Source organism: Rhinolophus sinicus, linkage group LG01 (genome assembly GCF_036562045.2).
Source record: "Rhinolophus sinicus isolate RSC01 linkage group LG01, ASM3656204v1, whole genome shotgun sequence".
Classification (NCBI taxonomy): domain Eukaryota; kingdom Metazoa; phylum Chordata; class Mammalia; order Chiroptera; family Rhinolophidae; genus Rhinolophus; species Rhinolophus sinicus.
In genome coordinates this window covers 206,776,439-206,889,739 of record NC_133751.1, presented here as the reverse complement: position 1 = coordinate 206,889,739, position 113,301 = coordinate 206,776,439, and the positions used below count along the sequence as shown (strand labels likewise).

At 52.3% G+C, this 113,301-nt stretch overlaps 3 protein-coding genes and 1 long non-coding RNA gene across 7 annotated transcripts; 2 read left to right on the top strand and 2 right to left on the bottom strand.

Annotated features, from left to right (window-relative positions):
- Positions 1-14,355: 14,355 nt before the first annotated feature.
- Positions 14,356-25,545, top strand: RAB17 (RAB17, member RAS oncogene family). The gene is made up of 5 exons (XM_074331617.1): positions 14,356-14,843; positions 19,066-19,230; positions 19,896-20,021; positions 24,390-24,483; positions 24,730-25,545. The coding sequence occupies exons 2-5, from the start codon at positions 19,069-19,071 to the stop codon at positions 24,843-24,845; spliced, it is 498 nt and encodes a 165-aa protein (XP_074187718.1). The 5' UTR covers positions 14,356-14,843; positions 19,066-19,068; the 3' UTR covers positions 24,846-25,545.
- A 5,772-nt stretch (positions 25,546-31,317) lies between these two features.
- Positions 31,318-33,946, bottom strand: PRLH (prolactin releasing hormone). Its single transcript, XM_019740881.2, has 3 exons — positions 33,863-33,946; positions 32,073-32,234; positions 31,318-31,579 (listed from the first exon to the last, which is right to left on the bottom strand). The coding sequence occupies exons 2-3, from the start codon at positions 32,170-32,172 to the stop codon at positions 31,401-31,403; spliced, it is 279 nt and encodes a 92-aa protein (XP_019596440.2). The 5' UTR covers positions 32,173-32,234; positions 33,863-33,946; the 3' UTR covers positions 31,318-31,400.
- A 3,581-nt stretch (positions 33,947-37,527) lies between these two features.
- MLPH (melanophilin) lies at positions 37,528-73,067 on the bottom strand. Of its 2 annotated transcripts, XM_074315615.1 has the most exons (15): positions 72,934-73,067; positions 62,298-62,519; positions 62,042-62,154; positions 60,031-60,069; positions 57,830-57,933; positions 56,614-56,742; positions 54,936-55,140; positions 52,676-52,815; positions 44,353-44,535; positions 43,945-44,100; positions 42,359-42,451; positions 41,436-41,513; positions 40,976-41,033; positions 38,597-38,697; positions 37,528-37,967 (listed from the first exon to the last, which is right to left on the bottom strand). In XM_074315615.1, exons 1-15 carry the CDS (start codon positions 73,041-73,043, stop codon positions 37,896-37,898), a joined length of 1,803 nt encoding a protein of 600 aa, XP_074171716.1. In that variant the 5' UTR covers positions 73,044-73,067; the 3' UTR covers positions 37,528-37,895. The 2 variants fall into 2 exon arrangements, with proteins under 2 accessions (XP_074171716.1, XP_019596428.2); XM_019740869.2 differs by lacking the exon at positions 60,031-60,069.
- Positions 73,068-82,198: 9,131 nt separating this feature from the next.
- On the top strand, positions 82,199-95,033 carry LOC141567620 (uncharacterized). Of its 3 annotated transcripts, none has more exons than XR_012490442.1 (5): positions 82,199-82,458; positions 90,248-90,385; positions 92,548-92,612; positions 92,868-93,082; positions 94,653-95,033. It is a non-coding gene; the product is annotated as an uncharacterized LOC141567620 (long non-coding RNA). The 3 variants fall into 3 exon arrangements; XR_012490436.1 differs by having other exon boundaries at positions 82,199-82,462; XR_012490437.1 differs by lacking the exon at positions 82,199-82,458 and adding an exon at positions 86,372-87,430.
- The last annotated feature ends 18,268 nt before the right edge of the window (positions 95,034-113,301 follow it).

Genomic DNA, 113,301 nt, shown 5'->3' with positions numbered 1-113,301 from the left:
ATCCAGAATCTTTGAAGTATATTGCCCCCTATGTCCAGTATACAATAAAGAGTTACTAGACATAAGAAGAATCAAGAAAAGGAGACTCATAGACAGAGGAAAAATAATCCTTTGGGAAAGATTCATAGATGATCTAGTTGTTGAAATTAGCAGACAAGTAGTATAAAATAACTGTGAGAAAGATGGACATAATGGCTGAAGAGAGAGGGAATTTTAGGAAAGATGTGGGGAACCCTAAAATGAACCAAATAGAAATTTAGAACTGAAAAATACAATATTTGTAATTAAACATTCATTGACTAATACTAACAATAGATTGGATAATGTAGAGAAAAAGATCAGTGAATTTGAGGAATGGTTAATAAAATTACCCAAACTGAAGGACAGAAAAAGAAAAAAAACATTAAAAAAAACAAAAAAAAGACGGGTCCAGTCTATCATAGTTCTATCATAGTGGTCACTTGATTTTGACAAAGACACCAAGATAATTTGCTGGAAAAGGAGAGTCTTTTTTTTTTTTCTTCTTCAAATAGAGCTGGAACAACTAGATATCTATAGAGAAAATAAAGTTTGAGCCTTACCTTACACCATACACAATAATAAGTCACAATAGATTTTAGACTTAAACTCAGTAGCTAAAACTATAACATTTCTAGAAGAAAATGACAGGTGGCAGGGTGAAAAAGGTGAAGGCACTGAGAGAGTCTCAAAGATACCCCAATCTTTTCTTCTAAAAGATTTGTTAAACGGTATACAAAAGGCACAAATCACCGAATACAAAATTGATCAATTGGATTTCATCAAAATTTAAAATTGCTGCTATTTAAAAACTGCCTTATTGGTTGTGGGGGGGGGGTAAAAAAGGGGAAGGGATTAAGAGATACAAAATGGTTGTTACACAGTAGTCATGGGGATGTAGGGAATAGCATAAGAAATATAGTCAATAATATTGTAATAACTACCGTGTTTCCCCGAAAATAAGACCTAGCCAGACAATCAGCTCTAATGCGTCTTTTGGGGCAAAAATTAATATAAGACCCGGTTTTATTTTACTATAATATAAGACCCGGTCTTAGTTAATATAAGACCGGGTCTTATATTAATTTTTGCTCCAGAAGATGCATTAGAGCTGATTGTCTGTCTAGGTCTTGTTTTCGGGAAACACAGTATGTGTGGTGTCAGATGGGTACTAGATTTGTTGGGGTAATAGATGGGAGGGGGTTGGGGGCAGGGTGAAAAAGGTGAAGGCATTAAGAAGTACAAATTGGTAGTTACAAAAATGTAGAGGAAAGCATAGAGAATACAGTCAGTGATATGGTAATAACTATGTATAGTGCTAGGTGGGTACTAGACTAGTCAGGGGGGTCACTTCTTAAATTATATAAATGTCTGACCACTATGCTGTACAGCTGAAATTAATGTAAACTAATAAAAAAGATGAAAAAACTGCCTTATGACAATGAAAACATGATCCATAGACTGGGAGAAAATACCCATAATACGTAGATGTCTATCCAGAATATATAAAGACTTCCTACATGAATAAGAAAAAAGATAAATAAGTCATTTACATAATGGGCAAGAGATCTGAAGACGTGAGCAGACACCTCCTATTCGAGGAGACACAAATGAGCAAAAGTTCATGGAAAGGTGCTCATCATCCTTCTCAGCGTGGGAGAGTTTGCAAATCAAACCACAGTAAGATGCACTTCACACCCATGGGAATGTCTGCAACTGAAAAGACAGATGAGACCAACTGCTGGTGAGGACGCTGAGCACCTGGAACGCTCAGGCACCGAGCGTGAGAGGTAACACTGTGCAGTCACTTGGGATTGCTGTTGGGGAATTTCTTAGAAACATAACCTTGCCTGTGATTCAGTCATTCAAGGCCTCGGTATTTTCCCAAGAGAAATGAAAACACAGCGATAAAAAGACATGCACGGGAATGCTCGTGCTTGGGAAATGAACACATCCCAGAGCCCATCAGCAGGTGAGTGGGTAAGCACATAGTGTCAGTCGCTGTAATACTCCCGCTAACGTACTCGGCGATAAAAACTAACAACCCACAGACAGGCAACCACGTGGGCAAAGCTCCAAAGCATTGTGCTGCGTGAAAGTAGCCAGACACAAAATCATGCATATCGAATGATTCCATTTATGTGAAATTCTAGAACAGGCAACACTGAGCTGTGGGGATAGAATCAGAATAGCGGTTGCCTCTGGAGGGTGGGTGGGTTGACTATAAAGGGCCACAAGGAAATTTTGGATGATGAAATGTTCTGTATCCTCAGTGAGGGGACCCACCACCCAGGTTTACCTGGGAATAAAGGGTTTCCTGAGATGCGGGGACTTTCAGTTTTAAAACGGGTAGGCCCAGGGGAGCTGGGACCCGTCAGTCACCCTGCATTGTATGCACGTACACATTTGTTAAAACTCGAAGCATTTTGGCATGCACACTTAAAATTTGTGCATCTTATGATGTGTAAATTATACTTCAATTAAAAAAGAGTATTTAAAGATTGATGGTGGGAAAACAATTGACCCAATGAAAACACAAGCAGGCAGCAGAAGAGAGCACTGGTCCTTTCGGCAGCATATCAAACTCACAGTTTTAACGTAATGACTGTTGGAAGGGCCGTAACTTAAGGCTGCCTAACACATCACTTACCACACATCACTTCCTCCAGGACGTGGAGACTCCAGGTAAGTAGGTGCTGTGAAGGGCTGTTAGGTGTTCAGAGTATTTGACACCTGTCTGCTGAGAGAGCGCAAGGGGCTGGAGTAGTTCCATCAGTGCCCCCCCCCACTTGTTGTGGGGGCTCAGATACTCGAGGCTCTTTTCCTGCAGATGGACCACAGGTAACCTCAGGGCGCAAAGATAAGGAAGTGATTCGCCCACAGTCAGGTGGGTTCATTGAGCCAGCGGGAAGGTGTCATGAAGCTCACTTAGTTTTCTCGGTCCCTGCCGGCTACTCACATTTCCCATGGTCCTTTCTCCCTGTGAGCTTTACCATGCTCGTGGACAGTGGGCACCTAGAGCCCAGAGGACTGAGCCTGGGAATTGTGGGCTGTGTGTGTTTGGATTTGCCTGTTTCCATTTGACACCGCACATGCGATCTTCATTGTGGACAGGTCTGTGTGTGCCTGACAGTTTGCACACACAGGGCTTCTGTCTGGTGAGGTATCGGCAGTTACCATGCCCCCTCCTCTCCTTCAAGGTACCAGTTAGCTAAGACAGTTCTCCCTGGAGGGGTCACCGAATTTATGAGCCAAACGCCATCCCGATCAATTACTCAACCCCATCCCCCCAAAGCAGAATTTTAGCACAGATGTTTCAGCTCTTTTTCAATATTATAGGGAGATGCTTGCCTTATTTCTGGCAGTGGCTTTTAAGAGCGCTCTGTGTCCTCAGTTTGCCAGTTTTTAAATAGAATAAACATTCCACCAAGTTTTTGTTACACCGAATAATGCTCAAAGACTTTCTGGTGAGAAAAAACCTGGGAATTTCTTTACATTAAGACGGAACCAAACAACTGAAGACATCCCGGAGGGGCGTAAGGCTGGCATGGTCTTACCCTCAGCCGTGATGGGGGAGGGGCCAAGATGAAGTGCTCTGTGCCAGCAGCATCTAATTCTATTTTAGGAACATAATAGAAACATAGTTTGCCACTTAATTCATTTGCATCCTGTGCTCAAGTGGAATTCTTTATACCCACATCCCCAGACACAGAACAGTGTATAAAATTTGCTACCAGCAGTTTGTGAAAGTCAGCTTTGCCTCAAGCAGAACAAAGTGTGTGGTTTTCTCCCTATGAAACACTTTTCTTACAGTAAAATGTAATCACAATGCAAGATAGGGTTGTTGGAACGATCGAAGTAAATAACAGCCCCTGTCAAGTGTCTGGCAGAGTCCAGGAGGCTGCAATGCACAATAGAGCACCTACTGTGCAGAATGTGTGTGTGTGGGGGGATGAACAAGACACAGTTCTCATCTTCAGTGGGTCCCAAGGCAGTAAACGGTTTGATGAATCAAGTCCATAACCGTCGGAGCGTCTCGCTGGGACAATTAGGAAGAAACACTTGCTTTTGCAGATCGATTTGATTAATTCATGAGGGAAGAAACTAGCTGAGGAAAGCCCAGGCAGAACCCTGCACTGCAGCTGCGTATACACAGCGTCACGGGCCATGATTTCGCTGTCTTCAGGATGAAAGCGTTAAACCACGAAGGGTAGGGGACATGCCACTCCAAAATATGCCCCTTTGGCACGAGAACTATTCTGAGCTGATTATTTTGAGGAGCAGCAGACACAGGAAAAATTCAGAAAACAGTGGAAGTTGCCCTTTTTAAAGAGAAATTTACATGAATAAAGGGTATCTTCTTGTGAAAGGATGTCTCTTTCTGGGAATCAGGAGATGATTTTAAGTCATAAGAAGCTCTTATCAATGGAGAAGCCACTACGTGCAAACAGCCTTGCCCCCGTTTCCTGCGCTTTTCCTGCTAACCTCCCCACAACTGCACTCCCACACCTTTCTGTCTTTTGTCTTTAGCTGAAGATGGTATTTAAGCCGGTGGCTTGGGCCACTTGGGGAGTCACTCCTTTCCACTGGGCCTCTCCCACATATACATGACTTATATATGTTAATAAACTCCTGTTTGTTTTCCTCTTGTTACTCGGCCTTTTATTACAGAGGTCTCAGCACTCAGAAGGGTGGAGGGAAAATTACTTTTGTCCCCCTATAGCCTGTATCCTTTCTAGTCCTGCCTCTCTGAGGAGGGGACTCTGGATCCTTGCTCAGCACCAGAGCTTAGCTGTTGATGGAAGGCCCTGGCGGCCCTGCTGGGACAGAGATGAGGTGCCCCCCTTAGAAGGAGGAGGGCCTCTGGCCTTGGGGAGGAGTGTGGGAGTGGGACCGGCAGTGACAGGGCTCAGGGATGGGCCAAGGCTGATCTCAGGAAGGAGGGACAGCCCTGCAGAACAAGCCCAGAGAAGGGGACGAAGCTGTGTTGGTGCCCCGCTGAGCTGAGAGAGGAAGACAAAGAAGAGACTGAGAGCTGGCCACACGTCACATCCGAGGGTATGATTGCGTGGTGTGTGTGTGTGTGTGTGTGTGTGTGTGTGCGCGTGTATATGGGCTCACACATGTGGGATATGATCAACTCTCTGCTTCCCAGTCTTGGGCAAGAACTAGCTTTTGTCTTTCCGGGTGGTTGATGAATGGATTGTGGGGAAAACTGTCAAAATGCAGTATGCTCATTATTTCAGTTCCTAGTGTCCATTCACCCATTCACTCATTCACTCATTCACATAGCCACTGAATTCTGTGCTAGGAAAGGCTTCAGATGGGAAGCCTGACTCTTTTGTTTCTGCTTTTTTCATTTACCCACCAGTCATGAGTTCACTCACCAACTCAATTAATACTTCCCAAGTGTCCTCTGGGAATAAGATCCTCCTTTTGCAGAGTTCAAGGCCAGGCAAAGCCTTTGCTGGCGTGCCTTTCTCTCAGTTGTCTCGTTTCTTGTGGTTTTTCGGGCTTCCATAGTTGCCATTCCCGCAGTCAGGAGCCTTCTGCTCTGGAAGCTCACCCCACCTGTGCTCCCCGGCTGCTTCCTGGAAAGGTGTTTTCTGTGTCCTGTGGAGGGTCACTGGCTCCGTGGGCTGCAGGATTGAGGGACAAGAATCCTTCACAACCAACCTGGGGAGGAAGATGGGCACACACCTGCCCTCACGGGCCTGGCCTCCACGCTGGCATTTCCCTCAGTGCGCCCACTGGGGAGGAGGCGCTACATGCTTTTCACGATTCTGATTATCTCAGGGGCCTCCCCCCATATGCCTTTGTAATAACATTTGTGTACTGCTGATGGGGCTAATTTAATTTGCCATTACTATTTAACTTTGTAAAGTTTTCTTTGGCCGTCTCAATAGACACTAAGCTCCCTGAGGGCATTTCTACATGGCCCCTTCAGTCTTTGGCGCAGTTCTCGGGTCCGGGAAGGTTTTTGATAACTACTTACTGTCTCAGTCCCGGAGGCGTGGGAATCCAGGTGGCCAAGGGTTGGCTCCTTCAGGAAGAATCTGCCACATGCCCCTCTCCTAGGTTCTGCTGGTGATGGGCAATTCTTGGCAGTCCTTGGACATGAATTTGGGGAACACTTTTAACCTAGTACAAGCACCTAGAATCTAAAGTCCCCCTCTTGGTCAAATGACCTACACAAAAGCCGTCGGCTGACCTCACGAGTGCGTGCATGAAAAAGGGGTTCTCCCGGAAGTCACCTCACAGGTGACCTGATCACAAATTCCTAACTGGGCGGGTCATGGTGGGCAGTCACGCCGAGGCAGGTAGCTTCTTTAGTGAAAGGCTGATCTTTGCTTAAGCAGCCCTGTCCTTTGTTTCTGTGCAGCTAGGTTCATACCTTTGCAATGCCTCTCTTCAGACCCCTCAGGGTGAGCACGTAATCTTGTTAACTGTCCTACAATCCAAACCCTGCCTGGCTTTCTCCTACCCCCATGTCGTCTTCCTTATGTTCCCTCCTTAATTCCAGATGCGTAGAATAAGCTGCAAACTGCCATTGTAATGAAGCATTTCTCTCAGTCTGTTGAGGTATTGCTTCCAGGTGCATCCTCGGTTTGGCTCAAATCAATTTGTGTAAACATTCTCTACACATCTGAACATTCTTACATTGACAAATATTGATGACACCCAAGCTGTATGGCTTGAATGGATTCCTCCCAGAATTCCTATGTGGGAATCCTAACCCCCATACCTCAGAATGTGACCTTATTTGGAGAGAGGATCTTTACACAGGTGACTGAGTTAGTGAGGTCATTGGGGTGACCTATCCAATAGGACTGGTGCCCTTATAAAAGGGATATGTTTGGACATAGACACACACACAGGGAGAATCCACTGTGAAGATGGAGGCAGAGATGGAGGCGGTGCTTCTACAAGCCAAAGGACGCCAACAAATGTAGAAGTGGGGGAGAAGCCTGGGACAGGTTCTCCCTCACGGCCTCAGGGAACCAACCCTGATGACACCTTGATCTTAGCCTTCTGGCCCTCAGACTGAGACAATAAATTTCTATTTAAGCTGCCCAGTTTGCGGTACTTGGTATAGCAGACCCAGTACACTAATACACAGTGGTTGGGTGGGGAAGCACTTTTTATGGGCTTTCCCTACGTCTGGATCTTCCTTTAGTCTGCCTGGTTTCCTCTGAACGAGACTGAGCATTTTGGTGGAGTCTCCCTGATGTTTCCTGCACACTCCCGTGCAGTGAACTTGTGGCACAGCAGTTTGTGGCCTCTGCTGTTGGTCCTGCCACCCACGGCTGCTCAGGAGACGAATGTGGCCTCTCCAGGGAACCTGGAGGCTTGGGAGGGGTGGGAGGGGGGTGCTAGAGTGGGTCTGCTGCAGAGCCTTTCTTAGGGAGGTCAGCCAGGAATCCAATAAAAGCTTAGGAACCACGTAAGAAGGAAAAGGAAAGGAAATCCAACAGCTGGGGGTGGGGGACCCAGACAATCCTTAGATACAAGCATCTCAGGTCTCAGATGTTTATCTGAACCGAGCTGAATTCCGGCCCCTTCCCCCTTGCCACCACTGTCAGCTTTGGTTTTTTTATAGGGGTTCCTGTGTGTGCCCCTGGCTGGGAACAAGGGTGAGTAATTTTATTGTCAGCATTGAGTGCACCTAAAAGTGGCCGAATAACTCAAGAAGTGAGTCATTTCCTTGACTCTGCCCTCCAGGTTATGGGTGTCCCTGAGTGGGGAACCACAGCTGCGTCAAAGCCTGCCTTGTCCTGGAGCCTGTGGGCACAGATTCCCAGTCTGCCCTCCGGAACCGGCACTGTGCCACTGGCTGGTGGTTTCTGGCAGCGTGTCGACTCTCGTGTCGAACCGCGGCTACTTCGAGTCTTTGCCAGTCTGATGTCCTGTTGTTGATCAGCGTCCGTACAAAGTGCTGTGTGTGCCTAGCGCACGTGATGATTCTGCTTGGGAGAGTCGCCTGCTCAGCCGTGTGTCCTCTTTCCTACTGACGTGTCAGCATTTTTATAAATGAAGGATTGTAAAGCAATATGTATACTGCAGTTACTCCCCCCAGGTTTTGTATGTGTTTTGGTTTTATGCATGTGGTTTTGCTGGATATACAGATGGTTTTAAGTTGCAGCTTGGTATTAATTCCCTCTGTGCTTTGGTTTCTGCATTAGACTGTCAGGTGTAGTGGTTAAGAAAGAGGTGGATTTGAATCCTGGTTCAACAGCTATTGGGAGCTAACTTTGAAGAACTCAGGTCATCCCTTTGAGCCTCAATTTTCTCATCCACAAAATGGGTGCAACAATCCCTACCTACCCTGGGTTGCGGTGACGCTCCACCTGTAGGATCTATATAAACACCAAGCACAGTGCTTGGAAGCACTTCATAAACAGCATCTTTCACGTTCCTTCATGTTCAGTCCACAAGCATAATTGTGGCTCTTCAGCTGCTGCTGAGGTACCTTGAGAAACAAGAAAATTTCAAGACACAGGTCCTGAACTTGAAGGAAAAGCAGAGAAGAAAACCAGCTTGTCTGGGAGCTTGCTCTGTCGTTAGGGGATTGTTAGTGGGCCAGATGAAAGGCATAGCAGGGGCAGAGGCCCAGGGCTGTCTGACGGCAGACCCCATGCGCCCGCAGTTCCGCCTGCGGCTTACCTGTCATCTGGAGAGGCAAGGCCACGCTGGCCAGACGCTGTCATAGCCTGAACGTCCTAGTTGCCTGGGGCCCCTCCTGCCAGTAGGGGGCAGTGGTGTGCAGCAGGTCAGCTGGTCAGTTTGCAGCTCAGAGGGCAGGGTCTTGATTTCCAAAACGGGAGTGAACATAAGCCTATCACTTACTCGTATTTTGGGAGATTTACTGATCGGAGTGTAAAAAGCACAGAGTGAAGGAGTCTGTACCGAGGCAATTGCCCAACTTGTAAACAGAAGTTTAACCTACGTGAATCCCCAGGCCTGCATGGCCTAGTCAACTTCAAACACAACCCGACAACTAAAGGTAATCTGAAAAGTGATTCCGGGGGAGTTCCAGTTCTAGCAATGGTGCAGGACGGATCTTCCCACAAAGAATAATTATAAACTCTGGATTAAATAGAAAACACTGTTTAAGGACACTGAAGAGTGACTTAAGAGGCAACAACTAGAGGGGACTTTTGAAATACGGGAACTGCTCTGGCTGAAATCCACATTAGTAAGCGTTTCCTCTGAGGGCCCTCCCTGAGAAGTCAGAGGATGGGGTTCCAGCTGCCAGAGTGGCTAGAACACTATGGGTCAAGTCTTAGTTTACTGAGAGTTTTTGTCATGAATTGGTATTGAATTTGGTAAATGCTTTTTCTGCATCTCCTGATAGGATCACATGATTTTTCTTTTTGAGCCTCTTGGTGTGATGGACTACATTAACTGATATTTTCATGTTGAGCCAGGCTTGCAGACCTCGGATAAATCCCACTTGGTCGTGGTGTATAATTCTTTCTATACATTGTTGGATTGGATTTGATAATATTTGTTGAGGATTTTTGCATCTATGTTCAAAAGAGATGTTGGTGTGTAGTTTTCTTTTTTTGTAATGTCCTTGTCTGGTGTTGCTATTAGGGTAATGCTGGCCTCGTAGATTGAGTTAGGAAGTCTTCCTTGTGCTTCTATCCTCTAAAAGAGAGTGCAGAAAATTGGGATAATTTCTTTCTTAAATGTTTGGTAAAATTTACCAGTGAACCCATCTGGGCCTAGTGCTTTCTGTTTTAGAAGGTTACTAATTATTGATTTAATTTCTTTAATAGATATAGGCCTATTCAGATTGTCTATTTCTTCTTGTGTGAGTTTTGGCAAATTGTGTCTTTCAAGGAATTGGTCCATTTCCTCTAGTTTATCAGTTTTGTGGGCATACAGTTAGTCACTGCACTCTTTGATTATCCTTTGAGTGTCCGTGGGATCTGTAGTGATGCCAATATTAGTACCATCCACTATGAGGAATCTGTTTTTTCTGTCTTTTTTTCTTAGTCTGGCTAGAGGCCTATCAATTTTATTGATCTTTTCAAAGAACCAGCTTTTGGTTTCTTTAATTTTTTTCTATTGATTTCTTATTTTCAATTTCATTGATTTCTGCTCTAATTCTTACTATTTTTCTTCTTACTTTGGACTTAATTTGTTCTTCTTTTTTCTAGTTTCCTAAGGAGGAAACTTCGATGATTGGTTTTTAAATCTTTCTTCTTTTCTAATATGTATATTCAATGCTATAAGTAAATTTCCCTCTAAGCACTGCTTTCTCTGCATCCCACAAATTTTGATAATTTGTGTTTTCATTTTCATTAAATTAAAAATATTTTTAAATTTCTCTTGCTATTTCTTCTTTGACTCATGTGTAAATTTGGGGTTTTCCAGTTTCTTCCTGTTATTGATTTCTAGTTTAACTCCACTGTGTCCTGAGAGCAAACAGTATATGAATTCTATGATTTTAAATCTGTGAAGGTGTATTTTATGGCCCAGAAACTGGTCTGTCTTAGTGAATATTCCTTGTGAGCTTGAGAAGAATGTGTATTCTGCTGTTGTTGGATCGAGGGGTGAAATCTTAAAAAGATGGGAGCCACAGAGGAGAGAGCCCCCAAATATTGTATATTTATTCTCCTTAGCTGACCCCTCAGGAGTTTAAACACAAGAGACTCTGGGAAGCTCAGGGGAAAGCCATCCTCTAAGGTTTAAATAGCTGAGCAGAGATTTTAGTGGCTGCCCACTACAGGGTAGACTGAGTTTGGAGTTTAAGTTCTGAGAAGTAGGGGCCATGGTAGATCCCTCAGGCTCCCCGCTGGAACCCCAGAAGGGCCTCACCTCAGGAGCAAAGACTGTGCTGGGACTAAGAGTCACCCTAGGATTAATGGCAAACCAAAATAGGGCCCAACCCAACAAGCAGTTCCCACAAATTGAAGGTAATCCACCAGGAATTTAACAGCTGCCAGAACCAACCCAACATTGTATAAAGGAAAAGAATCCAGCACGCCATTCATAATATTCAATTCATAACATCAGTTCCCAGATACATGCATGAAGGAACAGGAAAACGTGACCGTTGGTCAAGAAAAATTATGAAACAACCAATCAATAGAATCAGACCCACAAATTATCCAGATGTTGGAATTAGTACATAAAGAGTTTCAAAACCTGTGATAAACGTGGTAAAGACTCTATGGAAAGGTGCATACACATAATGAGCAAAGAAGTGGTGTTTCAGGAGAGATTTAGAAATTCTGGAAAAGAACCAAATTGAAATCATAGAACTGAAAAATACGGTATAATATACTTAAGGAACCAGTAAAGGAGATAGGATGGAATACGAAAAGACTTGATTAAATCGAAAGGAGTAGGAATGAAAAACAGAAGGAACAAGTAGAAAATAAACAGGAAGACGGTAGACTTAAACAGAACCATATCAATAATTACATTCGAGGTAAAGGGACCAGACACGCTACACTACAAGGCAGACAGGATAGAAACAAAGTCGATACTCAGCTCTGTACACTGTTTACAAGGGATGTCCCTTGAGCATGAAGACCCAGACAGGCTGACAATCAAAGTAGGAGAAAGATGTGCTGGCTCATTTTGCCCTGGGGGGTCTCCGCCCCCTTTCCTTCCTCGCCAGTCGCATGTTTCACCACCCTCTCTCCCAAGTGAGGCGAGGCCTGGATTCAGGCTGGGCTGGAGGGACTGCTCCATGGAGGGCAGGGGAAAGAGAAGAAGCAAAGACATATTCCTTCAGGAGGCATGTGGTGGGTAAGATGGCAAATGTGTTCACACTAACAAATTTTGCCCCTCCTTTGGGCTGTACTCAAAGCATCTATTCGTAAGTGGTATGCTCGAAGGTTACAACGTATTATCCCACTGAGACAAGAAATGAGGCCTAGGCGGGTTACAAGAGTGGTCCAGATAGATTATTATATGTCTTATCAAGCATGTTGATGAAATGGTAACTCGTGTTGCATTAAGTTGAGCTAGTGGAGTCAACTTCATGATGTTCAGCCCCTCATCTGGGGACATATTAAAGGTCTTCATTTATCAAGTCTCCAGTCACCCTGCCTCTTGGCCAGGGGGGCCTGGGTGCACACATTGGTGGCGGGGTTTGCTTTGGGAGGGTGGACCCAGCGCAGAGGCCCATGAAGGCCCGGAAGTCTCAGGATCTGGGAGCATGATCTAGAAGTTGGGGGCTGTCGTGCGGGAGACCCTGCTCGCTGCGCCATTTTTCAGGTGGGGCGGCCTGCGGGGTCTTTGCTCCCGCTCCCCACACAAAAATGCAGGATATGGAGAGGCCAAAAAGGAACACCCACGGAGCCATAGGTAGGGGAGTCATACCACTATGGTCTCACTGGAGGCTGGGCCCACCGGACGCGCGACCTGCCGTCCGCCTTCCCGCCAACCAACCGACGACTCTCCTCCACTCTCCTCGACTCTGTTCCTCTCTCTTCGGCTCCTCGGCTCCTGGGCGATCCTCGGCTCTCCTCGGCTCTCCTCATAGCCGCAGCAGTTATACCAGCGGCCAATCGGCTAACCAGCCACAGCCGACGGCCATCCACCACCCGAGCCAGCACCCTTCCACGTGAGGCCGAGAGCCTGTAAACTACTTTCTGGGGCTCTGTCCCCACAGGGGCCCATGAACTCCTCACCCATGAGGTGCATCCTGCAGGGGACCCTCTGGGGTGTGGCATTGCTATGAGGAAGAGGACGCAGTTGCTATGAGGAAGGGGACGCAATCCGATACTCCAAATCAAGGACTTACACGGTGCCTGGCACATAGTATGTGCTCAGTAAAAGGAGCTACTTTGTTTCTGGTGTTTCTCGTCTTTGTGGAACCGGACAAGGCCTTTCCACCCTCACCCGCTGGCCTCCCACCCCAGACTCCGAACTGGGCTGACAGTGTTCCCTAGTGTCCCCAGAGCATGCCACCCCTGGCCCCTCACTGCTTCTGGGACTCAGAAAGCCCTTCCTCCTCCTCGTCTTTGGGCAAGCTTCTCCTCCATCTGTCCATCATGTGTCAGCATGCCCTCCTGGGAGGGGCGTCCCTTTCCCTCCCCCTGCTGTCTGGCCAGCCCAACTGGTCTTTCTCTTCCGCCTATGCCTTCTATCCCTGGTGGCCCTGGTGTTCTGTTCTGCCCCGCCCAATCTGGCCGGAGGCCAAGCCACAAACTGGCTGTTGAGCTGAGGAATTTAACTTGGTGTTCAGAAATCCCTGGTGGAATTTTCCATGGAGATAAGTGAGGGTGAAGGTTTCAGGCAGGGCAGGCAGCCATTCCTGCTTATCTCAAAGATCTGAGGAGATAAGAACATTCTGGAAGATCTGAACCTGAGAGTTTGAGCCTTCACTACAACTCTGCAAGGAAACCCCAAGGAGGAAGGGGATCCCCTTCTTGCCCACGGACCCCCAGAGCGGGGTCACCGGGCATGTCTACTGCAAAGGTGTAGTAACAGTCTGAGCCACATCAGGTGCTTTCCCAAAAAGCAAGGGGGCCATGGTCTGGGCACAGTGTTTGCTACAAGCCCCGATAACTGCTCCAAGAATCTCAGAAATGTTTCTGTGATGGTGGGTCAGCCTTTGGCCAGATGACTGCCCCCCGCCCTAGGAGGGAGATGGGTGGAAAGTTACAAAGGCGGGCGGATTTGGGTGGAAAGGAACCGCAGACACAGCTGCAGACAATCCCATCACTGTCCATATCCAGCTGAGAAGAAGAATCAGGTGGCGGGGGTGTTGCCGAGATTCTCCAGACACTGGGGGAGTGCTTAGACCAGAGAATCCCCACAGGCCCTCCCGGCTTCAAAATTCTGTAATTCTGCATTTCTTTCAAAAGGGACAGATGCATGTGTTAGAGGGGCAGTGACTTGCTGAGTCCCTGTGGGAGGACCCTGAATATTTCTGGAAGAGAACTGCCCAGATTAGGGGCTGGTCAGCGTAACCCTAAGACTGCAGAAGTGGTGAGCCCCACGCCCCCTGCGTATCTAAGTTCCAGCCTCCACAGTGCCCCTGGGCCTCTCAAGGTGGTGCTGGTGGGTGGGTCATCAGGTTGTTAGGGGTTGACTTGAGCATGAGGCAGGGCTGGTGCGACCCGGCAGGGCGTGCCCTCCCTGTGTGTGCATTGGCTCAGGCACTGGGGTAGGCAGAATGCTAGGATGATTCCCCAGATCCTGGCTATGATGGCTCCACAGAGGCACACAATCAGGGTGGAGGGTGACAAAACTGGCAGAAGGCATTAGAGAAATACAACACCCCGCCCAGAGCTGGCATCCAGCCAGCACCCAGTCTTCTGACCCTGGACCAGCCCATCTGGCTGGGCTACGGTTCCAGGTGCACGGCCCCAAAAGAGCTGGTTCCCGGCCGTCTGTGGAAGGAGTGAATTCGTTTGACTGAAACCCTTCCTTCTCTCCTGGGTTGCCTGTGTCGAGTGTGACAAAGGCCCTCACAGCTCTGAGGAAGGAGCAGGGAGATGTGCACCGAGATGCGTCCCCAACAGGACTGGGCCACTTGGCCGGTGTTGGATGACAGTGAACACCTGACAGGAGCCTGACTTCCGGCTGGGCGCCCAGGTCCTCCTGCAGCGCCTGCTCTGTGGTCCAGCCTCCCGCCCTGCCCCTGCCCCAGGTGACCACATGACCAGTAGACCTTGTCCTGGGAGCCTGGCAGCAGGAAGTGGCCTGACCTTGGGGCTGGGCCGACAGAGACTGCCGCTTCTACCTGTTTTCTGGGGGAGCACGGCTGCCACTCATTCAGCTGCGGCAGCCACACTGCCGCCTGTTGAGGGACGCTCACCTTGCCCTGGATCAGAAGGAGGGACACTGGGAGACAGGTAAACGATGACATGACGGGCTGTCAGGCTCCCTGGAAGTGACCAGGCCTGGCAGCACATGAGTCATTGTTGTTGAAACTTCTGTGCACTTGGCAGAGCGTCTATGTGTGAGTCTTGTGTATTCACGTTTGTGTCTGTGAGTGTGTGTGTCACCTCCCCTCCCACACACACATCATTGAAAAGCCACAGGGACGGGGAGAAGTTTATTCTACTGAGGATCAAAAAATAAGTGCCCTGTTTGGATCCTGAAGGTTTGGGAGTTCAGGTTTCCAGAAGGAGATTCCTGTTTAAATTTCAATTACAGGCCCTGCAGGTAAACCCCTGTTAGTGAGGGGGAGCCCTTCTAGTCACCAGATGCTCAGTTAATCCAGGTCAACTTCAGAGTAAACACCCGCACGCATGGTGACCTCAGTGACCTCGGTGTTCTTTACAGGCTTGGGGAGGGTCCCACGGCGAGGGAGGTGCTGCCAATGACCCTTCCCTGGAATGCACTCCCCCGAAGAGACTAGTTGGGATTTGCAGTCCTTTCTCTTTCCTTTGGTGAACAGGAGATGGGCTTGTAAGAAAAGGAAACGCCCCAAATCAAGATGCCAGAGAGAGTGACTCTATTAGTCCTTCTCAGAAATATTGCATTCCTGAGAGCATGTTTGTGTTTAGAAAGACTTCAAAGAACCCCATCTTGATTAAAAGCTAGCAGCGGGGTCAGGCTGTACATTTTCAATTTTCTCTCTGAATACGGGGCTCCAATCTCTGATTATTGAACCCTTAGAACCTATAATCACCCCAAAATTTAATACATGAAAATGCTTTCTGCGTCTGATTAATTACAGAGAAAAAAATTGAAACCAAATAAAAATCCAGTAAACAGGAAAATGGTTCAGCAAATTGGAATAGCTGTGGGAATGTGACACGTCATTGAACATATGTATGTTGAATTCATATATAACATATATATTAACGTGGGAAACTGCCTTTGATATATGTTGTTTTTCTAAAGGTCAGATATATAATTTTGTTAACACTGTGAGCTTAGGCTTTTCCCCCCCCCTTTTTCTGCCTCTCCCCACCCCCTCACATCCGGTTCCAGCCGTTGTTTCAGTCTAGTTGTGTAGGACACAGCTCCCTGGCCCATGCTGGTGTTAGGAGCCTTGCGCTTCCCCCACCCGGCTGAGGCAGTCGGTCGCCAGTCGTGGGCTGGCCACTCACAGCAGCTCACGGCAGCTCTCACCAGCTGCCAGCCACTCACGCTGGCCACCGGGCACACACGGCAGCCCACAGCAGCCCGCAGAGGAGCCAGGGCAGCACCCCGCAGCCCAGCTCCAGGGAGAGCTGTTGTTCACAATCTCAGCTGTAGAGGGCGCAGCTCACTGGCCCATGTGGGAATTGAACTGGCGACCTCGGCGTTAGGAGCATGGCGCTCCAACCACCTCAGCCACCAGGCCGGCCTGGCTTGTTGGTTTTTAAGATTTAAAACACAGTAGAAGAAAGTACACAAAATACCATTCCTAGTTATATTAAGGATGTGGGATTATGAGCAATTCCATCATTTTCATATCTACAATGATGTGTTTATATTTATAGTAAAATAATATTTTTAAACAAAGAGATGTACCAAAGGAATAAGACACTGGTATGTGGTGCTATAGAAATGGTGGGTATATTCATTCATATTCCACCTGAATTTTGGTTAATGCAAACATGTTTGGGGCTAAAGATTTTCTTGACTCAAGAAGAATTTTATTAATTGCAAGGAAAAATTAGCAAGGAAAACTTGAAGGAGTACCTTTAAATACTTGAGAATGCATTGCTGTAGGTGTGTTAGAACTTTCTGTGGAAACTTACAGCACAAATCAATGGGACATAGGCTTCCAAGCAGGTGTCTTAAGTACTTCCAGCAGGAAACAAGGTATTAGCCTGGGGTAGCTCAGAAGGCCCGGAAATTCCATTCTTAGAAATGTTCCCTTTTTTCAGCTTTATTGAGATATAACTGACATACAACATTGTGTAAGTTTAAGGTTACGTGTAACATGTTGAGGCAAAATTTATATGAGGCAAAATGATAATTACCACCATAGCAGCAGTTAACACTTCCATCCTGTTACATAGTTACTATTTCTTTTGTGGTGAGAACATTTAAGAGTTATTCTCCCAGTAACTTCAGGTATATGATACAGTATTATTAGTTATAATCTCCATGCTGCACATTAGACTCCCCAGAAGTTATTAATCTTATAATAACTTTGACCGATATCTCCCCATTTCTCCCAGCCCCCAGCCCCTGGTAACCACCACTCTACTCTCTCTTTCTTTGAGTTCAGGGGACGAAAAAAAGTGATTTATAAGTTAGGACTTGCTACTGAGCTGATGGTTTTTTGGTCAATGAATCCAGGCCTATGACCACACCCCTCCCGGGCAGGCAAGTGGCAGAGGCCATGCTAGTGCCTGGTGCATCCAGTGTGGACGTGCAGGCAACCTGTCCGGCCTTGAATCCTGCATCTTTGTCTTAGTAGAAAAGCTGCTGGGCCTCTCTGGAAGGTGGGGAAGGCCTCCGGAGGCTCCTTGCTCAGCTTCCGCAGGAGGCTCTGTGCAGCCCGAGCCACGCAGCCCGAGCGTGCCCACCCATTAGGCTGGCTTAGCTCCACCCCCTCCCCTGAGTACCCCCACAAGGTGGCCTTAAAGTGAGTAACGCTTTGCTTTTCTTGGCCACTCAGAGCTGAGCCACACATAGAAGCTGCTCTCAGTGCCGCTGGAGGCCCTTCGTTCTCCCTTTTTGCAGATTCCCCAGTTCACTGCTTGACAAGCTACTGGGGTGTGACTGGTGTGCACACAGCACGTCTGTGCAGTAAAGACTTCCGGATAAGCCATTCCTGCACGTGCTCGGGAGGTCTTTATTGGACACCTCTGGTGTGCTCAATGCCTCCTGCCCACCGAGGTGAGGAGGGACTGGAGACCCATGACAGGACTGGCTGCCTTGTGGTGGGTTTGGATATTTTTTTTGCAGGGGGAGTTTTTCTTTCTAGAATCTGTTCAGATAATAAATGAAGACAAATGATAACACTAGACTGCCACCGCTTTGCAGCCCCCTAATGAAATAGTGGATCTAGAATGGTCTTTCGTGATCACCAACATTATTTGCCTCCTGGGGAAATGCACACCACACTCAGGAAGCATTCTTGCTAAAAACAATAGCCTGTATCTGATCAGATGTCTGTTCTGAACCACAGGCGATAGAAAATACAGCGTGTGCCGGGATGTAGTCAATGACAACTTAGGGTGCAATCAGTGAAACCCAGACTAGAAACAACAGGACGCTCTGATTTCTTCAACAAAGATTGCAAAGAAAAATAGAACATGTGTGTGTGTGTGTGTGTGTGTGTACTGAGATTTGCACATGAAATAATAGGATGTCTGGGAGTTGCTTCCAACTAACGTTTGGTGGTGGGGATTGGGGGATGTGGGGGAAAGGACCGGCTATAGCGGGGTGTTGTGGGAGTGGGCGATGGACGCGGAGGCACACAGATCTCCATTCCCTCTCTTGTGCTCTGGGCCTGCAATTTTCTATAGTGAACGTATATGCAGGGTTTGCCCAAACTTATTCTGATCCACGGCTGTCTTTCTCCAGGGCATATCACTGTGGGTTCTGTAGCTCTAGATACCATGGAAAGGCTAGAAACAGAAATTCTTGCAATTCTAAAAAGATTGCAATGACCAATCTTTTTAGGCAGGTATTTTTTTTTTTTTTAAAGTGCCAACTGTAATCCATGAACCAAAACCAGAGAGTACTTTACGTCCCAGGTATTTCAGGTGCTTTTTGGAATAAGTAATAGGTTTCTAAAAAGTGAGAATTAAGGGATGACTGGTCAGCTCAGTTGGTTAGAGAGCGATGCTCGTAACGCCAGGGTTGTCGGTTTGATCCCCGCATGGGCCAGTGTGAGCTGCGCCCTCCACAACTAGACTGAAACAACTATTTGACTTGGAGCTGATGGGTCCTGGAAAAACACACTTAAATAAATAAAAGTTTTTTTTTAAAAAGTGAGAATTAGTGCAGTGAGGAGAATCAGCCAATGTGGTAAGCAGTCTGCCCTTGGTGCTTTTCGGGGTGTGCAATGACCCCGTTTATCGTGCAATGACCCCTGCCGGGCACGGACACACCTCCCATGCACAGCTAAGGTTATTTGGTGGCAGACATTCTCCATCCTTCAGACGCTGTGTGTCTCTGCAGGGCATGGCGCAAGCCAATGGGGCCCCCCAGCCCGGGGCTGCCCCAAGCCAGCTCTGCGTGTTCAAACTGGTCCTCCTGGGAAGTGGCTCTGTGGGCAAGTCCAGCCTGGCTCTGCGGTTCGTGAAGGACGACTTCAAGAGTATCCTGCCGACGGTGGGATGTAAGTGATGAGGCAGGAGCGTTAGCCTCCTAGTGGAGAGGCCAGGGCGATGACCCGGGATGGGGGTGTGGGGCGGGGCGGGGCAGGGCAGGGCAGGGAGGTGGCCATGGGCAGGTGAGCAGGAAGGGAGGGCATTCTGGGCTAGAGAGCAGTGAGTGGGAACTAGGGAGGGCTGGGCCCTGCCACACTGAAAGCAGTCCAGCTTGGTCAGCTTTGCTGCAGGGAGGGAAAAGGGTCACGTGGGGCCTAGGGCAGGGGCTCAGGGCACGGGCCCCACTACCTCGTCTGTGGGTTACTGCAGTTAGGATCTGGGTTTGGGGTGACAGCCATGCCCTCAAAGTCTCCTGCACAGAGAGGTACTTGAGGGCATCCAGGAGTGGGGGCTGCAGGAGCTCGAGGTGTGACCTGAACTCCCCAGCCTCCAGCCTCCCAGGCCCTGTTGGTGGGGAAGGAGCTGTCCTGGGGCCCAGAACAGCACAAACTGGAAAAAGATCCGCTGCCCCTTCTCAAGGGACAGAATAGCCCCTGGGGGTGGGGGGCTGTCTGTCGTATGGCCAATAGGATCATACACCACTTTCCATAATGTGGCCATCGGCACCTGCTTTTTCTTTTTTGGACTAGCTGATGAAGACCGCCTGTAAGTTTCGTCTGAGGTTCTTTTCGTTTTTAGGATTCCTTCTGCAGGGCTCAGCAGTGGCTCAAGGACCTGGAGAAAGAGTTCCTCCCCGGGGAAGTTGTGGTGATGCTGGTCGGCAACAAGGTGGACCTCGGGGAGAAGCGGGAGGTCACGTTTGAGGTAGGACTGGAGATGGGTCATTAGGTCCCCGGGAGGAAAGGGAAGCAGCCCCGAAACACATGTGCCCACACTCGTGCACACCCACCCCACCCACACACGTGCCCACACTCGTGCACACCCACCCCACCCACACACGTACCTGCACATGTGCACGCCCACCCCACCCATATGTGCCCACACACGTGCACACCCACCCCACCAACACACGTGCTGGCACACGTGCACGCCCCCCCACATGCCAGCACATGTGCACACCCACCCCACCCATACGTGCCCGCACACGTGCACACACACCCCACCCACACACGTGCCCACACACATGCACACACACCCCACCCACACACGTGCCCACACACATGCACACACACCCCACCCATACGTGCCCACACACGTGCACACACACCCCACCCACACACGTGCCTGCACACGTGCACACACACCCCACCCACACATGTGCCCACACACGTGCACACACATCCCACCCACACACGTGCTGGCACACGTGCACACACCCCACCCACACACGTGGCCGCACACGTGCACACACACCCCACCCACACACGTGCCCGCACACGTGCACACACATCCCACCCACACACGCGTGCACACATCATACACGTGCACACACACCCCACCCACACACGCGTGCACACATCACACACGTGCACACACACATGCACACTTATACCCGTACTCTGTACTTTTGTTCTCTTTGGGGCAAAGGCTTCTGGTCTTTCCTGGGAAGGTCAGACCTAGAGACGGTCGTTCCCAGGTGTGGGGAGTGGTGAGCACACCCAGGCCAGCCTCCCGAGCGTGCAGAGCCTCCAGCCCACGTCACGCAGGGAACGGGGGCCTGGCCAGGTTCCCCTGGGTCACGAGGAAGACACGACCCTTCTCACTTCCATCCTACTCTGAGTAATGGGTTTTTAGATCTTTTTCCTTGTGTTCAATACATTATTGGAGAAGGGGCAAATGAATAAATCCAAATTTCTCTGCTAGGAACTGAGCAAGGATAGAAAATCAAAAAAGCTGTAGTTATTCTGTAAAAGGACCCATGGAGTGGGGGGTGGGGAGTAAGTGCTGCATGGAGGGGCGTGCAAGGTGCTGTGAGAGCCAGAGTGGGAGCAGGGCTCTAGTGGGTGTGTGCATGTGTGTAGGAGGTGTGCCTGTCTGTGTGTGTGTCTGTGTGTGTAGGTGGAGTGTGTGTACAGGTGCTGTGTGCAGGAGGAGAGGAGTGTGTGTACAGGTGCGTGTGTGTAGGAGATGCGTGTACAGGTGTGTGTGCAGGAGGAACACGTGTGGGTGGATGGTAGCCAAGGTTGTGGGGGGGGTGCGGCAGGCAGAGGGAGCAGAGGGTGCAGGGCTCCAGGCGGGCTCCCTGAGGAAAGGGAGGAGTAGGAGCAGGCCTGAAGGAGGAGGCCATGCTGAGAAGGTGGCGGGTGCAGAGGCAGAGGTTCCCATGTGTGGCCTGACCATGGGGACCCTTATTCTGAAGGCAACAGCGAGTCAGTCCCTGGAGGGTTTTGGGTCCCTGGGTTGGGGACTGACGGGGGCGTCTAGAAAGAGCATTACGAGCAAGGTCAGACTGAGCTGGGCCTGGGCTGTAGACCCCACAGGTCCCCTGGGCCCAGGATACCAGTTTGGCTCCTTCATCCTGAGTCCCCACTAAGCATGGCTGGGCCCCAATGATCAGGGGACAGCATGCTACAGACACTGGCATCTGGCCCTGGGGAGCCCGCAGGGGCCTGGGCTGCAGTGAAGGCAAGCTGACCTGCAGCCAGTGCATTTCTTAAATTAATTTTTTGGCTTCTCGTTTAAAACATCATTTCAGAATTACAAAACGTGTTGCAAAAACAGTACTGCAAGTTCCATGGTCCCCTTATCGCAGCTTTCCCGAACGTTAGCATCTTACATAACCACAGGACAACGGTCAGATCAGGAGCTGGACGTTCAAATGGTACCCGCAGCTGCATCACAGACCTTGTGCAGACGTTACCAGCTTTCCCACTGATGCCCTTTTCCTACTCCAGGAGACTCTGCTCTGGGATTTGGCCATCGAGAGAGAGCGCCTTCAAGCTAGCGCCTTCCTTTCACGCCCTTTCCACCTGCCCTGTTGTTCTCTGAGCTCTTGCTTCCTTTCTGTCTTCCCAAGTTGTTCCAGGCTGACCTTGTCCTTCTCTGCCTCAGCCCTGGAAGCAGCCTTCCCCCCATGGTTCCTTTGATTGGAGAATGAGTCTAGAAGTCAAGGTCTGTGCACTGGACGAGCTCATTCCACTGGGGTGCGACGACGTGGACCCCATCCTGGGGGTCCTCAAGAATTAATGGGCAGGGAGAGGGCAGGGGGTCTGCAGGTAAGCAGTTAGAGGCCCACTGGACCTGAGAACAAACCCTTAAAGTGACCGCACCTGAACCTGCAAGCTGGTGGGGCAAAGGGGGATATTTGGGTGTCATTCATGTGACCCAGATAGACCACTTGAAGTCACCAACTCTTCCCACGATACCAGGTCACCTTGTCCTTTAAAATACAAATAATGATGTCCATATCTCATGCAAGATGGGAAACCCAGTGGCTAACCTGGGACTCGCAGGTATTTGCGTATCCCTCTGACTCTGATGTTCACTGCAGAATTCTCCATCTCACTCACGCTTGTTTCTGTGGCTGTTCTCATCTCTCCCCATCATGCAACCCAAACAGGTGACTAGCTCCTTGGTTCCACCAGCCACCTGGCCCTGGCAGGCTGTGTGGACAAAGCCCTTAGTCTAAATGTTTGGAGGAGGAACCCTCAGTAGCCCAGCCCAGAAAACAACTTAAGATGGAGGATTAGACACCTCTGTGCGGAAAGCCCCTGGCTCCTGCCCCTCCCTCCAATGCTCTCCCCTCCAGCCCCCAGGCACAGCCTTCCTTGAGACCCCTTCTTGACTCTGGCCTTCCTGAGCCCCCCCAGCCTACCCCCTGCAGAGCAGCCAGCTCTCCTCGGCCACCTTGAAGCCCCACCCCCCTACCGGGGCTGCATCTCTCACCAGTTCCCTCAAAGTGATCCAGTTCTCCAGCTGGTCTCCCTTCCCGGCTCAGTAACTGGGAGGCACCTCTGCAGATTTCCCCTTTGCCGTCTGAGTGTGTCATACCCTCCTGAGAGGTGCACACAGAGTCCCCAGCGGCTGCGGTCGGTCTGTCTTCAACAGCGTCTCCCCTCCCTACTACATGCAGGACAGGGAGCACGTAGGCAGCTGCAGAAAAGTGGCCGTGGGGCGTTCCCCGGAGAGAGGGAAACCTGCTTTCCTGGAGGCGGTCTGGAAGGCAGGAAGATTTCAGAGGGATTTGGGGGGAGGGCAAAGCGAATACAGGGAGACAGCAGCAGTGTGAGCCCCTGAGGGGGGCTGGGGGCCCCCATGGCGGCGCCGTCATTGGAAATGGCGGCCAGTAGGAGGAGATGGAGGTTTGCAAACTAATCGGCCATCAGAGCACGGCCCCTGAGCGCTGCTAGGTGGGGCAGTCCGCTCAGCGTCTGCAGGAGACTCAGGAATGAGGGGTGCTCAGTGCGTTGCGGGTGAGAGGAGGGGAAGTTGGGAGCCTCGGTGTTGGGGTGCTGCCTGAGACGCTCAATGGGGAAGAGCAGATTCTGTGGGCGGGGAGGGGGCGGGGACACCGCGAGGTGCATGCTGTGGGCGTGGCCACACGCCAGGCAGGACTCCACAGATTCTGAGGGTCACTGCTGGTCCTCCTCACTGTGTCCGGGAGGCTTGCGGGAGGGGTCTGCACCGACAGGCCCGCAGTCTTTGTTCACCTGACTCCTGGGCCACCGCTGGCTTTCCTGTGAGAATTTCTGCCCTCTGGGCCACGTGGTGCAGCCCTGGTGCCGTCCAGCTGGCCCATGCTTGACTTTCATCACTCCGTGCAGGCCTGACCCCTGTGGGAGACTGAGGAAGGACCACCAGAAGAAGGGCCGGGGGGGTTCCCGCCAGCAGATTCTCCCCACTTCCCTTCCACGCTTCCCCCCTTCTCACTTGGTTTCTTTGTCTGAGTCTCAGCCTACAAGTGCTAGGGAGCCCTGGGGACGGGGAGGTTGTGTCAAGGAAAGTGGCTTCAGACTCCGCTCTAGCAGGAGCTGGTCCCCTTGGCCCAGGAACACCGAGAAACTGCTCTCAGATAAGAAGGGGTAGAGAAGTTAGTTCTCCACAGGCTGCATCTGGTCAATTAGATCCCAAAAAAGCTGGAGACAAAACAAAACAAAACACCCAAAACCAAATGGTAACACTAGCCACGCATGACTATTGAAGTTGAAGGAAATTCAAGTTCAGATTCAAACTAAATGTTCTCAGGAAACTCTTCTTGTCCGTAACGTGGAGTTTTCGTGGCTGTTTCCCCAGGATGGGAAAGAATTTGCAGAGCGTCAGAACTTGCTGTTCATGGAAACCTCAGCCAAACTGAACCACCAGGTGACTGAGGCCTTCAGTGCCATCGGTGAGAGAGTGACGGCCCCACAGGAGAGCCGGGGGTGGGGAATCGTCACTGTCTCTGCTTTACTGGCTCTTCTTTTCTGGAGTCCTGGGACCCAACAGGAGGTCTCTAGGAGAGTCAGGGCCCCTGTTTCATGGCTCTGGGTGAATGACAGGGAGGGGTGGGGCCCCAGGGCTGCCCTGGGCAGGGGTGTGCTGGGCTGGGGGACTCCCGCGACCCCTAACAACCATCCTCCTGCTGTGTTCACAGCCCGAGAGCTGCTGCAGAGGGAAGAGAGGAAGGAGGGCCCGATGCCACCACAGGGAGATGCGCGACTGGCCCTGGGCCGGGGGCCCGCAGGGCAGGCCAAGTGCTGTGCCCACTAGAAGCAGCCACTCCCAGAGGGGCCGAGGGAAGGACACCCCCAGGCCCAGCCCCAGCTGGCCCTCAGGGTGAGCCACTGCCAGCTCTGTGTTGACATGACCTTAGTTCTGACTCACCATTGATGCTGGCTAGTCCCTGAGCCCTAAAGGTGCCCAGAAGCTGGCATCCCTCAGAATAGCTACTTCCCAAAGCCGGTGAGTGTCTCTCAGGACAGGATTGGTGTCAAATGGTTCCCAGAGGGTGTAGGCCCCACCTCCCAACAGCCAGACACAGACAGGCTGAACCCCAAACGCCCAGGCCAGGTGTGCCTGCCCCAGCCGGGCTTGTCCCCTTTGCGACCTCCAGACACAGAGGAATGAGAGGGGTCAGGGGGGGAACCGGGATCCAGATAATGCAGGAATCGGAACTTATACCTGGTATTGGGTAGGGCCCTACCTGCTCCTGGGAGTGCGGAGAGGAGGAAGCAGGCCCAGGTGGAGGTGGCAGGGCCAGGAAGAAATGGGGCTGGGCCCATGGCCACTGGGTCTCAGTGAAGTTGCCCCAGGGAGAGGCTGTCTGCCAGAGGGCTATGGGGGGCTGTGTCCTGGCTGTGAACTTGACGAAGCCACACTGGTGCCCAATGAATGTGAAGACTCAGCCTTTTAGCCAGAGGTGGAAGTTGTACCACTTATGTGTTTTTCTCCAAAAATTAAACTGCTTTCTTTCTATAACTTGGTCTTTGGTGAGTTTGCAAGGTGGGGGTTTGGTGTTGTCGCACATATTCTAGTGGGGCTCATGGGAGTAATAAGGAGGTGGGCCCACGTGGAGGCTGTGACGAAGGCAGGCAGGACACCTCATCATGCATTCACCTCACCACTGCCTTCACGGAGGCCAGGCGTCACTCTGGGAGGTGGGCCAGTGGCAGGGTGAGGAACGACGAAGGTGGCTATTTTTGGGGGGTTGATGTTAGTTTTCATCCTTGCCTCTGGGACAATGACGAGCAGGTCTGAAGTGCTAAATAAGACATTGTTACCGCCTGAAAAGGGTGGCTGCATCATATAGACAGTAAGGGTGGACGGAGGGGCAAATGGAGACCCCCATTCCTGCTGACCATGAACTTCTTGGCACCCACATGGCACAAGCACTTCTAGGGGCTTGTCCAATTTTCTCTCTGCCCTCGTCCACCCTGCCTGGGTACATGGTTCCAGCCCCTAGGCCTGGGCCTTCAGGTGGGGCTCTGCAGGGGTCTGCCAGGACACGGAGGCCTGGCACTGGCTTGGGTCTCTGTCTGTGCGGTGACTTCTGCATGGCGGTGTCCCTGCCAGAGACCACAGCTCCCCTGAAGGAGCCTCCCTCGCAGGTTCTGGATGGTTGTCCTCACCTGTCAGGCCTGGGAGGCCCTGTGTCTCCCTGGATCCCACTGCTCCCCGGCAGGTGTTATCCTAATGAGAGGGAGGTGGGCCCCCAGTCGATCCAGCATCTGTTCTGGGGGGATGGAAACAGCCCAGGTGTCCCATGAGTCAGACTTTCCTGGTACTTATTCTAAAAGTCACTTCTTCTGTGACCTTTCTAGAAAAAAGCAGAGCAGACTTCACAAGGCCCTTTCTTGGCATGACCTTTGAGAAAAGCTAAGGGATAGATAAAGAAAATAATATAGCTTCCCAGTGGGCCTGCTACCTTGGTTTTCACTCACACTGTTTTACAGACAGTTTCATAGGTGAAACCTGACAACTTTATTGCTGTATGTGTTGCAGTCTCTGACTGTAGTAGAGTTGGACTATTCCCCGATAAATAAAGCACGTGAGGTGTGAGTCTCTGGCGTGCCAGGCTGTGTCCCTGTGCCCTCTGCTCACGAGGGTTACAGCCGGGCTGGGGAAGCCCAAGGCACCAACCAGGCGGGACTCTTCTTGGAGGCGGTGAGATGCTGAGGTTCGCCCTGGCCACTAGGTGGCGCTCCACCATCGCTCAATTACAGCAAAGCCTGCTGCTCCCAGGTCCTGAGTCTTTTCTCCTCAACGCAGTGCTTTCAGAGGCATTTCTAATGAGTTGATTGATGGAATAGGAAGTGTGGAAATAAGGATGACATTTGCAGGATGCCCGTATATCTATACCTATTTCCCTCGCATCTTGTCAAGCTAGTGTCACTGTGCTATAATTTATTATTAAAACATACCCTTGGACTCATTTCCACCAGGCACCCTTTCATGGGTTCCCCAGATTGGATGGGGTGCATTGTGGTCCTGGAGCCGGGGTTCTCCATCACCTGGGATGAGGCTGCCTTTTCCTTCTCCTCCCCCAGGTGGTAGGTGGGGCTCATCCTCGCTTTGGGATCACCTGGGAGCCTCTGCAAGCAGCACCCCTTGCCCACCTGAGGCTCCTGTTACATGGGTCTGCAGGGCAGCTTTGAGCCCTCCCAGGTGAATCTACTACTCAAACAAGGTGAGCAACTGCGTGAGGGCACAGGTTCTGTCCTTCCTTCCTTCCTTCTGTGGGGTGCCTTGTGCCTAGTATAATGTCTGACCCACGCGAGGCACTCAACAAACGTTCATGTCCAACAAGATGAGAGAAACTGTTCCCCCCCCCAGCCCAGAGATGTAAAGAAAATGCAGACTTTCCTAGAAACAGCCTCCACCACAGTGGACAGATGCTTACGGAAGGCTCTCTGTGTCAGTGCTCACTCATCTCATCTCAGCCTCGTCCCAGAATGTGGGATGGTGGTGGTGGGGGCGGTGGGCGTGGCGCACACAGCGGGTGAGGCGATGGGGCCGCCGGCGTTCATGGAACAGATGCTTCAGGACAAACAGATCCAGGATGGCCCTGGGGCCTGGGGAGGCCAGTCTGGGAGCTCACGGTCCGGCCTGCAGCCTGGGGAGATGCTTCTGTCATGCTGGGTGTCATGTGGGACTCAGTTCCTGCTGCCCGCATAAGAACACAGGACATAGTGAGGCCAAAAAGGAACACCCACGGAGCCATAGATAGGAGAGTCACACCACTATATTCTCGCTGGCAGCTGGGTTGGAGATACAAAAGCAAACATCCGCCAGTACCCCAACAAGGGGTCTTCCTGTACCCCAGTCTCTCTGGCGGCTGGGCAAGACACACACGGGAAGTAGAATCCACACGATCCGCAACCCGCCTTCCACTTCTCTGCCTGCCAACCTCACTTGCTAACTGCAATCCGCGCTTGCTAGCTCAGCCACGGCAGTTATATCAGTGGCTAATGGCTCACTGGTTACAGCTGATGGCCAACTAGTCACAGCTGATGGCCATCTACTACCCAAGCCAGTACCTCTCCACGTGAGGCCGAGAGCCTGGAGACGGCTCTCTGGGATTCTGTCCCCACACTTCCCTTCATGTGACCCTGGCCTTCTCAGAGCTCTCTCTGTGTGTGTGTGTGTGTGTGTGTGTGTGTGTGTGTGTGTGTGTGTGTGTTCACTGCACGCAGTGGGGCAGGAGACAGGGAGAGGCTGGTAAGTGGCCCCTGGGGCACCCGGCTGCCCTGTCGGTGACTGTAGCCTTCCCTATGCTGTTTCTGTTTGCCAGTCTCCTCCAATTTCCCTGGAAGAACCCCCTTTCCCCAGAGCGGGGGAGGCAGGGATCCATTCTTCTTCCTTTAAAATGTATTCCCTTATGGGGCCTCCATTGCCCAAACTTAGGACAATTTGAGCATTAAAAATTATTTGTAAGGTATTGAACCAAAAGAAAAAGAAAAAAAGGAAAGGAAAAAGCAGAGAGAAATACCTCCTTTTGAAGAATCCAGCTAATAAATGTCAAAGGCATGAAAGAATCACCACTGCGCCACCTGTGACGTGACAATCGCCCTCAACAACTTACTGCAACAACACTATTTCCAAGTAAGGACACATTTTGAGGTCCTTGGGGTTAGGACTTCCACAAACAAACTTTGGGGACTGTGGGGACAGAGCCAGGAGTGCAGTTTCCAGGCTCTCGGCCTCACGTGGAAAGGTGCTGGCTCAAGTAGTAAATGGCCATCAACTGTGATTGAATGGCCATCAGCAGTGGCTAGTTGGCCGTCAGCTGTAACCACTGAGCCATTGGCCACTAATATAACTGCCATGGCTACGCTAGCAGAAAATGGGGGCTAGCAAGAAGATGGTGGTTGAGCTGGCAAGCGCAGATTGCAGTTAGCACGGCAGATTGCAGCTAGCGAGGGGAGTCGGTTGGTTGGCAGAAAAGCAGACAGCAGGTCACATGTCGTGTGAATCCAGCCTCCAGTGAGACTATAGTGGTGTGACTCCCCTACCTATGGCTCCGTGGGTGTTCCTTTTTGGCCTCACCATGTCCTGCGTTCTTATGTGGGGAGCAGGACCAGAGACCCCGCCTGACACCCTGCAGGACAGGGACACAGGTCAACCCCTAATAGAAGGCAGGAGAGCTGGTGACTGGTCTTCAGCCTCTGCTTCCAGAGCTCAGAGGTACTGAGTGCTGTTCTCTCCTGGCCGGTCCCCGGCACAGCCAGGGCTTGAGCCCATCAGATTAGCCTTGGGAAAAGTTTCCTCCCTCAGGCCCTCTGAGGGACAGGGCACCACCCAGGACCCCGTCACTGTCCCACCTGACAAGGAGAGCCACACTGCTGCTGCCTGGGGACAGTGGCCGCTGGCCTTCTGTCCCTCCCTTTGGCAGAGGGTTGGTCCAGGCCTGAGGGACCCCTCCTGGGTTATTGCCAGAAGATGCCAGCCAGTCCCCACCCCCTATTCAGATGCACAAACTGCAGACAGACTGACCTCTCTGAGCCCAATAGGACCAGCCATCTCTGATCAGTGACTGCTCATCTCTCCACCGCGGGCTCCCAGCACAGCCCATGCCATGGGCTGCCCTCCAAGCTGGGCCCTTTCCTGGGGAGGCATACTTCCTTTTCTCCTTGGCTCTCTTCCTTGTCTCCCAGGCCCCCATGGGAATCTGGAGCCCACTGTCACACCACGGTGTCTATGTCTGGGCCCCACACTGGGCTGTAGACCCCCTTTTTGGGGGTAACTTGTACAGGTCAGTAGCATTTGGCAACTCCACAGTGTTGTGCAGCCACCGAGATATTTTCATCCCTCAAAGGAAACCCTCTGCCAGTTCAGAATCACTCCCCACCCCAGCCCCAGCCCCTGGACACTCTGATCGACTTCCTGTCTCTATAGATTTGCGTACTCTGGACACTTCATGGAAATGGAAGCATATAACATGTGGGTCATGTGCCAGGGTTCCTTCCTCAGCATCACGTTTTCAAGGTTCATCCACATTGTAGTGAGTTCCTTCCTTTTCACGGCTGAGTGATGCGCCAGGACGTGCACAGACCGCTTTGTGTTGATTCGTGCACCTGTTGGGGGGCATATGGGCCGGCCCCAGCTTCAGACGTGGTGTGTATACCCAGGAGAGCCGGGGACCTGTGGGAACTCTGTGGTTAGCTTTTTGAGAAGCTGCCAGATGGCTCTCTTGGGCTGTGAACTCTTCCAGGCCTGGCCCAGCTCCTGCCGGCCCTGGGAGCCGTCTGGTCCCTCTCTTGTTCCCACGTGCTCACTCCATCCTGGGGAGATGGCGACATGGCAGGGACTCTCCCCTGAGAGGAGCTGGCCTCCTGCCCTCCCCTGGCCTCCCTCTGGCTGGGGAGGTGGGGCAGCCCCTGGCCCGGTCCCATCTGGCTGGGCTGGGCCAGCTCTGCTTCCTCTCACTGGCTGGTGAGCTGTGGTCCTGCCTTTGTCCAATTGGAGCAGGACAGGTGGGGTCCGGGATCCTGCGGGCCTGCGCTGGGTCCTGGCCAGTGGGACTCCTGGGTGTGGATGGACTGGAGACCCACGGTCAGGGTGGGCTCTGTCCGGAGGCCCTGCCAGCAGGGTACAGGCAGAGGCCTGAGCTTTGTATTCAGAAATAACTGATTCAACCTGTGCCCCTGGTGCTGGATTGAGAGTGGGCTTGGGGGAGGGGTCACACTCACTGAGCACCATCATGCCAGCTTGCAGCACCTGTGCCCACCCACTGCCCTGGGTGTTCAGATATGGAGACTGAAGCTCAGGGACGTTAAGGGCTGGGCTCAATCGTCCAGTTAGGGGCAGAGTGTCTCTAAAGCAAGTCACATCTGCGGCGAGACACAGAGACACCACCAGGCTGTTTGAAACAGGTGGCAAAGGGACCCGGCGTGCACGAAGCAATGCAGGTGCAAGTCTCCTGGATGCTGACGGGGAACAAGTAACTCATGATTTTTTGTCTCCTCTGAACACCAACCAGGGAGGTCAGAGGGCTGGGGTGAGAGCGGGACAGGTCGGGCAGAGGGGCTGTGCGGTCCTTCTCTAGGGCCTCCTGCAAAGCAGCCTGGTGCAGCGCGCAGCAGGGCCGCCATTCATGCTGCTTGGGGGAGGGGTGGAGGGCACTACCGGCAGGTGACCAGGATGTCCCCAGCTGCTCTGCTGGGTGCCCTCGGGTGCATGCGTGAACCCCTGGGGGAGTGAGGGAAATCTCCCCCATGCCTTTGTCACCACACAGACGCATCTAAGCAAGGTCAGCAGCTTTTATTAGGACTGAAGGGAAAGTAGCCTCTGGTGGAGAGGGTGGGACTTGGGGGAAGGCTGCTGGAGTCACTCCCCGGGCGCTGGGCTGTCACCCACCCTGGGAGGGCTCAGCGCTGCCTTCCAGGGGGAAGCCGGCCAGGCCAGCTGGAGCTTTGGGACATTCCTCAGGGCCAGTCTCCTCCGGCCAAAGCGGCCCACGGGCCTGATTCTGCGGCCCGTGTACCAGGCAGGATCAATGTCCGGGGCTGAGAAGAGAGTGAGAGCAGTCACTGATGTGTGTCCCCGGCGTGTGCCCTGTGTGCCCCCCGAGCCTGGCTGATGGCAGGGCCCATGCTCAGTGCTCCCCGCGGGGGCTCTTAGCTCGCTGCTGCCCAGTCCCTCAGGCCATGCTGGGACCCACCCGTAAAGGAGGGGCAGCCAGAGGGTCTGGATGGTGGGGCGGCTTTGGGAAATGGGAATTCAAATTCACCCCAGGACCGAGGACCAACTCCCCTTCCTACCCCCCATTCTTGTGCCAGGGGTGGGCAGAGCCTGCTCGGCCCCAGGACACCCTGGTAGTGGGAGGTGAACCCCTCAAATGCATGCTGGACAGGGCCACTCTGGGAAGAGGACTGGTGAACAGCAGACCAAGTCCCCAGAGCTGGGGCCCTTAGCAAGAAGGATGCCCCCGGTGAGGAGACGGCCCTGGGGTGCGGAGAGCGCGTGAGGGAGGCTGACGCCTGGGGTCCTGGCACTCACTGTGCATCCCCATGGAGTGCTGGTGGGCTCGGCTGGCAGCCCCCCGCAGGGCCAGGCCCAGCAGCAGCAGGCACAGGACCCAGGTTCTCAGGTCCTTCATCCCCCTGGCTCTTCCCCGAGGCCCCGCTCCAGGGGGTTCCCACACGGCAGGGAGGGCACAGCCTGGGGTAGAAGGCAGGAGCCATGTTAGACACACAGGAGGGCATGTGTGCACAGAGCTGGGAGGCTGCGCACAGCTGCTGGGCGTGTACAAGAGCGTGCACACACGTGTGCACACGTGTATAAGGGTGTGTGTGCATGCATGTGCTTGTATGCTTGTATGTACCTGTGAGTGTGAGCATGTGAAACATGCTTGTGCACATGCACGTGTGTGTGTGCATTCCTCTGCTCTGTGCCGGGGGGGCATGAACACAGATGTAGCGGGGCTGCCCTGGCAAAGCTGTGTGCCCTGCCCGGGACCCCATTCTCTCCTGTGTACAGTGAGCGTTGCATGAGGTGACTGTGTGTGTGTCAGCCTCTGTCATCAGAAGGAACCAGGAGGTGTAAGAGCTGGGGATGCAGAGAGCGGGGTCTGTCTTGGAACAGCTCGGTCTGTCACTGTGTCTGTGGTCTGTGTTAGGGAACCAGGAGGTGGGGAGGTCCCTGCATGCTGTGTGTGCTGCACACCCAGGCCGGGCAGGGACAGCAGAGGTGAGCAGGTTTGTGGGAGCTGCTCCGAGGAGCCCAGAGGAGCTGCAGGGTTGGAGGGACGCTTGCCCAACCTCTTATGGCCGGCAGGGCTGGGGTGCTACGCCTGGGCCAGGCTCAGGGCTGGGACCTCGCTGCAGGGCGCTTTCCCTCAGTGGGTCCAGGACCTCCTGACACTCAGCCCATCTCTCTCCTTCCCCTGCTGACAATCAGGCATTGAAGAGAGTCAGCATCCTGCGTCCTTATCAGGAGCACCCCTTCCAATCTGCAGGACTCCAAGATAAGCCTGCAGAAGGTGGGACCCGGTTTCTCATGGCAGGACAGCCCTGTTATAGACAGTGGGGGGAGCCACAGAGGTACCCAGAAAACCCACCTTTTGTCCTGCCAGGGTAGACGCCCTGACCTACCTAAACACGTATCTGGCAGACCTGGCAACTCCTCCACCCTCATGGGGCTGCTCCCCCCACAGATGCCCCCACGCTTGGCTTCTCAGGAGCTACCAGAAGCCGCCCAGGAGGCCTGTTTGTCTCAGGCAGAGCCCCTCTGCTGACCTTGACTTTCCAGCCTGTCCTGGAGCCCCACGGAACGTGCTCTCCATCTAAGCGATTTAAAATACCCACCCCTCTCCTTTTTGGAGGTCTAGTGGGGTGTCGCACATGGTGTGGGGGACCCTGGGCTCCAAGGCAATGGCGGCGCCACCGTGAAAGCAGAGGAATAAAGAGTTGCATGCACAGAGCCGGGACCCACCCTGGGTGGAGGGCGTAGGAGAGCACTTGCCTCCTGCTCCCCAACGACTTGCCCGCCTCGAGGTAGAGATTTGGCTGTCTGTCCCCGGGATTTCTGGTCTGCCTGCCCCACCGAGTTGCTTGGGCGGCTTGGCTTGGCCTTGTCCCCACCATGGACAGGACTTGAGCACTGGGGGCCCTCAGACACACAACCTGTGGGGTGGCTGCCCCTGCCTGTCCATCTCACTGCTAGTCCTGGCTTCCCGGAGAGCTGGCAGGGCCTCCGAGAGCCGAGCCCCACACCCAGATGGAGCCTGCAGAAGCGGAGGGCAGAGTAATAGTGCCTCCCAGCTCTCCAGTGCCTCCTGTGCTACTCACCGCGGTTCCCCACGCCAGTGGTGGCCGTGGCCGGTGGTGGCCGTGGCCGGTGCTGCTGCTGTCCTGAGCGGTGACTCAGGCAGAAGCCAGCTCACACCCTTTTATAGTCCGAGGAGGGAGCAGCTGACCCCCGGGACTGTGCCCGCCTCCCTTGGAAGGCGGCATCAGAGAGAGTCTATTTTCTTTTCTTTCTTTTATTTTTTTTAAAAAACTCTCATCAGTGACGTGATTTGTCCCTTCCAGGGTTATATAATTTCATTTGGGCCGAGTGGTTTGAAAACACATTAGGCGTCCTCCTTCATGCTGGCCTTTGGGCACACTGCAAAGTCAGGCACCCCCGGTCCAGGCAGCTGCGGAGACGCTGCCGCGAACACAGGCAGGTGACCGTGTGGCCTCAAGGAGAAGTCGCCCATGCCTAACGCGACGATCTCACATCTCCGGGTTCACATCTTCGTAGATCTTCTTAGTCCTGTCCCATCACTTCTGTGGCTTTCCATCGTGGTATTTGCTACAGACAGAGCACTTTTGTCCTGTTTCCATAACTTAAAATGCATTCTGTTCTAGGCTTTTACAAGTCTTCATAATTAACGTTTAAAATAAACAAGTTTATTATTATTAGAAAACAAACATGTTGATTTTTATTATAAAAGCAATTTGCATACATTTGGAAAGAATGTAACGCTTACAGAAAAATGGGGGGGAAAAACACCAATACAGACAAAGAAGGGAATCAGTCACACGCGGTCTGATTCCTTCTGTGAGATTCCCACAGATGTGGTGGATGCATTCATCATAGTTATATGTTTTGAGTCTCATTCTTTTCATCTAATAATCATGTCCTCAACTTGTTAGAAAAACCTGCGTATTGGTGCCATTTGAAATAACTGCACAATATTCTACCATTTAATGTGGACCCGAGAACCTAACTCATTTGTATTCTGAATAACTCTATTGTCAAAGGTCATTAAGTGCTGTTTAGCACAGTTCCAGGCAAACTGTCCTGGGTGAGAGAGTTCTCAGTTGCCCCCCTTGGATGTGCAGGGTAGTGATGTGACACATGTGTGTGTGCGTGTGCCTGTGTGTGTGTGTGCACGGTACGTGTGTGTGTGTGGGGAAGCAGCGAACCCCCCTTTCAGAAAAGTAGCCCTATCACCGTGTAGCATTGGTGCCCTGCCACTTGGGCGGTTCACCAATGGGTGGTGGCAGGCTGGTGGCAGGGAGGTGGCCTGGCATGGTGGCATTGCTCCAGCCCCTCTGCCTACTCAGTGTGGAAGCACAGACCTAGCCCTGCTGAGAGGAGAATGGTGCCCCCCCCACCATGGCACCCAGTAGAGGACCCAGAGTTACTGAAGGCATGTTGAGAGCTGGGCATGTTGTGATGGCAGCAGGTGGACAAACACAAGTGAAGTCAGGCCCTCACTGCTCCTGCAATGCCCCCATGAGCCCCGGGGCTCCAGGCTGCTCCAGGCTGCCATGTGCTTTGGTAACTGGGTCCCCAGAGTGGGTTTGACAGGAGGCCCAAGCCCAGGGAGCCCTTTCCACACCCTCTTTGATTGGGTCAGGGTCTCAGGGCAGGGGAGTCATGGGCTCTTTCTCTGGCCTTGGCCATTCAGTGTTTCACCCGGGATGTCATGTGGCTTCTTGAGTTGTGGTGCATATCAACTTGAATCTGAGCAAGAAAGTCCCCTCCCTGGAGTGCCCCTCCACCCCGACCTGCAGAGGCCACGGGCACCTGAGCACCAGGATCCTGGGCGCCATGCCTTCTAGCTCCGACTTGAGCTGGTTCTCTGTTCTGTTGTGAGAGTCTTCACTGAGTGAAACGATCATTGTGTTTTTCTCATTCAATCTGTTAGTGGGTGAAATCACGACTTTCTGTAACATTAAAAATTCTGTGCTTTCCTGGGAAGGACTTTACCTGGTCAAGGTAAGTAGGTGTGTTTAATACATTGCTGAATTTGCTTCACTAATATGTTATTTGGGACTTTTTTCCTCATCTGCTGCCTTTAATTTTCCTTTCTCGTGTGGTCTTTGTTCTGTTCGGTGTTAAGGTTTTCCTGGTCTTACCAGAGGGGAGAGCGTTTGCCCCTTTTCCTGTTTTCTGAGGGAGTCTGAGGAAAGACGAGAGTTTGGGGGCGGTTTGGGAGGCACAGAAGGTGAGCAGTGGGGTTGGGGTCGTGGGCCAGGGTTTCTGGCTCCACAGCTGCGTGGGCCGAGATGGGAGAAGTGGTGAGTGCAGTGGTGGCAGCTGTGAGAGGGGCCTGAGGGGCCGCCAGGTGGCCGCTCTGTGCATCTGTAGCCGCTCAACAAGGCCTTGGCCGTGGACGGAACATGGGTGTGAACCGAGTACAGGTGGCTGTGAAGAGGTTCTGGGGTGCAAGGACTCAGCGTCCCTGTTACACTAGCACGCCGGGGCGTGTCAGGGCAACCGGGCTGTCTCTTCTTAGACTCTTGGCAACTCAACGTTGACTTTAATTTACTTTGTGAAGAAGGAGGAATGCACATAAAATGGACCCCTTTTGTCTATTGCCATCTTTTAGTCATTTTGGCCTTGGATGGAAGCTGTAGGTTTTAACCAGCCTCCGTCCTGAGAAGGAGTGCCAGGTCCACCTTTTCACGCATCCCAACACGGTCTGCAGCTGAGTCATTCGATCCACTCAGAGGCGGATCTCTGAAAGCAGCATTTGCACCGGGAGTGCGGGAGTGCCCTGGGCCAGCCCTTCGTCACCGAGACCCCCGTGGTGACTGTGACATGATGGGCTCAGGGAAGCACCAAGTTCCTGGTGCAGAGTCTGTACAGCTGGGCCATCCCCCTGTCTGTACACCTGTCTGTCCACAGGTCCGGAGAAAGTCTCATCGTGAGGGGCCCTGGGGCGTCGCTTCTCTGCCTTCCTGCACCAACTGGAGGGAGCTGAGTTGAGCTGACTCTAAGTCACTTCAGAAAGATTGGAGGAGCACATAGTAGCCTAGGGGACGCTTGCCTCACACTCAGGGCCCCATGTCCTCCTCTGCAGAAGGGGCTTACATTTAACCTGAGGGTTAAATAGGTCAGTGAACCTGTGAAGCCAACAGCCCTGCTCAGTGAGGGGGTGTGATACTGTTTCCATGCTCAGAGGCAGCTCTGGAGGTCGCAGGGGGCTCCCCTTCCAACTGGATGAGCCACACACACGCGTGCACGTGCGCACACGCACACTTCTGGGTGTCTACCCTGAAGTGCCCCTCAGTCCCCGACTGTCTGAGCTGGAGGAGAACTTGGATCATCATGGACCCGAGGTCAAGTGGCTGGCGGGCATTACTAATTGGTCCTGGCCCTCTGTCCTTCTGGATCCACTGCAGCGAGTGGCAGTGCCAGGCTGGGAGCCAGTCTTCTGCCCGCCCGTTCAGAACACATCAACCGCCTCTCCCAGCAGGTCCTCGGAGCCTGCATCTGGGCCCTGGCAAATGCTCACTTGCTACTATGTGCGTGGTCTGCCCTTGACCACAGGTAAACTTGAATAGGTGTGTGTTGGGGAACGGGTGGCTGAAATGTCTATTGTTCCCTCATTATTCTGCTGGTCATGAGTCAGTCACTTGTGTCGATGCCCAATTTCTTTCTCCACTCACACCCACACACAACCACACACACACACATCTGTCCACACTGCGACAGTCAAGAATTTGCAGATGGCTGGTGCCATGCCTGAGTCATCCCTTTTCCGTTCCATCGGGAAAGCAACATAAGAAAGGCAGCAGTGAAAGGGGTGAGAGATCACACTAGAAAAGGTCTTCTGTGTGTCCTGCAAAAAGTTTAAACAGCACGGTCCTAAAGGAAAGCCATCTCAGCTTAGATGTTTCCCATGGATCAGAGCAAGCGGGCAGGGGTGACCTTGGAAGTTGTCAATGAACTTGGGCGAGCAGCTGCTGGTCTGAGGACTATTGTCACCTCACAGGTGGGGTTCCATTAGGGACGGTGATTCTTTTTTCTCCACTGGAAAGTGTAGAGTGGAAAGTGCAAGGCAGATGGGGGACACATGGCTGTGGTGGAGGGAGAGCAAGGTCAGGGCCTCTCTGTCACTCTGTCCCATTCCGACGAGCCTCCCCTTTCGGGCTGGTGGGTCATCACAGGCTTCTGCGAAGCACAAACACACATGAACACATAAGCATGCACAGATGGATGTGCACACACATGCACACAGGCATGTGCACAGACACACACACATATATGAGCACACACACACACACGGAGATGTGAGTCAGAAGGCATTAGACAACCCCCTTGGGTTTTACTCAACCCTTCTCTGCTTTTGTTTTCCCAGCTATGAATTTGGGTCCATGACACTGGCCCTCATCAGATGGGGTGCACGGATAGAAAGTATTTGACCATTTAAAGTTCTGAAACACAGGGAGATGGGGGGAGATACATTCTAATTTGAAAGCATTTCATTTCTCAAGGCCCTGGGTAGCTGGTGGGGTGGTGGGGAGAGTGTCCTCACTGCCTCATGGGCTGTCCCCACCCCCAGAGTCCTGAGTGCCTCATGGGCTATGTCTTTCTCTGAGCTGAGTTACAACCCAGGGCGACCAGAGACCCATCATTGATGTATTTGGTACCTTTAAGAAATGTTTTCAATTTTTGTTTAAATCTTTTACTTTACTTGTTACTTTATCCCAATTTTCTTTACTCTAAAGACAATATCAATATGTAACTGTGACAAGCCACAGCATTTTGAAGATGCCCCAGGAAGCGGGATGTGACCTTACCGCAAAGCTGTGCCTGGCGGCCCCCCTCCTGCCGTTGGGGTTTCTCTGTGTCAGGGACCCGCGGTACACTGATTTCCGATCAAAGGACTCACCATCTTCACCTTTGGGAAAAACAGGGGGGGCATGCATATTACTCACCAACTCACCCGACAAGGGTCTTCGCCTCCTAAGAAATGTAAAACGTAGCACAAAAACAGATCCCCTTTTGAGATGTGTTGTCAGCATCAAATAGTTTTAACAAAGGATGTACATTTCAGCCATTGTGCAAATACAGTTCAGTCTGATTCTTCTTTCTTTGCTTTGGAGCAAACCGTACTGGGACCCCAGCAATGCTCACATGAGCAAAACAATAGAAAACGTCATTGCGCTAGTGTCTGGGGTACATGCGCTGCTCTCCTTTAATTCTGTGGGCCTGAGGGGTCTTGGGGTGCTGACCCTCAGGAGAGGGGTTTCCTCCTGGGGCTTTGGTTGTGAAATGGGGGCATCGGGCCTCAAATCCCAGTCAACTGCATTCATGGCCACAGATGAGCAAATGTAGGGTGGGGAGGGCTCCACAGCTGCCCTGCTTCACTTTGCAGGCCTCAGGTGGCCCTGCCTGACTCAGGTGACTGCTTCACGGTGTGTCGGAGCGCAGCTCCTCTCCATGGCTCCATGACCGGTGACATCACGCGAACAGCTGGAAACCAGCCATGGTGATGGCACAGACAGCACAGTCATTGGCAAGTGCTACAAGTCAGGGCTCTTTCTCTCCCTCCCTCCTTCCCTTCCTTTCTTTCGAGAGCTGGCTTAACTGCCTACCACTCTATTGTCCCATTTTGGGCAGGGTACCTTTGCCTCGCCATACATGCCCACTCTGGAACCAACCTCTGTGGAGGGAATTTCTAACCCAGGGATCACAGCCACCGAGCAGTGAGGACACACGTGGCCCTTCCCACCTTGACACTGATACACGAGGCCCCGTCTGTGTGGGGGCCACACTCCACTGAGGCTGGCCATGGTGGCAGCAGCGATACATGAAGGGTGAGCAGCCTCAGTTGTGCCATTTAGATCCTGAAATGGCCATGAGCTCCAGGGGGCCTTGGCGGGGAGGTGTTGGACTGGAAGCAAGAGGCCTCTTGACTGGACACAACTCATCATAAAGATGGCCCTAGGGACTCACCCCTTGATCTCTTATGTGAAATGAAACTCCATTTGCATTTTAGCCATGAAACCTGCTGGAAACGCCCCTCCAGGGTCAGCGGTGGTACCCCAGAACCCCGCTGACCCCTCAGCAAGTGGTCTCTCTGGCAAAGTCGCCCTCCTCGCTGGTGGCCCTGAATTCACCCAAAAGGGCCTTGGGCAGCAGCTCTGTCCCTGGACTGGCCTGCACATGTGCTGGGAGCTCGGAAGTGCAGCAAGGGAGCTGGCACGGAGGTGGGTGGACGCAGGGAATGCAGAGGTGCCCCAGGAGGTGCTGGAGGTCCTCCTGGGGGAGGTATCACCTCAAAAGGCCGAGAAGGGAGGAAAAGGGAGCAAGGAGTGATCTGGCAGAAGGACGGCCCAGGCAAAGGTGTGCAGGCATGTGAATGCCCGGGTGTCCTGAAGCCCGTGAGCTCGGGAAGGGCGTGCTGTCCAGTGTGGAGGGAGGGGCCTCGGGGCCGGCAGGCGAGGAGACAGGCAAACGGCGCAAGGACGGAGACTGTGCTAGGAAATCCTGCTCCATTCTGCCGGCCGTCGTTTGTGAGCAGACGAGGGACATGAAAAGCCCTCCCTGTTGAGACCACGGCTATAGTGGAGCTGGGACGATGGGGTGGTGAGAGCAGAGCTCGGATCCCGGGTAACAGGAGAAGCCATGATGACGTAAGGGCCTGAAATCGCTGGACAGAGGAGGGACTGGACCCTGACCTGAGAACCGGGCCGTCTCCCTCTGGTGACCTGTGGTCGGCCGCCAGGTGAGAAATGGACGAGCACACACGATTCCCCGACAGCCGGGCTGTGTGCTGTGGAGGCAGCCAGGCCTTACGCGGTTCATCCAGGACAAAACCGATGTCCTTGTCACCACCCAGACCTCAAGGGAACTGCGTTATGTCCCGCCCTTTGTGTCAGAAGGTGGGAGCTGTGCACCGTAATAGGACAACTGACATCCAAAACATGGAAACCACCACCACCATCACCACCTCGGCCTGCTTACAGCAGGACTTCCAGGTACCCAGATACCGACTCCCTGGGATGGTCCCTGAGGGTGGCCGGAGTGGCACCAGGAGTGTCCTCTGAGCCTGGGAAGCCTGCGCAGCGGCATCCCACAGGTCTCGCAGAAACACAGAGCCAGGACTGGCCATTTTCATGCCCCTGAGCTCATCTTCCAGGCCCATGGGGATGAGGAAAGCAGGTGACTCTTACCTTGACTTTTAGGGGAATTACTGAACTCCCTCCTCAGAAGGTGGGGCACACCCATCGCCTGGAAGAAAGAAGAATCTCTGGGTTTCACTCGATTGTCATTTTTAGGGCCACTGGGAGCTAATTTTGGGCTTCTCATCATACTTCCAGATTCTAATCGATCAGGTCAGATGTCTTCTGGCCTTTGGCAATACTTGAACTTTTAACACTATTCAAATGCATGTTATCAATCAATTAAGCACCAAATCTGTTGATGTGTAGCTTCTGGGGAACTGCCAGGGGGAGGCCACAGGGGCACAGGCTGTGAGGCTTCCACCTCGTCTCAGTGTGCGTCTCTGAGGCAGCCACGCTGTGGCCCTGGCCCACTTCTCCACTACCCTGTGGCTTGTCACGCTTCTGGAGAGATTGTGCCTGCCTTTTACTGTTTGTCCAGCCTCCAGAGGCTAAAGGGAATAGCACATACCTTGACCTCATCCGAAGGGTCTGCAGTTGGATCCTCAGGACTCTGGCCAAATTTCCCAGCAAGTCGGGGAAGAAATATCTGGAGGAGAAGGAAGAAGCCTGTACCTTATGATTCCTTGTGTGGCCTCCAGGCACAGGAGGAAGGGGGAGGGCAGCTGCACAGAGGATGATGTTCTCTCTACATACTCTGTCAGGACTTCTGGGAAGGCAGAAGTCTTGTCCGCCCCACCAAACCCACCACCCGGTGCTCTGGGACCAGGGCGGCCAGGTAGCGAATTAAAGTACAGAACGCCCAGTTAGCTTCAAATTCCAGATAAACATTGAATCATTTTTTAGTGTAAGTATGTCCCAAGTAGTGCATGGCATATACTTATACTGGAAAATGATGTGTCGTTTATCTGAAAGTCAACTTCCGTTGGGTGTCCTGCATTTGACCTGGCAATCCCATCAGGGACTCTTCCTGGGGCATCTTTCATATTTGGTCAGATTTCCTCACCAGTGTGATTTTGTCTGAAAACTCCCGACGTGACTCAGGAGAGGATGGGGGCCTCCTTTCCTTCTGTGGGGCAGGTCCCTTCCCAGCCCTCCCCACCCATCTGTTCTGGTCACACCCATCTTAAATTGGCAGGTTTTTGAGCTGCCACCTTCAGCTGTCACCATTCAGTTTGCTTCCTTGGCACTTACACCGAGTGTGTGCACATGGGTGTGTTTCAGAGTCTCACAGTAGGAGCTGCGTTTCCTTCATTAGGCACGTTTTCCCATTAGAAACACCAAATAATAAATGGAAAAGAATTCCCACACGGCACAGTTCCCTGATGGCTACTAGGAAACTGAGGCTGGCAGTTCAAGGTCACGGGAGGCAGCTGGGCAGGGTGGCGCGTGCTCCTGGCTGGGCCCCGCCCCGGTGCTGCGGGGTCCACTCACCGGGAGTTTGGACCGCCTCTTGGGCTTTCCTGCCGGCCCTACGGTCAGCCCTGCGGCACGTAAGGCTTCGATCCTGAACTCGATATCCGAAACCTGGGGGAACAACAGACACCTGTCACTCGGAGTTCCCATCTCAGCATCAGAGTACTGAAAGAGCAGCTGCCCCTAATTCACTAATTTCGCTGTTTCCCATTAAGATCGGGGTCCCAACGAGGTGCACTTCCTGGGGGGGGTCCCATTTCATTCATCTGCCACGGTTGTCAGGGAGGGCTGGGTGTTCCTTGTGGGTCACCCCCAGGCAGGAGCACAGAGGCTCTGTACATTTTCTGGAAGTGCGTCAGAAGTCTGGCTCCCAGGAAGGATGGGTGGGGGGCAGTGAGTGGGAGAGAGTGACACCCCAGCTCTAAGGGACGGCGCTATGTTTTATGGGTAAAGGCTTGGCCCTTTGGCACCATTCCCAGTCACCCCACTCCCACTGGCACCGCCCTTGCCCTACCCCCTGGTTTAGCTCCCCCTAGAGGCCACTCCTCCCACAGCGGCCAGAGGAAGCTTCTGGAAACAGAAACCCAGCCCCATCACCCCCATTCGGATCCCTGCAATGGCTCCCCCAGCTTTTCTCTGTGGCCCTCAGAGCCCTCCGCAGTCTCCAGTGTCCGGGTTTTACCACTGATTCCTGAAGAGACCAAGACCAACACACCTCAGGGCTGTTGCACGAGCTGCCTTCCTCTGTAATAGCCCTTCCTGACTGCCTCATCTAAGCAGCCCCACCGAGCACTCTGTTAGATTACCCTCACTTCCTGTCTGCACAGCTCTCTTCGGGATCTGAAATAACCTCCGGGTCGTTGGTTTGCTATCTATCTCCTCCCACTGAAAATGTAAGGTCCATGATGGCAGGGGCCGGGTCTAAGATGGTCACAGCCGTGTCTTTTGTGTCCAACTCAATGCCTGCCACGTTCAGGAGTTTGAAAATTGTTTGCCAGGCACGAGGGGATAAGTGAATGCAGAGTCCTTTGGCTGGCTGGCTGGCTGGCCCCGTGCACGGCTCTGGTGACCTGCCCCTTCCCGGGGACGATGGCCCTTGCTCAAGGGTGGAGGAGTGGGAGTGGGCAGTGGGTGCCGCTCCCTCTGCAGTCTGAGGGCAGACCCTCTCTTCTCTGTGGGTCCCCAGGGGGAGGACAGAGCAGAACCCAGTTACCTTGGCTGTCCCTGGGAGGCCTGGCTCTGTCTTTTGACCTTTGTATGCTGCTGACACCCCCACCCAAAGTCAAATTCTGGGCGCACACTTGGGCTCAAAGGATGACCCTTGTCCAGAATCTGGGCCTGAGCCTCAGAGCCGCTGTGAAATCTAAGCCTGTTCTAGAGAAGTCCCTCCTCATGGGATGGGGCGTGGGGAGTGCCAGCATCTTTCCCCTGTGGCGGCAAACCCTGCCTGCCCCTCCCCACAGCAAATGGGAAAAAGACAGGACTGGAAGGCACTATTCCCACAGGGCCCCAAAACCTGAGCCCCTCGGGGGACCTTCAGGGCCCTCCCACTCTCTATCTTGGGGAGCCAGATGGGGCTGCTGCTCCCGGGGTGGCTGGGCTACCTCGCTCTCCGCCTGCTGAACCTCGGAGGCTGTCACCGCCACTCTGTCCTCCAGCTCGGACAGCTCCTTGTCCGGGGTCCTGGAGAGCTGGACGGGGTCCTGCGAGCCCGGGGGCTCCTTTGCCAGTCTGTGTGTTTGGCCTGCAGTTGTGCACACCTGGAAGGGGAGCAGTCAGCGTGACGAGCAGCACGGGGGGGCCTGCAGATCCTCGCCAAAAGGGCCTGATCCCATGATGCCCTTTTCTCTTCACTCGCCGAGCTGGTCAGCCAGGTGGTCAGCCAGGGGCTGGGCACCCCGTGTGGCCCTCATCAGGGACACTTAGTGCCCACCAGGGGTTGGCTGCCTGCCCTGGGCTGGGCTGCTGGCTTAGTTACAAACTGTTGACCCCTGGCCTTTGTCTGGCCTCACCTCTGGGGCAGCCCCGGGGAGGTCCTCTACAGAGGTGCTCCTGTCCAGCTCTGCCCCGTCCTCCTCGCCGTCCTCCTCGGACGAGGCCCCTTGGTCACTGATGTTGCTGGTCAGCTCCTCCAGCTTCCTCTTCAGCGTCTCCTCCTCCGTGTCGGCGTCTGTGGGCTCGCTGGCAACTGGACACTGAAACGAACAAGCGAGTGTGTCTGCATCCGGTTGGTCACCTGTAAGCACCGTGTCCAGAGGCAGGGCTCTGGCAGCTGTCCCGTCCCTGAGCACACCTGAGGCTCCTGCTGCCACCTCGGTCTCCAAGTAGTCCCCATGTGGGCCGGTCCACAGAGCCCACGCTGGGCCTGCCCTGCCCTCCAGAACCAGCCCTCAGCACTGCTGGGCTGCTCCTGCTGACCCTGGCGCCACCCAGGGCCACCTAAGACCCATCGTTCGCTTATTTATTTTTAACCATAGTTGACATATGTTAGTTTCAGGTGTGTCGCATAGAGATTCAACGTCTGTGTACCTTACAAAGTGATGCACACAGGAAGTTTAGTAACTGCCTATTGTCTGTCACCGTACGTAGTTATCAGTGTTACTGACTATATTCCCGACGCTGTACTTTACATCCCTGTGACTTATTTTATAATCGGAAGTTTGTGCTTCTTAATCCCCTCCCCCTTTTCTGTCCAACCTCTCACCTCTCTCCCCTCTGGCAACCATCAATTTGTTCTCTATATCTCTGAGTTTTTCTTTTATTCTGTTCATTTGTTTTGTTTTTTAGATTCCACATATAAGTGAGATCATGTGGTATTTGTCCTTCTCTGTCTGACTTATTTCACTTAGCTTAATGACCTCTAGATCCATCCATGTTGTCACAAATGGCAAGATTTCTTTCTTTTTTATAGCTGAGTAATATTCCATTGTACATATATACTATATATATAATATATATAGTATATATATACACACATATATTATATATAAAATGTATGTATATACATTATATATATAATATGTATGTATATGCATATATTATATATATATAATACATATATATAAAATCACTTCTTCTTTATCCATTCAACTATTGATGGGCACTTAGGCTGCATTCATAGCTTGACTACTGTAAATAGTGCTGCAGTGAACATAGGGCTGCATATATCTTTTCAAATGGGTATTTTGGTTTTCTTTGGATAAATACCCAGAAGTGGAATTGCTGGGTCGTATGGCAGCTCTGTTTTTAATTTTTTGAGGCATCTCCACATTGTTTTCCACAGTGGCTGCACCAATCTGCAATCCCACCAGCATGCACAAGGGTTCCCTTTTCTCCACATCCTCGCCAAAAAAGAGCCACCTGTTTTGAACGAGACATTGAGCTTTCCTTGGTGGACATTTCCACAATGCGAGGACAAGTTTTCCGTGTCTGTAAATTGGGTCCCCAATCCATTTCCTAGGGTTTTGCACCCCAAAGCTGCCAAACCCAGACCACAGCCTGCACTGTTTACACCTGGCCAGCTTCACCTAACAGGATCTGATGATTCAGGTCTCTGGGTCCTCGCTTCTCCAGGGTAAGCCTGCAGTGCACCACAGCCGTGTGACCTCAGCCCCCCCTAGAAATGCCTGTCGTGTGGGGAGTCCGGCGGGGTCTCTGGTCCCGCTCCCCCCATAAGAATGCAGTATATGGTGAGGCCAAAAAGGAACACCCACGGAGCCATAGATAGGGGAGTCATACCACGATATTCTCTCTGGCGGCTGGGTTGGAGACACAGGAAACAGGAGCCACACTGTTCACAATCCTCGCTGCACCGCTTGCAAGCTCAGCCACCATCTTCTTGCTAGCCCCCATTTTTTTGCTGGTGTAGCCACAGCAGTTATATTAGTGGCCAATGGCTCACTGGTTACAGCTAACGGCCAACTAGCCACAGCTGATGGCCATGCAATCACAGTTGATGGCCATTTACTACCTGAGCCAGCAGCTTTCTATGTGAGGCCGAGAGCCTGGAAACTGCTTTTTGGGGTTCTGTCCCCACACTGCCGCATTGCCTTAGGGCCCTGGGGTAGGTCCCGAACTTGCATAGTGACAATGGCACTTCTGTCCCCTGTCTGTGGTGTGTCCACCGTGCAGGCACTGTGGTGCCCCGTCTCTCGCTCGAGCCTTGTGTTGGCTTCGATAGAGAGCATGCACCCAGACGCCGGCTTGAAGCTGACCCAGAAGCACCCACAGGAACAGTGTAGCTATGACTTTTGGAAAACTGCAAAGTCGTGAGGACATTGTGGTGACATCCTTTTGACAGTGGGTGACACCCATCACAACCTATCGCATGACTAGAGTTATGCCATAAAAACACAAAAATTATAAATAAAATTATTCCAATTGCCTTTTACAATCAAAATAACCTTACGGTGGGTGATGAGATTTAACTCTCCCCCTCCCCCACCCCACCCCCAGTGGAGGGCAGTTTCTTCCTTTAAAGCTCAGGCTCGAAATCCTGGAGTCACCTGACTCCTCTTTCTCTTGTCCCGAACAGCCATTCCCGTTGGCTCTGCCTGTAACAGGGACGCAGGACCGCCTCCCACCACCTCCCCTGCCTGCTGGGTCCACCGGCCACCTTCTCTTGCCTGGACATCACAATACCCCCTACCTGGTCTCCCGTTTCCCCAGCCTGTTCTCAGCACAACAGGCAGGATGATCCCGGATTGTCAGCCAGTACCAGTTCTCCACGCTCAAACCTCCCCCGAGTAAAAAGCAGAGCCTGGCCATAGCCTCAGAGACCTCTGCCCCTCCTGTCCCCCTCCCCGGCCTCAACGCAGCCAGGCCCCCTGCCTCTGGCCCCGCTGCTCCACCTCCGCCTGGAAGGGCCGTCCCCTCCACCTGTTGGCTCTATCCTGCACCTCCACCAGCTTTTTGGGTGAATGAATGCACCTGCCCTGACCATCCAATCCCCTCCTCACTTTATTACTCTCTACCTTCCTCCACCCTCCCACCTGCCTGAGACTGGGAGGTAACGCCCCGAGGATGGGTCCTGCTGGTCCCTTCACCACCTCTTCCCAGCCCGGAACCTGTCCTAGCACAGGCAGCGCCTCAAATCCTCTGGCTCGCCCCAGTGACAGATCACGTGCCAACTTAGTAACAGCCACGAAGACCCCACATTCACTCACTCGTCTGCTGGCATTCCCTCATTCTGCCTCTCTGTGCCTTCCTCTGGCCCACAAAGCAGACTTTAGGGTGTGGGAAGAGAACCCCATCAGCCGCCCCCTGCTCCAACCCCCCACCCCGGAATCTGAGCGCCTACATCGTCCCTGCCTCTCGCGAGGGAGCTGCAGCTGACACTGGAGCTTGGATGGATGCAGAGGCCTCTCCCCCAGGATCCGAAGCCCCCACAGCGCCCCTGGGCCAGTGCCGTCCCCCTCGGGCTCACGGTCAGGTCAGGTCATTTTCTGTGTGAATGAAACCTCTTAGGACCGACCACAGGCCTCGCAGACAACGTGGACGTGCCAGTTCCAGGGAGCCAGTGAGGAGGTGGCACGATAACGGACGCTTTCCCACGAGAACCCACTTTTATGAGGAAGCTCAAACACCCAGTCTCCTCAGAGGCCACAGGTGATGAGGTCCCCTGTGACGTCTGGCTGGTGAATCCTACTGGGTCTCATGGGGCCAGAACCTTCTCCCAAGTAAACTGGGAGCTGTGGACCCATGTGGGACATGGGAGCTGATGCCGCCATCAGGCCGGACAGAGTGGAGCTGACGGGAGGGGGAGATTTATGAATCGCTGGGCACGTGGCATGTGGGCTGGACTCAGGTCCTGACCTGCCAGAGCCCTGTGCCCTCACAGCCCAGCTGTGGCCTCCCCACCCTGCTCTTCCCTCACCCCACCCCCAGCCCCAGCTCTAGCTCCAGCTTTACCTAGAGCTGTTTCTCTAGCGTCCTGGCCCCAAGAGAGACGTGCACCTACAAACTTAGGGTGCTGCGAGAGGAGAGTGCCCAGGTGCTGGGCCCATGTCTGTGGTGCACAGAAAGGGCCCTGGGCTGAGAACAACCCCACCCCCCAGCCCGTCTCAGTCTCAGACACACAAAAACACATGCACACACACACACAAGTGTGTTAGGCCAAGGGGTGTCCTGTCTCCTCCCTGCGAGGTCGCCCTGCCGTGCAGAGCACACAGTCACAGTGTGGAAGGAGACCCCTGCCGCTCGGATGCGCTGTAGGGCCCAGGGAGGTTCCCCAGGTTCCCTGTCGCTCTGACTTCCCAGCCCCGCTGTCGTCACAAGGCTCTGAGGCTGTCTCACATTCACCCCTGACGAGTTCTCTCACCCCCTTTGCTGGGCCCGCAGGCGCCCAAGCTCTCGGCCAGGCAGCCAGCAGGGGCTGGCTGGGGCAACCCCCTCGCGCTGTGTGGGGGAACCCGCCTGGCTGTCAGCCTGCACAAAGAGCTAGGCTTACAGTCTGGAAAGCACCAGAGGTCCTTCCCCTCCAAGGCTTGTTGGCATCGCAACCTCATTTATCCACAGGCCTCAGGGCCCTGTGTCCTCAGCCGGGTGGGCTGCTCAGTGGGAAGAAGGGCTGTTCTCCAGGCGGCCGGCAGACTTTCCCTCGCTGACACGTGCTTATTCAGTTCAAAGCTCTGCAGCACAGGGACAGAAACTGTGGCTCGGGACACAAATCCCGAGTGGCACCAAATCCCAAGCAGTGGATGGAAAACTAAGGCCCCCCCCCCCAGGGCATAGCCTGGGAGGGGGAACCGTGACCCCCCACCCCCCAGGGCATAGCCTGGGAGGGGGAACCGTGACCCACCAAGGGTTCTGGAGCACCAAACAAAGGCTGGGAGCAGTACCAGGAGAGGGGACACGGGTGTGTGTGGTGTTTGTGAATGAAGCAGGAGAGGTGACAAATTTGGCAAGACTAGGAAGCTGGGCCTGAAACGCCTAAGACGTGTCATTATAACCCCCGTCACCACAGCCCTGATCAGCACAGGAAGAATGAATTGACCAGCCCAGGCTGATCAAACTCAAAGTCATTATCTGGCAAGAGGCTTGGGTCACTCCTGGGCCAGGAGACACACCAGGTGACAACCTGAAGTGACTAAACGTACGAGTTCCTCATCCCTTGAGTCACAGGCTCTTGAGTCACCAGAGTCTATTAGCTCCCAGACGGGGACACAAGAAAATCAATTCTGCAGTTTTCTTCCATGCCCAGCAAATGTGTCCTTCCTGCCATTATGTCCTTCGTGGCTCACCTTGTTTCAGAAGAGGGACATGGCACTTGCAGGAGGCAAGATGCTTCTGCATTGTTCGGGAGGTAATTAGTTTGAACTTCACAGCACTGGGGGCTCTGAGTGGGCACATCTGCCCGAAGACTAGGGTTTCCGCTCAGGGGTGGCCCTCAAGTGGCTGCTTGTAATTGAGAGCTCTGCTCACAGTCAGAGTCTAAAGAGATTGCGATCGATACCCTTGGGGGAGAGTGCCCAGCAGACAGGCTTTGTTTCCCCGAGGAGTGCAGTGCACGTGGAACATGTGGCCTCTACTTCAGACCCAGAGAGGAAGAGCCCAACCCAACCAGAGTCTGACACTGTCATTGTGAAGTGTCACCTCCAGAGCGAAGAAGAAAGAAAACCATCCCGACGACAACCTGGATCCTGCTCACTGGGGTTGGGGAAGGTGGGCAGGAGTTGGGGACAGCAGGTGCCAGGCCAGAATGGGCTCTGCAGGGCTCAGGGCTGCTCTCCGTGCTGGCCTGGTGGCTCCAGGCCTCCCAGGAGAAGAGGAGGGTGGCCTCTGGGCCAGCGAGGACACTGCAGATACAACACAAGCCTGCCTTCTACCTGGTGTCAAGAGCTGCTGCGCCCTAACAGACATCCCCACGGAACACGTGCTTGCCAGGTGCTCATAAGCCACCTCCAGGAAGCTGGCTGTGCCTTCTCCCTCTGCCCAAAGTGGCAACTATTTTGGGGGCAGTGTCTGCCCCCGTTTGAGCTCCAACTGTCAGCATTAGCACGTTACTAAGACACGTACGGACGTAAAACTCAGTATGAACTCTTGGAGCTTTCAACTCTTGTACAATGAAACCAAATTTTGCAATTTGCAAATGCAATGCAGACATAGGCCATAGATTAAAATGAACAACCATAATTTTGCACAGGCGGCTTTTGTGGGGAAACTGAGGCAGTGTCTGTGGCCTGAGCACAGCATGGATGGCCCTGGGGCTGGCTCTCAGGAGTGGGGGCTCACTCCCCACCATGTTGGGGGGTTGCATGCCAGGGCCCCATCTCCTGCCCTGGACATATCCTTCGTACAGCACGCTATCCTGTGTCCAGCCTTCTCTTGGCAGGAGGATTATTCGTAGAAAGTCTTTCCTGACTATTCCTTACCCTTGAAGTCCTAACCATGGGTACAAACGCAGAGACAGGCGACAGGTCCCAGGAGGACCGTTCAGACTCACCCCGATAAAACACTGTCCTCGGGAACTCTTGGCACCAAGGGCATGTCTGTGAGTCCTGGGTTTGGAAGCTCTGCTCTGAGGGGGCAGAAGTCGGGGCCCCCCAGTGGCCCCTTCACAAAGGCCCCTAGGAGTCTGCCTGGTTCTCAGTGCTGCCGAGAACGTGCTGTCCTTGGAAGCATTATTTATGCTGCCCGGTTCCCCTGGTATAAAGATGCACGGGACATTTTAGGGGAGATGCTAGTTGAAGTAAACAGAGTCGATAGAAATACATGAAGGAAAATAATTCCAGAGGCAAGATACAAGCATGGAATAGAGAATAATTCAAGGAGGCATAAAGGATGGCTAGTATCAGCTGGGAGATATGGATTTTACTGAAAGTTACTAAACTTGCTAAATTAAAAACTTACTGTAAATAGACAACTTAAGTCTGGTCTTTACCCCACTGTCTTCTGGCTCAAGGACTGGGGGCTCCTGTGCCAGCCGAGGTGCTACTGCACAGGGAGGTCTCTATCCTGCTTAACATTTGGTGAGTCTCTCCACCTGACTGCCCAGAGCTCGGCCTAGGGGTTCCACAAAGGGGAGCTCCAGAAATGTACCCCCCAAATCCCCCAGGAGGGTCCCAGAGGGAGCCTGTGCCCTGCACTAACCCAGGTTCCTGCGAACGTGCATGAGACCAGCCCAGTGTGGTGGGGGCTCAGGAGTCTGCCTCCAGGGCAGGGCCCACTCAGCCTCGTCTTGGCTTAGTTTCATGCTGCGAGGGTCATCAGTGACAAAACGGCCCCAGTCCCACGATTTTGTCCATAGGAGTCAGGGCCACATCAGAGATCGGGTGACTGTGTCAAACTAGTGGTGATGATGTTCTCATATAAAACGTGATTGCCTTTTCCCCAATACAATGTACTTGCTCAGGTGTAAATCAATTGTCTGTAAACAGGGTCATGGTTTACGTTTAGTCAGGGGAACCTGTGGTATCAAAGGGGTCTTGTGATGAGTTATTTCATAAATCAGCGTCTACAACACGATTCTCATTTCACAGGTCTTTAGTACATTACGCTGAAGTTTCTTAAAGTCTGCCAATGGTATAAAGTAACACATTATTTTTTCCTCTTGTAAAAAACATAATACTTGATAGGCTATGAAATATACCAGCGGTGCCAAAAAAAACCGTATACACATTTTAAGCGATGTTATCTATAATCAAGCAGTAGTTCGCCGTCATCAGAAGTGTCTGGATGCTGATGGGACCCACTTTGAGCACCTCTTGCAATTGCAGAGACAAATGTGACTTGTATTCATCTTTTGTTATCGGCATATATTGAGTATTACAATTTTAATACAGTTTTCCTTTCTTAAAATGTGTATCATTTTTTTGGCGCCCTCTGTATATTCTCATGAGAAGGAAGGAAACGCTGACACCTGCTACAATGTGGATGACCTTTGGAAACCTGATGCAGAGAGAAACCAGACGCAGAAGGCCACATATTGTCTGGTTCCATTGATATGAGATGTCCAGAACAGCAAATCCACAGAGACAGGAAGCAGGTTGGTGGTGGCCAGGGCTGGGGGAGGGCACTTGGGAGTGACTGCTGATGGGGACGGGCTCTCCTTTGGGGTGGTGACAGTGTTTTGGAGCCGACTGAGGCGATGTTTGTACAACATTGTGAATGTCCTACCTGCAATAGAACTGTACACGTTAAAATGGCTCACTTACGTTATATGAATTTGCCTTTGATAAACAATGTATATTTGATGCCATTGCATGTCGCTATTACGTAGGTTGTGCAACCTTACAGTTGGGAAACACTGAGAGCTTAGTTCTCTGATATGACTTGGTGTTAAGGTAAGAAGGCTCCACCTGCGGGAGCAACAGGAGCTCTTCCCAGCCACAGTACCTGGCTCTCAGATGACGTCCGGCCTCTCCGTTTGGAATGGTGGGCGGCCAGCCTGTGAGCCCAGGTGCTTTCTTCGTCCGAGGTGTCCACATCGGCCAGGTACTGGGAGGGGAGCTGCTCATCCCCGATGACGTTTGTCCCTGTGGAGTGACAGTGGGTTTGGCTTATTTGGGGTGAAAGGCTGAAAGCCAATGGACATGATTTTTCCATTGAAGAAAAATGAGAGATCACAGAAAAGGAATCCCTTTGATGTTACGGTGCTGAGACCCTTAACAGAAATAAGAAAGGAGCAGACTCCAGTCCCACAGAAGGATACAGAGGCCCTGGCCCCAGCACGTGCCGTGAATCTTGAAGCCACGTTAGCAAAGCAAATGTAACATAATGACCCCACACCAAGTTCCACCTGCGTGCGGTGTGGCAGACACGGGTCCCGGAAGTATCCGCGAGTGGAGGTGACTTCAGGAAGTCTTTTCACCTTGGTCACTGCCTCCTGATTATCTGCCAGAACAGCGATTGGCAGACTTTCGTCGGCATGAGTCACCGTGGACGCTTGAAATGCTAATTCCTGGGCTCCAGTGAGGGGACGCTCACTGTCCGTATGTCCTCACTGGTTAGTACCCACCCGGGATGGCCACATGGGGGCAGGAGGAGTGTGGGGGGTTGACCCTCATGGCGAGAGTGCCGCACAGGAGATTCTGTACGAAAGTCACGTGTGCATGAGCTGCTTCTGTACTTGGTATGCAGCAGGCCATGGGAATTCTGCCAACAACCGAGTGGGCCTGGAAGAGGGCCCACGCTCCAGGTGAGACTTCAGCCCTGGTGACACTTTGGCTTTAGCCTGGGGGACCCTGCGCTGAGTTACAATTAAGCCGTGCCTGGACTCCTGGCCCACAGTGAGATGACAAACGTGTATGGTTTTAAGCCGGTAAGTTTGTGATAATTTGTTACACAGCACTAGTTAGCAGATACAACCATCTCATTGAATGTCTGCGTTAGGCTTTGTGATGCGTTAGGCATTATTCACCCCTTTTTTACAATGAGGAACCTGAGGCACGGAGGTTAAGCAGTTTGATCAACGAGCGTACCGTATTTGGTTAAATCTCGGGCTGTGCAGGCTGTGTGATGCACTGTGACAACACTGCCTATCAACCTCCAACACCCTCCTTTCTTCCCACATTCACAGTGTGATACTCCCAATTCAAAGGACGAGGCAAAAATGCGTCTTAGAATCAATGAGATATGGTAGTTGGTCAGTCAGCAGAGCCAGGCGCGAAGCTCAGAGCTGCCTGTCTCACAGGTGCCTTTTCTCAACATGAGCCAGTCTCTCCCCCCCTTCTATCCTGTCCCACCACCTTCCGAACCCCGTGTCCACATCTTGGGTGATTTGGGGTCGTGGGAGGAAATGAGTGTGTCCACGTCTGGATCCTATGACTCGGTCAATGTAGATTCATTTACTCACTGTTTAGGGGGGAGTATCGCCCGCCTACCCTCCCCCCAGGCCTCCAGGGTCTTAATCGGTGTGGAGATCATGAGATTATGGTCTCTGTAATATAATGAAAAGGGAGCATGGAAAGTGGACCAGCTTCCTGGCAGACAGTGTCTTAACCACATTTCTCAGCCGCGGGCTGCACGTTGCACCACGTGGGGCACAAGAGTGGGAAGGCTGTGCTGCGTCTGTAACCTTATTTGTTCCTCCATCATGGGGTGCCTGAACTCCCGAACCCGGTGTGCACACTCCCACAGGGCACAAGAAAAGACAGCAGCTCGGGATTTCATTAGAAGCAAACTGACAACAAAATTAAACGGAGCCAGTCTGGGTTTGCAGCACTTATAGACCTCACGGCTCACAGCTGGGAGCCCATGGCCGACCAGGGCAGGTGCTACCCAGATGGGACCTGCACCCTTAGCCCCCAGTCCTCAGGTGTGCAGCTTCCCTGTCCCTGTCAGGACGCCCGGTCTGGTGACTGCTGGTCCTAGTCATCTCAGGGAAATCTGCATGTCCCCACCCTAGAAGGGGGGGCAGTGAGCTCTGTGGCCCCTTCAGGCATCCATGCTGGCATTTGAGTGTTGCAAAGGGGGTACCCCGCCCAGGGAGAGCAGGGGTCCATGGCGTCTGCACACACCAGTCAATCACACGGCAGGAAGGGGCTACTTTAAATCAGCCTATGTGTCTGCCCAGAGAGGGGTGGTGGGCAGGTTTTCCAGAAACCCCCTCCATCATGCAGAGCCTGAGTGGAAGATGGTAGCCAAGGGCACGTACCGCGTGTGGCAGTGATTCTCAGGGCCTCTGTGCAGGACTCTCCAGGCAGACAGAGCTCAGTGAGGGCATCCCGACCGGCAGGTGAGAGGCTGTCTGTCTGCTCTTCCGGACGGGGGTGGCACCCTGAGGCCCCGCCCTCAGCATCCTCTGGGACCACAGACTCCTGGGACATCGCCTGCTCCAACCAGGGCTCACCTGTGAGGGCCTGAGCACACAGGGCCTGTCAGCTGCAGGACAGGCAGCCCCTTGGTGTGTGGATCTTTCTGTCCACTTCTTGAGGGTTTCCAGGCACCACCTGACTGACCAAACACTAGACACCCAGCCCCTCTAGCCCCTTGCAACTCGGTTCCGTTTAATTTCAGAAATCAGCTGAAAGCTTTTGTTGCCTCTTTTGCATCCTGTCTCTGGGGAGGGTTCACTATCAGAGAAGGGTCTGAAACACTTCTGACAGCCTCGGGGCACAGGCGCACCCAGAGACCAAAGCCCTGAGGAAGTGGGGGGATGCTGTTATTATTATTTTTACGGGGTGGGGTGCATTGTTCTGTGTGTATCTGAATCCTTGAAGGCCAGAGAGGCAAGAGTGGGTGGGGGTGGGGTAGCCCCTTGGATGCCCCCCACACCCCTCCTCCACCCTTCCTCTGGCTTGCAGATGGTTCCCTCTATTGTGCCATCATCCCCAAAGAAACAAGGCACTGAGGGCGTCAGGAAGCCACACACCTTGCTCCTTTCTAGCTTGGCTGTTGGGGGTTGGGAGGAAGGAAGCTGTCCCCAGACCCTGCAGGCCACAGGTAACCAGAACTACAGGTGCCAGATTACAGCTGGAGCAGGATCTGTGCCCCAGAGTTCTCTTGGATGTTGGCTCCAGGCCCTGCTGCCCCTCCCACACCCAACAGGGGTCTGCAGACCAGCCAGGGCACACCCCAGCCCTGCCCCAGTCCAGGGGACCCTCAGAGTTCAGGGGTCCTGCTGAAGCTGAGCGTGGCTCTGGGTCGTGGACCCAAGCTGCCCTTTGCTCCGTCAGAGTGCCTCGTGTGTGTCAGGCACTGCCTCTGGTCCTGAAAATGATCCTGCCAGTTGATCACCACCTTTCCAGGTGTGTGTGCGTGGGGATGGAGCCTCACGGATGTCCCCTGACCAAGGTCACAGGCTAAGGAGCAGAGTGACCACATGTCCTGGTTCCTGGAAGGCCCCTGCGGACGCCAGATGTGGTGGTGTAATTATTCACGGCAGCCTCTCCCACCTGCAAGACTATCCTAGTTTGGGCAAAAAAGCACCTGACCCCTAATAGGACAGAGGCCCAGACACACGTCAGGCCCAGCTGACTCCACGGCAGACTCGTTTCCTCCACTGTGACCTCCCGAGTCGCAGGGTTCAGCCTTATTCCTGCGACAAGTACCCACCTTGAACACCTAGGGCCCCTAACTTGACTGGCCTGCCCCTCACTTGTCCCAGATGCCAGCTCAGTCTCTCCAGAGACTTGTGTTCTGAGAGGGTGTGAAGTTTCTGGGTCTTGCGTGTCCTCTCCCAGCTGTCCCACTGCCTGTCACGCCCCCATGCCTGGTATGACAGCACAGCCATCAGATGCTGCTTCCCAGAGTCCTGTCCCCGGCCCGGGGCCTGAGTATCTATTGCTTAGGTTATCCCAGGAAAGGTGGGGCGGGAACGAGAGCCCACTGACCTGCAGGCAGTCCGAGGCCACTGGGACTGAGGACGGGCTCAGGTGACCGAGAGGCTGAACGAGGTCATCAGAGCTGGCCTCGAAGTCCACACTGTGAACAAGGAGCAGGCGCTTCTTGGCCGGCACAGACTGGACAAGAGGAGAGTCGGCTCAGCCGCACAGGGAGGACCGCGCGGCATGTCCACCTTCCGCGCTAGAAACAAAGGGGACCCCGCCCGGAGGCCCAGGCCCACCCCGTCACAGGGTCTTCACGCCCAGTGCCCCTTACTCAGTGAGCCTCAGCTCCTGACAAACACATGGCTGCTCAAAAGCACGGAGGACACAGGTCCCCATGAGCTGCAGCCTTGGAGGCAGGCAGGCTTCTGGAGGTCAGCCAGGGCCCTCTGGCCCCTGGGGTTTTGGGCAAAGGAGGGAGCGCCCTCTGAGGAGGAAGAGATGGGCAGGAGCTGTGGAAAGCTCTGGTTCTTAAGAGGCAAGAACAGAGGTTTAATTCTAAATCCCTCATGATGAGTCTGATCCTCCAGCTGTATTCTGTCAGCTCAGTAACTAGCACATACAGAATTTTGTCATAAAAAGATGTTTCTCGTGAAGCAGCTGGGCAGAGCTGGCCAGTACTGAGTCTCACAGACCCTGTTCCTCTCCAAGTGGGTCCATCTAAACTCATCATCGCCTGCCCCCCCCCCCCCCGGAACCTGCTCCCCTTCCATCATCTCACCCAGAAATCCTGGGGGTGACCTTGCTTGTCTTTATCCCCAAAAATAAGTTAAAAAATAAGTGAAAACAGAAACAAACACCAATAGAAGCAAGGGTCTGGTTGGCTATAAAGCAAAAAATCTCACGGAGGAGAGCCTGCGGGGTTTACTTCCATGACAGATGTAAAGGTCACCTTTGGAGGTCACCAATGTGCCCTCTGGGGCCCCTGCCTGCCCTCCGACTCGTGCTCCTGGGACTCTGGCTGGATGGGCCAGGCAGGGCCGAAGGGCCAGGCAGGGTTCTCTGCAGGCTCTGCTCACCCACAACTTTGGGTTTCTTACTGTGTCCACATGCTAAAAGCACATTCCCATTTGTGCTCAGTGATCTCAGAGATTGTCTGACATGACAGAGAGGGGGTATCAGTGTTCATGGGAGGTGGACTCACGACGAGTACTGAGATTTCCAGGAAATCAGAACCCAAGGCTGTAGCTGGGGGGCAAGGGGGTGGCTGAGGAAGACTTACTTTGCTGCCAAGGGACTGGGCTTGGGCCATTGTGTCCAGTTCTCCGCCTGCATCTGTCTGCTCACTCTCTCCACTTTTCTCTCCATGGCCTGGCTCAGGCCCACCTGCAACAGACACCTGCATGACTCCATCCAGGGAGAGACAGATTGGGAGTACCCCTTTGTCAGTCCGTCCATCCATCCATCATCCATCCATCCATCCATCCATCCATCCATCCATCCATCCATCCATCCATCCATCCATCCATCATCCATCCATCCATCCATCCATCCATCCATCCATCCATCCATCCATCCATCCATCCATCCATCATCCATCCATCATCCATCCATCCATCCATCATCCATCCATCCATCCATCCATCCATCCATCATCCATCCATCCATCCATCCATCCATCCATCCATCCATCCATCCATCCATCCATCATCCATCCATCCATCCATCCATCCATCCATCCATCCATCCATCCATCCATCATCCATCCATCCATCCATCCATCCATCCATCCATCCATCATCCATCCATCCATCCATCCATCCATCCATCCATCCATCCATCCATCCATCATCCATCCATCCATCCATCCATCCATCCATCCATCCATCCATCATCCATCCATCCATCATCCATCCATCCATCCATCCATCCATCCATCCATCATCCATCCATCCATCCATCCATCCATCCATCCATCCATCCATCCATCATCCATCCATCCATCCATCCATCCATCCATCCATCCATCCATCCATCATCCATCCATCCATCCATCCATCATCCATCCATCCATCCATCCATCCATCCATCCATCCATCATCCATCCATCCATCCATCCATCCATCCATCCATCCATCCATCATCCATCCATCCATCCATCCATCCATCCATCCATCCATCCATCCATCCATCATCCATCCATCCATCCATCCATCCATCCATCCATCATCCATCCATCCATCCATCCATCATCCATCTATCCCATCCATCCATCCATCCATCCATCCATCCATCATCCATCCATCATCCATCCATCCATCCATCCATCCATCCATCCATCCATCCATCCATCCATCCATCCATCCATCCATCCATCATCCATCCATCCATCCATCCATCCATCCATCCATCCATCATCCATCCATCCATCCATCCATCCATCCATCCATCCATCATCCATCATCCATCCATCCATCATCCATCCATCCATCCATCCATCCATCCATCCATCCATCCATCCATCCATCCATCCATCCATCCATCCATCCATCCATCATCCATCCATCCATCCATCATCCATCCATCCATCCATCCCATCCATCCATCATCCATCCATCCATCCATCCATCCATCCATCATCCATCCATCCATCCATCCATCCATCCATCCATCCACCCACCCATCCATCCATCCGCTGCTAAACACCCAGACAAAGTCCTCTGCTGGTCTTACAAAGTCCTATCCGAGCATCAGTTACAACTGGTCCAAATCGTAGCAGAAAACAAATGGTCTGCATCAACGATCAATGGTCACACCTGCAGGAATTCACCCTCCATTTACTGAGCCCCTTTCAGGCGATCTGAGGACACTGAGCTGTGTGGGTGGAGGCCTCGAGCTAAGTCATGCTCTCCCCACAGTGTCACTTCTGCTGGTCAGCAGGCCCGGCCTCAGGCACAGGTTGCAGGGCTGTGAGGCTCAGCCCCAGAGGCCCCCTCCTGTCTTTGTTCTCCCCCCTCATTGTCCCCAGCCAGCCAGTGCCCCTCCTCAAAGCCCTCAGACTACAGACCTCGACCTTGTAATTATTTTTATTCTCTCTGGACAATGACAGTCTTGAGAACAGTCATGCCAAACCACCCAGTCAGGACACTGAGACGGGCACTATATCTGCACCGAGGGAATGTGGAAATGGGTTTCCAGAGGCCCGGGGTGTGTGAGACCTGTCAGGGTGGCGTCACTGCCCCCACCATTGAATATGAATAGCGTCTCCGTGACCCCTTGGGTTATCAACGCTATACGTCCCCCTCCACAGGGGACAGGGTTTGAATGATATTAGCCCATCTAGCGAGATCAAGCCATGCTTAAAGGAACCCAAAGGATTTCCCACGCTACTGAGAGATTTTTATCCTGGCACTGAGATTTCCTGAACACTCCTGGTAGGGAGGTGGGAACAGAGGTAAAACCATCTGAGCAAGAGGGACTTACTATTGACGTCAGGCGAGCTATGTGCTCTGTTAGGCAAACCTACAACCAAAGAAAAGGTGCTGAGAAGAAAGACATCCAGGACGGGGCTCTCCCCCATCCGTCCACAGAGACTGTCTGGCAGTGCCTGCCCTGTGATGGGGCCTTGGGCAGATGCACCCTCCACTCTGAAGGCTCACTCAGAAGACCCCCCGCACCGGTACCCCCCACCAGCTTCACACTGTCTGGATTAGGCCCAGGCTGGGCCAGGTTTCAAAACATTGACTTCAATCATTCCTTTTCTGTTTGTTGGAATCATTTTTTTTAAAGGCACAACTTTCCCAGCTCTTGTGCTCTCTCCATGCTCCCTTTCTCAGGGTGCTGCGTTCGCAGGCGCTGGCAGGGAGAATGGAGAACACAGTCTGTGGGCCACCCCTCCAGGGACCTGAGACCCACGGCTGGGAAACCGGGTTCCTGTTGTCCCACAGCGCCACCTCCTGGCGCTTGGTTCTGACAATTTTGAAGTTGGTGGGATCCGGGTGGTGATGGCTCCTGCAGCTGCAGACCCTGGCTGGGCATCACATCCCTGCGACCTTCTATGCAACACAGATTCCTGAGCCCACCGGTCCCTAGCATCAGTCAGCACCTCCCCGGGTGAGGCCCAGGTCCTCAGGCTCCCATGTGGCCGGTGGTTTCCCGCCGTGAGCTGCCGACTTTGGGGTTGAGATTCTCAGATGCTTCCTAGTGTGGCTCCCCTGCCCTCAGCCCTGAGCCCTGTGCACCAAGCTCCTTCTGCTGCAGGACGACCCCACGGCTGGCTCGTGGCTGGCTGAGTGGGCATGGGCTCCAGCCCGAGACAGAGACATCAGTCTCTAAGAAGTAGCCTGGGGAAGAACTCCTAGGAACAGGGTGACGTCCCTCCCCGTGTGGCCGGGGACTCCCAGCCACGTCTGCTGTCTCCACGTGCTTATCAGGAGGGTCACTTTTACTCTTACAAAAGCACTGGTTTGGACGACTTATATGCATCCCTCTGAGCAGCCCCATCACTGCCTGGTCTGCCGCTCCAGGTGCTAAAGCCATCGCAGGTGAGGGTGCCTCTCACTGATCTCTGTCCTAAAGTCAGTACTGCCAAGATGCCTCAGAACACGTGCGCCAGCTCCATGGCGCTCAGACGCTCTGGGGGTGGCCCTGGCTAACTCCTCCTGCTCATCAACCTGGGGCTTTAAGGGACACAAGACACAAGTAAGGGGCCAGCGTCTTGGGGGACAGTGGGGACACACCCAATGCAAGGAGCACAGTATCTGCTCTGGACATCCTGGGGGCACTGGCCTAAATGCTGGCCAGGCTTCATGGCAGAACCTGGGACTCAAGTGACAGGGACAAGGCACGTGCTCCCTGCAAACACTGCTCCGTGATCTCCATTCGCGTGCGGGAGAATCTGCCAAACTCAGGCTCTCTTACATCCTTCCCCTGAAATGACCTCTCTCCAAGCACCCACAGGTGGACAATGAAGGTGAAATCCTATTTGCATAAGACCGGTCTGGCTATCAAGTTGATCATGAAATAAATAGTCGGATTCAAAATACTGCAAAAAGCTATGGAGCTCAAGTCAGTTTCTCTAAGTCCTGATTGTCATCAGACTCGTTGAAAGGTGAGCCTGGGCCCCTCGCCCCTGCCCGGGAGGAAGCGCCTGGGGACGTGGGGTATGAACCATTGTGGGTTATTCCATTAATGGCTGAGTTTGAAAACCTTGGCTATGGGTTCTCAACTTGCTATGAAGCTCTGAAAAAATATGGTTTCAAATAGTGGGAGTGTCAACATGCAGACTTCCCGGGGGGCCGGGCAGGGCCGGCCAGGGGTGCAGAAGTTTGCAACTTATACAACAAACAGCCAAACTCATGAAAACCACCAGAAATGGACTGACAGCCAGGTGCTCACACACATTCCAAAGGGATCTGCTTGGTCCTGAAACATTAAAACATGCCTGGGAACGAAAACGAGCCCCCCCACCACCACCGCCCTGCCCACTCCTCACCTCCTCCCGGCAGCCGCCCACAGAGGGACCGGATTACTTTGGCACCGCCAAACCGCCTGAAGCGGGCTCTCACACGCCCGTAGTACCACTCCAGCGAGCCCATCTTCACGATTCTGCAGAGAGACGGAGCTCAGGCCCGTGGCACTGCTGTAGGTGACACGCAGGTATGCATGACTGCCATGCACACCTGCCCCACCAAAGGGACACGCTGGCCCCGAAACCAGCAGTGGCACTTGACCTCCAGGCCCCTGCTCACCTGGCCAGGTGGCAGGGGTCGCAGAGCCAGCCCGGCTCCTCTGGGTGGACATGGCTGCAGCCTTTGCAGATGAAGAGGTGGCAGTTCAGGCATTGCCTTTTGGGGTTCACAAGGAGCCGGTAGGACCGCAGGCAGTGGGCACAGTGGGTCTCGGTCAGGTGGGCCGTGTCGGAAACCAGCTCCCTCTGGGAGCTTTCCTTCTTTATCTTGCCCTTCAGCCCCCTTAGGAAAACAGAAACAGGAAATATATGGGACGTCTTGGTTTTGCAACAGGCTTTCAATGTGTGTGTGCACACACAAGGGAACTTTCTCATTTGCAGAAAACAGTGACAAAACGTCGGCAAAGGCACCCACAGGCTTTGCTGTACCACTTGCAGCAGCAATCCCACTCCACACGCTCTCTAGGGGAAAGACCAGGTGCACTGAGGGTAGGCTGGGATTGAAACACATTGTCTTTATAGACCTGGAAGTGCATTTAAACGTCTCTGTGATTGTTTGTAATTGGACATTTTTCCAGGCTGCGTGCTCATGACTTTCATCCATTGTCAAAGGGCCACGAACCACAAAGGTTCAGAATCACAGGCTGGGACAGTTCCCACCGCTGCCTGCACAACCTCACGTCACTCAGTGTAATAGAAAGAGGATGGACAGAGGCCTGAAGCCCACGTTCTTCCCCCAGCTCTGAGCCAAACCCTGAGCGTTTGTGACGTGGAACTGAAAGCTCACAGACTCTGCTCAGGTACCCTGGTTGGTTGGGTAGTCATTAGTCATTAGCATCTAGAGTCTAATCTCCCTCAGAAGGGGGAGGGGGTGGTGGCTGTACAAGCCCAGCAGGGATGGGGCCAGCTGCGTCCTGGGGCGGGGGGGGGATGCATGCAGCCTGGTCAGGTAACGTGCTTTTCTAGACCCAATCTGTTCCCAGTGTTATTGGTTAAGAGGAGGTTAGAGAGGAGAGAAAATGTAAGTGGTCGATGGGCCGGTCAGAGCAGGCCACAGAGAACGAATGCAGAGAAAAGGCCCATTCGGACGATGGGCTGGACGAGGCTGACACTCTCTGCTGTGAGTCCCTGGCCTGCCACACCCGCTTTGCTACAAGGGCCTGAGTTAATGGCCTTGAGCTGAGGACAACACCAGGCAGGCTGGTACCCCACTGAGAGAGCCCACAGGTCGCTGCACCTTCCCTAGAGCTGTCACAGAATCCTGAGGGCAAAGCCAGATGGCATTTCCTCAACAAGTGGTTTTGGGTCTGTCTCTGCGGGGGAGCAATTGAGCTGACTCCCCAAGTTTGTCCCCATGGCTAGAATGGCTTGGCTTGGAGAGTGGCCAGAATAGGAATCACCCAGCACCTGAAGGCCCAGGAAAACCACCGTTCTCCTAGAGGGTCAGGGTTTCAGTAACACGGCTTCCTGGTGAAACTGCCAAGTTGGACCGACTGGAAGTGTACCCACAGCTAAGGAACACAGCCCTTTTGTTCTATCTCAGAGAATGTTGGCCAAATGTCATATTTTAGTTTTACGTGAGACCCAATTAATACATTCTTAGAGACATAGACAGACACTCGGTGCCACTGTCTTCTGAGAACACTGCACCTGTGGTTCCTGATGGGGACACCAGATGTGGGGCGGCTTCAGACAATGGGATAATCCTGAGACGCTCGGGGCGACCAGCACTGGGTTAAAGTGGATTAAAGGGCCTGTACCTCGGTGATACTCCTCTCCCAACTATTCATTAAAATACTCATGAAGTCAGACACACAAATAAGACTCTTGTCTCAACTTGGAAAACCAAGACAAAATGGCCAAGTGGTTGTAGGAATCTAGGGGCCACTGACTACAGTCTAGCTAAAGCTGCATCGACAAGGTCAAGTCTGTGCTTCAAACACAGGGGCACTTGCAGCCAGGTGGGAAGGCTCTGGTCTCCTCCATTTCCACTCTTGCTGTGTATGCATCAGCCAGGAGACCTAGAGGCCAGCCCTCCACTGGGCAGGGCCTTGTCCAGCCTCTCTGCCAGGGCGTGCCCCCCATCCATCCTCTGTCTAGGCAGAGCTGTATCCACGCATCACAGCAGCAGAAGATGAGGACCTGTGGAGACACCCTGCCTCCCAGTGCAGGCGCTGAAGTAAGAGCCCAGGAGAGTCCTGGGCTGGTGGCTGAAGACTCACACATTTCAGGTGTAGAATATACTCTGCTTCAGATTCTATAAAACGTAATTTCCATTCTTTATAGCTGGAGAACAGAAAGGGAGGGAAAAGGAGACTCCATGCTGGTCTAGCAGAATGGTACCAGACGATGTCTGCCAGCTGCAGGCACATCACCCCGACCTGGGGCTTCAGATCACGAGGTGAACAGGTTCAGTGCAACCCACACACCACAACCAGGTCGACCAGATGTCATTCTAGTATAGCTGCTTCAGTAGGTAAACACAGGACATGCACCTACAACTTAAGTAGCCTTCAGGAACAGAAGGCACCTCAAATGTGACTCCTATCAGAAAAAGGAGAAAGATCTGAAATAAGTCTGCTTGGTGTACTAATAGGGGAATGAGAGGCAGGAGCAGGAGATAAAGAAGAAAGGGAAGGGCCCTGTTCGTCGAGGTGGAGAAGAGCTGGTGAAAATTAAGATGGAAAGGAATTAAAGTTGACACCAGGGAGGAAAATGGGCAGAATTTCCATGAAGAATATTAAGCCCATTGAGAATAGTGGATTTCAAGGTGTGATCCAGGGACCTCTGGATGTTCCTATGACCCTTTAAGAGGGTCTACAGGGTCAAAACTATTTTCATAATAATACAAAGATGATATTTGCCTTTTTTGACCTTTGACACCTGCACCAATGATGCAAAAGCAACAGTGGGCAAAACTCCTTGGGCCTGAGCACAGATCAAGGGAAAGGTATAGAATGTTCCAGTGGTCTCTCTATTCTTTGCCACAAAAGAAAAGTAGAGCATGTCTTTGATTACAGGTATGTCCTTGATGAAATAGTGAAAATTATCATGTTATTAAACCTTGACCCTTGCATACCTGTCTTTTGAATATGGACTGAGAAGTGCACAGAAAGCTCTTCTGTAAACACTGAGGTACCTGGTGTCTTCATGAAAGGAACTGGCAATTGTCTGAGTTCCATCTAGAAAGTTTTCCCATGAAACATCATTTTTTACTAGGAAGAATAACTGAGAGGTAGACTAGACTGAGTTGGATGCTTGTCAGATATTGTCTCAAAAATGGAGTCAAGTTTGCTCTCCTAGAATGTAGAGCAAAGGGCTGGAGAGATGGAGACAAGGAGAGAAGATGAGGACAGTGGACAGGAGAGGACATGCCTCACAAATGGAGTAGAAGCAGTGGAGAGGTGTCCCTGAGACAGGAACCCACGACACATCCTCCCCTGCCATCCGACTTCCAGGTCGCCTGAGGCACCAACCTTGAGAGCTGTGACTGGGGGACTCCAAGCAGAGTGGAGGGTTAACGCCCTCTGTTCTCAAGGGGAGTTAATGTCCTCTGAGCAAAGGCTGATATGATGCAAGGAATCTCCTTTCAAGACAGGAAGAGGGAGTGAAGGAACATGGAATGGAGAAGAAGGCTGAGGAGGCATAGAGAGGTCAGGCCTCTTGTGATGACATTGGGCCACCCAGACAACCCAGGGTCACCTCCCGACGTCCATGTCAGCTGATAATTGCACCTGCAATCTTAATTCCCCTTGGCCATGTACCCCAACATTCTCACAGGTTCAGGGGGTCAGGACGTGGATGTCTTTGGGGTCACATTATGCTGCCAGAGTTCTGAGGGGGAAAGGGGTGAGGCCTCACTCCCAGCTGAGAGATTCCCAAATAGAAAACCTACACCCCATGCCACTCCTGAGAGAACAGCTTGAAGAAGTACTCCAGACGCCCGAGAAAGGGACCTCACGTCTGACCTTAGGATGGGGGGGCCGAAGCGCGAGAGAACCAACACGTCCCAGAATGAGGAGCCCAAACTGCCGGGAGCACTTGCTGGGAGAGCACGAAACATAATGTAACTGAAGAGCCATTATGTGGACAAAGTCCCGTTAGCGTGAGAAACATCAGATACCACAGTGAGGGAAATGGAAACTCGTTCAAGTTCTCTGAGGCCATCTGAGGAGGACGACCAAGTGGTGATAAAAATGATAAAGGGGAACTCCACGGTCACGTGAGAGCGAGAGGCCACCAAGGAGCCTCACCAGAACCTCCTAAGGGGTATTGGACCCAAGTTAATTTCCGTCTGGGGCTGGCAGCTGACTTCCTGTTCCCGCCCCTGTGTTGTCAGCCCCAGAGTTGTGTCTGCACTGCCAAGTGGCCCAGGTAGGGGTGACTTCAAATGTATTATTATTACTATTATCATGATTTTTAAGGAAAGGCTTGGTTCTCCCAGGTCTCACGCCAGGAGATCTGACATAGACTTTCCCAGGAATTCTGGTCTGTTTGCAGAAACTGCATCACCACCTGTTTGTCTTTCTGGGGAGGTTCCCAGGCCTAATATTTGATTTGTGGGACGTGCCCCTTAAAACAGGGCGTTCTGTTTAGGCAAGCCCAGTCCTTGCCCAGGGCCTGAGTCACCAGCTCCTGCTCCAGTGTCATTTTCCCTGGGTTTAGGAATACTTAGAAATTTCCACCGTGAACACAACGGAGACCCCTCTCAGTAACATAGAAGAGTGACCAACAGGACTTCAGGTGAGCACGGGGGACGCAGTGCACACGTCAGCAGTGAAACGGGCTCTGGCATGTCAGCACCAGGCGTGCTTCTTTCCCCCATCTGTCCCCAGGTCCCTTGGTCCAGGCTGCCCGGCCACCACAGGAGCTCTAGGCAATTTCCCAGCGGGAGGGAGCTGAGACACTGGGACTATTGACTGGATGTTTCCTTCAAGGAAGTTTACTTTGGTGCTCCTTTGTTTTTATGTGACATTAAAAATAGACTTGTGATTATCTTTTCTGTACGTAAAGCTTTCTTAATACCCAAGTAGCACGAGTGAATATGGAACACTTAGAAGATAAATAATACAAAGCACTGCATAGCAAGGTCATCTGCCCTCCGATATTCCCAGTGGTAGCGATTCCTGGCTACTCTTCATAGCCGGGAAACTGGCCTCATCCTCAGAGTCTCCACCTGCAAGTGGGCGTAAACCAAAGAGCCACATCGTGGGGTTGTCTGAGCATTAAGTGAGGTGCTGCGAGGCGCGGTGGCTATGTTTTTTTATTTTAGTTTAGCTTTTCTTTTCACCCATCCCCTCATCCCATTCTCCCCGTTGGCAACCATCAGCTTGTTCTCTGTATTTGTTTTCTTTATTGATTTGTTTTGTTTTTAAAAATTCCACACATAAGTGAATCATACAGTTATTTGTCTTTCTCTGACTTATTTCACTTAGCACAACACCCTCTAGGTCCACCCATGTTGTCACACATGATAAGATTTCATTCCTTTTTATGGCTGAGTAATATTCCCTCGTATATGTACCACTTCTTTATCCATTTGTCTATCGATGGACACTTAGGTTGCCTCCATATCTTGGCTATTGTAAATAACGCTGCAATGAACACATAGCTTTTCAAATTAGTGCTTTTGTTTTCTTCAGATATACTCAGAAGTGTTATGACTGGGTTGTACAGCAGCTCCATTTTTTAATTTTTTGAGGAACCTCCATACTGTTTTCCCTAGTGGCTGCACCCATTTACATTCCCACCAACAGTGATGGGGGTTCCAATTTCTCCACTTGTTTTTTGTTGATTTATTGATGATGGCCATTCTGACAGGTGTGAGATGATATCTCATTGTGGTTTTAATTTGCTTTTCTCTGATGATTAGTGACACTGAGCATCTTTTTATATGTCTATTTGGTCATCTGTATGTCCTCTTTGGAGAAATGTCTATTCAGGTCTTCTGCCCATTTTTAAATCATATTGTTTGTTTTATTGGTGTTGTATGAATTCCTTATATATTGCGGATATTAACCCCATATCAGATATATCATTCACAAATACCTTCTTCCATTCAGTAGACTTATTTTTGTTGTTGTTTTTTGATGGTTTCCTTTGTTGTTCAAAACCTTTTTAGTTTAATGTAGTCCCATTTGTGTATTTTTCCCCCTTTGTTTCCCTTTCCTGAGTAGACATATCCAGAAAGATAGTGCTGAGAGTTATGCCTATGTTTTCTTGTAGGAGGTTTATGGTTTCAGGTCTTACATTCAAGTCTTTAACCCATTTTGAGTTTATTTTTGTATATGGTGTAAGAAAGTAGTCCAGTTTCATCTTTTTTTTTTTTTTTTCATGTATCTATCCAGTTTTTCCAACACAACTTACTGAAGAGACTGTCACTTCCCCATTGTATATTTTTACCTCCTTTGTCATAGATTAGTTGACCATGTAAGCAAGGATTTATTTCTGGGCTCTCTATTCTATTCTATTGAGCTACGTACTGTTTTATGCACATACCGTACTGTTTTAATTAGTGTAGCTCTGCAGTATAGATTGAAATCGACAAGCATGGTACCTCCAACGTTGTTCTTTCTCAAGATTTCTTTAGTTCCCTTGGCATACAGAATAGCTGATGTTCTCCAAGAAACTCGATTCCAAAGGAGAAGGAATTAAAGAGAGCACGAGTAGTAAGAAACAGTCATCTTCCCAAGATGCCTTTCTGGAATCAGCAGCTGAGGTTTTGCCCCCGAAGCTGGAACAACCTCCTAGGAGGCTCACCTGGCCCCCCTCCCACCTGGCCTGCTTCCAACGCCATCCTCCATCCTTAGGGACCCTGGAGGTTCTTCCTGGCTCATAGGACAGCAAAGGCCAATGCTGCTGGAATGTCAGTCAGAGACGGAGGTGCCCATTTGAGCAAAGCCTCTGTTGTCCACTTTCCCTCCCCACACCCAGGGAAGTGACCACACCCGTGGGGCTCACAGCCCAAGCCCTACACTGGGCAGCAGACGAGGCAGAAGGATGGCTGTTCTCTCACCCAAGTGCTGGCACAAAGATTACCCACAGCAAGACACACGTCCTCATGGCAGTGCCCTGCCTGGGACTTGATGGTAGGAAACGGGTATTAGGTCAAATCCATCCTAAAGCACCTTCTGATGCCAGCGTCGTTAACGTCCCACTTTTATACATCTTTGAATTTTCGATTCTTTGGCACGCAGCAATGTCCTGCTGGGAAGCCAGGAATAACATCATACCCCGTACAGTAAACACTCCAATCCTTAGTCCCTTGTCACACATGCCAGCTTCAGGGAGAGATTTATGTCTGCCTGGGCTGAGTCAATGCCGTGATGCCTCCCCCTTCCTTCTCCGATTCCCGGAACAGCCTGCAAAAGGCCTGCTGCTCAGGAATTCGACCCCTGGGAAATTCCTTCCCATCCGTTCAGAGGAAAGTCACAGCCGAGGTTAATGCTGTCGGCAGCCCTGTTCCCTGGAATAAACACTCATTCCACTTGGAATGCCACGTTAGGAGGCTCACGGTGGACAGTGGCCAAGACGCTCCAGCCTTTGCACTTTCACAACGGGGGTGGCCTCTGGGGAACCATGGGCGCCCTGAGTGTCTTCAGCACAGCCTGGGGGAGGCTCGGGCCTGGGCCAGGCATCAGAGGCGTTAGTGTCTTGGCGATAGTGTGGTCACGTGGGTGGTAGTGAAACCAGTCTCAGCCTCATGGCGTGCGGTCCTGCCAAATGTTAGAGACCTGGGCCAGCTCCTTTGTCACACGCTTTGACAGAGGAGACCTGAGGGTACGCTGGTCAGATGATGTGGGAAGAGGTGCCACGTCTTCGCCCAGCCCTGCCTCAACTTCCTTCACAGTCCACTGATGCTCCCATTTGGGGAGAAATCCACCTGATACATATTTCTGTTATCTTTGTAAATAAGAGAAGAAACACATTTTTTGTTTGATTGTTTTCCAATTGGCATACTTGGTGAATTGGCTGTTTCGCAAGTTGCCTCTGGGTACGTTTGCTCCTGGTGGGTTGACCGTGAGCCCACACACTGTGGCTGACCACCACACAGGGGAGGGAAGTGGTGTCCAAGTAACGAACGTCTTGGTAGGTTTTCGATCTGGGCCAGCCGTGGCCTTTTTATGTCTCATCACACTGAACCTCAAGCCTCCAGACCACATGCCTGGGCCCTGCGGCTGCTGGAGGGTCACGGGGACACTGGAGAAGACGCTTCTCACAGGCAGAGGCAGCTTTGCTGGTTGTTGCATATTTAACCAATTGCACAGTGAACGAGAGACATCAAACACAATTAAAACACACACAAAAAACCTTCACTATGCCCCCACTGTTTACACAACTCTTTGCCTCCTGAATGTATCACCAGCGAGTATCACCAGACCCACGTTTGCACAGTAAGAAGCAGTCACGGAGTGCTATTCGGGTTTCAGCATTCCTACACTTTGACATGGATTTTCCTCACCACTACCTCTCTGCCTGCTTACAGTTCCAGAGGCGACGTGATACTCTATTGTATGAACATCCCCCAGACCACCTCTCTCCATCTGATAGGCACTGGGGATATTTAGTAAGCCCACCCCTCGATCACATGGCGGCCAAGGGGACCCAGCTCGTCCGCTGTCCCCTTCTGAGCAGACAGTCTCGGGCACCTGTGAACAACGAGGTTACCCTGACTGTAACCCACTGGCCTGGGGACCTGGAAGAACCACTGACTGTCCACAGGAAAGGGTGTCACAACCTGAGACCTTACAGCACAGGACTTAGAGGTCACCTGGGCATGTCTCCTCTTCACCACGTGAACTGACTAATGGATATGAAAGCAAGGAATGGTGGATGTCAAAGGGAGGTACCCACATGCAAGAAACACATAGGAATTTGTGCGAAACCCACTTCAGCTGAGTCTGGACGGAAGGAGGGGCTAACCACCTCAAGGGTCGCAGGGAAGGGAGTGCCGGCCTGGGAGACAGCTGGAAGCAGTGGGGGCACTGAGCCAGACCCCCACGAACACTAGAGGTGCTGGGCAGAAGCACAATTGCCCCCCTTACGATTAATTAGTTTGTCGTGGACTCAGTTCCATGTTGGAGCCCAGAAGCCCCCTCAGCTGCTCCTTCTCTGTCTGTTTTGGGGTTCGGTCTGTCTCTATCTCATTCCCTCACACACAGGTCTCTTCCAGCCCTGCGGCTTTAAATACTGGCTCAGCTGCCTAATGCTCCCCCCACCCATAAACATCTCCGTCCTAGTTTCCCAAACCTGTGAATCGTCATCGTACTCAGCAAAAGGGACTTTGTACGTGTGATTAAGGATCTTGAGATGGGAGAGGATCCTGCATCACCTGGGTGGGCACAACATCAACACAAGGTCCTTACACGGGAAAGAGCGGGGCAGGGAGTCAGAAAGAGGCTTGAAGGACGTTATGCTGAGGATGGCCGGGAGCCAAGGAATGTGGTGCTTCTTCTCGAAGCTGCAAAAGGCCGGGGCCAGATTTCCCTCCTGAGCTCCGAGAAGGAACACAGCCCTTCTGACACCTTGCCCTGAGAGCTTCTGAGCTCCAGAACCATGAGACGTGGCTGTGCACTGTAAGTCACTAAACTTGCAGTAATTCTAGGAGCACTAGGAAACGAATACAAATATCACCCGCGTGGTAAAAACTCCCATAGTCACATCTCTTCTGAACTCCAGCCCAGTGTGTGGGGAGCCCACGGGTCCACTCCAATGTATCTGAACAGTTTCCTGCTTTCCCCCAGGCCTGTTCCACCTGTGCCTTCCCCAGGTAAGGGGACAACTCCATCCTGCCAGTTACTCAGGCCATGACCTTGGAGTCACCCTTGACTCCTTCCATACTCTCCACCCCACATGCAATCTGTGGGCACACTCACTGCACTGCCTTCAAAGTCCGTCTGATCACTTCTCAGTCACCCACAGCTTGCAAGGCAGAAGTCAGACCCTGTTATTCCCTTGCTCAAAGGTGACTCAGAGAAAGTTCTCAGTCCTGTAAAAGGTCCACCAGGACCCACACGACCTGCAGCCATCACGTCCCTGACCTCCTCTCCCTGCTCTGCCTGGAGCCCCCTCCAGGCATTCTCTTGGCTACTTCTCTCACCTACTTGAGTCTGTGCTCAAGTCTCCTTCTCAATAGGCCTACCAACCCACAAAAACACCCAAAAAAGACAATAAGGAGCCCAGTGGAAACTAAACGTTAGAGGCTGGGGGAAGGCTATGCAAGGCAGAGGGAGAAGCAAACAATGCCAGTGGGCTCTAGCCCCGTCGGTGGGGAGAGTGGTGCAAATGGTCTGGGGCCTCACGGAGAGGAAGGGCTGCCAGGCAGCACTGTCAGAAAGAAAGGCAGACAGTCAGCCTTCACCCTGAAACCCTGTGATCCCAACATTCTGGGTGGGACTTTCCCTTTATCACCTTTAGCCTTTCTATTCTTGTGATATTGTGGCCTAAGCAGCACCTGGCTTAGGAGGTGACATCACCCCGGAAGCTGGATCAAGTTGAACTAAAACTATTCAGGGAACAGCTAAAAGTCAGGTTGGACAGTCAGATGCCCTCATTTCAATTATGAGGAGACTAATGCCAGAAGGCAGACCGTTTCCCAGCGCTCAGCTTCCGTCCAACGTGTTGCACTGGCACTTCGGCCGTTCACCCACCCAGAGAACCCAGAGGATGGGCCCCAGGGCTCAGCCTCATGCACTTACTCCAGTCTCTCCTCTTCTTTCCTTCTAAGCTCAAAGTCCCGCTGAACCACTTCCCAGATGTGCCTGGCCTCTTCATCCGTGAGCTTGGAAAGATCCAGTTTTTTCCCCATCTCTGCTTCTCCTCAGGGTCACACCTGAAAAATCACAGGATCACAGTGGTCAGCCCAGGAAGCCCATGGATGCCACCTAAGTCACAAAGTGTGAGGCCACAGAGAGCACTGACTTCCCAGGCAGTTTGTCTGTACTTGGGTTAAACGGTTTTCTAAAACAGGCAGATGTGCGTCTGGAAATTGGGACAGTTCAAATAAATGAACCTATGTGAAGAGTTCCCAAACCCTAACGAGGGACCTACTTCCTGCCCCACAGGCCTCACACACTTAGCATGGGTCCCTTATTCTTTTCCACTGTGGAATGTTTAACGATGTCAATACTAGGGGGCACACGTCTTTCCCCCGTCCCAGGGAATCCCCGAGAAATACGCCATCACTGGGCTTCTCGCCTTAGAACTCTGGGAAACGGAACAGTTCCACTGTGGGCGCCGAGGCTGGGGCAAGATTGTTTGGGTGATGGGTTCTGCTGTGGTCACCGAAAGTTTGCAAACTGCTGTGTGACTTCAGCAAGTCTTCCCCGAGGACCGAAATCCGTCTTCTCAGGGACATCTGGGAAGGGGTCCAATCTGTCTGCTCTCTCTGGGAGGACTTGGAGCCGAAGGAAAGACTTAGGCTTCTGGTTCTGGGAGTGTCTCCTTTCCCTGCCGCTGACCATTCAAAAGTGCTCACTGTAGAAACGTTAATGAAACGTGCTCTGTGTTAGAAATGGACTTCCATTTTTTGGCATAAGAGGTTGATTATGAAAAGTGACATTCTCTGAGCAGTTCTCAGGTCCCATTCAAGATGAAATTTCCACAGAGATCCCATGGCTGCCAACTGAAATGGTCCCTTGCTTGTGCCTTAAAATCGGTGAAGAATAGCTTCTTAAATGTGTTGCTCTGACCCCCATCGTTTCAGTGTCTCCACCCCCAAGCGCAGTGCTGACTGGGAATGTGTATGAACAGGTTGCCCTCAGGGACCGGAACCATTCAGACCATGTTCGTTACCACTGGATTTAGATTTTGAACAAGAAAACGTTAAAACAAAACTGATTGGTGATGTTTCCCTTGGAGCCCGTAGTTTCTGGTTTTTAAAAAACTGGAACAAAATGTTGTTTGATGGATGACTGGGGATTATTCATTTTATTTATTTATTTATTTTTACCACTTTTGAAAAAGAAACATTGTCTCCTAAGAAGCGTGTTCAATGAAATTCTATTTTCGGAGCAGAAGAGAGGGCCGTGATTGTCAGCTGAGTAGTTAACCCCTCTTCTCTCTTGAAGAAGTCACAGGCCCAGGCCTCGTTGCAAGAAACTGAAATCCTGAGGTGAGAAGGAGCAAAGCAAAGCAAACAGAGAAAGTGTCCTTGTGTTCTCCTGCAGGTGTAACTCTCACAGCGTGGCTGGTGACCAGGGTGTGGGCAGGGCACGAGTGAGTCAGAAACGCCCCCCAGGAAGCTGCTGGATTCACTCACAGGGGACACCGGGACCCCTCGGTCCTCTTTCAAGCCTGTTTCTTCTCTTGGGTGCTTCTTTCTAATAAGGGATAGCTACTTGGTTCCCAGCTCTTATAGCAAAGACAACGGAGGCCCAGGCACAGGATGCAGGGGGGACCCGCGAGGGGGGTGCCTCCAGGAGGTGGGCGGGGAGGTGGCCCACACTGCTGTCTGGAGTGAGGCCGGGTGGAATCGGCTGAGATGGGGCACGGGGGCCACAAGCGGAGGGGCCAGGCAGCCCCACCCGCGCCCACAGCAACCTGGCATCACGTGGCTTAGCACCCTCTGGAGGCTGTGATGACCCTGAGTTCATAAGGAGAGTCAGTGATATGTGCACTACGCTCTCGTTAATAAAGCCAGAATGATGGAATATTCTGGAACATGGCTACACATGCTAAACCAAGACCAGACTGTTGCTGCTTCATGGGTCAGATGTTACCTGAAACATTTTACCCAAGTGCTTATTTTTACTTCCGGCCCAACTACCGGGTGAGCAGGTTCAGGCAGGGGCGGGGAAGGAGAGCGACTCCAGATTTCAGATCCACCTGTAGGAGGCTGTGCCATGCGGCCAGGAGGCCAGGCTCCTGAGGGAGCGTGTTCTCAGGACAGCCAGAGGTGAGAGCCAATGGCTGATGACGTGGCTCTTTAACTACTCTGACCAAATCATCCCACTCAGTGAATTAACGAAAAGCTTTTTAAAAATGATCTTTACAAAATACCCTTAAATTGAATGGAGAGTATGTTGGACTTCAGCATTTGAAACGCACAAGCCAAAAGTCACTGGTATTTTGGGGACGTGTTGCTAGCACTCCCTTGCCCCTGCTTGCCTCAGGCTGGTACACTGATGGAGTGTGGTAGAAGGGGCAGCCCCTTTGCCAGGCTCAGCCACGCCATGGGACCCACATGGGCTTATGGAGGGGACAGCTTTTAGCCAGTCATCTCCTGCTTTGCTCCCTGGATCCTGATCTCCACTCGGTACGCCTCACCCACAACAGTCAAGGGGGACGGGGTGGGGGGGCAGAGGATGAACTGGACCCACGGAAGCTGCAGGGCTGCTGTGGTGCAGCCCTGGCCTGGGGGACCGCCCAGGGCGCATGTGGGGAGGGCAGACTCCAGCAGGCTCGATCTGCTCCTGGCTTTATTTGGGTGTAGATAAGTCCTGGTCATGAGGTTCCTGTACAAAACATAGCCTGGTCCACTGCTCAGATATAATCACACTTTTAATCTCTGAGTCATTTAATAGTTATCATGGAGGAAAGAGAGGGTGCACGGAGGTTAATGAGCTGGAAAGAGACTGGTTTTGTACAATGAACATCCTGGACCCAGATCGCAGAATTTAACTGGTGCGTCATCTTTTTCCATTAAAGATCTGCATTCATATTTTGGCTAAATTAAAGGGAAATCTGGGTGGGGGTTTCTCCTACATGACGCTTGGCTTGACCACGTCTTGGGCTGGCTGTCCCCTGAGCCTTGGAACAACGGTGATTATGAGCAGTCACCCAGCCTGAGCAAATAAAACCGGGAAGCCAGGCAAAGTCCCTCACCAAACGGCCACCCAACAGGGCAGGAATACTCGCTGACTCAGATTCAAGGCTGAGGACTATTCTTGCTGATAAAGGTGTGGGCACATTCCTGAGGGAAGGCAGAGGTGCCAGCTGGGGGCCCTCTGTGTTAACCTTTCATGGCTGTTTCCCAAAGGCTGCCCCCAGAGCTGGCCTGTGTGGTTATTTTTGCGGGGAGGGCCTGCTGCCCACCAGTAGGAACCAACCCCCCAGCTGTCATCAGCTGCAGAATGAGCACTTTTCCACCAGGAAGCACCGCTCCCTTGCAGCTGCACCAGGCACACCTGTGGCACCGTGAGGAGCTCTGAAATGGCCCCTGCAGCACCGGCCCTGGGCAGTGGGTACACGCTCTTCAGCTTGCCCATTGGCCGGCCCATTCTCTCTGCTCTCCCAGCTCCCTCCTTTACACATGGACATAGGTTCTGTATTTGCAGCTAAGACCTCAGCCCCTGTCTCCTGAGCAAGGAATGGGCCCCAGGGTGAGGCTGTCGGAGAGTCAGGAGCTGGCCGCTCATCCCCGTTGAGGCACCAGCTGGCCCTGTGACCTGGGACGACTAAGTCCCCTGAGTGTCAGCTTTCCCATCTATACCACGTGACCTCTGTGGCCCTCTCCTGCCCTGCATGATGCTAGGATATTAATATTAAAGGAGGGGGTCATAGGATGGGGAGGGGGGACAGATCCTCCTTCAGAGGTGGCTTCTGCAAAGAACAAGCCAGTCAGACCTAGAAGGCTGACCCAGCCACATGAGGTGGGGCACATATGAGCAGTCACCTCATTGTCACCCAAGGCCACCAACTCACTTTTCCCAGCCTACTGTACCACCCCAGTCCTCCCACCAGACCCACTCAGCTGGTTGTAATTTTTCAGTCGCTAATGTCATAATCAGACCACTGGCTTCTCACCTGTGTGCCTGGGCTGTCCTTCCTGTGTCAATGCCGCTGCTCAGCTGCCCATGCCCTGCAAACACTGGGGCTCTCTCCCTGACTTCATAGCTATGGGCAGTGCCAGCCTTTGCAGTTAGGGGCTGCTTGGGACCCCCATTATCATGCCAACCTCTAAGAAAGAACTATGTAAAGAAGATTAAAAAAAAAAAAGAAAAACACTACATAAAAACACAAAGAAAATGTAAAAGCCCCAACCCAACTGAAAATGAAGTGGGGTTTTCAATATGTGGTTAAGGTCTAAGCCTGTGAAACCTTTGGGCATTTATGAAGAGGTTTGGCTCAGGCAGGGTCCTGGAGCCAGCGCCCACTCCGGGATGCCCACGGCCCACAGACCCTTCCCACAGCCCTACAGCAAGATGGGTGGCTGAGGATGGGGGGCCTGGCAGCAAACAAGAGATGATTTCAATAAAACCAGGGCTTCTGGAGGCCCACAGGGAGGCCGGGTGCCTCCTCCCCTTCTAAGACATCCTCCAGGCCCTGTCCCCAAGATGGGACAGCAGCCCTGGAAGAAGTCTTTCCCCACACGGCCTTGGGCCCCTGGGTGCCCAGAGTGAGAATCCACCCAGGTCTGCAGAGTTGGACCCTCAGCACGCAGACGCACAATAGGGCCTCTGATTAAAAACACTGTTTTGCTCAGAATGGGCTCCCTGAGGACCCAGACCAGTCTGAGCAGACTACCCGGGTGAAGCCTGAAGTTTGGGATTCTGTAGGCTGAGCATGATCTCCTCACCATCCTGGAATGAGGCCTGGGAGGCTTGCTGGGGGCGTTTGCACAGCAGCACTCATCACCGCGGACCCTCCCTGAGCCTGAGCCCCCTGTTCTGGGCTCCACGCCCCACCGCCCCCATTCTCCCAGCACTCACCGACTCCTTCCGGGGGCTGCAGCCCTGGCTCAGAGGAGGCAGGGCGTCGCGGCAGAGCGCACGGGGGCCAGCAGGGCGCAGGGTGCACGGCAGGGCCTCCTGACCTGCCTCCGCCAGACCCGCAGCGGGCGAGGTCCGCGTGCTGCCCGCCCCGGTCACGTGGGCGCGTCCCGCCCCGCCCAGCTCCGGGAGCACCGGCGCCTCGGGGTGCCAGGCCAGGAGGGCGGGGTGGGTGGCCCCGGGACCCGCGCGGGAGGCGCCTGTGCAGGGGAAAGCCCCTCTGTCCTTGCCCCAAGCCAGCTTCGGGGAGAAAGGCGGCGACCGGCAGGGGAGATTTGAGCCCACACCTGGCGAGTCGCATGACTTTCCCCGGGTGATGCGGCCGCACGGGTCTGCCCTCAGCACGGTGAGAAACGCTTGTCTGCACGCGCCCACTGAGCGCGCGGTACCTCGTTTAATTCCCATCTCAACTCTGCAAGGAGAATGCTATCTACAGTGGCTTTACAGATGGGGAAACTGAGGCTTGAAAAAGAGTGGTACCCAAAGCCGCTGACTAATAAGTGGAACAACTGGTAAGTGGGACTTTGAGCCCGGGGTTTCCTCGCGCAGTCCCCGTGCCCCTCAGCGCCTTCCATCCTGCTTGGCGTCGAAACGCCCCTGGACTGGGAAGCCCGCAGCGTCACCAGCCCCATGGTAAGGGGGGGAGGGCACCAAAGCTTTGCCTACCAAGAAAGGTCCTGCAGGTCACACAACTGCGCTGTCTGTATCAAGATCCGCGCGCAGACGGGCCTGGGGGACCTCTTGCCAGCGGTGCCGCCGCTCAGGGGCGCTTCAAACCCAGCAGTTCCCAAGCGCAGCCACAGCGCCAGCCCACCGGGCCTGCTGGTCTGTCCCAAGTCCGAATTCATTATCTTCCCTCTCTGTTCTGGAGCTGGGCGTACAAGACCACTCTTCCCTCCTCCCTCTCACTTACCATTGAAAAAAGATCAAGCCAAAAGTACGTTCTTTCCCCTTTAACTACTTTGGAACTCAGTTTCCATTATCTGCAAAATTGGGACAGGAATATAAATCAATACATCAATAATCAATGCTCTGAGGTGAACAGGTATTACATGTACTTATATATCAATATATCTGTAGAATAAAATCCTGAAATTCAGTTGCTGAGTCAAAGGATGGAGGCAATTTTTAAATTGTTGAAACAATGTCACAATTACAATAATTTGCAAGTGTGACACACAGACCTCCTCCCCCCTCATTTGTAAGTTGCTGACACGATGTGTGTATTTTGCATAAACATGGACAATCTTCTACAAAATTGCCATCCAACTATCAAAATTGGTAAATGCTGTGTTGCTATCATCTAGTCATGAAAACCCTTTTACATTTTGCCAGTTGTCTCAATAATATCCTTTATTTCAAGAGGATCCAGTTCAGAACATCTTGACTTCCGTTTTTAAAAAGATTTTTATTAAAATACAATATTGTTTTAGTAGTTTCAGGTGTACATCATAGTTATTCCACAGCACCCACCTGGCACTACACAGTGTTATTACCACATTATTGATTGTATTCTCTACGCTAAGGAAGTGGTCACCAGGGCAAGTCCAGCACCATCTGACACCGAACCACGTTATCACAATATTGTTGACTCTATTTCCTCTGCTGTATATTATATCCCCCATGACTTATTTGTTTTATACCTGGAAATTTGGACCTCTATTCTTCATCTTTTCTCCTATTTTAATTTTCCAATTAGAGTTGGCATTCAATATTATTTTATATTAGTTTCAGGTGAACGGCACAGAGGTCAGACATTTATGTAATTTACAAAGTGATCCCCTGACTAGTCTAGTACCCATCTGGCACTATACGTAGTTATTACCATATTATTGACTATATTCCCTATACTTTACATGCCCATGACTATTTTATAACAACCAATTTGTACATCTTAATCCCTTCCCCTTTTCACCCATCCCCAACCCCCCTCCCATTTGGCAACCATTAAAATGTTCCCTGTATCTATGAGTTTGTTTCTGTTTCGTTTGTTTATTTTGTTCTTTAGACTCCACTTATAAGTGAAATCATGTGACATTTATCTTTTGCTGTCTGACTTACTACACTCAGCACAAAACCCTCTAAGTCCATCCATGTTGCATCCAGATGTCAAGTATTCATTCTTTTTTTCACAACTGAGTAATATTCCATTGTATATATGTACCACATCTTCTTTATCCATTCATCCATTCAGGGACACCCAGATTGACTTCATATCTTGGCTATTGTAAATAATTCTGCAATGAATGTATGGATGAGCACATCTTCTCAAAGTAGTGTTTTGGTTTTCTTCAGATAAATGCCCAGAAGTGGGAAGTCTTTGTTTTTAAGTCTATTTTATCTGATATGAGTAGTGCTATCCCAGCTTTTTGTTTGTTTGTTTGTTTCCATTTTCATGAAATACCTTTTTCTATCCTTTTACTTTCAGTCTCTGTCTGTCTTTCAATCTGAAGCGAGTCTCTTGTAGGCAGCACATGTAAGGGTCTTGCTTTAGTATCCATTAAGCCCTGCTTTCTTTTCATTGGAGCATTCAATTCATTTACATTGAAAGTAATTGTTGACAGATATGTAGTTATTGCCACTTTAATATATATATATATAGTCTTAAAGAGGTCCCTCCAAGATTTCTTGTAATACAGGTTTGGTGGTGATGCCCTTTAGCTTTTTCTTATTTGGGAAGCTCTTCATCTGTCCTTCGATTCTAAATGATAGCCCTGCTGGGTAGAGTAATCTTGGTTGTAGGTCCTTCTTTTCATCACTTTGAGTATTTCCTGAGAATCCCATCTGGTCTGCAAAGTGTCTGCTGATAAATCAGATGACAGTCTTAGGGGAGCTCCCTTGTAGGTAACTAATGGCTTTTCTCTTGTTGCTCTTAAGATTCTCTCTCTGTCTTTAACCTTTGGAATTTTAATTATGTGTCTTGGTGTGGGCCTATTTGGGTCCATCTTGTTTGGGACTCTTTGTGTTTCCTGGGCTTGTATATCTATTCCTTTGCCAAGTTAGGGAAGTTTTCCATCATTATTTCTTCAAATAGGTTTTCAGTTCCATGCTGTCTCTCTTCTCCTTCTGGTACCCCTATGACGTGAATGTTGGTACGGTTGATATTGTCCCAGAGGCCCCTTAAACTCTCCTCATATTTTTGGATTCTTTTTTCTTTTTGCTGTTCTAATTGGGTGTTTTCTGCTATCTTATCCTGTAAATTGCTGATTTGACCCTCTACTTCATCTAATGTACTATTGATACCCTGTAATGTATTCTTTGTTTCCGTTATTGTAGTCTTTATTTCTGACTGGTTCTTTTATATGTTTTCTATCTCCATTTTTGTGTTTTCTCTCTTGTTGCTAAAGATCTCCCTGAGATCACTGAGCATTCTTATAAGCAGTGCCTGGATCTCTGTATCTGGTAGGTTGCTTGTCTCCATTTTGTTTAGTTCCTTTTCTGGAGCTTTGTTCTGTTCTTTTATTTGGGACATGTTTCTTTGTCTCCCCATTTTGGCTACTCCCTGTGTTTGTTTCTATGTATTAGGTAGGGCTGCTATGTCTCTTGGTCTTAGTAGAGTGGTCTTATGTAGCAGGTGTGCTGCGGGGCTCAGTGGTGCAGTCTTCCTGGTCACCTGAGCCATGCACTCCAGGTGTGTCCCTTGTGTGGGTTGTGTGTGCCCTCCTGTGTAGTGGAGCCTTGGTTGCTATTTGCATGGGAGGGATTGACCCTCAGGCTCACTGGTTGTGAGGACTGGCCATAACTACAGTAGAGGAGCTGTGGTGCAGAGGCTGACCCTATCCTGCTTCAGCAGGGCTCTGGTGCCCACCCAATCTGCCCCTTGGTTGTGTCATCCTTGGAGGTGGCTGGATGATACTCCAGCTCATTTCAAAGCTGGCCACTGGGCATGCCAGCCATCCCCAGGGCCACCTGGGAGAGTACCTGCTACAAGTCAAGTTCAGCTGCAACCTGTGCCCTACCTGGGACCACCCAGCAGGAGCCATAAAGCAATCCACAGATGGTCGCTGCCCATGCCATGCTTGGAAATGCCTTGAGAAGCCGCTGTGAACCAAGGCTGGCTGCTCCTAGTGCCGGCTTAGGGCTGCTCAGCCAGATATAAGGGACACGCTCAAGCCAGATGCTGCTTGTCTGGGTGCCACAAACCTTTGACAGACCCTAGGAAAGTCTGCAGTATCAGCCAAGGCAGGCAGTTTGTACAAAAAAGCCACTAGAATCGGCTTGGGTGTGCCTGAAAGTTGGGTGGGGCGGGCTCTCAAATCACCAGGGCATGGCAAATGAACGGCATTAGTCAGCTTGATGAAGACTCAGATATGGCAGACACCTGTGTCTGCAAGCTGGGAAGGGGGAGGGCTCAACAAAGAAACAATGGCCTCAGCCAGCTCCTCCTTCCAAGAGAAAGCTGCTCCTCCAGCCCCTGTCCTGAAGCCAGACAACTCAGTTCCCCACCATATGTCCCTGCCGCCTCTCCAGCTATGGCCCCAGCGCTGGAGCTCAGAGCCAGTGATTCCATTGGTGGGTAAGTCCATGCATGGGCCCTTTAAGAGGAGCAGCTAGGACTCCAGCTGTCCTCTGTCTCACTCAGTCAAAATCTCCACTGGTTTTCACAACCAGAAGTTATAGGGACTTCTCTCCCAGCACTGAAACCCTGGGCTGGGGAGCCTGGTCTGGTGCTGGGACCCCTTGTCCCTCCTGGGGGGAACCTCCACAGCTGAGCTATCCCTCCCAATTTTTAATGGTCACCTGTGGGAGTGGGACCAGTCCATTCTGCATCTCTGCCCCTCCTACCAGTCTCAAGATGGCTTCTTCTGCATGTCCTTAGTAGGGCTTCAGTTCAGCAAGATTTCAGGCGATTCTCAGTGATGGTTGTTTTATAGTTTAGTTGTAATTTTGATGTGGTCAAGAGAGAAGATAAGCGCTGAGTTTACCTACTGCGCCATCCTGACTGGGATGCCTTGATTTCCTAATTTAGCTGTTTAAGGGGAAACTGGGAGGGATCAGAGAAGAGAGGAGGGTACAGATGAGCAGTGTAGCTGGTGACTCCTGGCCAGGACCTCGGGTCTTGGTTGTTTCTCTTCACCATGACATTCTTGGCTAGCCTGGGCCTCATAGTTGGGCCTCTGGTTCCCTCCCCATCCCCAGTGTCTCAGGGCTCCCAGCCTGCCCCTGGGTGGCACTCTCTGTCTCCCAAATTTGTTGTCCTTGCCCCTGAGACTACCCTTCCTTGTTCACTTGCTTGGGGCTTGCTTTTTCTTTCTCAAGACTATGTGGTTCAATCCTATGTCTTACAGGTGAGGAAACTGATGCCCAGAGAGGGGATGGTGTTTACCCAAGGTTACACAGTGACGTAGAGGCAACTTAGACCACTAGCTCTGAGCCTCTCATTCAGCCATCGAGGAACCTGGAGAAGTCTGGTTGGTGGGTGCTCACCAGAGGACAGTAGAGGGCCCTCCCTACCTCTTAGTCTTAATGTTTGCTGTCTGGAGACCCTGCCTTTGCTGGGATTTAGGGGAAGGATCACTGTGGCCTTGACAGCTGGAGCTCACCATAGAAAATGGACCTCAGGGGCGAGCCCTTGAATTTCAGTCTGGGCCCTCCATCTTCAGGCATAGGGCTGGGCTTGGGCTTACATCATCTCTGCTCACAGATAGGGGGCCTGAGGGGAGAGGAACTCCCTGGCCCACCGGGGAGCATCCTGGAGTGTCTGGAAGGGCCGGCGTTAGTGGCAGAGTCCAGAATTGTGCTGAGAGGCCTGCTGTCTCCTAACCACAGCCCCCTCCTGGGTCCTCTAGCTCACCAGCAGGCATTTAGTTGGAACCCATCTCTCACTGTCCCCTATCTAAATCCCCTGGGCCAGGTTGGTATTGGGCTAACCGGAGCACCCGGATTTTTGAGATGAACATCCAGGAAGTTGAATACACAAAAAATACTGCCCCAAATCCCAGCCATGTCCAGTAGACTATCTGTAAAGTACAAGAAAATATGTTTTCATCAGATGGAATGAATTTTTTTAAATTGATGAATCTGGAAAATCAAGAAAAATCTCATTTTTGAAAGCATTCTCCAAAAATGGTTCAGGTGGGTGGGGAGTCATAAGGTTTGCAAGAGAGACCGCTGAGGAGGGGTTACCTGACCCTGCTTCCCTCCAGTGCATAGGGCCATACGACTGTCCTCACATGTCAGAGGACACACACTGACCCCTGACTGAGCAGCACTTCTCATGGGGGTCAGAACTGCTGAAACGCACCTGTCAATTGTCTCCCAACCAACCTCATCCTGCCTCTCTCTTGCTCTCTGCGCTCCAGTCTTTTTCTGAATGACGCCCTCCTCCCCTCACCCGGCCCAATGTTACTCTGTTGGTATCGCAGTTCAACCATCCTCCCCTCAGAAAAGCATGTTCTGGCTGTCCAGCCCTCCTTGCCATGGGCTTCTGGGCCATTCCCTGCATGTTCCTGCAGGACCATTCTCACAGTTTACCTTCCAGGTTTGCCTGGTGACCTGGTTAAGAGCATGGCTCCTGCTCTGAGCTCCGGGAGCGCAGGGCTTGTGGCATTCACTTTGATGTCCATGGTTCCTGGAATATACGAGACCTTTGACGACAACTGTTGAATAAATAATGTTCAATAATCACAATGACATATTTTGATACCTTGATTTTAACTTGTACTGATGGGCATTTTCCAAGCAGAGCTCTGCCCCCACCACCCAGGTGGACTGAGCTCATGTTGCCTTCCTGGCGAAGAAGGGTCCCTTGGGCAGAAGCATGGTGGGAAGGGGGCACTCAGGCTGGGACAGGGTGGTCTGCTCCACCCACACAGAGAGCCCCGCTTCCTCTGGGGCCATCATTTCCGTGCTGTCCCCATTCATTGGCCCTTACTGTGTTTTGAGACATGCCCCCCAGCTCATGAGTTGGTCTGAGACGATCCTTTGCTTTCTCTCCCCAGGAAGGCTGTGTTAGAAGGCAAGAAACAGTCCCCTTCTAGTTAAAGCTCAACACAGTGCATTTGCCTACTGCTAACCCAGATGTTCCAGTTCTCAGAAATGTAGGGTTGGTTCTCGAACTTGTCTTGGCCATGCGCTCTCTCCTCATTGGAACACATAAGGGATTAGATTTTGATAATTGCTGGAAAGGAACTCTAATTGGCAGAAAGGCCAGCCAAGAAGAGGGAAAAGCCTTCTGAAGAAGGGAGGCCTTGCCTCTAACTCATCTGACCACTCAGGCTGTCGGGTACCAGAAAGTTCAGCTCATCAAGGTCCAGTGAACACGTGTCTTTCCCTGAATTACCTTAACCGGGAGCTTTCACTATCACCGATTCAGAAATCGAGCAGAAATGGGTCAAACTGAAGGGAAAGAATTCAGCATAAAGTTTTATGCTATACTTTCAGAAGACCCACTTCTGGGAGTCTCAGTTGTGTGCTTTTGAAAGCAAGGAGCATGAAGGGAACTGATCACAGTGCAGAGCAAGCATTGTCGGGGTGCCTGACTAATTGTGATGGATGCTGACTTACGTTGTACCCCTTGTGTTGGGTGTCTGACCTTTCCAGTATTATTATGATCTGTGCCTGATCTTATTATATCAATTGTGTTGGGTGCTGAAATATCCAATGTCTATTGTGATGGGTGTTGACCTATATGATATCTGTAGTGTTGGTTGCCTGACCTATGCATTATCAAGTGGATTGTGCAGTCAGGAAGCTGAGACACTTGTCCAAGTTTATACTGTTAGAGAGGTGAGATCAGATTCAAATCCAAGTCTGAGTGTCTCAAAGCCTAGACTTTCACCACACCCAGAGGCTGGCTCCCGCCACAGTAGGAGTGACCAGCTTAATGGGTGCCAGTGCAGCCAGAGGCAGAAAAACTATATAAAGCAGAACTTGAAACTCAAACCCAACCCCCACTGGTGGTGACCTGCTGGGCTAGTAGTGGGTAGGTGGTGGTCACAACAGGTAAATATGCTTCACAGTGACAATTCTTTCCACCTCTTCTTTGCTTCCATAATTCATGGAATGACCTAATTTCAGTTTCGACAGTGTAAGCGGCAGTTTACAGTTCACATTAAACCCTTGTCCAAACACCCTGGAATGTTTGCAGTGTTGCTAATGATCTTCCCTGCAGTGAAATCTGTCACAAGATCTTTCACTCGAGCTGCTGCCGCCCTCACCCTCTCAGGTCAGCCTGACGCCAGTACAGGACTCGAAGGTCAGTGCCAACTGGAAGCCAGCCTGAGCTGGGAGGTGCCAGCAGGACCTCTCCTAGGCCGCTCCCTCCCCATGGCTGGGTCCCAAGGCCCGTTACCGGCCAAGAAATGTGCCCATAGTCCCATCGTCAGCCGGCTAATCCTCACCTCGCTCTTATCCTACCCTCATATCCTCATACTCACCCCGGTCCTCATGTTAACCACCCCATTTATCACACCCTTGCCACTACCTGAACCCCAAATCCAGTTGAAAATTCCAGACCTATCTCCCACAGTTTTCTGACCCCAGAAATCCAAATGGGCATGCTTGTTTCCTGGAGCATAAGACGTGCCTTGAAATCAGGGTGGAAACTTTATGTCAGATGAAAACTGAAGCCTCAAGCACGACCCTGTTCCCCGGGAGGCCCAGGGGCACTGCCCTCCCCGCAGCAGTGAGGAGCCCACTGATGGGGGAGGGGGGTGCCTGCATCTTGGGGCAGCTCCATACTGGCTGTGCTCTGTAGTTAGTGTTGACAGCTGGAGAGTAAGGCGGAGCCACACTCCTTGGTATCAAAGGGGACGCTGGGATCCGAAAATAGCGGAGTTCAGATGGGGGTGCTCAACTCTCAGAGGCAAGAGGGACAAAAATGCCATCATGGCAGAAAATCCAGAGAAGCGCCCAGGCCCCCTTGGCCCATAGGGGTCTACGGGGCTGCCTAACAGACTATGGTATTCCTTGGACCTCAGAAGACTGACCTCCAAACAGGGTATTGCTTCATTGGCTTATGCAGAGGAATTCAAGAACGGGTGAACAGAAGGCTGAGATCAGATGCTGCAATGAAGAATCACCATCTCACCTCCAGGTCCCAGATCTAAATCGGTTCGCAGACCCAGTCCATGGACTAAAGGAGAAGCCAGGGCCCCGAGGATGGGCCTTGCAATGTCGCTACAATACATACCATAAAGATTCCACTTCCTTCCCCCAAAGGGGCTTGTGGCTGTTTACCAGAGGAACTGTGTACGGGGAAAGGGAATGCCCAAACTTTGGAGGGTGACTAGATACAGATTCTGAGCTGACACTCAACCAGGGAGCCAACACACCATCCGTAGCCCAGAGGACCCGAAGCAGTTAGCGTTTACACAGCTAGGACAGCAGCACTCCTTCTCACTGTTGCCCAGGGCTGTCCTAACTCTCTGGTTTCTGTCACAGTGTAATCCTCAGGGGTCTTGAGCATGTTGTTCACCATCCTGGTGGTATTTTCCTAATTAGACCTGGTGGACCAGAAGTGGCCAGAACCCTGGCTGCCCAGGTAAGACATAAGTGCCTCAGGAGCTAGGAAGCCATCCTCCAGAGATTCAGGGGTACACAACTTTGCAATTATAGGGGTCTAGCAATCTAGCATATGCTGGAATACGCCCGTTAAGGTCCCCATCACAGTGACAGAGCCATAACCCTCGATGACACTGGCTTTTAGAGGCAGCCTGTACATCACTTGGAAATTGTGTTCCAATCCATTTTAGCACGTGATTTGGAGGCCTGACAGGCTTGAGTGGGGCTCAGAGTGTGGGAGAACTCTGCAGCAGGTTCCGGCGCTAATCAAGCTTCTCTGGTTGGCCAGGCACTGGAGGGAATAAGATGGGAAGACTGGGGACACAGAGGCATGTGTGGGGGCCTTGGGAGTGGGCCCCATGTGTGAATCTTGTCACCTCATGTCAGCACTCACCAGAGGCCATCTACTGCAGAAGGGACACTGGAGGAAGTGAAACACTGGGTGACGTCCTGCGGAGGTCAGTCTCTGTCCTTGGTCACCTGGATGTTTGCACCATGGGTCCAACTCCATAGCCTCCTTCTCACCAAGGCTGATCTAAGTGCTTCCATTGCTGGATGTCTGACTGATACTGAGCCCTTTACATGATGCTATCCCCTGAGAAGTCCAACCAGCCCTGTGGAATCCATGTGTGTTTTGGGGTGTTTAGCGGGAGTCGGCAAGAGGTAGGTTGGAATGTGCGATTCAAAGAACTTACGATTTTGATTGTGGAATAAGATGCTAGACTCACTTTTTCCTGCTCCTTTATTCTAAAAACGACTAAATATCCTGAAAATTATTCAACAGACAATAATAAAAGGAGCCTAAGTTGGGTGGAAGAAGGTGGACGGGCCAGAGCCCACAGGACTGGAGCACTGCTGTTGCCTGGTTTTCTTCTTATCTCCCACATAGCCCTGGACCTGGTGCCGGAGAGACTGCAACCTCCAACAGGTGCAGATTCTAAAAAAGAAACCTAGAAAAGCCTACTTTCTCTAAACGGAGTCCTGGGAAAGGGAAAGCCCAAAGGAGACGTAGAGAAGAGCCCAGCCTGCTCAACAACCTGCTGCCTGATTTGTGAGCAGCAGTGACAGCAGGCCATCCCAGGCCACCCCAGCCTGTTCCTTCCCACACCTGGCCTCAGAGTGGTCCCTTTTGGCCAGAGCAGCAGCAGCAGCAGTGAAGCCATGTGTCTCCCCGCCCTCCACCCAGTGGTGTAAGCAGAACCAGGCCCAGTGGCTTCTGCCTCTTCCCCCATAAGTTCACCCAGTGATGGCAGGTGGCCCAGAGAAGTGCCTTTGCCCCTGCAGACAACAGCAGCAGAGACTAAGTGGGAGCCCCAGCAGCACTGGAAGAACAAAGCAGACCTGAATGATGTGGCATGGGCTCAGGAACCAAACTGTCATTGGACTTCAAGCCCACAAAAGTCGGCCAGAACCTATGCTTCAACCCAAGCAGTGTGACTATCTGCTAAAATAGAAGATTTCATTAGGATCAAGTCTCCTAAGATAATAACCCAAAAGCCCAGGATATAATACAAAATCCCTGGTCATACTAAGAACCAGGAAAAACCACTGGAATGAGAAAAGACAGTCAATAGATGCCAATACATAGATGAGTCAGATGTTGGAATTATCTGACAAGGATTTTAAAGTAGCTTTCACAAATATGCTTCATAAATCAATATCAGTGCTTCAAATCAATGTCATAACAATGCCTCAACAGTCAATTAGAAATCACTGATTTATAAAACATTAGTACTCAGAACCAGAAAACCAAGATGTCACCCATTAGCTGTGTGATCTTGGAAATTTTCAACCTTATGACATCTTGATTTCTCTGTCTGCAAGGTAGAAATATGTTTCACCTAGCAGGTAAGGTGAATCATATAACACTACACTAGCAGGCACTGTTGATTGCCTACCCAACAACCGCGTCTCTTTTTCTGTACTCCCCAAATCCTGCTTTCAAGGAGAGAAGAAATACACCTAGCAGAGAACATGCCGCTGTCCAGCTTCCCTTGCAGCTATGGCAGACCACAGGACACACTTCTGGGTAATGGAGATGGGGGTGGTGGTGGTGGAAGATCCTGGAGAGAGCATTCCTTCCGGAACACAACAGGAAAGCCTCACTAGGGGAAAGCCCTGCGTGTCCTGTCCTCAACCTTCCTGACTGGAACTTGGACATGAGGTCTGGAGCTGCAGCAGGTATTAGCAACCAGGAGGAGACAGGCAAGGGGTTAAAAGCCAACGTGCTAAGAATGCCTGGGTGGAAAGACGAGCCTGGTCCCGAGGCATTGCTGAACTGTGCTCCAGGCTGACAATCAACCTCTGAACTCCTGATGGGAGAAAAACAAACACCCACTTATTTAGGCCACTGTCAGTGGGTTCTCTGAGCTTGCAGAGGAATGCATTTCTGATTTAACGAAGAATGGGGAGGAGAATACTAGCGACAACTTACTCAGACACTGTTTTAAAGGATTTATACATTTATTCATGTTTAATCCTCACAGTACCCAACGAGGTGGGTATGAGTACTGTCCCCATTTCAGAGAGGACTAAACGGAGGCATGGGTGCTTGTCTAAGATGCACAGTACATACGAGCTGGAGCAGACACGCACGTGCCTCACCTACCCAGTGTCTGGCTCAAGAAACAAACGTTAGTGGTTAATATTTTCACTGTCGTTGTTACAGTTCCACTGGAGGATTCTTGTGTGTCTGCAGGAAACCCCTTAAGACTGTACTCATCACACTGAAACTACCACTTCCTCTCCTCTCTTCCCTTCTTCCTCCATCCTGACCATGTATACCCTCCTTTGCCAGGTGCTGGGGATACAGCAAGGGATGGAGGTCAGAGGCATCCTCCAGCGCTGATTCCGGACATCACCAGGACTGGCCCACAGTCACCAGACATGCTGCCCTGGATGTCGGCCTGAGAATGGGCAGAGTGCGCCCTGCAGGGTAAGCCTTATGGACAGGACAGAAGGTACAGCCCTAAGTCTGCTCCTGGGCCATTTCCTGCCGTGACTCCTTCGCACCGACAGGGGGCGACAGAGGCCGACGGCGGGCGGACCCCAGGGCGCGCGGTGCCAGACCTCCGGCCCTAAAGGGGCGTTCCACCTCTTAAAGCTGGCTGACGCTGGAGTCCAGGCTCCTGCCCTGCGCGGCCTCAGTTTCCCCACATTTAACACGGAACACTTTGCGCTCTGAGGTCTGAGCTCCAAGGGCATGGCGAGGCTTTGGGAAAGTGCCCTGCAGGGTGCATGAGGTCTGCGTGCGACAGGGATGAGGTCGCATCGCACCTCCTCACAGGCGGCCCCCCCCCCCCCCCCCCCCCCCGCCCACTAAGTCTACCCACCGCCCCCGTCTGGGCCTGGCAAAGGCATTCCGTTTGCGGCCAGAGAGCTTAACTCAAACGCATAATTCAAGGCAGGGATGCGGTTTCTGTTGGCGGGTGAGTCCCCCACAAGCAGGCAGGCGCCCCGCCCCCGCGTCTGTCCCCTAGGGTGGGGCTGGTCGAGGCCCCCATCCCAGGACTAGCCGGCAGCTGCCGGAAGACTGGGAATTCATGCTGTCAGCCCTCTAGTCCTTCTTCCCTGGGACCCTCGGGGGCCTCTGACACCCACCTGCGTTGTGCTTACTCCTCCCTGGAACGCGGCGCCCCCAGCCCCACGCCCTTTCACTAGGAGACTCTCATCAAAAAGCACGCTGCTACCTGAGCCAGGAAACTAAGGCCTTTCAACCCAGAACTCAGCATGTATCAGGTGACCTGCTCTTACTCGCTCCCCACCCTGTGATTCAAAATAAAAGAGCCAGAGCCAGAAGTGAGGTACAGAAATCCAGCACTGGGCCCCTCCAGAAGATTTTGTCCACAGTAGTTACTTGGATGCTTGTATTAATTTATTTATTTGGTTTGTTTTTAACACTCAATTTAAAAAAGGCTCATCTCATGGTGCCTCTGCTGGTTTGTTGGTGGCCCAAGTCCCCGTGCGCTGGGTCCCTTGGGAAATCACATCCCAGAGGACTGTGACGCTGCACCCGCAGGGAGCCATACCAGGACATTGCATCACTGCACTTTCTGTGCTGGAGTCAGCTAAGGGAGCCCTTGAATTCACAGGGTGGGGGCACAGGAGGGCCGGGATTTCCCTCCAGCCCCTAACACTGGCACAAGGTCCTGGCTCGTAGCCCGTGTCAGCCCAGAACCAGGACGATGCGGCCTCCAGGGACCTCCTACAGCTGCCTGGGGCTCTCCCACCAGGCCATGGCTGCCCCCTCTCTCGCCAGCCCCAATAGCCGCTACTGCTGGGAAGAGGGGCTGGCTGTCAACTCCTCCCTCACTGGCCTGAACCACCCTGGGAGGCCCAGCCCCTGCCTTGGGCCAGACTGGAAGGGGAATTCACTTAGGCCACAGATGCAGGGCAGGGGGCAGCTGCTGGGTGGGCCCGGGCTGCAGGGTGCTGGGTAGGGGAAGGGGCTGGGCATTGTTTCTAGCTCTTGGAGGGAGATGGATGGGACCTGGGACTGCCATTTCCCAGGGAACAATGGGAAACTGGCTGGCTGTTGGCGGCTGAGTCATATCATGGGTTGTGTGGTTTCTGGCTGGGACTGGGGCTGGGCTGGTGCTGTGGGAACATGTGTCCTGGGCTCCAGGCAATTGAGGGCTCTGTAGAGAAGTCGAGAAGCTCTCCTCCTTGTTCCTTCACTCCCAGCTCCTAGTGCTGGGGTGGGGCTGGGGGGTTCCCTGAGGCCTGGGCTGCTCTGAGACCTCTGCCCCTGGGATTTGCTCCATCTGGCCTGTCCTGTGCCCCTACCCCACCCAGTGGGATGCTGTTGGCCCCACAATAAGTGAGGGCACTGGGGCTCTGAGATTTGGTAGCCTAAGGGCTCCCAGCCAAGAACAAAGCCCACACTCTAGTCCTGGTCTCACGGGGCGTCAGGCTCTGCACCCATGGGCATCCCAGAGTCCTTCCTCCCAGCCAGCCAGGGGCTGGGCAGGAAACAGCCAGGCTAGTCGCTCAGGGACCCCTGACAGAGGTGTGGGCAGATTTAAGACAACTAGCCAGGCAGGGTGACTTGCTTGTAGCATGGGCGACCACAGAAGCCATTGCCACCCTTGGCTTTAGGGACTGGTTTCTGGAACGAAGAGGAGCGTGGTGGAGCTCTGTGAGACTGCACCCCAGTGCTGCAGGTATGGCACAGCCAGGGCTACCCCGGCAGGGAGGGGTGGGGATGGACCCTGGCCTCTCCCCCTGCTATCCAGGTCCCAGCCGGGTGCCCCTCACGGCTGAGCCCACTGGGCAGGCAGACAACAGGGCTCAGTTCATTCAAGTGTGGCCACGGGGGACACAGAGCAGGGTGGAGGTGGGAGGGCCCGAGGGAGGGCAAACAGAGGTCTTGCCCCTGGCCCCGCACTCCCTGGCTTCCGTAACCCTTTCTGCCCCAGGTTCCTTGGGGGCCCTAGAGTCTGCAGCTTGGGTGTGTCAGGCTGCCGACTGCACCCAGGCCCCCCCGACCACACTGGACACCCCCAGAGAGGACACAGCCTTCCCATCCCCTGCCTCTGAAGCCAAGGCCTGATTTCCATCCCATCTGTACGCCCAGCGCCCAGAATGGTGTCTGCAATAATTGGTGCTCAGCACATACTTGTGGAGTGAACCAGTAAGTGGTGTCCTGGGCCTGTGCTGCTAGTTCTAAGAGGAAGGCCACTGCTTGAGGAGTGGGGGAGGGTGACCTTGGACTCCCTGGGGGACTCGGTGCCGCACCAAGAGTGGTCCCCAGGCCGGGAGTGTGGGTGTGGTCTTGGCCCCAGGGTGAAGCCCAGTCTGTACCCCGGGCCAGCTGACAAGTCACCTGCTCCCCGCTGCATGCCAAGTGACAACCACATGCTGTTGTCCCCAACTGTGTGTGGCCCTGTGCTAAGCGTCACTCACGTGATCTCATTCAGCCCCCAGGGCACTCCTGTGGGGTGGGCGCTGCTGTTAGCGTCCCCACCGATGGGTGAGGAGACAGGTTCAGTTCAGGGACTTTCCAAAGGTCACTGGACACGTGGGTACAGCTGGGGTTCTGTCTGAGAGCTGAGCTTGGCCTCTGTGCCTTCTGCAGCATGGCTTCTCCAGGAAGGCCACCTGGACCACTGGTGTCCCCGCTGTGGTCCTGAGGGCTGAGGGCCAACTCCGCTGACCCCCAGTTTGGTGAGGGCAGAGCCAGGCCCTCAGGTGGGAGACCCCTGGGCTCCTCAGCACCAGCACAAGTCCCCTCTGGCTAATAATGCCCTCCAGTCCCTCACACCGACCTGGCCCAGGCCCCCAGCACCCGGTCCTGGAAGGTGCCCCTAAACAGTCCCCGTGTCCTTTCTCTCCCTTCTAGCCCAACGCCTTACCTCTCTGCCCCGGAACTTCTAACTGCACACCTCCCGGTTAGCTGCCATGCTTCCCTGGGGCCCCTGTGAGCCCCAGCTCTGTGGCCTGGCTCTCTGCGCCCCATGCCCAGCTCCTCCTGCCCACGCCCCTGGCTCTGCGCTGCTGAGCACTGCGGAAGGTCTGCCTGGATCCCTCCGCACTGCCTTGGAGTGTCACAGGCGCCACCGGGGGTGGGGGACTGCAGCCTTCACAGGTCTGTGCTTACTGGTGTCTCATCCTGAAACCCAGGAAAGAACCGTTATCCCAAAGGCCCAAAGATGCAAGAACCTGATGACCCTGCAGGTCTCTGTCTGTCCAGCTGTGTCACCCGGTCACAGGGAGAGCTTCCTGTGAACCTGGGCGCTGGCAGCCCCAGTGTTTTAATGACTGACCCCCAGGCCAGCTGGGGCCCTTCTCTGGGTGCAACTAGCTTGGTCCCGCTGCCCTCTGATGCTCTCTACTGGCCAGAGGGGGTTACTGCGGCTGACCCCCGCCGGCTCAGGAGACCCCTGGGAACCCCAGGGCACCCAGGATTGGGGGCTCTCAGGACGAGCGGCCACAATGGCAGGCCTGGATCTGCTGACCCTGCCCACCTGCCCTGACCTGGAGCCCGCGGTTCGCCGCGCAGCCCCGCCTGCGCCCAACCACCAGGAGCTTGGGTGGCTGTCAGGCTGTGGCATCGGATCTCCAGGAGCGTCTGCAGCACCTATAATCACAGATTTCTCCGTGGCGTTCTTAAGTGCTTTAATGTTTTCATTCCTTTGCTAGATGGCTTGCCACGTCTTTAGGTGTCTGGTTTCAGCTTGATGGTCTCCGGGTTGATTTCACAGGCAGAATGATTTCAGACGTCTGGATGCTGGAGTCAGCAGTGGTTCTGCCAAATGTCCCTTGTGTACGATCCAATGGATGTTTGCTAGCGGAGGACGCAGCCTCCTGCGCGGGAACTCCCCAGGTTAGGTGGCGACGGCCCACAGGCACGTCACGTGTCTGTGAGTCAACCGGACACCCAGCTCCGTGGGGCAGCCCAGCCAGCTCTGTCCCCAGCGCGCTCAGCCTCCCTCCCCCGCTCAGATAAGGTGCTGGTTTGGAAGTGGAGCAGCAGCTTACTTGTCACCTAGGAAAGGTGACAGCCACGCCTCTTCGAGTTCCGGCCTAAGTGCAGCACAGCTAGTATAACCGTGTGGTTGCGTTTGATTCTTTCCCTTTGGTTCTGTGAGTGTTTATCATGGTCTCAGCTGTTCTGAACCGAGGAGACATCACTAGCACGAACTGTCTTCCCTCCCTCCCCTCCTCCCTCTCTCCCTCCCCACACTCCATCCGTCCTTTCCTCCCCTTCTCCTTTCTATTTACTACTTGTATTAGGTCTGCTTGGGCTGCAGACGGGGCGGCTCAAACAACAGACATGTATTTTCTCACTGTTTTGGAGGCCAGAGGTCTAAGATCAAATTTCCACCATGTGAGTTTCTGGGGAGGATGTTCAGATGGCTGCCGTCCTGCTGTCTCCTCAGTGGCTTTTCCTCAGTGCGTTTGTGCGGACAGAGGGAGACATCTGTGGTCTCTCTTTCTCTTCTTACAAGGACACCAACCCTATTGGATCACGGCCCCACATTATGACCTCGTTAACCCTTATATACCCCCTTATCAGCCCTATCTCCAAATATAGTCCCTCTGGGGGTTAGGGTTCAACATGAATTTTGGGGGGGTTCATTTGGTCCATAACACTACTCCTTTTTATAATATAAGAATGAAACATAGCATTCCAATAACTGACCTCCTCCCCAACCCTCCAGGTGAAAATGCTAAAGCTGTAAGCTTGGATGGGCAGTGTCACCACAAGAGTCTGACTTGCCAGGGAGTGGCTGGTGCACAAGAATCCAGACTCTCAGTGACGGCATCATGGTGCCAGTGCAAGATGGAGGCCAAGGGCAGCCATTCCGATGTCAACTCTGGGCCCCTGTCTTGGTTTGTGTGCCTCAGAAGCAGACCCCAAGCACATTTGATGCAAATAATTTGTTTTCGGAGCTCACCCCAGGGGTAGGGGCCTGTAAGGGGTAGGGGTATTAAGCCAGGGAGTTGAGGTGAAAAAGGGTGTCATCAAGCCAGTTACCACCGTAGGTACCTGGGGGGCTGGGAGGTGAGGCTGAATGCGCCTCTCAGTTACCCCAGCCTGGGTTGAGGAAGCTGGATTTTACTCACCAGCTTGTTGTCTTTCATTGAATAGGTGCCTAAGGCAGGAAAGATGCCTCAGGCAGAGGGTCTTAGGTTACCAGTAAGTAGTCACGGAGATGAATGAAGCATTGACAACGCATATCCGCTACAGTTCCTCCGTGTGTCCTGTGTCCCTGGGGTTGGTTCAGCCAACCGACCAGGGCCTCTACTGAAACTTCCTGCCCTATGTGCCAGGTCTCCAGGTCCCTGTGAGTAGAGCCCTACCCCTAGCCCCACCCACCTGTGGGAGGTGGGAACCCTGTGGACCTTTCCCATCGCCCCCTCCCTGCCCAAGGATTGGACCTTGACCTTTGTTCTCCAGGTGTGGCTGGCTCAGGACCATCTGTGTTACTTTCTTGTCTCGAACTTGTGTCCCAGCTCTGGCAGGATCTTCAAAGGATGTAAGGGAAGTTAAATAGAAATTTAGTTCAACTTATTTTGTTTTCCTAAACTGTATAGCTACATTGATCAAGATGATATGGTATTGGCAGAGGGACAGACACATAGGTCAATGGAACAAAATAGAGAAACAAGGAATAGATCCACACAAAAATGCCCCACTAATCTTTGACAAAGCTGCAAGCGTAACCCAATGGAGGAAGGAGAGTCTTTTCAACACATGGGGTTGGACCAACTGGACATCCATGTGGACAAGAATGAAGCTCAACCCAAACCTCACACACGATACAAAAATCACCTCAAAGTGGATCACAGAATTAAATGTAAAATATAAATCCAATAAACTTTTAGAATAAAGTCAGAGAAAATACTTTAGACCAAGGGATAGATAAGGAGTTAGCTACTTGATTTGATACCAAAAACACTGCTTGTAAGAGAAAAAAAAAAATGAATGCATTGGACTGCGTCAAAACTTAAAACTCTTGGGTCGGCCCAGTGGCTCAGGTGGTTGGAGCTCCGTGCTCCTAACTCCGAAGGCTGCCGGTTCAATTCCCACATGGGCCAGTGGGCTCTCAACCACAAGGTGGCCGGTTCAACTCCTCAAGTCCCGCAGGGGATGGTGGGCTGTGCCCCCTGCAACTAGCAATGGCAACTGGACCTGGAGCTGAGCTGTGCCCTCCACAACTAAGACTGAAAGGACAATGACTTGGGAAAAAAAAGTCCTGGAAGTACACACTGCTCCCCAATAAAGTCCTGTTCCCCTAAGTCCTGTTCCCCTTCCCCAATAAAATCTTTAAAAAAACTCAAAAAACTGAAAACTCTGATTCTGTTAAGAGGAGGAAAAGAAAAGGTACACACTGGAAGAACAAAGGATTAGTATCTAGACTAGATAAAGAACTCTTAAAACTCAACAGTAAGGAAAACCCTCAAAAAACAGAAAACCCAAGCATCCAATTAGAAAATGGGCTAAAGACATGAACAGGCATTTCACCAACAGAGGACATACAGATGTTGTGCGTGAAAAGATGTTTAACATCAGTAGTCATTAGGCCAATGCCAATGAAACTACAGTGAGATATGATTACACAAAACAAAAAATAGTGGTAACACCAAGTGCTGGCAAGGATGAGGAGACCCTAGATCACTGTACTTGCTGGTAGGAATGTCAGACGGCCCAGCCCCTCTGGAAAAGAGCATAGCAGTTTTCTACAAAATGAAACACACCCTTATCACATGGTTCTGCGACTGCACCATTGGGCATTTATTCCAGAAATTTGAAAACTTACGTTCACACAAAAACCTGGATACACATATTCATAGAAGCTTCACTTATGTTAGCATCAAACTGAAACAATGCCATGTCCTTCAATGGGTGAAAGGCTAAACAAACTATGGTTCATCTACATCTTGAAATACTTCTCAGCAATAAAAAGGAACAAACTTGGTACGTGCAACAACTTGAATGGACCTCAGGGGAATTATTCCGCATGAAGAAAAGTCTCTGCAAAGGTCACAAGTAACACGAACCCATTTAAATAGCATTCTGGAAGTGAGAAGTTTATAGAGATGGAGAATAGATTTATGGCTGCCAGGGATTAGGGACAGGGCACAGAGGGAAGTGGCTGTAGCCACAAGAGGCATCCTTGAGATGGAGCTGGTCTGTACTTTCACTGGGGTGGTGGTCCCCTGAGTAGAATTAAACACACACACACATATGAGCACAAATAAAACTGGTAAAATCTGAGGTTGATGGATCGTACCAGGGTCGATTTCTCAGTTGTGCTGTTGTACAATCGTTATGCGAGAGGATACCGTGGATGGAAACTACGTGAAGGACATTTTGGGTCTCTCTATTCTTTTCCCCAACTATGCATGAAACCACAATTATCTAGAAGTGAAAAGCTGAAAGAATGAATGGGCTACAAGAAACATGAAAACTTGTACGGAGATGTTCATAGCAAAATCGCCCACAGCTGGAAACGATGCAAGTGCCTGTCAACAGGTGGATGGGTAAACAAAGCGTGGTATTGGTACACAGAAAGGTAACTACTTCTCAGTAACAAGTGATGAGCTGATGGTACACAGGGCACCAAGACTGGCTCTCGCTGACATGCTGAGTGAAAGAAGCCAGACACCAGACTCCACAGAATGTGGTTCCATTTATGTGAAATTCGAGATGGAAAATCTAATTTAGTTTAGGTAAGAAGTTGTCTGGAGCTGAAGTTGGCTGGAGCTGAGGGTGGAGTCTGCCTAAGAGGGGAGCACAGGGGCCCTTTTTGGGTGATGGACATGTTCTATATCTTCGTGCGCGTGGTGGCTACACGGTTGCAAGCGTTTGTTGAAACTCATGAGAACGTGTACGTAATATACACAGGTGTACACACATACCCAAACTCACTGAAATGTACATTTAAAATGAGAGCGTTTTTCTATGTGTCAATTGTATCTGATACAAAAGAATAGGTTTTGAAAAATCTGAGCAGGTTTATGGCTCAGTGGCTAGGGCTCGTTCCAGATGTCAATTTTAGAGCATAGTTTCCCACGTTTCAATTGACAACTGGATGACATTTATCTCTTTAAATATTTCTCTGCATTAGATAGTTTAATTCATCCCAGCTGGGCCCTAATCATCCCATCCCTTGTGACTCATGGGACTCATCTTCCATTTAGAAGTGTCCGTGGAGGAGAGATTGGCCCGGGAACCACATGCAACAGTTTTATTTTTTTGTTTGTTTGTTTTTGTGGTTCAGTTCTATTCTTGTTTGCTTCTCAGCTCAGGCAGAGCTCCTTCAGGAAGAAATCAAGATGTAATTGAGACAATTGTTACCAAAGGGTAGCTGGCTGTTGTGAGTGTGGAGATGGCCACTGGGATTTCCCTTCAAGAAAGACTTGCTGGAAGAGAGAGTTCTCGGGCAGCCCCCGGCTTCAGCACCTTTGGGTTCCTTCAGTGGGTGAGCCATCGGCAGCTCTGGACACAGTATGGGGATTATAGCCTGGCCATTTCTGCCCAGTGTGGGACCCTCAAGAGCTGGCCACTGTGTTCTCAGTCCAGCACCCCCACCCGTCCTTCCCCGCCGGTGTCAGACCACCTACCTCACAGTCTAGGCTTCTCCTCCCGCACCTGCTCCGTCCCTTCCTTCTCCCACGGGCATTGCCCAGGAGACTGAAGTCCCCTACTTACTAACCTCTTGTTTTGGACAGGGTCCAACCCTGACACCAGAATCCACGAGGGTTATAGAAACAATGCAGGCAAGTGTTTCTACGGGTGGAGGAAAGAGATAAGAAACCAAAGACGGAACAATAAGGCAATCAAGGCATTGGCAGAGCAGGAGGTCACTCTCCCCTCCAGGCCTCAAGGGACAAACGGAGGAGGAGCTGCAGCTAGAGCCCAGGATCTCGGGCCACCTGGTGGACTGGACGCTGGAGTCCTTTCAGGCATGTCTGGTAGGAGCTGGGACCCCAGAGGGATGGACTGGTGGCTCTTTTGTAGTCAAGCTGGTGGCCACGTGACACACACACACACACACACACACACACACACACACAGAGACAGAGAGAGACAGAGAGACAGAGAGACAGAGAGACAGAGAGAGAGAGAGAGAGGAACACCCTGACGTCTCCCCTCCTGTTCCCCTCCCCCAGTGTCTGCGCTTGTCTAAACCCACTGAGAAGCTGGAAGACGACGGGGCGTGGGATTCTATTTCCCTTCAGTACAGAGCAGAGCAAGGAAAAGTCAGGACATGAACCTGAAAGACGACAGGCATATGACAATGACACCTTCCAAAACCTCATCCCGCTGATTTACTGGAAATGTCATTGTGAGTAGACGTAGATGGGAGTCTGGAGGGTGGGTAGGTGGATGCATATGTGATAAAGCAAGTACAGGGAAATGTCAATGGCAGAATCCAGGTGGGGGAGATACGGATATGCCCTGTAAAATTCTTTCAACTTTGCTGTATGTTTGAAGATTCTCATAATAAAATACTGTGAAACAAATGCCCTCTAAGTGAAATTTTCATTTTTCAGTGGGGAGAAGCAGGTAAGGTCCTGGCATAATCGCCTTCCCCTGGAGCTTGGTGCCCACCTCTTTCTCCTCAGCATGGGTGTAACACCCACATCGGCAGCGTTCGGGGGCCTTCTTCCATGTGGGTGCGGCCGGAGGTTGTGTGCACCTGGGCAGGCTTCAGTCCGTGACCTGCTACCCTGGGCTCACCCCTTGTTTTACAAGTTTTGTGTTAGCTACTCACATTCAAATATCTGAAAAACTCTCACAATAATCCAAACGTGCAGCTTTTCTTTGAAACCAGGTCTGACAACACTGGGCCTGCATTTCTCCACAGCGACAGTTGAATGGAGTTAAACCAGTGGGATCACGCCTTCCCCAGTTGGCCACAACCTCCCTCTCCCCATTGTGTCACATCTGGACCACTTTACTCTGAGTTCCTGTCTCGCCCCTGCAAACAGCTGCCTTTAGGACCCTGGATTCATTAGGACGCTTCTATTTATAACGATCACCCTGCAGACTGTCCCTTTATGGCCGCCTTCCTTAAACTGCTCAATCCACGAAGCTCCTTTGTGATCTGTCCTTTGTGACATATCCATGTGTCGCCTCTATTTACTCGAAGACTCTACAATGGACTCTTTTAAAATCAAGGCCTACTTCATATGTTTCCGAAGTAGTCAGCCCCATACCACGAAGAGTTTGGTGTCCTCAGCAGGTTTTCTTCCAACACAAAATAAAACATACTTGTTCCTAAAACCTCGGATCTTGTCCCTTGCGCTTAATGTCACGTGCTCCTCTCTCCAGGCCACACTGATGGCTTAGCCTGAGGCCGGTACCAGCAAGTCTGGCCCCCCCTTTAGCTAGGCCAGCCCTCCCCACAGCGGTGCCTTTCCTGAGTTCCACTGAATGTTTTCAGGCCGTTTATTCTCTGGGCGTGCAGGTCGCCTTTCACGGGAGTCTGAAACTCAGAGCATGGCCTCTGGCAGCTTCCCCCTAAGGGCTGCGTGCTTCTCACTCTTCCTGAGTCCTGCTTTGATGCATTCTAGGAATTCAGTACACCCCCAGTTTGCTTACGCTCTCTCAGGTTCATCCAGAAGAACCTTAAATAGTTTAAATTGTAAATCCTTTATCAGGACTGGGGGTGTGGTGTGAGGTAGGCTCAGGCTGGAGGGGTAGACAGGTGCTGGGCTACGAGGGTCTGCTGTTCCGCACGAAGGATGGGTCAGTGTCATTCACTAACTATTAGTAATTTCCCCTCCAAATTAGCCTCATAACTTGTAGAAATCGTGTTATTCCAACATAGTTGGAAAGAGGAATACGACAACCGTAAGAACACCGCCCGCGTTTACTGAGTGCTTACTATGAGCCCGGCACACACATGGCCCAACTTCACGGTCACACGGACACTGGGAGAGAGCTACTGGGACTTTGGCCTCTTTGCAGATGAGGAAAGTGACATTCAGAGAGGTTAAGTAACTTGACTAATGCCACACAGCTGCTCAAAGATGGAGTCAGAGCTCGAATCCAGGTCCATTCTGCACTCCTGCCCACACGCTTGATGACTTGCTGTTCAAAGCCGTCGGCGGCTGAGGCATTTCCTGTTCTGGCGATTAATCCAGTTCCCTTCCACTTTCACTCATAGGTCATGTGGTTTTGTTGTTCTTGAATTTCTCTGTGGTTTTCTGCCTTGGTGCTAATATGGCACCCTGAGTTGGGCAGTGTTGTGAGAAGGTTACACAAACCCACTTGCCCAGTGTGGCATTTTACCTCCCACAATGGTGCTGTGTGTTCTCCTCCTTAACTAGGTGGGAACCAGTGGGTCACACAAGCAACCTCCACCCTCGAGGGCAATGAATTCCTCTATTCCAGCCAACACCACAAGCTACTCTGGAAAGAAGACGGGAGGCTGGTGTTCTGATGTTACGAAGCCCTCATTTTCTGGGGCTTAGTAATGCCCAGCGAGTCTCAGAGCTGGAGGGCCATGAGCATGGCATGGCCTCCGTCCCCAGTCAGGAGCAAGCGGGAAGCTGGGCAGGCCACACTGTCCTCCAGCAGGGGCTGTATTTGTTTACGTGCCCACCCACAGTGAGTGAGAGTCACTGCTTATGCCCACCAACCTGGGCGCCATCCTTTAAAGAGATGGTCAAGGCAACTGATAGACATTCCAGGCCTCCCTTATAGTCAAGCTGGGGGTGGGATTACTGCTGGCCAAAAAATGTGAGTGGCAGTGATGTGTCACCCCTGGCAGAGGCATTGGAAGACACTGCACTTCCTCCAGCTACCCCTCTCTCTTTTCCTCTGCCATGATGACCCTGGAGACCACACATTGTGAACGAACTTAGCTCCAAAATGGACAAGCACCGCTGACCTGCTGAGGACTTGAGTGAGTGTGGTCGCTCGTCCTCAAAGACGGCCCCCGGGAGCCACAGCTCATAGTCACACCTGTCTTAGCCATTCGGCGGCTCTCACGATACTGTAGACTGGGGGCTTGTAAACATCAGGCCTTCGTTTCTCACAGTTCTGCAGGCGGGAAGTCAGATCAGGGCTCTGACAGACGTGCTGTTTGGCGATAGCTCCCTGGTTCATAGAGGGATGTTTTCTGTTACTGTGTCCTGACATGGTGAAAGGGCAAAGGAGCTGTCTGGGCTCTCTTTGATAAGGGCACTAATCCCAGTCACGAGGGCCCTGTCCTCATGACCTAATCACCCCGCCAAGGCCCCGCCTCCAATACCGTCACACTGGGAATTGTACATTCAGTCCTTAGCAACAACCCGGTGCAAGGCTCTCTGTTGCTGAATCCCAGCTGGCCCTCTGGCTCCCTTGAACCAACAAAATGTGGCAGAAGTGATGCTGCGCCAGTTACGGCCCTCGGCCCTCAGAAGACCTGGACGCTGATGCTTTCCTACTAGGAGAACTCTAAGATACCACATAAGAAGCCCAGCTACCCCTCAGAACTCACCAAGTAGAGAGGCAGACGCCTGGACTACACAGAAAGACAAGGGTGCCCAGTGTTCCGGCTGTTCCGTCTAAGGGGGCAAACCTGTGAGCGAGCCACGCTGTGCATTCCCGCCCAGCTGAGGCCCTGGACGCCTGCGTCCCTGTCGACACCGTGTTCAGCAGAAGAACCACCCAGAGGAACCCCGTCAGCCCCCAGAATCATGAGTGACAATAGAGTGGCTATTGTTTGGAGCCACTAAATCCGGGAATAGTCTGCAAACAGCAACAGGTCATCAACCCTGTGAGAGAGGAGACTGATGGTCACTGTGTGTGACTTAGGGGCTTGTGTGCTGGAGCAGTAGGTGTCTATTTCCCTGACTGGGACAGAAGACAGTGCAATAGACTAGTCAAGAGGGAGCAGGGCCTGATCTCAGGCAAAGGCCCCGAGATTGGGAGGGTAACAGACACGACAGTGCTTGCCCTCATTACCCGATTGGTTAGATGGGAGAATGGGAGAAGTGACGGAGGGGTCAAGCCTGTGACAATGACGGTGGGCGTGGTGTCAGCAGAGATGCAGGAGGGGCAGCAGACCTCGTTGGCGAAGGAAACAAGACAAAGAGGGCATTCTGGTTTTGAACCTAACATGGTGATGGGACCTCAGTAGGAAAATAACCATCAGACATAGTGAACTTTGCTGCTCAGAGAAGAGACCGAGGTTGGATGGGAGAGCTGACCCCATGGGAGTATGACACCCATGGAGAGAGTAGAGGGAAGGGAGAATCGGGCTGATGGATAGCTGTGGAGACACCTCCATGCAAATGGGACTAGAGGGATGAGAGTCAGAGAGGGAGACTAAGGAAGAGCTGGCACAAAGAGGTGATTTCTCAGAGCCTGGGTTCAGAGAATTTCAGTTATTGGGTGGGAGTCAATGACATCAAAGCCTGTGGTGGTGCTAAGGGTGGGGGCCCTGAAGGAGGGTCCTATACTCAGGCCAGAGGCAGGGAGAGAAAAGAAGGCAGAATGTATTTGATCTTCACACATTCATTCATTCATCTGTCCATCCCTCTGTCCATCCAACTACCCATCCACCTATTAATTTGTCCATCCATCCACCTTCCTACCCATCCACCCATCCACCCATCCATAGCCGCCCATCCATCCGTCCACCCATCCATCCGTCCACCCATCCATGTAACCCTCGTCCTGGGCCAGGCGCAGGGATCATATTAGGGTAAAACAGATGTGATCCTGCCCTTTGTTGGAAACAGTGAACTCCCTCAAACACTGAGATGCTCAGAGTTGATGATCAACTTCTATTCTGCACACAAAAAGCAACAGTGAGGTCAATGGCCACTTCTTGTCAAGCTCTTGTTTGGGGCCAAACCCTGTAACTTGTGCTGTACATGTTTTCTGCTGCTCAACCCTCCCCACAACAGCATAAGGTGGGAAGGATTTGGACGTGAGGTGACTGAGGCTGAGAGGTTACGGATCTTGCCAGAGCTTGAGGGGTGGTGGCCACCCACCAAACCTCACTGCCCCACCCATGTTTGTACAACACGTCCCCACCTCTGCCCCTGCCTGGAGAGAGGGGGTCCCTTATCCAGCTCTGGTCATCAGAATCTACTTTCTCATAGAAGCAATGCTGGAGATGATGTTGAGGGGAACTGGAAACGCTTGAATGGTAATGTACTGCCATCCAATGTCAGAGGAAGACGCAGCTATGGGTTAACTATGACCCATGGTCACACTTTCTATGGGAAAAATGCATCTCAGCCTCCAAATGACTGACTTGGAAATGCAATTCTGGAACTCAGCCTGAGTATAAATCAGGGACTGTCTGTAACTGTACAAATTGTTTATTTTGAACATGGACCTAACTAGACTTTCCTTTCCTCACTCTGGTTCCTCCTCTTACTCGCTTTTTTCTTTTTATTATGCTGTGCAAAGACTTCCTGTTCTAGCTAATTGGCAAAAACCACACCGTCCCTTAGCACAGTATACATTTTTGTAAATACCCCCTAGAGATGCATTTCATCTCTATGGAAAATGTAATTCTGTTTTCCTAAGTGACGGGATATGTTTATGCTGGGACTCCGAGTGGGCTCACGGCCTGGCCAGGTGGTGCAGGATGTGCTCTGTGTAACAGGAGGAGCTGAGCCCTCAGGCCTCCCTGAGCCCTGTGAGTCGTGGTGAGAAGGGTCTGGGTGCACTTGTGGCTGTGACCTGCACATGTTCAGCTCTACCTACAGGACACAAGCTTCTGCTCCTTTGGAGGCCTGAGTGGCATTTAAGGCGGGGGAGGGTTTGCTCGACTGTGGTTTGGCCCTCCCAGCCAACAGTGAGTCATGGATATTTTTAGCAGTTGCACTCACCCAGGTGGGCCAGGTTTCAGCTCACTACTCTCTGCATGGACATCTCAATGTCCTTTTGTCCAATGACTGAACAACTGGAACTAGCATTTTCCAGCTGATACTTCTGCCCATGGGACTCTTAGCAAGGCTGGTGGTGGAGGAAGGAAAATTAGCCATTTCAGGAACTGGTGACATTATGACAGTGACATTTGTTGAATGGCTTTATGGGCTCTGCAAGCCAATGGGCTGGAGCAGGGATGGTAAACAGCAAGACACTTGCCACAACTCCACTTGTTCTACCAGTGACAGACATGACTAAGTGATCAGGATGCTCGCTCTCCCTGTGCTTGGGCTGGGCCTCAGAAAGGGGGCGTCGTTTGATTAGCAATGTCTGTCTCTGAGAATGTGGGGAGGGAAACATGGTGACCATGCTCTGGGTTGGGAGGCATTGGTACATAATTTGGTTATTGTACAGAATTTACTTGTATCTGTTGTATCGACACCAGTTTATTAACGTGTACAGAGCACCTTAATTCGGGATTCTTCAGAAGCAGACCCTGAGATCAGAGTTTGAGTGTGGGTTGTTTACTCAAACAACCCAATCTTGGGAGGTGGTCCAGGAGGGCTTCATAGGGCAGTGAGACAGTGACATGGGGAGTGTGAATGCACAGGTTACCACTGAGGTCTCTGGAGACTCTGTAGAGTTTTCCCAGAATGGTCCCTCTCCCGGGGTGAGGAAGCACGGTATTTATTCTGCCTCTTCAGCCTGTCATTGATGGAGGGCCACTCACTGATTGTCAGAGCCCCAGCACTTTTGTCCTGCTCTTATGTCCAGAGAGAGCCCTCAGGCTGAGAGTTGCAGATGGTGGGAAGAAAGAGGGGGGAGGCCCGGGGTATGGCTGGGGCACAGAATGTCAGTTGCAGAAGACCAGCTTTGACAGTGTCTGGATCCAGATGGTCTGGGTTCACACCCTTGCTTTGCTGTGTAGCCCTGGATTAGCCACCCGACTTCTCTGGTAGCTATCGTTCCTGCCCTGTTACCTCGAGGGTTGGGGCAAGAACAGAATAAGGTAATATCTGTGAAAAGGCTTTGTTAAGATCTCTTTAAAAGGCTATGTGAAGATAATATTTGACTTCCTTATAGTCCAATTCTCCATGTAACTCTGGGGAACTGCTGATTGTGATGACTCCACTTTCTACCCAGCTAAGCTGAGCCAATGGAGTGTCCCGTCCCCCTGGCCACCCAGACAGAGCCAGTTCAAGTCTTCCTTGGGATTGATATGTGAGCCCTTGGAAATAGAAGACTTCTGGTCCCTACTGTAGGAGGCTATAAACCCAGGGTTGCTGATGGGCACTGTGCCAAGCAGAGCTGAATGGCAGAGAAAGAGAGAGAGAGAGAGAGAGAGAGAGAGCCCTGATGACTTTCTTTGAATCCTGGATTCAGTTGTCACCAAGACTGGTGACATTCCTGAACTTTTCTGTGTTGATCTTAAAAACAAAACAGTTATTTTACCAGGAGAAATGGGTTTACTCAGGAATAGCAGAGAATTATAATTTGGGACATGCAAGCCATGCAAAACCATAGGCAAGTCTAGAGAACAAAGGAGAGGAGCTTTCTTTTATAGGATAAAGAGGAAACTGGGAGGAGCTGTTATAAACAAAGAGTCCATTGGAGGAAACTGGGAGTTCGAAGTGTAGTGGCTTTTCATTGGCTGGGCCGTTGCCGAAGGAGGAGAAACACTCCCTTCCTCCTGCTGGGGTGGTAGAGTAGAAAACGTCTTCCTGTTGGAGATGCGAGGCACTTGTCTTCCTGTTTGGGGCAACCCAGGATGAGTGGTAGGGTGCAAGCACGCCCCCTATAGGTCCTCCCAACTCCAATCTTAGTTGAGATCTCCTTTATTAATTTTCACCCCTGTTGGGTGAGTCTTTTTGCTTTGTCCATTGGCACAGGGGTTTCTGCGGTTTGCAGCAGGAACACTACTAACTCAGGACAGAGACGAGGGATGATGACTTGGCTGGGTTATATTTGCTGCCACTGAAGGATCTCGAAGCAGCCATTGCCCGACTGGTGTCAAATGTCAGGATAGGGAGGGGACCACGTTAGCAGGATTCGCCCATGTACAGTGGGGGAGCCCTCACAGCATGTCTGCCGGGATCCTCCCTTCCCACCCCAGATCCCATGGCCCCGACCTTGGACTCCCCCGAAGGCCCTCCATGGCTTCTTGCGTGCCAAGCCTCATGACTGCTCAGGTTTTCTGTGATTCATTCCCAGCCCTGGAGGAACTAAGTCTTGCTGGTGACTTCATAGGTGGCACATCAGCTTCTTGGTAGAATCTGGAATTCTCAAATATTTCCCCCCAAATAGGCTGGGTTGGGGAGGACAGGCCTGGTGTGGGGACAGAGCCAGGAGTGCAGTTTCCAGGCTCTCAGCCTCACATAGAAAGGTGCTGGCTCAGGTAGTAAATGGCCATCAACTGTGATTGGTTGGCCATCAGCTGTGGCTAGTTGGCCGTCAGCTGTAAGCAGTGAGCCATTGGCCACTAATATAACTGCCGTGGCTACGCTAGCAGAAAAATGGGGGCTAGAAAGAAGATGGTGGTTGAGCTGGCAAGCGCGGATTGCAGTTAGCAAGTGAGGTTGGGTGGCAGAGAAGTGGACGGCAGGTTGCACATCGTGTGGCTCCTGCTCCCTGTGTCTCCAACCCAGCTGCCAGTGAGACTATAGAGGTATGACTCCCTTATTTATGGCTCCGTGAGTGTTCCTTTTTGGCCTCACCACGTCCTGTGTTCTTATGTGGGGAGCAGGAGCAGAGACCCTACATGGCACCCTGCATGACACCTGGACATCAGGGGTGTGGACTTGGTGGGCTGGGTGAACAACCTCTTTGATGCCTTGTCATTCATCCTTACAGTGCATGTAAAATTCCCTGTCTGTTACAGACTCTACCACCATTTCATGTATCATAAAATAATGTTTTCAATGACTTCAGTCTCCCCACCCCCCCATCTTAGAGTTCAGCATTGCTCCAGGGCAATGGTCGAGGTTTAGGCTGTGATGTCTCACCATACCTTGTCCCACTGGGGGCTGAGGACCCTAGCCCCCAAACAGGGCTCATGTCAAAGGGTTGAGAAGTTGGGGCAGGGCCTGGTCTCTTGAAATCCCCAAAATGAGTTTCCCTCCTGGAGGATGAGTCTGCCTTCCCTACGCTCCAGCTGTGGTACCTTTCCTTTCTCTTCTGGAGTCTGACGCGTGGTCCTTCCCGCTCCTGTCAGAGAACACAGTCCCTCCGGGGCAGCCTTGGACACCAGCCCTTCCCCAGGACCTGCCAGGTCTTCCAGCCCACAGGACTGTCTCCCTTCTCCCGATGTCTCCACAGCATTTGGATTCCCACCTCTCCAAGCCCTTACCCAGGTTCCCCTTGTCCACGGTTAGAAGCATGGCACCCTGGCCTGGCCACCTTGGGGGCCGAAGTTCCTTGGGAGGGGAGGAAGGATGCACGATGTCACCGTCATCCCCGCCTGGCACACAGTAGGTGCTCACTAAGTAACGGTGAGTGGATCCCCCTGCAGGGCCACCCCATCTCTAGGGAGGGCTGGTTTTCCTTAGTGACCATAAGATGAGGTGCCACAAGGGGCTGTAGGGGAGCCACAGCAGCAGGACGGGGGCTGCTCAGGGGAAGCTGGAACTGCCCCACTCAGCGCAGAAGGCGTGGGGGTGGGGTGGCGCAGTGCATAAGTGTTAAGGAGCATGTTCCCAGCTGCTGCTCATTTGCACAGGGACTGAACAGGAAATGGGCCTCAGCTGTAGCAGGAGGGGTTCTGTGTTAAAAGTGAAGGTGACAAGACCACTCCACAGGCAGATGCTGCTGGGAGGGGCTCTGGGTTCCTGCCAGGAGCTCTTATATCAACCAGCTCTGGGGTTTCTCACCCCTCTCTCCAGAACCGACTCACTAGGTCCCCGAAGAGCCCCTTCCAACATCTGGACATCGGCCCCATCGCCCCCTGTCAGAGCAGAGGAGCCCGGCTCGCTGGCCAGTCAGTCCCTGACCCGTAATTGTGCCGGAAACTGCAGTCCTCTTAACCGCCTGAGTATATTTCAGTCTGGGATTCATAAAGATAGACGTTATCCACGGAGACCAGGATCAGATGGTCACTGTCATTTCATAGCGTTACAGCTCCTCCTGAACCTGGTCTGGGAAGGTCCCTGGTCCTGTCCTTGCCCTGGCTCGTTCCCTCCCAACCCCACCCCACCGCCAGAGGGATCCCAACTAGAAGGGAGTGGGACCCTGTGCTTCCTCTGCCCATGAGCCTGGAGGCTTCTCCTCTCACTCAGAATAACGGCCGGGCCTTCAAGAACCCCTGAGACCTGGCTCCCCTTCCTGACTGCACCTTCTGGAACTTTCCATGTCATTACTCCAGTCAGGACCCTCTGGACTCCTCATCGTCTGTCTGGTGGTCTGCAGTGGAGGCTGCCTGAGGGCTGGGGTCCTGGCTGGCCTCCCTTGTCCCCCCAGGCCCTGCTGAGCAGCATCTGGCATGGAGAAGGTCCTCCGTGCATGGACACACGTGTGAGGACCAAGTCAGCACACGGATGGCCTTACATGTGACACCACACGGCCCATTTCTGGCACGAGGAGAGTTGACTGACCACCATCAGAAAGGAGGTGACGGGTGCCCTGAGCTGGAAGGCCCTGAGAAGTGTCTGAGGATCTCCTGAGAATATTCCAGCCGACCTGTGTGGACACGTGGGCCTGCAGCCACAGTCCTGCTCCCAGGGGGTGATTTCAGCACCAGCACTGCCAAGCAGGAGACACTCCAGTTGCTGAAACTGCTTTTTAACATCGTTGACAAAAGTGCTAACCTAGAGATTCTTGATGTGGACCCTGGGAAACGGGCGAGGTGACCGGATTGCATGGAAGCCACCTGCACACGGGGCCTTGTTCAGGATCAGGCGTGTTAGGGCGTGACGTTCTTCAGCGGAGGTCTGAGCAGGAGGATGAGCCAGTGTGCAAATGCTCTCCTGGGGGAGAGAGAGGGAGGGGGGGGGAAGAAGGGAAAGAGGGAGGAGGGAAGGAGGAAAACAGTGAGGGAGGGAGGGAAGGAAAGAAAGAGGGAGGGAGGGAGAAAGAGAGAAAGAGAAGCAGAGGGAGGAGAGGGGCTTTGGGAGGGTGCTGTCCAGGCAGGTCAAAGCTGTGGCCCCATCCTGCTCGCCTGCCCTGAGCGCTGAGTGTCCCACAGATCAGACTTGCCATCATCCTGTCATGGTGGGAAGGGAACTAACAAGGAACAGTTGAATAAATACAGCTTCACACTCAAAAATGGGCCTCAGACGTATCATGTAATTCCTTTTTTTTTTTTTTTTTTTTAAGTACAACGATAAATCTCCTCGTTTCGGCATTCTGAAAGCGAGTTTTAGTTTCCTTCTCTTCTGGGTGTTCCCTTCCAGCTTAGACAAGAACGGGACAAGAACGACCGCGTGACTGCAGAACCTTCTAGATGCGGGGGCAGGGCCTGGCTGCCCTTCCTCCTCTGCCCCATCGGGGCCAAGGCCTGGGTGGCCCCGGGAGTGCTGCTGTGTACAGCCCCCCATCAGTCCAAGCCACCCCAACACTGTGCAGGCCCTTTGACTTGCAAGGGGATATAATCAATGTACCCCTGTGTTGCATCTCCGCTTATAATTCTAATGTCATGGGGAGATTGGGGGTCAGTGGTAATTTGTGAAGCTGTGATCTTGGCTCTGAGCACCTTGTACCTATCCCTGTGTCTTCTCAAGCAGCCCTTCCCAAGGGCAGGCCTGACATGGCCCCCTCACCACCCCAGGGAAGTCCCTGTGTTGGTAATTCCTCCTGGAGGGCGGAGAGTGTCCTGAGTCCCTGCCCAGCCCCTCCCTGAGGAGAAGACCCTCTGAAGGTCACAGCGGGGCCTTCTGTCCCCTGAGGTGCTGGATGTGCTCCTGTCCAGAGGCAGCAGGGAACCCTCCCTCCTGTGGTCAGGGCCAGGCTCTCACCAGGCCGCCTGAGGGGCCTGCTCTGTCCAGGTGGCCTGAGGGCTCACAGGCCTGGAAACCCCTCACTCAGCTTCATCACCTGCCTGGGGAGACATCCAGGGGACAGTGAGGTTCAGAAACACAGGGAAACACAGATAACGGGGGACCGTGGGGGAGGGGAGAGTCACCCTTTGAGAAACCAGGTGCAGTGGAGGGTGGGGCACCCACCTGGTGTGTGCCATGCCCTCAGGAAGAGCACCTCAAGGTCAGTGATGCGGGCAGGGATCTCCCCATTTTGTTCACCTCTGTGTCTTCAAGGCCTGGAACAGCTCATCAGACATGCCCACAATGGACGTCCCAGCACCCCCAGCCCCAAAGCAAGTCTAGAAGGAAAGAAAGCTGGACAAGGGGAAATCCTGTGGAACCTCCCGGTGGGGGCGCGGGGCTGGCATTCGGCCCTGCCTCCTACCTGCCCTGGACTCCTGGGCTCTCTCCGGACCTTTCAGGCCCCCACCAGGAGAACGGGGCAACAGGGGGCGGTGGCACAAACACAGTTGGAGGGGTCCAGGGAGGGACAGTGGGAACGTGTCCGACAGCCCTGGGAAACGCGGCTACTGGGGAACTGGCAGGGGTGGCTCAGAGGGGACAGTCACCCAAGGCTCTGCCAAAAGGGCTGCTGCCATTTCCGGGCAGACTCCTGGGTACAAGATCTGGAAGGTGTCCCCAAGGCAGCCTGAAGCCAGGGAGGAAGAGCCGAGGGACAGGGCCCTGGAGGAGGCTCGTGGGGCCAAGCCAGTCATTTGAAACCAGAAGCCATACGAGGGACCTGTCATTCACCTCCAAGCAGGTCTCGTTCTCTGTGCTGAGTGACCTGGACTCTCCTCACGGCACTTGCATTTCAAGGACTCCAAGTCTCTCTGGAATAATTCATACACTGAAGCGTCATGAAAAAGCCTTCCATGGACTTTTTCATGTAACAAATGCATTTTTTTTCCCCCCCTTAGTTGAAAAAATGAGGCGTATTTGCAAAACCCGTAACGTAAGACTGTCACAGTAAGCCCTCTCAGAGGCTGTTTCTGATTACAACGGTTTCAGGTTTTTCTAATTATTCTGCTCTAAATGTTTGTCTTTGTATTTTGCCCTCTGTGGAGAGGGCTGTGTTTATATCACATTATAGGGCAACGTTAGGCTAAGTTTGAGCACTCCTGATACCTGAGGCAACTAATGTGCGTTGAGATTAAGCTTTCACCATGAATTCTGTATCGTCAGCCAAAAATCAGGCCATATGGCTTGATACCCAACCTCTTTTTCCCCTCCCTGATTAAGGAATGTTTTTATTTGGAAAGCCTAACAGGCATAAAAATAATACCATGTGGAGTTTTGCGTATCGTAAACCTTCTGCTGAAAAGAATAGTTTCAAGCGTCCCCAGCACTGTGAGTTGTGATGGCTCCACTCTTCATGAGTGTACAGGCGGTTTTATTTTTTAACACAAATACATGATTTTTTGTGATAGCAGTCAAAAAATCTGAATATTTACTGTCCTAACTTGATGAGCTGAGCTTCTGTGGCGTCCAACTCTCTGTTTTGGGATAATG

What these genes read in the sequence shown, in the direction of transcription:
- RAB17 (XM_074331617.1), top strand. Translation starts at nt 19,069, where the DNA reads ATGGCGCAAGCCAATGGGGCCCCCCAGCCCGGGGCTGCCCCAAGCCAG. An exon ending in TGCCGACGGTGGGATGTAAG is followed by an intron (nt 19,231 to 19,895) that starts TGATGAGGCAGG and finishes TTTCGTTTTTAG; the next exon opens with GATTCCTTCTGCAGGGCTCA. An exon ending in AGCGGGAGGTCACGTTTGAG is followed by an intron (nt 20,022 to 24,389) that starts GTAGGACTGGAG and finishes CTGTTTCCCCAG; the next exon opens with GATGGGAAAGAATTTGCAGA.
- PRLH (XM_019740881.2), bottom strand. Translation starts at nt 32,172, where the DNA reads ATGAAGGACCTGAGAACCTGGGTCCTGTGCCTGCTGCTGCTGGGCCTG. An exon ending in GCACTCCATGGGGATGCACA is followed by an intron (nt 31,580 to 32,072) that starts GTGAGTGCCAGG and finishes CTCTCTTCTCAG; the next exon opens with CCCCGGACATTGATCCTGCC.
- MLPH (XM_074315615.1), bottom strand. Translation starts at nt 73,043, where the DNA reads ATGGGGAAAAAACTGGATCTTTCCAAGCTCACGGATGAAGAGGCCAGG. An exon ending in AAAGAAGAGGAGAGACTGGA is followed by an intron (nt 62,520 to 72,933) that starts GTAAGTGCATGA and finishes TGTTTTCCTAAG; the next exon opens with GGGGCTGAAGGGCAAGATAA. An exon ending in CCCAGTCCCTTGGCAGCAAA is followed by an intron (nt 56,743 to 57,829) that starts GTAAGTCTTCCT and finishes CCTCTTGTCCAG; the next exon opens with TCTGTGCCGGCCAAGAAGCG.